This window comes from Labrus bergylta, chromosome 6 (genome assembly GCF_963930695.1).
Source record: "Labrus bergylta chromosome 6, fLabBer1.1, whole genome shotgun sequence".
NCBI classification, from domain to species: Eukaryota; Metazoa; Chordata; class Actinopteri; order Labriformes; family Labridae; genus Labrus; species Labrus bergylta.
The window spans coordinates 26,191,975-26,336,153 of NC_089200.1; the positions used below are offsets into that span (position 1 = coordinate 26,191,975).

The window sequence follows — 144,179 nt, forward strand, 5'->3', positions numbered from 1 at the left end:
CGTCAGCTCGGCCGAGCTCCGGTGCTGTGTTAGTGTTGATAAAATGCCTGCGTGCCGTAGCATAGTTGGAAGTGAGATGTGCAATGTTATCCAGAGGTGTTGGACTGACAAGTCAACAATGTGTAAACTCGTGTCCTACAGTGACTCCTGACCCTGACCCTGTTACAAAAGTCTGGAGGAGAAACCACACACAAGTTTGAGATGAATCTCAGCCAAGAAGCTCACAAAACTTGGCATGAAAAACCACAAAACTGCAATTTATGCAACAAAAGAAACGATTTATTTGGGATACGCATTGCCAGTACAAATTAAGAGACCATAAAACCTACACCTTTCAGCTATTTTTTCTTCACAGAAAACAGGTTTTGAATTGGAATGAAAAAGACAAGTTTTCCATTTGATACCTTTTTACATACGCAGAGATCTTAAAAGTTCAAACCTGTCAAGAAAAAGGCTCCACGATTTTCAATCCTTATAAAAAAGAAGTTAACATTCAAAACACTGCAGTACGTTTTTTTTTTTTTTTTTATTGAAGAACAAAAAGGACATGCAACAAATAAAACATTTCATGTTTTACAAATTGTTCATTTTTCTTTTCATGTCTCTTTTCCTTTTATATTCAAAAACTAAAAAGCGTCATTACATGAAGCTTCGGTAATATTTGACAGGCAATGTGAAAAGTAGAGTTAAGCCTTTTTTTTTCTTTTTTGTTGAAGGGGTGCAAAAACAATCCTTGTGTTTGCCTTGCATGGCCGGTGCTGTCAGTTCACTCCAGTGACTTCAGAAGACACGACTGAGGCAGGTTCTGTGTATCACTTCAATGACGCTCGGCCCCTCGACTGTAATACTGAGCAGGGGGCCGGGAGGGGGGGGGTCGAGTAGGAGCTGCTCTGAATGATCCGTATGGGTTTGTCTGGTGTAATTATGCCGTTGTCCTCCACAACGAAGCTCTGAAACATCCATGATCTCACACATGTGTAATAAATACAAACACACTGACAACTGTTCAAAAAATACCTCTGCTTGGTTTTCAGGCTGCACTGAGACTCGTTTGGATCGTGGGATTACATTTTGACTCTCTGTCAGTGACCACCACACTAAAAACAAAGCCAAAGATCGACGTTAACGCTGACGTTTCATGTCACCGTGATTCAGACGGCAGCCATCCCGGATGCAGACTCGTTCAGGTTTGTCTGAGTACAAAAGAAATGTCCCAGATTTCCCCCATCGATCCGACAGGAACTCCATTATGCTGTGCTAAAAATGTTTACTGTTCAAATGAAATTAAAAAAAAGGAGTAAAGGTGCATATCTACATACTGTATATAGAGCATTCTTGGGCTAATTCACATATAATGGTAGCATCAAATAAGAAACATATCCAAAGTAGCAAAGCAATGTAATATCAAATGAAAAAAAAAAAGAAGAAGAAGAAGAAGCACAAGTTATTCACAAAATTGAGACGTAAAAATCTATCCAAACAGTATCTGGATTTGTGTGCCATCAGAGTTTTTGTTTCTATAAACACCTCTGTTTTCAAACAGCATAGTTGGGCGTTGAATACAGAGCACCAGAGCACTGAGAGATGCTCGTTAGTACAGAAAAGAGGGGAAAGAAAAAATGTGTCCGTAAAGCTGATCCCAATGTAGAGGATATAAACTCTGCCTTTTTCCTTTTTTGGTATCAAAGAATGTAACTGCTGATATCTAATGAGGACTAATCATGTCTACATGTTAGACCACAAACTAGACTGTACATACAACAAATTTAATTTCACATTTTGGATCGCTTCGTGTTGATGGACGTGTCGTTTTGAGTGACACTGTGAAATAAAACAAGTATTGAAACATACAAATGTTCCCACTAATGTTATCAGATGAACAGGGTGATGTAACCTTTAATTCTGGATTTTTGGCTGAACATGTATGGAGTCATATTTGTGCCAAAATCCACGAGCGTGCAGGAGGATATTTTTAACACAAACACACATACAAAAAAAAAAAAAACGTTCCGCTTGCATTCAAAGTATAATTTTCAAAGTGATTCTTCTCATGTGTAGAATAATTTGATCATTGTGTTCTCAGGATTATGACCCAAATATAACTCCATGAAAGCAAAGTAAGATGAGAAAAGACATGCCAGCGTTTAATCCCGACAACAAAACTCTGAACCTTAAAATCAAAATTACAATTGTTGTATTGGATTTGGTTACCAGCAGTATTTGGCTATAATGACCTCACTGATACACACTGTTGATGTCCCACAGATGCACCCTATGTACACTCTCTTTCTTCCATGTATGACTACCACAGTAAAAATGTCCTCTGCATTGTTTGTCTCTTGGACAATTACAAAACCCAACCCTCGACGGTGGTGTTATTGTGCTTTAATAGTCATCGACGTGCTGCGATTCCTGCTTCAGTTTTCATTGATTTCATGTTATGAGTGGATTTGTCTTTGAATAAGGTGAAAGCAGCCAACATGCAGGACACAACTCCACCCTCTCTGCGCTCATTTCTGTGAATGCTTGTGTAAAAACGGTGAATCGTGAGCAGGAAACCCACTCATCAAATGTCAGTGTTGTAGAGGTTCTGAATACAAAGAATACAAATTGAGGTTGAACATTTTAGATATTACTGGACTAACATAATTAGACTTCACTAAGTTATTGCATGAAAGATGTAAGGACCTGACATTAAAGCATGAAATGTAATATTATCGAAATTCACCTCCAGGGTTGAACTTTGGCACGATAGATCAACAAAATGTAAACACAGAAAATAAAGGGCATGGTGTGGTGTACAGAAGAATCCCAATTATTATAAAACGTTTTCAATCCAAAGCATTCAAAATGTTTGTTTTTTTTCCTGTCGTTATTTCCAATAGAGGTAGAGTGAAAGCATCTCAATTTACAAGACATGTGGGGTATTATGCTGCTAGCTGTGTGCCTACTGTGTGAGTATATCATGTTAAAGAAAATACAAAGAGGCAACATGGACATCAAGTGGAAACTGTACAAACTGTGAAGTGTGGATATGAGTCCCCTACGCAGGCGGCTAACGGTGCTGCCATGGTCCAGATAGGAAAAGTGAAATATTCGTCCGTTAGGGGGAAAACGTCATCCCAGACCCCAACTGTGTCCCGCTGTGTGACTACAAACAGTACGTCACATCCAGTCCCTTTGGGGTTTTAGTTTTTGAAGATGTGGCTGGGGGTGCAGTGGTGGAGGGAAGCAGAGAACAGGGTAAAGTCAAGGGAGGGGAGGGTGGGGGTTGTTGGGGGGGGTGGAGGATCAGTTGGAGGTGTCAGAGTGAACGCTTCCGGGTCCTTCTGTGGGTGAAGTCACTGATGAGGGGGTCGGAGCATCCTGCCAGCCACCGTTTGCCTGAGAGAAAGAAAGAGAGAAGCAGAGAGGAGGGGAGAGGGAGGGGAGGGGGGTGAGTCTATTACGTTCATATTCATTATTCACTGCAGCTGGGTCAAACACAGAGAGGTACAACGAATGGAAGTCCTGAGGGCAAGGTAGTCTATGAGCGCTGTGTGGCATGCTGGGATACTTTCCCCACACTGCCTTAAGCTAAATTGCCTCCTGGATTGCAGGGAAAAGCTAACCTCGCTCAAATTACAGCTAATATCTCTGGATAAGACTGGCATGAAAAAGTAAAAATTTCAACCAAGCAGAAATGGAGTGAATTACAGTCTCTACCCATCATACATTGCACCCTGAAATTCAAATAATGAAGAAAATAAAGAGAAGAAAAGTCAAACTGAACAAGGTTTTTTTTTATACTGTTGAAATAAACGCCTGTCACGGCCTTTACAAATAACATGGAGAATATATGTAAATGGTATGAAAAGACCTCGGAAACAAAACAAGTGCAATCAATGTCGTGCACTAATTATGCAGCTGACAGCGAGAATTAACATACAATAAGAGCTGCACACGGCGTCTCCACAGCCAAAGAAAGAGCTGTTAGAGAGCATTTAGGATATTAATAGTCATTTTAAAGCCATCAGGAAAACTGGAAATGGTCCTCGACAGCCTTTCATTTCAAAGCCTGTTATTTAAGGCACAAGTGTGTAATCAAAAATGGAGGGGTCGGACTGGGGAATGTCTGACTTTGGTGACGCTCTGCCTCTTTTAACGTTGTAATTGCAACTGTAATCAGCCCCAACATGCATTATGTATCCGCTCAGTCATTACACAGACCAGGTAGCTCACAAAATATGTTTCCTTCAACTCTCTTATCATGTTTTCTGTGCTTCACTTATAAATTCTGTTTGCAGGTGTTTGGGAAACCGTTTTTTTTTTTTTTTAAATATGAAGCGAGCTCTTGTTGAAAAACCGACAGAGTTTCTCCGCGTTTTTAAATTGAGAATCCACTTGAAGATTAAAGGGGACTTTAAGGCTTATGTGCACTTTTAAATCTAACTCAGTAAAAAAAGAGAAAAAGAAACCGTAGCTGTCTGTCGTTGAACCGACACGGTGCTTCTCTGTGACCTTAAACTGGCCAAAAATAATGATAAATGTGTACACTGTTTAGGATTACACATTTTGGCAAAAAATACCATTCAAAAAATAAATAAATCAAACAACTCTGAGGAGCACATATTGTCGTAAAAAACGAGTGAAAGAGCCAAATTCCAAACTCACTTTCCGGAGCTACATAAATCACAGGCAAACAGCCTGCCAGGCAGATATCCCGCTCTTACATTATGCATTGCGGGGCTTCTTTACAGGGTAGAAAAGTGAATAACACAGCATATTGTGGCAGTGTAAGATGTGGTAGAGCAAGCAGGCGTCCAAGGAGAACCGTATCTGCGAGGTCAAAGGACTGAGAAAGAACAGGGCCTGAATACGTTAGCGGCCTCTCAGGGTTAGCACAGCTGGCTGTGGGATGAGCTCAGAGCAGCCAGGAAGCCTATTTGAATACACATACATGTTTTTTTTACGGGAGACATTTCATCTGATTATCATATGGCCACTGAGGCACGACGACGACAGCGGAGGAACCCAGCCGCGGCTGTGACCGTCCTCGTCCTCTCAGCGCGGCTCGCTGTCAGGGCCATTAGTGTGGCAGGAACATGATCTGAGCAATGCGCTTGGATTGCTGTCCCAAGTCCACACTCTGCTCTCCTTGTGTCTGTCTTATCGATTTTCCCCTTTACGACACGGCTTGTCGCTGTGAATTTCCCTACTGTTTGCAGCCGCCAGCAAGCAAAACCCCCAACCTCCCCCCCCCCTTCACAACCCCCACTTCTTTACCCGAACTCTGCTTCAAAATAAGACAAACATGAGGGGAACACGCCCCTATGGCACATGAGGACTTGTTTCCAGCGGCGTGAGGTTTTATTTTTAGCGGGACAGCAGTTGTCTCCTGGGAGGCTTTAATGGGAGCTTCTGGCCTCTGGGCTGCTAATCATGGGTCAGGTGGTCAGAGGGATTTGAAGTCCAGAGCAAGAGGTGTCACCTGTTTGTGCAGTTCGCTCATGGCAGATTGTACGTGGCTGCAGGTGCTGCGCCAGACTTGATCCAACGTGACAAGCTCAGACGGAGGCTCTGCATGTGTGCAGCCGGCCCCATGCCTGCGTAAGACGGGCAGTGTGCTGCCCATGGCACGAGCGATACAGAAAGAATCAACTAGGTGACCATGGAGCAGAGACAAGTCCTACTAAGTGGCATTCTGAGCCCTATGGCTTCAAAATAATTGGTAGGGAGAGGAAGACAAAAAAAAGAATCCTTACATTGATGCCCTGCGGACTGTACATCTGGTTGGCTGTGAGTCCTTCACTGTATCCGCCTGTCTGACTGATAACATGGCGAAGGGTATCCACCTGAAACATTCAGAAACAACAAACAAAGCAAGGTCAGAGTCAACACAAAAGAAAAGAGGGAGGGATGACAAGACAACAAGAGAGACAACAAGAGTACACTGCTGTGAGTATATCCTTAGAGAAAACAAGGTCCATCAAACAAAAGGGTGATTCAGGATGAAAATGTTTGGTTTTCACTTGCTGAAATAAAAACTATTCACACATTCTGCCCTTGAGACTGTCTAAAAGTGCTATAGCTGAGCCTGTAGAAGCCAGTTTGGTCCTGTTTCGCGACAGACATTTTGATTTGTCATAGCAGGGAAAGCAGAGGTATACAGTATATTCAACATCTATGATGGCTTTGTTCCACTTTGGTATGCTAACGGTTCTCAAACTGTTTGTTAGCCCTTCTTTCAGGGATGAAAACTGGATCGAGTTCAGAATTACAGGGTTTGAAATTAATCACTAGAAACAAAGTGGCACCTTTGGTTTCATTAGACAAACAAGCGCTTGTTCATGCTAGCAAGGCTGGTAATATTTAGATTATATTCATTCATTAGCAGTAACAATGTTGGCTGATTAGGACAAACAGGAAATGGTTCCTGCACACTCTAAAGAATTAACCCACTTATCCAAGATGGCTATCACTACTGGTAGCTTGGCAGTCTTACTTCTTTGACAAAAAGCCTTCATTAGGTTAATTAATAGAAAGAAAAAAACGGAATACTAATAACATGGTTTTCAGAAACTTAAAAGCAAGCTGATTACCTCAATAAAAATGTTATTTCTATAATAAAACACTGATAAATCAATTCATATTTATCTAATTATTTACACCTTCATATGACAAGTCAAAATATCTGCTTTAAGAAACACCTATTGGGAAGTTAAGTAGGTCTGTCCCTGTATTATCTGCTGCGCTGCTAGCCACCCTACCTGTGACTGCACGTTGGCTCCCACCTGAGCCCCCTGGTACGAGTCCCCATTGAGAGACTGCACGCTCATGAACAAGTCCCCGGAGTTTGACATGTTAAAAGAGCCAGCAGAACCTAAAAGGAGAGAGGGAGCAGTCGAATCACAGAGAGACAGGGAGCAAGCAGGCTAAAGCAAGTTTGAGCAACATGCAGAAGTTAGCTAGCAGCCGTACAGGCTCTGTTAGCTGAGAGAAATGGAGCCAAGAGGAAACAAATGAAGGACATAGGAAATATAAATCTGTAGCCTAACACAAGAAGGGCTTTTGTCAAGTGGTTTTCACCCCAAGACATAGATATTTAAGAAGAATTTGTAAAATTATGCTTTTTAAAGGTTATTCAAGGCTAAGCTTAAACCAAGATGCAGGGGGAAATTGAATAAGCAGTCCAAATGCTACATGTTGCTGTCTCACCAAAGGTAAAACTGTCACATAATTATAAGGATTAATTAATTATCATAGAATTTACATTTTAAATAGAGCACCAGAGTAGGCTCAGGGTGTGTTTAGCCTAGCTTAGAACAAGCACAGAACCCAGGCAAAACCGCTAGCTTAGCTTTCTTAAATGTGTCAAACGCGTCTTCCAATATTTACCCTTTTCCAACTTGCAGAAGTTATGAATCTTTTTGGTCACTCAAAGATAATACAATGTGCAAATAAATCATTAAAATTCTATAAGTGTATTTATATTATGATATTTTATTGATGTTATATTTCATTTTTTGCTCCGTGCTAGGCTAAACATACCCCTGTTCTGACTCCTGGCAAGACAGCAAATATTGAAACTGAAGGACTGTTTGAAAGATGAGGTTAAAATGTTCTCTGTTTTGATCTTATTTTATTGTCAACAAGTCTCATAAAAAGCAAAAATGTTAAAAATGCAATTTGTTGTTGATTAGTTCATGGCTGGTCCTACTCCTCAAATATGTTTACAAAGCCTATATGATGGACTTAATAAAACACGTCAGCAAGTTCAACTCATAATTATAATATCACTTTGGCTCTATGGCACAAAGGAATAGGGCTATGTACCGGTACATGTGATAGTACTTGAAGTAAATTAATTGTGTTTATGTTTTATGAGATCTGTTGACAATAAGAGAAGAGTAAAGAATATCATTAAAATGCCAGAAGTACAAGATGAAGACAGAATTGAAATAGTCATACATGAGGAATATGGTTAATTGACATGAAGAGGAAAGGAGACTTGGCGTGGGGCTCAGGTTGGCTAATCTCTGACACAGCTTTGTTCTAATGGGGTAGTTGTTAAATGGACCTGTTTGATAAAATAATGGTGCATTCCCAGGTGATAGGCACGTTCCTTGCACAAGAACTGCCTTTTTTTGTTAGTCTTAACTCTTTCATTCCTTACAAATCACCTGCACCAGCACTGAAATGGCCTCAAACTGATGTACTGCAAAAGTCGCTGAGTTGGAGTAATGCAAAGAGAGGAGGTACATGGCTAAAAGCTGAGCAGAGCCAGGGACTTCCTGTCTCACCTGCAGAGTTTGGAGTTGAGGGTGAATTTGCTTGGCTCCCATGTGAGGATGCATTAGCCGCATTCACGGCAGTTCTCGCAGCGTACATGTTGGCTTCTTCTTGGAACTTACCAATGTTTTTCTTGTATCTGATTCTCTTATTCCCAAACCAGTTGGAAACCTGAGCAGACAAACAAGAGAATGTAGTTTATTCATCATGAAATCCTAACGTACAGAGCCTCTCCACATTTGAGGGCAAGCATTCAGAGAAATCAGGGTGATGTTTAGCTTGCATGGCCTTAATGGCATGTGTTACACTGCAGAGAGCCTCTGTAAGAGGAAGGGGCTACATAGACTGGTGCTGTGAATCCGCATTAGTGCCAGAATGGAATGATTGCCAATAACAGTCTCATTATGTCACCATGACTGCAGCTATCATCAGAACTCACGCAAGCACCAATCAGTCAACATCCGCTAACACCCATTACTGCTAATGGACTCCCAGATGAAGCCAGGGGGGTAATCCCAGCACTAATGATAAACAACATTAAAATGAAAACCAAATCAATCCTGCAAACTTTCCAACACACGGAGTAGGTAAACATTCTCCTTTATTATGGCCAAGAAAGAGAAAGTCTACAAATCATTCAGCCGCTGAGCAGCTCCCACAATCAGACCCAGATGCATCCTCAAGTCACTTGGTATAAATTAATGAAACCAATTGAGAAAACAATCCATTCCCAAATGATGGATCCCAAACACAAACTGCTGTTTACCTTGGCGTTGTCATTGCTTTCCTTATTATCAATTCTCACTGGATTGAAACAACTTGAACGCTAGAATGCAAAGATGAAAAAAAAAAAACAGGTCGCCTAAATACTTGATAAATATAAAAATAATTAATACTTTAATTTGCTACTTTATGTTTGTCAGCATTATTGGCACAAACATCTCAAATGTATTCAGATGTTTGGTACGTTTTTCTCATACATCACGAGAGAGCACTGCGGTGCTAATTTTCAAAGGCTAATGGTCCTTCTAATTACTTCCAAACACTGTAGGGCTGAAAATGTTATTTTTACAATAAATTATCCTGTTGATCTTTCTTATGAATCAGTTTGCAATTTTACCATTTTTAAGATGGTTTGTAGCCAATAAATGTGAATTTATAGTGACAAAAAAGTATTATAAAGTTGTGCAACAGAAGTGATTTTCATCCATTATGACAGTTCTTGGTTCACAGACTCTTACTGAATCATATCTGAGTTTTACGAGACAATTTGTTCCACCATATGATGAGTGAGGAACTATGACAGCAGTGTGTTGTCTTTAGCTTGTGTTACTTCAATAGAGACAAAGAGTCACTGGTCCAAAATAGCTTTGTCTGGTTTGAATTACTAGATGACAAACTTATGACATGGCATATTTATACTTTGAGTACCTTTGTTGTCTCCCTGAAAGGTACTTCTGAAAGATCACAGGAGCTGTCTGTACTCATGACAGTCAGGAAACTTATTATTAGGTTACTTGCCAAGACACTCGCAGCTTCTTCAGAAAAGAAAAAGCGTGTTTCTGTCACTGTTCTATGCAGAGCTGTTTTCCTGCAGATGCTGTGGTGTGGGTGGCACTGATCTGTGGTGTACCTGGGCAACTGTGATGGCACACTTTTTAGCCAGCTCTTCTTTAGCCTCCTCGCTGGGGTACGGGTTACTGAGGTGCGAGTAGAAATACTCGTTCAGGATTTCTGTTGCCTGCTTGTTGAAGTTTCGTCTTTTCCGTCTGCAGAGAGAGCAAATGAGGTTTAGACAACAATATATCAAACTTAGCAACATATGTCATTCATGTGTCATCTTAAGGTGTTGCATGCGCCCTAAGTACTGTCTTTTCCCCTTCCTTGTTTTATTTTTGCTTATTTTAGGGAGCTACTCTAAAATCTGGCCAGGAAACCCTAACCCAGGGACTACAGATGGAAACTAGCCTTTTAGCTAACTCTGGCATACAGGAATGTTGATTACTATGCACTGGCCCTGTAAAATCCAAATTAAAAATAAATATAAAAATAGTGAATTTAGGTGTGAATTTCTGCCAAACCAAGCGTCCTTTTAGATACTTTTATGACCAAGACAGATATGGCAGCTGCTATAGTGTTTGTTTATTAGCTGGATTGAAATAAATACTGCACCTATACGAATATGCAAAGATCCTCAAATCCTGCATCTAAAAAAACAGTTTCTTTGAGAACGTTAAACATTACTGTGCCTCCCTGTTGGATCAGCAGTGATGCTTTCTATGTATTCTGCAAACAGTGATGAGAATATAAATCTGTGTTAAGCCCATTTCAGCTCATACTGTTGTCCTCACTACACATCAGGCGGGCTCTCACCAGGAGTCACCGAAGATATAATTTCAGAAAAACTCGCATTGACTTTAATCCATCAGATTCTGGTTTCAAAACTGAACTGAACTTCAAAAACTTAAGAGGAACTTTAATCATTTCTGGTTTAGAGTGGGGGCTTCTTCTAACTCAGTCACATCCTGCGCAGTCACTGGACTTATCTAATTTTTCATTAACATACACATGTCTGGACATAATTCAGTCAGACCCTCTAGTTTGCAGCTATTAAGTTTGATTGAACCATGTTTTTTTCTATGTTGAAGAAAAGGTTGAACATGTTGGATGTACGCTTGAGAGTATACTGGTTTTCCTAAGCGTTCTTGAGTCAACCTGATTCACATCACTGGCTTTAAGAAAAACCTCTGGCGCACAAGAAACTTTAAATTCAGCTGTAATTTTCACATTGAGACACTTTGTCAGCACTCAGGGGAACCATTTGGCTCAGAACTGCTCACTGCAGCTCTGTTTACGAGCAACTGAAAATAGAATTAGCAGGAGCAATAATAGCACATAGAGGGCCATTATAATCTACTCAAAATACACTAAAGCAAAACACTTTTTGTGTGTGAGTTAAAAAAAAAAAAAAACAGGCACATAGAAGTCTGTGCCAATCAGGAAATTAGATTTATTGGGGAAAAAAGACTTAACTGGTCAAAGACTGAGTTTTTTAATTGTGGAAATAATTAAAACAGCTTGAGCTGCTTCTTGGTATCGAGGCACAACAGTTATTTATTTAAATATTTGCATTAATCTAAAATGGGTTTTTCTTGCAACATGGTGAAAGTACAACATTCATTGGACACACTATAAATGATCCTGGTAAGTGAGGGTAACTTGTTTGTTGTGTTGTGCTGTCGTGCAGTCGTGTATCTTATCAGCATTGTCAGTCGAAAATGTGCCATTAACATATTCTAAATGATTACCTGCCAATAAGTAAGAAAAAACATGTAAACATACCATGCATTCAAACTCAGTTTCTGTAAACATTTAAACTATATAACAACAACTTCTTTTTTTCAAGGGGCCATGCATTAAAATGTTTGAGCCAATCATATGCAGCCTTTTCAAGCACTCGTTTGATTTAGAATTTCACTCCAACACAGAGTTACTGAGTGTAAAAGTTAGCACTATATTTATCAAACATGAAACACTGACATACATTTTTGATGTATTACTTTCAACATAGAAATATACTCTGAGAACGCGCTGCCCCCCTTTCCCTCCACACAACACAATAACACAGACAGATGTCATATGCTGGTGCCCTCGAGTTGCCTGACCCTTTATCTCCTGCACCTATCAGGTCATGTCTGCATGTGCCACATCTAAAGAGGGCTTTACATAAGCTGGAGGGGTACCCTGTAAAATCTCCATGCAATGCATCCACCGGTGAGGAGATTTGTGCTAAAATCTCCGTCCCGCACTCCAAAAGCCTGCTTGAGAATATGTAAATGTGCACAGCATGGGCGTCAGCAGCCAGTAGATTAATCAGCCGAGCCAAACATGGCAGTGCCTCTCAACCAGTGAAAGCTTTTCCTCTTCCTCTCCCCTTCCCCTCCACGCTGCTGCTGCTGCTCCACCACAATCATTTGCAAGAGAATAGATAGGGGGCTTTGTAAGGGAGCCCATGCCTCATTTAAATGTTTTGCCTCCAACTCTGACTTTGAGCGACATTTATCCTCGGAGAAATGTATGCAAATCCTGAGCGCGCATCAAAAGGAACAAGTGATTACATTAAAAAAGGGAAATAGTTAGTGTTATGGAGCAGGCAGGGAACTCTTATTGGCCGGTGTTGGCGGTTATTCTGGTCCAAATGGCATCCATGGATGTAAACCAGCCCAGTGTGTGTGGTAAGCAGCATGTGTTACAGCATGTTTATAGCATGATAGGCCTCCTACATCCGCCATTCATATGGATATCAGGCTGCGAGGGAAGGTGCTCGATGATTTGCAGTGTTGTCAAATTGGGAGGTTATTTGCAGCGCGGAGCGTGGTGGGTGTGTACGATTTGCAGAATGGTTATGTGTATGCACAAGGACACACACCTGGCATCGAGGAAACGGGAGCGCAGGATCATGACGGCCTCGCAGGTGCTCTGCTTGAGCTGCATCTGGATGGAGCTGAACTTGCGGTGGATGATGTTCACCATGCGCTCGATCTCTTTGGGCGAAATTGGCCGTGTGCGTGACTGCTCTCGCAGAAGGTTCATCACGTGGGTGGTAAACTCGTTGCACGCCTGTAAGGAGGAAACAAACAAAGGAGTACATAAAAAATAATAATAATAATAAAAAAAATCCTCGCTTAAGGTCATACAAAGTGTGAATATGAGTTTAATTTGTCAATGTGGCTACAGAAAATGTAGCACCGCAGAAATACACATCCAAACACTCACGGCGTACGGTATTTAAAATTCACAGATGACAGAAATCTAAAAAAACAAAAACTAAAAAAACAGAAAAAAGAGCTCTTTGCTTAATGTAGTTCTGGGCCAAGCGTTCTCACGGAGCCAAGGGGGAATATAAGCGCTGATATATTTCATATTTAACACAAGTGGTGATGGCAGCGTGTTGAGAGGAACCAATGACAGCTGTTCCACTCGCAGACGCACACTTTTTACAACATAGCCACCCTGAGAGACGAACACGCCACAACGTTTCATTCATTCCCCCCCCCCACCCCCCCCCCACCCCCCCCCCACCCCCCGTGTGACACCAGGCGTGAATCTGCCACGATATTACACTCCGACTCTGTGTCTCTTACTGTCTCCTCTTCTTTATTTCCTCTCCTCCTGTCGATCTCTCTCTGGATTTAGCCGTGTCAGGCTTTGTCTGTGTCTGTCTATCTGCGTGTTCATCTGTCTCACTCACATTCATCTGAGCGGGATGCTATTGTCGGCAATGCATTGGTTATCAAGGCAATGAGAGGAAATCATCCCCCCCCATCCGACAGACTTTCAAGACTATCCTTGGAATACACACCGAGACACACAACAGGCTGCATATGCTGGACTATTCTGGGGTACAAACACACTCTAAAGTGAATGCTTACTGACAGTGATGTACATTGAGGAAATATTTTAGTGTACCAGGCGCGCCACCTGATACCTTGTGGTACGATTGTGTCTTTTGGATGTGTACTAGAAGGTGGATATGGAGCACAGAAATACAGATACTTTGGTTTTAACACTGAAAGAGAGAAAATGACATATCACAAAAGGCTAAAGTGACATCATTGACTGTCTTGCTCTGTCCTAACAGTAAAATATTAACTTTTCGATCAAAGTCCAAAAAGAAAAATGCAACAAATCCTCAGAAGGAAACATCTCATACGTCTATCTTGTTTTTCCTTCCTTACTTTCATATCAGCTGATTGGCGAATGGTATGAAGTGTTATTTAAATTGTTGTTTTGGTTTGTGACTCTCTTGGTCTAAATGTTTCGTTCTCTAACACAAACGGTTTAACAGTAAAGTCCTACTGTTTGTATTGTTACCTCGCCCTGCACTAAATGTTGTTTATTCATCATCATTGCAGAAAAGGTTTTTATCAGTTAGACAGTAACCCTAGAAGAGCTGAAACAATTAGTTGATTAATTGATTAGCTCTGTGATTCTCATCTTTTCACGTCAAGGACCTCAGAACAGATACCAACTAGACAAGAGACCTCCATTATAAACATTTTGCCCCAGGCTCCTCCTCCTTTTTTCAAGTTTTGATGCCGTTTTTGATATTTTATAACATAATAATTTATTTCAAACCTGGGGTTTTGTACAAAATCATTGGAAATTCAACGTCTAACGAAACGTTGCATTATGTAAATGTTGGCTGCAGCATTGTTGGATGATAATCCACAGACAGGATTAAATGTCAGGATGTTTCAGCCTCTGCTGCATTATCATTTTTAATGAAGTCTGCAGACGGTATTTAGTCAATATTTTTGTTGTATTCTGAGGAGAACATTTTATACACTTAATGCTTTAATTGCAGGACAAAAGTCTAAAATTGTGTTGGGACAACATCTGTTGGGACAACATCTGTAATCAGTGTTACAGCTTTCACTTATACTTTAAAGATAGACTCGGCAGCTTTTTCCTAAAAATAAATGATTGACTTATATAAAAGTAATGATGCTCAATCGTCACTTCTGGGCCTCCATACATGTGTGGTGGTGACTGTGTCTGCAGAGACCTTGTCCTCTTACTGGATTTCCTTCTTTTGCTTTGTTTTAGTGGACAATGGATGTTTTTTGGCGGGGAACTGGTGTTTCCCTCAGCCACTGACAGCATCTGATTTTTAGAGTGGATACCATTCAGGGATTGGAAGGGATTGAAACCAGTGAATATGATGTTTATGATTAATTAATTAAGATTACTAATTCCACTAATGTAGCTATCATAACCTCACCATCTGGATCAATCAGGGCTTCATATAAGTCCTTTAAGACGTAACACCAGTTCAGCTGTTCTCACCTGTTCGTACTTCTCCAGCTCTGTGTGGTAGATCTGTCTGATCTGGGTCAGTTTGGCTCTGTAGTCAGAGTGCTCTGCCGAGTTGTCCGGCCCTGCGCCTCCCGAGGCCGCCGCTGCAGCCGCCGCAGCCGCCGAGCCTCCACCTTTCTCCGGACCGGATACTCCCTCCGCCAGCAACATGTTATCCAGGCGCATGAGCTGTGGATCCGGGGGCTCCTCCTCCTGGGCGCCGCGGATACTCAGCACTGCAATGACAGGAGGAGGTCAGAGGTCAGTCATAAAGGTCACACCTACAGCGGCATGATGCACCGTAACAAGCTGTCAGCCGTGGAGGAGCCTGACTGCACGGCTGACACTGCTGAGCTGCACCCACTTATCCACCAGCTCGGTGTGACTTATGCAGCATGCTGGAGCAAAGATGTGTGTATGTGTGTGTGTGTAAAGTGTGGGGGGCAGTCTTCTGCTTAAATAAAGGAGATATCTGAATCCTCAAAGGTCAGAGCAGGGACTAAGACTGATGTGTTTGTCCTTGTTGAAAAGCACCTGAAATTTCACTGGAATACTAAAAACACTTAGAGGCAGATTTTAACCACAAGTTTGTTTACAACGATTTGGAAGAAGTTAAAGTTATTCATTTCAAAACCACAAACATGTTTGAGCTTTTCCAGGTTAGTTGTCTTTCTGGGAATCTACCACTTATTCTCTATCCAGCTCTCTGATCTTTAATATTGACAGCAGAGCTCATTTAATTACAGATACAATCGTATTAACTGACTGCTTTATCACAAGAAAATAAATCACACTTTTCTCTATTTTCTAAGATTTTATTCATCAAGTAATTGATTGATTTATTGATTAGAACAACAAAAAATGAAAAATAATTACGAGATAACGCCTTTAATGTGTTATTTTCATTTATTCAAATAAAAGTTTGGCTTGGATTGACAAGAAGCATTTTTATTTGCTTGGGAAATATTGTTTTCCCACCACTATGTTATTGCATTTGTCTGATATTTCTCTTTCTTCCTCCAGCTCCATGTCTTTTAGTTCTGTTATTTTCAATGTAAGAGTCGTTTTTTTAATCTGTTTTTACCGTGACATCTTATTAAAATGCACAGTACACTAAACTAAATTAAAAAGGAAATCTTTAAATTCTTCAGAAACAAAAAAACCACATCTATAAGGATACCTCTGCTCTCCACTAGAGGTCTCCCTTGCCATTCTTAAATTAATCAGAGTCCAGCCTTCCATTTTCTGAGGCGCAAACCCTCCTCGGCTCAGACTCTTCCTCCTCCATCTGAGAAAACATCCATTTCAATATAAAACACCTTCTCCTGTGTGGAGGAGTGAGCTGCTGCCAGGATTTTAAATTGATCCCAGAGTGGACATCGAAAGTGAATCGACGGCATCCGGTGTTTTCCTTACAGGGGGGCCACAGTGCTAACAGGAGCAGTGACTCTGTGACATTAGGCCCCCCCCCCCCCATGTGTCGATAGCCATTTAAAATGTTACCATTCGTCATTTGTCTCGTTCTCACTGAATGAGAAGGGACAGGCGGGGAGCACTTCATTAATTCAGAGACAATAGGAGTGCTTGGTGCATTAACCCCAGACTGCTGTCCGGGTTGGTAGGCCTGGGCAGGGGGTCACTGGGATGAGAATGAGGCCTGCTGTATTAGCAGAGGAAGCGGTGGGGGCTCCCCAAGTAACCCCCTCTTGCCCTTAAGTGGACTGGAAATGCAAATATGGCAACTGTTGGCGAGTGGAAGAGGTCAGGGGTTCAGGCCACAGGCTCAGCGGGGGGTAGATTGAGTGTGGGTGGAGTATTGGAGGAGGAGGGGGGGTCTCTTGGGGTGGCAGGACTGTACAAACATCCTGTCTCATTATCCAGACTCCTTCATCACTCCTGTAATGTATGGACGGGTTTGGAGAGGAAAAGCTCGGATGGCTTCACACTCGCCTTACCTCCACACAGCCGTGTCTCGCAGCCGAGCTATGACCCGAGCGAACCTGCTACATCAGAAACTCGAGACCCGCCTGTCCACTTAAGTTAATGTACATCAACAGAGACCCCCTTCGCTCCCAGCTCCTGAACGCTCACCAGTATGGAGGGGCCATTTTTCTCTATAGTTACCACCTCATAAATAGCTGGGGTAAGTGGGTGTTAAGGAGAGAGCACACCACAATATCCCAAAGAAGAAAAAGAGCTGAACTTTTCGGGAAGTCATTCTGAGAAGGAAAAGAAGACAAAGCAGCAGATACTCAGAGAACAAAAAGGTAAAAAAGTAAAATACAGCGATAAGCACACAATAAGACGTTACATTGCGTATTCCAAGGTATAAAACGAGGTCTGAACTTTACAAGACTCACTAAATGTCTCCCGTAAGACTTATATTTCTACATTTGGCTTTTTAAAAAAAGGGAAGGGAAAAATGTCTGAAAATAAGAAGTAAAAGAGCACCAGCACTCATTTGAATGGGGCGTATAACTGAGATGATTCTCCAGTAAAAAAAAAAAAAAAAAAAAACGTGGCCAAATTTCATCAGAACTCATAAAACGTCTAGACTCTTAAATACAAAGTGGAGCATAAAAATTCCCTGCGTCCACAGAAACGATTGGATTCAGCCAAGTTCCAGTTTAAACATTCGGCGAGTGTTTATTTTACTTGGCTTGAAGCACCTTCAGCATCAGTCTCTTAAGAGCGGCTCGCAGCAAGCAGAGAAGGTCATTTCTTAGGAGATCTCTTGGAAGGAAAAAGGAAAAAAAATCTAGGAGTCTGACTTTTTTATCTACAAAGATGTAGACAAATGGAAAAGCAAATAGCTACACTCAACAGTCCTATAGGTTTCCAAAATAAACAGGTAAATGCGCCGTAAGTGACAATATAACAGGAAGTGCGGCATGATCCCTGCGCCACGCTCGTTGACACATGTATCCCCCTCGCTAATCAGCCGCGTATCACATCCTCGGCTCAGCCCCGGATCCCGGTGCCATTCTTGCTGCTGATCCAGCTGTCTTGGAGAGCATCTGTCAGGAGGGACCCGGGAAGGAACAATGCATTACGCCATGTTGGCTGTGTACTGTCATCCCTCATTGACAGCACATTGTCACACTTACACTGTGTCCTCTGAGCTGGGAACAAGCTAAGTAGCTGCTGCCTATAATATCAGCACTTCCTGCCATCTCTTATCGTACAATCTAATCGGGGGAACCTGCTCCGAGTGGGGTTCAGGTGGATCTCTCGCAGAAAAAGGATGTGACTGCATTCATTTTTAATTCACGGGAATAATCAGTGTGATCCCTTCAGACATGACAGGAATAACCGAGACGGTCTTGCGATTGGGAGAAAACAGCAGTGTTCAGAAACGATGGAAGCAAATGATGATTTATTTATTCCACCATGAATCTAAAGCACATAATTAAAACCACAGAGGGGATTATCTCAAACAAATAAAATTAATAAAGAAAAGAAAGGGATAATGTGACTCCATAAAATCGGCTTTGCTGTGGGTCATAATTACACGACTCAGTGAGGGCCACTTTATTGGCTAATGGCGGACTAATTGATTCATCCTAATGTTTGTCGAGCCTTGGGTCTGCCGGGCGCTCCCTGTCCAATAGTGCTGCTGAACTTACTTAGCCACCCGCAAACAAACACTGAAGGTTCTCCCAGGGATAAACAATTATCTGTGTGTCTGCGTGTCTGTGTGATTCGGACCCCCTCCCTCCCTCGGTGAACACACATTTTCTGTATGTCTCTAATGGATGCCATTTCCCTCTTGGAGGCGTTTCAAAGATGGCTTGTTGTCAGACGATGCCTTATTCCTTCCTGCTGTTGTTGACAAGCAATTCTCACAAAGAGGCATGCACCAGGCTTTTATTGCTTTGCTTTATTTCATCAGTTATTACGAACAGAAACACTCTTGAATTGGCTGGGGTTGCTGATGAATTTACTGATAAGGTAAGGCATGCAGGATGAAAAGGATCGAGTGTGTCTTCCTGTAAATGCATCTCTGGATGGATGGACATGTTGGGTCAAGATGGTCGTTGTTTTGTTTTTTTCCTGCTCTGTGTACACACAGCGAGACAAAATGTCTCCGACTGAGCAGACAAGAAAAGTAAACTGGACCGGGAGAACATGACATTTATTTAACCTCGCAGCATCTGGCCTTTTACAAATCAAATCGATATTTAATAAAAGCACAGGGCAATTGGCTTTTTGAGAGGTGGATGTTTAACTGTCTGCTTGTTTATCTGGAAATATTTATTTCATTTCCACGCAAGCTGAGGGGGGGGGAGCTTTTGCTCTTTTAGGATAAGCTCGGAATATGACGCTCGGAGATGATTTACGTCCCTATTTGGGAGAGAGCAGCTTGCCTAAACCCCCTTCTTCTCCCCCCTTGATGCTTGTTTTCAGCATGTGTAACATTTTCTGTAGCCCATATATTAGTCATTCGAGAAGATTGGCTCACAGCCGCATATGAAGATAGTTGTTGGTATTCAATTATTAACTGAACCAGCAAGAGAGATATAACGTTTTAGAGCAGCTCTGAATTTAGGGTGACTCCTAATTGAACAAAGACCTGAGAATAAACTCAGTCTTCTCTCTGAAGGGGAATGGAAAAACAAAAGTGGGTTGGCAGCCTGGGGCGAGCATCGTAACCAGCTTCTTTGGAGGAATGTTATCACCAGGGTCTGTTAAAGATTGTCACACCATCACGCTATACATGACAGGAGATCATAAATGTGAGAAATATTGAAATTGACAGCAAATACAAGCAGGATCCAGGTCTAAAAATACACGTTTGAGTCAGTTACAATATTTGGGATCCCATCAAAAGCTTGTCAGGGGATTAAGATTTCTTCCAGGACACTGCTTGCATCTTCAAAATGATTCCGTTTTTTTCACGGCGTAACAATATCAAACTCAAAGAGTTACAACACACCATGCTCTGCAGTCCAGATATCTACTCCTATCAGATTAACAGAGGCAAATGGCAGCCTGTCAGAAACCATTACCATATGTAATCCCCTTCTAGATTTCCAAGGCATGTCGACGGGGACTGTTGGCATGGCAGCCTGTCATGGCGATCCAGTGATTGTGGGAAAGGCTGATGTTTAATTAATGATGTTGGGCTGTTCTGTCACAGTTAGCAAGATAGACGGTCAAACATAAAGGCCTTTGACAGAGACTGGGTGCCATCGGTTCAAATGGGCGGACACCTTTGGAGGCCCCTGCGCTCCGCACCCAGATGCTGAAATGTGATCCTTAGTGTTACATCACAGGGAGAAGCACGGGGAGAGGCGGCCAAAAGTGACACTTGATGCTGGTCAGGTGTAAACGTGTCCAGGCAGATCAACAAGAGCCTGGCCTGACATTTCTAAGAGCAATTTTGAGCGGTGAAGGGCATGAGCAAAAGAACAATCTGTGATATTTCATATTAATTTTGAATTTCTGTTGCAATGTCATACAAATGAATTCAGTTTGTGAACCTCTTATTCAGCCTTTCCCAGGGTCATGTTTGTCTTTCATGAGAGAATATCTTTTGGCAAACAGGAAGTGGTCCACCCTGCAATTTGCAACAGACGCAAAAGTAGTTTATTTGGGGGGACAAAAGTAAAGATGTAGGTCTTTAGCATATGCAGCGACCACCATCCAGCCTTAAAACAAGTACATTACTCTTAACCATAAAGGGTTTGTCGATCATTTGATATATGAACAACTATTCAAACACGGGGCACGGGGTTGGGTGAGAGTGGGGGTGAAGGTTCAACCTATGTCAGACTTCATAATTTACACTCTACAAGCAAAGCTATCAATCTCTTTGCTAACACTCAATGGTGGAAACTGGCAAGCCATGCAGAACAGATGATCATACCACCCAAAAATCTAACGAGTGCTTGTGAAGTGAGGAACCACTATGGATTGGATTGCATGTGTGTGCAAAAGCTGCCTAACTGTACGGCTCTTTGCTAACTTTGTGAAGGGCAAATGCTAATAGCCATGTCAGATCTTCATTGAGTGGTAGACTGAGCGAAGAAACAGAACCACTTAAACACTATTACAACCAGGTCCATAGGATCCTGATTATTTCACTCCTTTACCCAAGAGACTGAATCTCCATGAATTTTAAAAATTACATTAATATGGCACACATTTATTAGTCATTAGCCATGTTCAGTAATAATCTTTAGCATAATAAAGACATTAAAAAAACCGCAGTAGCATTTGGCATGTGGTAATTTCTGAGGTACAGCCAAAGAGGATCTAATAATTTCGCCACTTTTGAGGCTGTTCTCATCAGATGTTGATTATTACAGTACATGTGTGGACAGAAACATTTAACCAGTAAGTCGATATTGTATAAAGCTGAGGAGATTTGCCAAGGAGAAGGATTTTTAATTTTTATCTGAGACAATTGTTTGGGTTCTTTGTGTTGCAAAGTTGAAAAAAATGACACTTCAAATTCAAAAAGCATTATTAGCTGTGAAAATCTTTCATCTCAGGGTTCGAATAAACATTATGGCATCCTGCATCGTTAAAAAAAAAAAAAAAGAATCAAATCAGTCAGTGAAAAATACTCATTTGAGGTTGTCAAACAAAATAAAAAGAAATATGTCTTCTGTCAAAATGTACAATGCTGATATTCAGCATGTCGTACAAAATGCAGCCGTGATGTAATCTTGCCTCATGCAATCAGTCCGTGCTCAGAAACTTGCCTTGAAAGCCAAAATGCTTTTGCATAATTAACCCTTTCTGGTCAGGCTGCGGTCGGCCTGTCTGCATGAATTTACAGTGACAGCTCTGGCCCTATTTGTTTGCATTGGTGCTTCAGTGGGCACACTTCATTGTGGCTTTAGCAGTTAATAAATCACAGTGGAAGCCCCCTCTCTCCATGTAGGCCTGTGCTATGGTGGTCCTGTCACAAGGCAAGCACCAGCACCAAAGCGACAGCTACATGCTAATTCAACATCGGCATAATTCATTATACAGTCGCAAGTGTACTGGAATGGAAAGAGAACCAACATAGACCAGGAGGAAGACGACAGGCGTCAAACTGTTAAATCCTGCTTCCTTTAAGTCCCCTCTGTTTGCCTTTGTAAAGTCGGCAGTCTTGAAAATCATGCCAGTAACATAACGTTTTACCACACACTTATTAGATATGCACAAAAAGTGCTTTGGGATGTGTTAAGAATAAAATCATTTAACTGCATCTACTATCAAAGCGTGGACTCAAAGTCATGCATTTCATCATAAGGTTAACAGACAATATCACAGAGGTTAATGGACAATTAAGAAGCAACTAAGCTCTATAACAGTGTTGTTTAAAAAGAGAAATCTGCCTTTTTATGAAATATGGTAATCTATAAAGCCACCTCCTGTAAGTCATACAAGAGCCAATGTGAAATGACATATCAAAAGGTAGAATGGGAGCTAATGCACTAAAGAGGAAATTAACAAAGAGATAAAGAGTCAATTAAAGCGATAAGGCCTTGTGCTCTTCATGGGGTGAAAACTGAGGCGAGTAGAGCTGACAGCCTTCACATTAAAAGCGCTTTGCTGCCTTCTCATCCTTTATGTGGTCCTTCCACTTCGTGACCACCAGTTCAGACGATAAAGAAGCAGCTTGGGCTTTGTTATAAATACTGATCACACACACACGCACGCACGCACGCACGCACGCACGCACGCACGCACGCACGCACGCACGCACGCACTCACACACACACACACACACACACCTGTCATCTTCAGGTACCACTGAAGAAGGTAATTACAATAAGGTCCACCAAGGCTAAAGGGCCAACAGATAAGATAAAGTCTTTGGCACAATAGACATCGGCTTTGTCTAAAACCACATACTAGCCTACTCCCTATTACAAGCTTACTTAGTATAATGCGTACTGTCTACTAACCTGACGGTGCAGTTAGTAACATACTTACTTATACACGTCCTCTCTGCATCACTTGACTTCATCAATTGTCTTTTTAACAGTCTGAGCTGTGTTGAGTTAGCACCAGGCTAGAGTCAGGCCATTTCTAGAATATAACAACAATACATACGTTCATCACCTATACAGCTACGTAGATATATGAACATCCTGTGAGTGAATATGATGAGTGAGCTTCAAAATCATACTTAAAAATGATGGCCAATCTAGTATAGATCTGGCATTTCTTGCATAAACAAAATTGCATACAATGAATTAAGAACACACTCCGTACTCAATTTGACACCATACTTAGTATATATAGTATGCAAACATGCCGTTTAAGACAGTCATACACCTCTTAGTTGAAGGCTTTATATGCAATTTTTTGATCCAGCAGATGTCGCCCTTGAACACCAAAATGAAACCAAAACAACTCGTGCTGCATTGTTGCGTTAGCATGCTAATGCTAGCGATCTGTATTATGCTCATATCTTCACACTGCATGTAAATTTACCTGAAATGAGCGTGATCTAGAAATGCTTACTTGACATTCAATTAATCAGTGAGTACAGTATGTTATTCTTCTTTTCTCTAGACCCTCAATTAAACAACTTTTATACGCGAGGGGAGGAGTCAGCCGGCTGTCCTTGCGATGTAAACAAAGTGAAGATAGGACTCGGAAAACTCGGAAAGCATCACAGACAGTGGGACTCGGGTGTTACACCCATTGTAGACAGTCATGACTCACAGAGTTATTTTCAGAGGATATACTTGATTTCTATTATATTTAAGTGTGAAAAATCACAGAAAGCCTTTACATTTACAATACTTTGGTTGCACTTTACAAAATCAACAGCTTATAGGAAAGTGTGTATAGGAGCTGTGAGAAGTTTAACCAAATTGTGATTTTCCTTCCTTAAATTTTTTTATTTTTTTATTTCCTAGGCAACAAGCTATTAAAATAACAGATATTTGCTCGATATCACAACAACAGGTGACATTTACGGTTGTTTATTACACATCATTTTGTTGTACTGCATGTGATGAATATAGAATAATGCAGAGAAAGTTAACCAGCTCAGTGGAAACGAGGTCGGGTTCATCCCACTGTGCAGCTCCTCGGCTCACATAGAGGATGGGTAGCAGTTAAAGAGCATCCAGACAAGTGTCCTGAGTGTCCCACATGAGATAGCGAGCGTCCAGCAGCATGCACCAGACTGGGGCCATCCATGGCCTCGGGCACTGTGTTGACTGGGCCTGCCATGTCATTAACAGTCGCCTTGATCCGCTCTACCTTATTAAAGCCATTCCTTCAGGAGAGCAGACGAGCATGTCAGTGTGAAACCAGGCCAAGGAGGGAAGGTGACCACACTGCCACCCTCAGATCGTGCAGGGGGCGGGAGGAGGGGGTGCGGGGGTACGAGCACAGAGCAGTGGCTTTGTTGTCAGCCTCATCCCAGACCCCCTGATGTCCCTGTGATTCCCTTGTCAGTCTGTGTTAATGGAAGTCACAGTGGTTATGCTCCTTCACATTCTTATCTCCTGCAGCAGGACATTCACACAGCACAGCAGCGTGTGTTCAGGCCCAGCTGACCAGGAGACGACTGCTGGGCTGAATATTGACCATGTCCCTCCTGCCAGCCAGGAATATGTTAAGATTTAAGAATGCTAAAACTTCAAAAATCTAACTTCAATTAAAATTGACCTTAAACAATTCAGCTGGCTTTAACTGAAAATTATTGGAGTTTAACATCCTTTCAATATGTGGCCAAGGAATAGAAACACTGCAATAATAAAACCACATAACTAAAACTCATAACAGCCTCCAGCTTCATCCAATTCCATCTCACTATCTGCGCACACTTCAGTGGCATTTTTCACCGAGCACAGCTCTCCCACTGCCAACCAGTTTATGTAAAAGTGATTAACAGTAATTAATCCTTAATCACCGTGATTAGCCAAGTCGCAGTAAATTAAGCCACATCTGGAGCAGCTGAGGGCTGGTGAGTGGCAGCAGGCATGCTGAGCGAGAACGCCACTGTTTACCGAGGTCTACCTGAAGCACCTAAAACAAACACGAGGCTCAGGTCAGACACTTCGTTTTGGGCTCTGTGCAGGAAAGTGGAAATCTAATTCAGATAGCAACCCTGTCCTAAGGGAGTGAAACCATTTCATGTGTTTAAAAAAGATTAAATAATAAAGTTTTATATTCATGTAGTGTTTATCTGATGCTCTTGAGATAGTCATGCCAATGTTTATACTATGTAGAATAGAAACTTTGCTTATTAGCATGCTAATCAGTAGCATACTGGCTGCTTGTTAGTCATGATAAAGCTCGTAGAAGTAAATACTACGAGCATTATACACACAGTATTAACTTGTTGTGTAAACATGGTCACTTTGCGTTAAGCCTTAAATGAGCACAGTGATAACGACGTTGTATCTTTAGAGATATTTAGACGTGACAGTTATTCACGGGATTGTTATAGTTACTGATTGTTGAGTAATAGGGACGGGACAATATATCATATAGCAAAGTATTGTTTAGCGTCATGTTGTGTTGTATCGTAAAACAATGTATCGCTATGAGCCGTGTTGTGTCGTATCGTAGTGTGAGTTACTCTGTGATCCCATTCCTATTTGGTAATATTTCCTACACGTGTTTATCTACAATGATTTATTGTAAAATTGGAATATTAGGTAAAAAACGAAAGCATCTTGACAAATAAAACCACTATAATAAAACAAGATCTATGAGACGATTTCTGTACTCTTACATTTTCTTGTTTACCTTCTGAGAAAATCTGTGCTGACCAAAACAGTCTTCCAAGAAACCCAGAAACTGACCTTCAACATCTTCAGTAAACAGACACCAGAGCAGATTCCCCAGATGCACAAGGACACACAAACACACACACACACACACACACACACACACACACACACACACACACACACACACACACACACACACACACACACACACAGCCCTGTGTGCACTCGCGCTGCATTGTTGATTGGTTGAGCTGCCTGAAGATGTCTGGTGTGTAGCAGCAGCAGCAGTGGCGGCGTTGTCTCTCTGTAGCTTTTTCCTGCCAGATAAATGATGCAGGAGGACTGGTTGTGTGCCGGGGAACTGGTTCCATCGCAGCGGGTGTGCTGCTTCTCTTAGCCCAATGTTTCTCTTGTGCCCCCCTGGAGAGTTTTCTCCCTGCGCCCCAGTCTCTCCCTGTTACACAGCTCCAGATTAATTACACACTTTAATGAGCTGAATTATTAATGGGGCTCTTACTTGGCAGTTTAAGGAAATGCAGAGAAGACAGCGTCGAGCATCGGGGATCGGAGGCTCTCATTAAAACATCACACAACGCCTTTGGGAGCGGTGTTATTTAGCCGGAGAAATAATAGGATTTGGTATTCTACATATCAGGAAGAGAAGCTACTTGAGTATCCACAGTGAGAGACAGAGAGAAGAGCTCTGCAGAGGCTCATGCACTACATTATGTCATTATGATTGCAGGCCCAAGGAAAATGAAAGGCCATCTAATGCAGCCGCTGGAAAAGGTTTCCTTTCTGATTGTTCAGCACAGATGGGAGCAATATAATCTGAAATGAGGTGGACTAAAGCCGGAGTGAAATGAATGAAAAGAAAAGGCAATTTCTAGAAGAATATGTCTCATTCCCCTCTCACTCAAAAAGGGACGGGTTTTTATCTTGCACAAATGTAACACTTACGGCAGCAAGAATGTTCATCTGAATCAGAAATGTGCGAGGTTGTCATTATGAAAGCTGCAGGAAAATGAGATTATTCACATAATATCACACTTGCTGATAAGAGAAAATCCCACTGTGAGGAGACAGGAAATGAAACCAGGAAACAAGTTCCACAGTTGTTCCTGTGAGTCTAAATTTATATTTTTCCTGAAGTGAAATTCAATCCACTCACAATGCCTCTGCAAGTACATGCATGTGTGTGACGTATTCAATAAGAACCCTAACAGTGGGAACATGTCCAACACTGTGAAGCGTTGTTAAGGCTCACATATAAGATCTGACAGTGTTGTAAAAAAACATACAAAGGGTGATTTGTTCTCTAAATGCACTTTAGTGTGTCGGAGAAGAGAACTCTCTCCTCTCTATGTTTTTGACAAAGTGTCTTTATCAAGAGGCAGCTCATATTTCCGGTGTGATGATTGTGTTTATCAGACAGGTTTTGGCTGTGACGGCTGCTGCACTAACACACACAGCTTCATGTCTTGAGAGCACCAAACGGCTTTCACGCTCGCTCGTGGAATCCACAGTGGGATCCCAGGGGATCTCTCGCTCTCTATTTGTGTACAAGCTGCTGCCAGCGCCGGCTCATCCTGGTGTTTTGGGAGAGAAACAATAACGGGCTCATTGCACAGTCAGATGATATTACAGCCCGACGCTCTGCACGCCTTCCACTCTGAATGGATTCTGGTTTTTATTGCCATATTTGGAAAGGCACTTCAGGAGAACTGATGACCCGACAAACAAGATTGAAATCTGTCTGATGATTTCGCCTCTGTGCCTCGGTGATACAGCACATTAGCAAAAGTCGCCGATTAGTAATCACCGTGAAGATTAATCAGATGACCTAGAATGGCCTGGGTGGCCGCGCAGGCAGGCGTCTGGATGGGACGGTGTCTTTGTGCAGCTCCAGACACAAAGCCCCGGGGACACTGCTACCACTGCGAAGCTAAACTCCCCCCTGCAGGAAGAACGCAACACAAGTTCCAACTCAGGATATTTAAAAAAAAAAAAAATGGCCGAGCGGCTCATTACGTGGGTTCTATTTGGGTCAGGGAGCAGATGCAAATGTAGGTCACAAGGAACCCCTGTTGTCAATCAAGAAAGACAAGAGAAAAGGGTGGTGAGCAAGGAGAGCAAGAGAGAGAGAGGGAGAGAGAGTCTCCCCCGGTGAAAGATCACGCCTGCTGCTCTCCACAGCCCCTCCCCGAGGACACAGGGTATCAAATCATACGCAGAGGAGGGGAGCGGGTGCCAAGCTTCAATGAGGAAACTTAATTAGACTCATGCTTGTGAGGTTAATTTGAGCTAACTGACTCGAGTGAAAAAGCATTAAGAATTTTCTGTAGCAGATCCAACATCAAGCTCTGTTTTCAGTCTCGTGTCACTGGACCATATATCAACATGGCACCAATAAAGCTGCTTCCCATCTCCGTCATCCTGCAAGTCTTGCAGTTGTATGAAGAGGCCAGTCTGACCTACATGCTGCACACCTCCAGAGACTCCTGGATCTACCTCCGCCACCTAAATAACAGGGAGTAAACTGTGCATGTGAAGTCACCTTGAAGCACATTTTCATGCTTTTTTTGGTGTGCTTTTTTTGCCAGTGCAGAAATGTTGAAGTACATCATCTTTTCCTGCACTTTTAGCCAATTTCATCTCCTCTCAGCAGCAGCAGCAGCAGCAGCGGCTTCTCCAACTCTGTAGCACTTCATTTCACCTCACACCGAGCTTAGATGCAGCACTAACTGCCTAGAGGTTGACACTTGTCTGAATAATGTTATGCTAATGCTCTAGTCTACCTGTATTTACCCCTAAGTGCAGCGAGCAATCTATTGATTGCGAGAAAGCAATTTTCCTGAAAGAGGAGGAGAGCGGGAGGCAAAAAAAAAAGACTGAATGAGAGGGTAACAAGAGATCTTCTTTAAGCTGCGGCAAAAGCAATTTACAGAGGACGACAATTTTCTCCGGCTGTGAAAGGAGCGCTCTCTCTAATTGTGCCTACGCAGAGCCATCAAGATGAGGATACAGAAAATAGCAGAGCATGCTCGCACGTATTTTCAGAGCAACTTAGAGGTGTAAGCAGGAAAACAGCTATAAAACCATCCTCTTATTCAGCCAGGGATAAGAATAATTGAGATGCCCATTCATACTAGTGCACTGAAGAACCCACACAAACACAATAACAACACGGGTACATTGTGTTTTTCCAAGCCCAGCTAATTAGCTTTAGCTTCTACATTATATATAGCAAACTACATGAAAACACAAGAGCGAATGGCCTTCATCTCTCTGTTCTTCTGAATGCTGAGGCAACTCTGAAAGTTCAAATGATGAATGAAGACATTGTTCTTTTAATTTGTTAGTTGGTCCTTGTGTTGCCCAAGAAGGCAGATGCAGAAATTAATTGCTCTTTCTGACAAGGAGCAAGGCTTGTGTCTGTGTTAATATGAGTGTGCATGCATGAGTGTGTGTGTGTGTTTGGTAGTGTGACAAAGCTTCTAAAAATAAAGCAGCAGAACCGTGTGCGGTGCCAGATTGGGCTCAGTGCTGTGCTCGTCTCGCTCTGGCTCGACTTCTATCTGCCCGTGTGATAAAGCTGCTAACAGGCCTTTATCGGGGAGCAAGGGGAAATATGCTCCTGCCAGATTAGGCCCCAGACTCTGCCAAGGTTATAAACAGCCTGTTATCTGTGTCCCAAACAGAGTAATCCACGCTCTATCAGCACCCAAACATATGGGCCACACAGAGCAGAGATAGCCTCTGATGGACACTTGGTTTTAATTGCAATGAGAGCCAGCGGAGCATCGCTGGGGGAGAAAAAGGACATAAAAAAGGTCTGTTATTGTGGACATGTCCCGGCCCTCGGTGTAGCCGGCCAATGTTCACAAAAGAGCAACCTCGACCTGCAATGCTGCACCTGCTTCTTGTAGCACGCTCGGGCGATATAGCATGAATGAGCAGGGCAGCGTCAGTGCTACATTTCCTGGAATCTATTAAAGCCCTGCTGGATATTTGTTTCCTACTCAAATTAATATTTTCCCTTTTCATCCCATGTCATTTGGTGTCTTTGTGCATTTTTCGCCAGCATGCTTAATTAGATCTTGGCAGCAGTAAGCATGCATTAATTTGATTAGCCGCTGATGGGCTATTTTCAGTTCTCATCACAACACGAGCTATTCTTCAGCTGATGCTTCACACAACATCATGTCCTTCATGCACTCTGTCGCCATAATCAATAGAAAACTTCCCTAAGTAAACAAGAGCCACTCAGACGCTCTGTCTGTCTACACACACACACACACACACACACACACACACACACACACACACACACACACACACACACACACACACACACACACACACACACACACACACACACACACACTCAGGGAAAGTTTAAGTGAAGTGAGGACAGCAGACGGAGATGTTTCGGGGTCAACCGAGGCTTCAGCCCTGCATGGACTGAGTAGCGCCTTTGTTCAAGAGACTGACATAAATATCAACCTAATATTTATTCTTCATGATTGCAGCTTCCAGCGGAGGAACAAGTTGTTATGAAAGCTGTGACTATTTCCACATCTGTAAGACAAAGAGCAACACTCAGAGTCCTATTAGAATCAACCTAATGAATAGTAGTCCATTCTCACTCTTCTTCTAGCTCTAGTTTTTTCTAGAACAAACACCTAGCTGTGGGAGTGTCACCCACCTGGGGGAGTGGTTACTGCCCTTTGTGATGTCATGAAGGAAATGTCTCCAAACGGCCTGTTTGAGCACACATTTTCTGAAAAGTGGAGCAGGCAAAAGACAGAGAGGATGGACTTTTCTCATCATTGGGGGGTTTGTAGACAGGCTAGCGACACTTAGTGTTAGTGAAACATGGTAAAGTATTTTTTCATAATATGTGACCTTTAGGTACATTATAAATAAAAATTGCACAAAAAATCTTGTTTAAGCTAACAAGATTTTATTAAACCAGAATCATCACTTAAATAAAGACGGTTCATGACTTCAATCTTAACAAAAAAGAACAGATAAACACACAATGGTTATTTTTACAACACAATTTCTTGGATTTCATTTCAGTGTGAAAACTCGACAGTACATTCACAACATTCCCGTCTTCCTCTGTGAAGTTGAAACCGTAACGAGACGCCGCCCTGGTGTTAATGAGGATTGAGGTAAATCAGGGAGAGATTTAGACCCTCTACTGCTCTCTGTCTCCTCGTATGAGCAGCAGGCTGCTCTTTCTGTCGGCAGAGCTGTGATCTGAATACCTCTGCCTTCATAAAACATTCAGACCTTATTGACTTCCTACTTTGGTTTCCCCGCAGAGCCTACCTCTCCAGCTCCTTTTAAATTCTGCTCTCGTGGCTGAGGATGCGCACCTGCCTCAGGAAAAAGAGGCTTAACACAGGGGGTGGGTGGGGGGTGGGTGGGGGGGGGGTTTATAGCCTTCCCTGAACCCTGTCTATAACATATCACTCTTTGTGCAGAAATGTACACCTCAAGTCAGTGCATTATACGAAGATGACCCTGAAAATGGAAAATCCACCCTCTACACCTGCTGAACTGAAAGAGAACAGATAAAAGCACCAGTTTGGTACCATTGTGTAGTTAAATGTACAAATCACTGCTCTGTTAGTGTCTTCCAGGGTCAGCCGGGGATTATTGGCATTATAAAATGTCACATCCCATCTGTTATGCTAAATATTGATATATCATGCTCCTTTTATTTCAGCATCTGTTACCTGCTCTTTACGGCGCATCATTACCAACCGAGTGCAGCATTAAACCCACACAGAGCTCATCTGTCTTTCTATACCATATTTCACACACACACACACACACACACACACACACACACACGCACACACACGCACACACACGCACACACACGCACACACACACACACACACACACACACACACACACACACACACACACACACACCCTACACAAAAAAGGCCACAAAGTCTAATAAATTCCTCATTTTATATACTGCCCCCAGATTTCTAACTCCTGTTCAATCAAGTTTTAAATGTCATGAAGGACCTATAATATAGACAGCCAAGAAAACCATACAGTGCTCTGTCGCTGATATTTTTATCCAATAAAGTTTTATATCTTAGAATCAACTATGAAATGCTTTGGAAACTGTCAACAAGGGGATAATTGGCTGGCTTTATTGTTATGGTGATATGTCCCAACAGGCTCATTTGTCTTTACAGACGGTGAATGAGAAAGCTACACTAGTCTTTCAATTAAGCCGCGCAGTCTAATTAATCAAATTAATCAAATTAATAGATATTTAGCGTCCAAAAAAAGAACTTAAAGCTTCTGTGAGGACATTTCTTTCAGTCTTGGCAGTAAGTCTTATCTCTTTGCTGATCTCATCTTGGTGTAAGAAGTCTCTTTCCTTTACCTGTCCAACATGTCAATCACTGTAAATCTCTGGAAAATGAAAGGCTGTTTAGGCAGCATGTTAGAAAACGACCTGGTGGCAGTGGTTTCAGGCATAAAATATAACTAAATAAATACATTAAGTAAATCTTTTCACTGGTCTTGTTTGCTTTCGTTTTTCATAAAGGTATCAGTAACAAGTTAAAGCTCTTTTGAGGAGCTTTTAGTTCGTGGCGCCACCTGTGGACAAAATTGTACCCCTTTGCTAATTTGGTGTAATTTTATTTAATTTTATTTGTTTTAACAGCCCAAGGAATGTAAATAAAGACTAATTAAGCAGTGTGCTGTAACATGGACCCTGTTCTGCTGGTTACAAGCTTTAGATATTACTGAAGAGAAATAATCAGCCTTGTTGCTGATGATTTTATTTGCTTTTGTAGGTCTTGTAGACGCATTCATTTTAATTCCAGCAACAAACTCCATCCAAAACCAAATAAGCAAAAATCAGTTATTCTATATGCAGATGATACACTTACTTTGGGCTAAAAATAACAAAAGGCAACAATGGATTCAAGCAGCCCAGGGTGTTTTGACCTCTAAAAGCAGCTCTAACCTTCTGCCCATGGCTTTACAGAGTGGCGACAAACTGGTCGAACAAACAATAGCAGACCAGCATCTCCAAGGCGCAGCATTTCACACTTGGATAGAGGCAGAGGACGGGCCTTTAATGACACACAGTCCCCCCAGTCACCTAGAATGAACACGCAGCGCTGGAAATAGACCGGAAACTCAGCCTCCACGCTCGCCAGAAACCTGGTGATGCCTGGCCGCCTGCCTGCCAAACAAATCCTGCCACCGCAGAGAGAGATGAACCCCCGACTACGTCTCAATCATACAAACCAAACATGATCGAAGCATGTTATCCGCTGAGTTATACTGCTGACACCATCACTGGAGTGTGCACACACTGCAGCACACTTCAGTCAGCTGATGTGCTGTCCACTCATGTGTGATAACACTGGAGATGGCACAAAGCCCATCCTTGGATTTTCTGCCCATGATGTGTGTGCAGCTACCAACAGAACACTATACTCGCTGTACAACAACATCCCCATCAAATCCAGGAGAAGATTTCTGTTGTGGGGGGATTTGCTCCCTGAACAGGATGTGAAGTATACAGTTACAGTAAATAAAAAACCCGGTTAACCAAAGGGCTGAGTAGCAAGAGTTTCAGCTCAAATAAAAAACGCTATACTTTTGTTAATATCTATTTATTAGGATTATGTTGAAATTATGGATTTATTCATCGATTGATTGAGTGACTTTTTCATTTAAAACATGCCTATAAAAAGAAAGATGATGATCATAGGAAATGCTATTTGACTGGTGAATAAATCTAGCAACATTGGAGTATATCTGCAATAAAATTAGTAGTCACTAGATATGCTAATATCGGCTAATACTATCGGCTGGCCGATTATTCGTTCAAGCTCTAATAAATGATGTATAAGTTAAATAATAAACCTATACAGTAAAATCATTGGTGTTATGTGCAACCTAAAACTATCTCAAATCTTTGTGTTTTCAGAATTTATCCAGGGTCATAAAACTTGTCCTGCTCTGACAACCATTTCTTCTATACCACTAGAAAATACTTTTTAAAAGCAATTCCTGTGGCACGATTATTGTGCTTTATTTGAGCTTAAAATCCAGTTTTACTCCCGACATTTAAAGACCATAATTGTAAGTTATGAAGTGTATCACAATACCACGTCACATGAGTACAACTGAAGGACTTCAAACAGACTTCAAGAACTGAAGCAGAGACTGTATTTGGTTTAAAGACCCTGACACACCAAGCAGACGGCAAAAAACTTGTGGCAACGTAGGCCGACTGTGGGGTCGCCTCACCTCACATCGCCTTTGTCTTAACACTCAAACACAGCAAAAATTCAAAAGACTGGGTCATTTCTGGAGATATTTGAGGGCAGCTGTCTGCACTCTGACATTTGGACATAGTTTGGTTGGTACAAATATAGTATGAAGGTTTAATACCAAGCCAATAACCACTTACTTGTTCTGAGGATTGAGATTTGAATACCTACTATTATTGACTTTTCCACACATTATAGGTCACTTATATCATATTAAAAGTGAGTGCTTTCCTATTGATTGTGCCTTGGTGCCGGAGGAGGGGACATGGCTGGTTTGCTGCCAGGAGACAGGCCATTTCATACATAAAATAACTCACCTGTGCCTCTGCGCAAAGACTCCCAGTATTGAATTCACCCCTCCAAAATGGATTCCCCCCCTCCAGCACTAAATTCCCTGGCTTCCACCAGTCTGCTATGACAAAGGGAGTATAGGCAAGCAGCTCTGGGGTTAAGGCTCCAGTCTCCTAATGAGCTTTCTCTGTTCCAGTATGTTGCATAAAGCCATTACCTCCCAGCACATTACCTCATTCATTTCTTATATGTGGATCGCTTCCTCCTCCCAGGAGCATGGCATTTCAGACACGGCTCACTGTATACTGTATGCACATACGCACTTGTAAAGCCTCACAGTAAGAGTCTATAATGCTCCTGTTTCACATAGCTGCTGAGCTGACCCTGAGATACATTATCAGGCAAACAGTGAGGGGAAAAAGAAGTTCTTCTGGCGGGAGATCTATTATTCAGAGAAAAGACAAAGAGAGAAAAACAGAAAGAGAGAAGGGAAGAAAATGTCTCCCTTGCAGTGGTATTATCTCAGTATGTGGCAACTATTGCAGTGCAGGATGAAAGACGCAGGTGGCAGAGAGCTCCATCGTGCCTCAAGCTAATCTGCAGATGCAAGGATGATGGTGTCACCAGATTGTCTCGCAGATTGAGTGATGGTTGGGTACAGCAAAAATCTCAAGTAAATGAAGGGACTAAGATAATGATGTTGGCTTGTTTTAAATAAAGGCCAGCTGCTAAAACAAGCCAGATGAAAATAACTTTCTGGTACGGGAGGTATAAGCCTCCTGTGAGGGCTCACACTTTGTTTTTCAATCACTTATACTAAATTTATACTAAGAGCTCAACATTTCCTGCACATATTCAAACATTAATGCTCCCAGGAATCGGAGGGATTGTGCTGAATATGTTGCTGAAAGCATTTTATAGTAAAGTGCTGAGTTTCACTGACATTTCATCCAAAAATAACCATGTGGAAATGACTTGAATTTCACTTCTCAGCATCTTTTCATCCAACAATTATTCCCCCCTTTTTTTTATTCTTGACCCGGTGAAATAGCGATTGGAAACATCCGCAACAAACTCAACACTTTCTCCAGTGTCCTTCAAGTTTACAGCAGAGCTGGAATTACCGGGTCTATGCCTTGTTGGGCGCCAATTGGCTTTCAATTTGGAACATTTGTGCAGGAAGTGTTTCATTGACCACATTAACAGAAACCTTATGAAAGTAGTAGGGACTGGAATTTTATTTCCAACAAAAATACTGCTTTCATCCATCTATCTACCATCCATTATGTATACCGCTTTTTCAGGTTTGGGGTCGCGGGGGCTGAAGCCAATCCCTGTTGCCATTAGGCGAAAGGGTACACCCTGGACTGTTCGCTAGTCAATCACAGTGCCACTGTTTTCATTTCGTTATTATTTCCAATTGCTTCCAATTCCCCTGCCAATTTTGATTACGTACTAATGCCTTTCAATGAAACATGCCTTGCATCTGTTTTAAATGTATCTCAGGCCAAGGCAAGCTTCTGCTCTCCATACAAATTCAAGACTTTTAATGTGAAACAACTGGAGGATGTGCTGAGTTGAAATTAGGGATATCAATGTATAGATTGAACATCAGTTCTGGCAGATATCTACCCTGTTGGCAAACATCGGCCATCCTCAAGACATGTAGCATGCACCGGTTTCAGTAGCCAATGAGTATCTGCTGTCGCATCAATTTCATGCTGGCAAGCTTGAAAACATGATTCAAGTGGTTCATGGTCAAACTTGAAGAAGCTAACCCTAACCCATTTCAAGAGGAGAGACTACTAGACTTAACTTTAAAGCTCATTTGAAGAAAAAAACAGACCCAAACGATTACAAAGAATTATTGAAAAAAAATCTGTATACGAACAGGCCATCTGCTAAATTGTTATTTTAAACTTCTGGATCAGCCCTGATTTCACAATCGGTGCATCAGACAGAAGATGTAAAAACAACTGTATATTATTATTTAAGAATGTATTGTGTTTGTATTGCAGCAGTAAATAACCAACATATCATATAATGACCTTTGACCTGCATAAGAGGAATATAAATGAATACACATTTCCTCAAATCTCTATTTACATGCACGTGGGGCAAACTTTGGCCCACACTTGTGCAAATCAAATACTCAAAGACACGACTAGCTTTCATGTACCAGACCACTTTAAAGAGCGTTGTGTTGATTGATTGTTGACGCTGAATAAATCTTGTCAATTATCAATTAGCGAACTAATCCTCTGCCTTTTTTTTCAACCAGAGAATATTTATGTGTGTGGAAGACAACACTAAATTACTGCGACAGCCGCACGGCTTCATGTGTGTCGCTAACCCAGCACGTGTGTGTTAGCTCGCGCTGGCAAGAAGGATTTATTCAAATTCACCGACACCTTGGTTGAGCCTTAATTTGAGCTCGGTGTCAGAACACTTTATTTTGTCACCATAAATCAACAAAGAGCCCTGAAACAATGGACCTATTTCTCAGCGCGCAGCAGCTCACTCCACACTGCAGAGGGAGACTGTGGCTCTGAAGAAAGAACTCAATATGGCACCAGTGTTTACATCCATATCAATATTTAATCAGAGTTAAGGGCAGCTGCAATTCACACAGACAATGGATGGAGTTTATGTGAAGCTGCCGACGCCATCAGGCAAACAATTTAAGGAGTTTGCATGAGTCCGTTGGCACTTAAATGAGAAAACAAACAATGGCATCAAATCAAGGCCACGTGGGATTGTGCGCTCAATAACTTCATCGTACATTACAAGCGCTGATGAGAAAAACGTGAGATCCTGTCTCGTGTTTGCTTGATTTATCGCTCTTTTCTCCCACTTCTATGGCAACCAGCGGCGAGGACACTGTTGTCTGTTCTTGATGTTATTGTTTGTCAGGCTGAGTCAATAAGTAATGTTTCAATCCGAGCCATTTGGACTTGGTAAGAGCTCCGACCGCAGCCTTCACACATCAATCAAAGGAAACATTGTGAGCAAATGTGTCCCCTGTTATAATTGGAAGCAGCCCCCTTTTTTTCATATCACACAGTGACATCTTATGCAGGCCTGGAAAAGCTGTGATGCAGGCCGCAGTGAATCATTCTGTTTGAAGAGGGAAGATCTGCAATATGAAATCCATATGAATGTTTCAAAACCTCCTCACAGTTTCCATTAAAAACAAGATTCCTCTAATATATTGCCGTAGAAAATCGTCACCATCTTCCTCTTCCTGCAGGGCATGGATGTAAGCCTTGGCTAAGGCTACTGTCCTCTGCATGTGGCTGCTTCTCCTCCTCCAAGGCTAACTTAAAACAGAGCATCAAAATCCCAGCTTTAATAATTGAGGGAGAGACTGCAGGGTACTCTGCTCAGGCCTGCTTGATGTGAAGACTCCTTAAAAGATGCATGGATGCCTCCCCAGAGGGAAATGGAAGGGCTTCATGGAGCCGAGGCTCTGTACACTTAAAGATTATGTGTGCATCCGCTAAAGCAAGATGACCAGAAAAATGCTCAGAGGACCATTATTCTCCACAGAGCGGTTTGAGGGATGGGCACCGAGCTGATAAGATACTATCAATATTCATGCCTCTAAATCAATTATATCCCCATGTACTTCAAATGCAAATCATTTGGCGAGCGAAACCTTTTCAGAGTGACTCTGCAGACTATAATAATTGAATGTGGGCTGTACAAAGCTAGGTAAACAAGCACTTAGACGCAGACTTAGCATTAGAGGAAGAGCTATAAGAATTCCAGTAAACATAAATGTGTCAGCGGTTTACAGCAAACACATTCTGGAGCTTCTAGTTAACTCCGCCAGCCAGACTGGAGCTCGCTCTGCGCCTTTAAAATGCAATCTCTGACTCAGATGTATCGCTTTCTCCTCACCCCGCCATTAAGGCTAGAGCCTAAATTATTGATCCCCCCGCCTTCATCAGCATAGCAGTCACGTCCGAGCGCAGGGGATCTAACTCCGGCTGTGTCCCCACGCTCCAGCCACTGAAATAATTAGGAGGAGTTCTCATTAAGGGAGAATGAAAGGTTGAGAAAGAGAGGAGGGGAGAGCAGCCTGAGGGGCATTCTGGGTGTTTAATGTCTTCCCCTGGGCTTCCAGATCATTCTGATCAAATCCGGAGGCTGTGTCTAAAGACGACAGGCCGGGCTGCAGGAAAATAAGCACACGCTGCGTGGACACACAAATAATACATCAAGACATCAAGAGAGAGGAGCGATGCATAAATAAAGATGCTGCACTGTGCAGCCGAATTAAGGATAAAATGTTAGAATTCGGATCAATATCTTCAACACATAGCCTCAGAAGTATAAAAAAAAAGGCTGCCATTGAAGCAGTGTATGTTAAGTAGATGCAGCAGTGTGAATGAAGTAGAGCAATCCCTGCTCAGCTTGTTTTATTTTAGCTGCTGAGGGACTCCACAGGGTTTTGGTGCCCCAAGGTAGTTTCCTTCCTAATGCTTAGTGAATCATGCAGCCAGAAACTCCTCACTGTGTCAGTTTGTGTGCATGAACATGCGCATGTGTGTTTGTGTGTGTGTGCCGAACATAGAATGCAAAATTTGGACTCTGAACAGAAAGGTTGAAAGTTAAAAATGAATAAATTGAAAATGGCAGCATAATGAATATTTGATTTGTGACTATTTATGGAAGCCAAAGATGAAAACGATATGCTATATGCACCAACACTACAGAGGGAACAAAACACCTTTGATTTTTGTGAGTCCAAGATACATGACAAAATTAGACCAAAGACACTGTAGCACGGAGACTTTCTCATTCATTTTTCAACATCAGAGTGCTCTACAGAGAAAACTGCGTTGTCATGTCTCTGTGTTGAAGGAAACACTGAGCAGAGCCTGTAAACTCTGTTTGCTGAGGAACCAGCACAGGAATTTGCATGCTACACTTACACCCGTGCCAAAATGGCTTTCGCAACGACTAGTGAAGTCCATGAATCTTTTTGTCACATTGTGCTTTCAGTGTCGGCTCGCCTCACGCTGCGACTCCTGAGCCTTCTAAGTAGCTCAGTGTCGAGGCCACACCCCTCGTTAGTGGGGAGGGTTCATTATGCAAATGATCCTGCTGGAGCGGTATCAACGAGGCGCACGCTCCGTTATCATTTTCTGCCGCCGGGGCTCTTCTTCTCCCCGATCGCTCATACGGAATCATGGCCTAATAGCATCCCATTAACATAATTGCCAGCACAACTAGTGTTCCGTGTCTCAGAGCCACTCTGCTGCTCTGCCAGCCGAAAAAGAGAGAAGAGGGTGGGTGAGGGTGAAGATGAGAAGGGGGGGGGTTGGAAAAAATTTAATTAAGCCAATGCATTGGCCACTCCCTCGCACAGTCAATGTGGGTTTTTTTTTTTTCCAAGCGGAAAGGGTAGAGCTTTGTTTTCATGAGACCTTGAGAGTCTCCCTGCACTCCTGAGAAGCAGGCGAGGTGCTCAATATTCCACTGATGAGCTCGCAGCAGACGCCAGAATCATGTCCAAACCCAGTCTGCCAGGCAAAATAAAATCCCCATTATTTTTTAATTAATCCTTAATTAAAATATATCACAGCCCTGATTCCGCAAATCTCTCTTAATGTGAAGACGCGGCCCGTTTGAGCATATTTACACATCTTTAATTAACGCGGCACATTCTTTTAAGGCTAACAAGCCGTGCTTTTAAAGTGCCAAGGTGGTCCAAAGCACAGCAGAGACTGTGGAGAGTGCAGAGATGTTTGGAAGGAGGCCCTTCAGAGACAACGACAGATTGCCATTGTGTCCACTAAAGAGGCTCCGCAGGTACCTTTTGTTGCTGCGGAGCGACGGCTGTACACTCAGTCAGTCCATTAAGGCGCTGCAGCATCAGCGGCAGCGGCGAGGAGAAATAGTTGCAGCAGGAAGCCATAATCATGTGCTGCGCTCCTCCTGCACGCTGCCATTACCACGCCCCCAGCTCTCCTCTCTGCACAGCCACCCGTGTCGCTCTGATGAATTGATTGACACCATTTTCCATCTTCCGGTGCTGTCAGAGAAAGAGAGAGAGAGCCACACAGGGAGGCCTGCTGCTCCTCTGACACTCGGGCAGCAGCACTGTGGTCACTTCTGAACGGTCTCAAATGGACATAAAGTGAATATCACAGGAATGGCCTCACTTAACCTCAATATGCACGGTGTATGACAACAGAAGAGCTGCAGTTTTTTCCTCAAAAGCAGGCTGGATACACGTGTTTTTATGTAAATAAATGCATCAATAATAATGTAATTTACACCATCACATCCCAGAAACATGAAAGACTTCATTACTCTGAGCCAAATGTAAGAAATCTGCTTTCCCGCTGCAGCCTCACAGCTCAATAACACGTCTGGCCTCGTTACGCTTATCACAATGACAACTAAATAAGCACAATTAGCAGCTGCCCAGGCATCCTCACTGCTGTTAATTTCATTCCCCAAATTATCCTGGAGATCCCGAATGTTAAACGCATTCTTCTTCATCAAATAACGCAGGGTAATCACACCGATCGCAGACGAAAAAAAGGAAGGTTAAAGCAGCAGAGCGACTTCACAAACAAGCTCGTGTTTTACAGGATCAAACTCATTTCTGCAGCAGTGAGGTGCTTCAGTCGATTGTTGTTGACTCATTTTCTAAATGAGAGGTTAAGAGTTCATAGCGCTGCTTTGTTTTTTTTTGGTGGTCAGGGGTAAATGCAACACTTTCTCAATCCTGACAACTTTAAACAAACGTAACCATGCAACAAGGAGATATATGATGCAATGAAGCAAATGTACACTCACACATACACACGTGAGTGGTTTTTCTTTTCTCTGTTTTCCCAGGCTGTTTTAATTTGACACCTTGAGCTGGGGTAACTAGGTGGGGAGAGAGGAGCCGCAGAGGAATTCATTAGGCGCGCCACTGCAGGGTCCTGGCTCGGAGCGTTAATGACATTGGAGGATAGGGAAACAGCCCAGACGCAAAATGAAATAAACATGAGGACTGTCAGTTCTGACAGCAGCAGCAAAGGGGACAGAGTCATTCAGGCCGGAGACCTCCAGCCCAGAAGATCAGACCAGGCGGGGTATGGACCAAAACAATATTAGTGAGGGGGCACAATCATCCTCACTCGGCCCTTAGATTCACGCTGACAGACAGTGTGTGTGTGTGTGTGTGTGTGTGTGTTTGTGTGGCTTTATTACTGTGTGTGTGGTTGTGGTGCTGCATTGATCTTTCAGAGCTTCACTCTTCATATCATTAAAATTATCCTTCACTTGGCGCTCCTGCAGCATTCAGATACACGGCTGCAATTAAATTATTAATGTCACAGCACCCCCCCCCCCCCCCCCCCCCCCCCCTCCTCTCACCATCTCCACCCCACCACACAAACACCCACACACGCACACACTTTAGTTTGACACACGCAAACCGCCCCATATAAGCTGTGCTCTTAATGTGGCTGCTGAAAGACATGAAATATAAGGCAATCTCTGTCTGGCTTCAGAGGATCAATTGAGATGACTACAAAAATATCCCAGTGAGAGAAGAGAGGGATGCTAGCCACAGAGTCTGAAGATGCAATGGAACGAGAGAAAGAAGAGGGTGCATTAGTCATTTGGCTTTCACTACTTGATATCATTTCTTTGAATGAAAGTGTCATGCACTGACAGGTAGAACAGCAGCAAAATACGGCAAATTTGCTTCCTTGATGAGGGAAGTTAAGCATCTGTCTCTGCGTCATTCTCTCACTGTCGCTTCATATTTATACGTGTTGTAAAAAAAAAATCCTTTTGGATTTTCCACCAAAATGTTCTTTTTTCATTCTGTTTTTGTACAAATTTACTTTACAAGGGATGTGCATCGCTCAGAATCCCTGCACATTTTTTAAATCTCCACTGTCCCAGTAGGGATGCCGTGCACATTTATATTGCAGTATAATGCTGTGTTACATTTTATGAGTTTTGAGAGCGTCATCACACGAAGCATCATTGTTAGCCTGGTTTTTATACTTAGCATGATGCAGCTTCCAGTGCTTTTATAACTTCTTACTCTGACTTCTCTGTGGTTTGTACTTTATTTCTACTCCATGTATTTTTCTGATTATCTAACACATACACTGCCCTGCTGATGCTTTCCAGCACCGCTAACACTCAGAGCCACTCTCAGCCGCACGTACTGCCGAACAAAACCTGAAGATGTTCTGCTTCTGTGTTTAGTTTAGACAGACCAAATCACTTTTTTTTTCCTCTTGCAATTGAACATTGAATCCTTTTGCAATATATGTCATCTCTCCTGGATGATTACAGCTTCACTAGTCTTGCGGCCAGTGTGGCTAATGTTAGTAAACGTACACTAGATGTTGCTTTGGAAGCAGCATAAATGTATTCTAAGGTCAGGTGACTAACTTTTAGAGTCCGCTGCTCTTGTGGTGATTTCAAAGTTTTTGTTTAAAATAGGAGACTTAGTAGTGCCAGTGGCCTAGTGGTCAGTTTGTGTTTGCCATGTACACAGGCGCTGTAGTCCTCAAAGCGTACAGCCCCCAATTCAAATCCAACCTGTGGCTCCTTTCCTGCATGTCATTCTCCACTCTCTCTCTCTCTCTCTCCAATTTCCAACTCTATCCACTTTCCTGTCTATCTAATAAATGCATAAAAAGCCCCAAAACAAACATTCAGAACAAAAAATGAGACTTTGGCCACAAATGGCTCAGCAGTTAGGTCGCACTCTATGAACAGAGGGATATTATATAGCAGGAGGCCTGGGTTCAAGTCTGGCATGTTGCTCCCTTCCTGCATCTCATCATTTCCAATTCTCTTTCCCTGGTTTCCTCATCGATCCACTGTCCCATCCATTAAAGCCTAAAAATAAATCTTTAAAAAAAAAAGGGGGACTTAACTCGTGTAGAAGCAGTGGGGTATTATTTGTATTTGCTTTTCAGATTAGCAGATGTAGATCTACAGAATCATATTGGACATATCAGATGTTTCTTAACTATGGATTTGTTTCACATACGGAACAAGTAGCCTAAACACGAACTCCTCATGAAATTCCAGATTTGTGCGTCCTTCCTGCTGAAGCTTTGTAGTCAGAAAATAACGTGTCAGATTGCTCCATGTCTGCTTTTGTACAATTAGAGAAAGAGTGTTGTCAGCTAAAAGACGTGGACTCTATACAAAGAAACAACAATGCAAACAAAGGAACAAGCGATTCTTCCCAAGCACGACCGAGCATGGTCTGTGTTTGTGCGGCCTCTTCTTGAGAGCCTTTCATCCCGGTTCCTCAAAGGACACAATAAAGCTGTCAGTCAGTGTGTCAGTCAGTCAGGATGCAGCCCCCAGTATGTGATGCTCTCGGACTGGGACAGTCTCCTCTGGTGGATGCTACATATCTGACATGAGGGCTCTCGCACGCCGATGGAGCTCAGCTCTCCTGCGATATGGCGGCTGTGAATGGGTGGCAGAGATGACCCTTCTTTCCGAGTGGCTCAGCTTCAACTCTGTGGCTCGGTCACAGCCGGCATCTGCCTGGACGAAGCACGGGGAGGAGGAGGGGTGGCTCGTTTTCTGACACCTGTCTCTCCCAGGACGAGCCCGCCTTTGTGACGTGGGAGTCCGGGTTGGCTGTCGGGACAGGCCTGAGACAGAAATGACAGGGCTGCTGACAAGGGCCAGGCTGCACGCTGGGAGCAACACTGCAGTCCAACACAAACACGACTTCTGCTCCGTTCACTGGGCCGCCAGTGAGACCCACAGCTGGCAGCTGAGAAGCCTCAGTCAGCGTGCACCAAGAGCAACGCTGTGAGCCGATGGCTTTCCAACAATGCTAATCACTGTTGCATGGATGGAACTCCAAAACACGCCAAATCCACAGCAGAATTCACTGTGTGTAAGAGGAGAACGGCTCCATGCTTCCCAGACTTCAAACTCAGCTCTCTCCCCTGAGCTTGTTCTGTTCATTATGTCAACCTCGCTCAGCTCACTCATATTTCTGAACCCCACTCCAAAGCAGACGCCTCTAATTGTTCTCAGGTCTGTGTAGAGGCAGTGTCTGATGAAAACTCCTCCGAGATGATGAGACTTTCTCACAAATAGCATCAGAACCCAACACGTTATGGATATGGAGCTTCAACACAGAGGGAGAGGAGGCATCATCAGTGCAAATCTCCTCACTCTATGACCACAGTTAGAACAATATGACAAATTGGCCCAGTTTCCCTTTTAATTAATCATAGCATGGTGACAGCTACCTGTGCCACACATCATCATTAGTCAAGAGGAGAGCAAGCCCCAGCTACATGTGATAAGAGAGGAGGATACACCTCATCAACTCATTATCCTCCATTTCTTCTCAGAGCAACTAAACAATCGCAGAAGGAATCATTCTCCACTTCTTCAGAAGTGCAGGTATAAGTTGATTTACCTTGTTTCACAGAAGTCTCACTATAGGGCTGGCTTATATAGTAACTGTTACCTAGTGTTGGATTTATTGGGGGGATGTTGGAGATGAGAGCCAGCTGTAAACTTGCATGTACATATACACCTGACTTACACTCTGGATACAATGCAATTTTTACTGAGCATATTCAGCTTGGAACAAAGAAGTTTATAATTGCAAAGGTTTATTTTTAAAATTATTCTATAGGGAAATTGGTGGTTGGCAGAACCAGAAGGTCACCGGTTCCAGTCCCGGTACAGACCAAAGTATGCAAATCAGTCTACTTACAGGAGAGGTGTCAGTACCTTTACCGAGTGCTGTGGAGGTGCGTCCCTGAGCAAGGCAATGAAACCCCACCAACTGAGGGGCGCTCCCTGTGTGTATTTCGGGCCCATGTGTGTGAGAGGCATGTCTTTCAATTTGTAAAACCAAATTTCCCCTCAGGGATTAATAAAGCATGTGACACAAAATAAAAAATTAAGCAGAAATGGTGAAATAAGACTCTTAAGTGAGCATGCCCACACAATTAAAGTTAACCATGAAAATCAATAAGCCGGGCTGCGTGAAGTGTCTTGTTATTTTTTCTATTTATAAATTACTCAAATTGGTCAGATAATCTGCCTTCCAACTAAAAAGATTATTTCAGATTGTTTTTTATTTATTTTTTACGAACACTCGCTTTGTTCTTTAATATAATAGTGTCCGTATTTTGGATTTCCAACTGATCCAGTTAAACCTATTGTCAATAAAAATGTCACAAATACGAGATACATGTGCACGGACAGTGTTCCTGTACATCCGAGATGATTAAAGACGTTCCAGGTGTTTTACCACTTTGACCTCTTTTCATTGGTTTTACATAATCATGCTTTACTCTGAGTTTGTCTCTCGTGTTTGATCGTCTCTGTGGTTGTCAGACTTTAAGCGATGCATACGTGTTTTCAGCTTGCAGAAGTGACTTCAGTGAGTATAATATTACCATAACAGAGAAAAAAAGAAGCACAAAACCATTCAAAAACGTTTGAGTCAGGTTGTAATAACTAAAGATGCTCCTATGAATAAAGGCATTGAAGCCAAATCACAGGATCTAAACGACCTTTTCTTCTAATCACTGTATTGAATCAGTTCAATTATGTGGACAACCATCTGTGTGCCTCCCTTTTAGCTCCTTTCATAACAAAAGCATGAATTTAATTAAAGGCCAACACACTGTCCACACAATTCTCAATAGAAATGCACATGTGTGACAACAAAAGTCATTGTTCCCCGTCCCTCGCTGAGAGCTGATGCTGCCTCTCAGGAGTCAGGACGCCTGCAGATGATTGACAGCTCCATCTTTATAGGGGCCATCCAACAAAAAGGCAATGAGAGAGGGAGGCCATCCCCGCCCACTGGGCTGAATGCATTTCAAAACCAGCAATGAATCGATGAGATAAAAAAAACCCGATGAATATGAACCATCTTAGAGACGAATGATAGAGAAATAATGTCTCCCAGACACACAAGTTCTAATTAGATTCATGCTTTATCACTGTCAGCTCAGGTTTTACCTTCCATGCAGGCCTTTGAACAACGATCCATATGTTGTTTAATGCAAACTATTTGGTCCAATCTTACTCATAAAAGGACAATTAGCAGCTTCGTAAGGCAATAAACACCTCATTACAGCCAGAAATCTTTTATCCAGCATCAACCTTTGGAACATTTTTGTCTTCTATTTGCAAAGGACGGGTATTTAAGGCGAGATAGACGACATGTGCGCGTAAAGAGGGTTGATGGATATCATCTTTAACATGGAAAAAAAAGCAGGTAGGGTAATAGCCTTCCTGAACTCACACCAATAAATGTTCCAGTGCCTGTGCTGACATAGTTAAAAATGAAGAGAAATGTAGCGATGTAAAATTCTCTACAAGCTGTTAATATTTCATGAGGAGCCGTTCTGACACTGTCAGTGTATACCTAATTTGTATGGCATGCAAGGAGAGAGGGAGAGAGGAGAAAGAGGGAGCAGAGAGGGTGGTTAGAGGTGGCAGAAATGGAAGAAGATAGGGAATAAAAGTGGAAAAGTGTCTCTGAAAAAAGGCTCCAGCATGTGCCGAGCTGGCTGACAGGGAATTTTTTGGAAGTCAGCATAGTACAAAGAACATTTGAAATGGCCCATTTAACAGCACTGTACTCCACTCCCAGCCGATGCCACCATTTGCATACTTCATATGAGATGAAGATGGATGGTGAAAATCAATGTCACTGAGACGAGCGTTTTATCAAGGTTACGCTATCCTCCAAACTCCTAAAACCTCTTTATCTCATCCCTGTTGTCGGAATATTAACTTATCAACACGATCGCTTTACAGCAGATGCGGGAGCATCGTGCATTTATCAGCAAGGATAACAATGACAGGAGGGCCAGCTGGATTATAGAGCTGCAGCTGATGAATATTCTGATTATCAATTATCAACTATATCAGTGTTAAAAAAGTCATCATTTTTTTAATAGCTAGTGTGCTTCTATCTACGGATCTTGAGGTTGGGTTTTCAACTGTTATAGCAATCTAAACTAACAGAGCTAACACTTGTAGAAACTTAAAAATAATTATTATAATCCCTAAATTATACTTTTATCACAACGTCACCTGCAACAGTCAGGCTGAACAGAAGCTTTATCAATGTGTGAATGCTAATCTATGCTAACGTTAGCTAACATTAGCTAAAGGGGAAGATTGAGAAATGTTAACAGTAGTTTAAACGATATCTGATGTTAAAGCTCCCGTGAGGAACTTTTGAGGATTTCTAACAAATAAAATCTCGTCCTGCTTTCTTTAAACAGTCAACGCATCACAAAATGTGAATATTCACTTCAGAAGGTGAATCAAAAGTTGTTTCTGCAGTGTGCTGTACGTTGTCATGACACCGACCCTGTGGCAGCGAGTTATAATAATAAGTATTTCCCCTGATGGTCTAGTTTGCTTTTGTGGGTCAAAGAGAGGAATCAGCATTGATTTCTATCAGCTTTAAGAAGAATTTAAAATACAATACTTTCAACCATTCAAATAACAGCGACTGATTCATTTTCAAACAACTAGTATTAGAAAGTATCTTCTTTTGACAACGTTAGATCAGATGGTTTTTGCAAAGAGCTAAAATCTACAATCAGTCAAAATGAATGAGAAAAGATATCAGCAGAAAAATGCTACAACTTGCTAACTCGCTAGAAGTAAGCCAGCCTGTTTTATTCCTCTAGATCCAGGTACATTTTAATCATCTCATCTGACAATATGAGGTCTGTCTTTTTTCATTGCTTTATTTTCCATTAATATAATCTTGTGATTACTTTGTGTTTTGGTTCAATCAAAAACTTAAAGTGATTTATTTCAACTTGTCTAATATCAGTTCTTACTTAATTTGAGCAATATTTGAATATAAAAACTTTGGGCCAGATTTATTACTTGTTATTATTATTATTTTTATTTATTTTCCTGCTTGGATGAAGCATCGGCCTGAAGATAAATTATATCCCGTCCAATCTTGACTAAATCGTCCATTTTTAGTGAAGCATCATTTTGACCTCTCTCGCTGTCCTGCTGCAGAATCTGTCTCTTTGTCTGCATGATGAGCTTCTGGTTCCTCATTAGCTTCAGGAGGTGAGGACTGAACTTCCATTTCAAGCCTTCGTGCCTCCCACCTTTACCTCAGTCCACTAGTCATAAAAATGTCATGGCAGCTATAGAGCACACAGGCCACGCTGAGATCTAACAGGAATCACACGCTACGAGCCAAACCCAGCAGGGCAGCTATATACGGCCAGTGGCTACAGCTTGGAGGTCGGTGAGGAGTCTCTGCGTGTGACTTTCTGCATGTTCACCCTTCCTAACTTCCTGACATCAGCCTGAAAGTGACTTCAACCAAGAGCACATCCTCCGTTGACTCTGCTGGTGTAATGTTGCACCGCAGAGAGAAAATGACAGACCATTTATAAAACAGGAAGAGGAGCTAACTACAGTAAGCATAAGCTATTTCTGGAGGAGGATGTCTGCGAATAACAAAGAGCTGTCAAACTCTTACAGGTCCAGAGTGAATAAAAATCACTTTAAAAAATGAATAAAAGGCTACGTCTATGCAGAAGAAACTCTAAGTTTTGTGATCCCACCTGCTGTGGCCCCTGCTGCTCCTGCAGACGATCACACTGCACGCTTTAAGTTCCCCTCCATGTCGCCTGTGTCGGAGCTGGGAAGGCATCCAAAACCACAATGCATTTCTGCTATGGAACATTTGTTTCCTTTCAGAGGAGGGGCGCAGGGCCCCACAACATGCTCCTACATTTTTCTGTACTGCCACATTGCATGACTGTTTATTTTGGGACGTGCAGGTTGGCACCTGAGACACAAAGCTGACAAAGCACCGGGTGTCACTTCAATGAGGCCAGTTGGTGCCGTGACAATGCCTCTGGCCATGCAGAGCTACGAGTTGGACAACACGGCGCTGAATATTTTGGCAAAGTAGGAAAAGAGGTATCAGCTGTTTGCACATTTTCATCTTCAGAGGGAACAAAGCAAACATGCAAACTCTGATTCTGAGGCTGATGCAGGAGGGGTATCACCTCAGACTACAGGACAGGAATCAAATCTGATCTGCTGTGATGGACTGCTCACCAGTTCAGGGTGGTTCCTTGGCTCGCACCCAATGCATGCTGGGAATTGATCCAGCAAATCCAGCTCCCTAAATAGTAACAACTTGGCAAGACAATGGCTGGATGACTGAAAATCTGAAAGTATGCAAAGCTCAATTTTAGAATTCATGACGCATCCCTCAGTATTAAACAGGAACTATTAATTTATCATTAATATAGGCTTTACAATGTTTTTAAAATTATGATTGACACATTATGTATGCAAATATGTACATGTACAATAGACATTGTTGCGTTCTTTCATGGTGCTTCAGGTGCACCGAGTCAGTGAGCTGATGTGACTTTAGGCCGGTGCATTTTGCAGTCAGCAGGTGTTGAGCTGACACTACTTCATCTTCTTCGTCGGTTCAGCATGGCTCCCTACTTTATCATTTGTGTGTTAGCAAAACTACAGCATACTACATGAGCTAATATGCTTAAAAAATGCACCGCACATTTATTTTTCTACCTTTTCCAGCCTGCTGCTGTAGTTGTTTATGTTCACTGGATCTGTGTACTGAAGTCTGCCTCCACGATTTGTGTAAACTAAGGGTTACTGTATGCTTGAAACTCAAGTGTATTAATGCCATGTATCATGCCTTTGAAAAATTTAATAAAAAATATGAATACCAAAAAAAAACAACTGTATAAATGGACCATGACCTGTCGCATTTAAACACTCTGGATTTTAACTCTGACCAAATAATTTCAGATTTTAAAATGTATTGTTCTCCACACATCTGATCAGGTGTAAAAACTCTGAATTCAGCGACAGCCTTGTCAGATCAATGAAGACTGATGTGCTCAGTTTTTTTAGTGATGGATAATAATGAAGGATGAACCTTGAAGAAACTTGTTTTTAATCAAAGAACAAAAGTTTCAGTGTTCCTGATATGAAGTAAAAAGACAAAATGACAACTTCTGCAGCACAGTGTGATATATTTGATGGACATAATTGAGTATTTATCCACTAAGTTCGAATATAATATGCCACTGTGCATACTGTTACAGTGTATTCCAGTAAAGAAACAGCAGCAGCATATCGTGAAACACGAAATGACAAATCTGTGCGTCTGCTGTGAGAAACAAGTGAGTGTGAATGACACTTTAAAAACACATCAAAGTGATACTACAAATTAGAGCTGTGATGCAGAACTGTAAGCAATGCAAAATATATATTTTTTTAATGTAACTTCTGAGAACTGTGACAAAAATCTGAGAAGAAATGTAACTTTTTCATTCAATCAGAACAGTCAGGTCTGCGTCTGTAGTTATCAAAGTTTCTGTAATATCCTGCATCGTGGCTGTAGTGCACACTCGGCTCAGGAATATGTTGTTTTATTTCATTATGAATTATTTAGTGCATTTCACAATTGTATCAATGTATTCTTATACATCTATATACACAAAAGTATAATTTCTTTACCTATAAAAAGACTCAAAGCAGTGATAACGACGAGCATTATGAACTACATTTACTGTTCATATACTTTTAGGTTTTACACTCAACTTCATTTAAGGAATGTTTTTTTTTAAAAATGATTTTCCCTCCTAGAGTGTTTTTTTAGAGCCAGTGGAATGACAAAGAGATGAACAGCAGCAGTGGAATTACAGCCTGCATTAACTCAGCCGATTATGAGCCTGTGCAGGATTCTTATTGTCTTGTGTGAAGCAGAAGAGTCAGCAGATCTCTGGACGTCATCGCTGCCAGTCACAGAAATATAAAGGAAATTAATTTAGTTCAAAATAGCGCTCTGTAAAAAAAACACAATCATAATATCTTTATCTTGTAGCAGGATGTTGGAGTCTAAGTAGTTCTTATTTTAAAATTCTACCTTCCAGAAAATGAAGTGTCGTATAAATACTCCACATTATACTCATGTATATCCTGTTTCTCAAATTGCAGTGGGGACTGAGTGCAGATAAGATTACAGAGTGGAAAGGAAACACACACAAACAAAATCCTGAATGCATACCCACACACACACACACACACACACACACACACACACACACACACACACACACACACACACACACTTGTACTGTAAAGTGACAGAGCAACTGCTTTGCTGTGTTAAATATCAGATGCAAATGAAAAGAGAAAATCTATCATGACTCTAATGTGGCCTGATAGGAGGGGGCGCACTCTCCTCTGAGGAGCTGTGCGGTGTGAGGAGGGTGATGTATGGAGGAGCTGGATGAGAGGTGAAAAGCGTAGCGAGACGGACGAAGGGAGGGGTGGATTGCTAGGAGGGAATGAGAGGAGAGGAGGGGGCGGGGGGGGGCACGCAGTCCTGCCAGACTCCTGAGAGCCCAGGGCAAAAGTGGAATAAATGTTGATTAGTGTTGATTTTGTCCAACGAGCACCCGGCAACTGACAGTGGGACTAAGCTGCAGCGAAAGGGAACCATTAATCTTGGTCTGGTTTAAGTAGTGTATATTAATTTGTGTCATTTCCACTACGTGGAGAGAGGCCTCTCTCTCTCTCTCTCTCTCTCTCTCTCTCTCTCTCCTTTCTTTCTCCCTCCCTCCAGTGTTTGAAAGCCGTGGCAGCCAAGCTCCTTTCATAGTGAACATACAGTCAGAGCCTGGAGGTGGCGTCTGCAAGAAGCAGCGGGGGAAAGTGGAGGAAATGAGATTCCAAACACTACATTATGGAGAATGAACTCCTGGGGGGGTTGGTATGGCAACCACATTCAAATGTGCCATTGCATGTTCAATTTAACGTGCATAACAAATTTGCAGACTTGATTAAATTCGTAACATATTAAGGAGGCCGGTGTTAAGAAAAGGCAGACCAAACCTGCAGGGAGTGAGATTGCACAGAGAGCCGTGAACGAGGTAAATAGCAGAACAGTGATATTTAGGCAGAGCGAAGGGCGCAGGAGGCGACATTCAGGTAAAAGATGGAGCCTCGCGCTCTTTTACAAGTCGACTTGGATCTCGCTTTCAGTCTGTAATCTCCACACTAGCAGGGCTGCTCGGAGCTTAATGTAATTTCTCTACAAAATGCATCCAGTGGGCTTCAGAGAGGAGGGAAGAAAAACATGCATCCGTCCAAGCCCTGAAAAAAAAATGTGTGAAATAACAAAAACAACATAATCCCGGAGCTTCCTTGTCGTGAGGATGAGACTTCATCACGGTAGAGAAACTTCTCGATAAAAATAGATCACTTCCTCGTGCGTGTGATGTCAGTGTTAATTAACAAATGGCTGCACAGTAAGATTCTTATAATTAAGCTCCTTAATATGATTAACATGTATCAATTAGGCGTCTGACAATTTGCATAATGTATAATGTAAGCACATTGTTCTATACTGTAATGGTATTAACACGTCGTTTACCATGGCGTCACTCACAGATGAGTCCGTGATTATGTCTCTGCATCAAACAGTCAAAAGTCAGCTCCAGCCTGGTGCTGCTTAATCAAAACACTTTTTCTTCCTCCCCCTGGTTTGTTTTCATTCTCGGAGCAGAATTGAGCTCTTCCTCTCTCTCTCTCTCTCTCTCTCAGAGGATGATTAAGCAGAGAGATTGGGGAAACAGCTGTGGTGGCGAGCTTGGCATTTCTCTCGCCCTGAATGCTGCTGTATCAGCATCGACCAGGAAGGAGGATAAGAGGGAGACAAAAAGCTGCTCCACGTATCCGACTCTTCTCTTTCGTCCGCCAAAGAGACGGCAGGGGAGGAGCTGCCCCGTGACACAACTCGACATACAGAGAAACTAACTCACTTTTTTTATTACCTGCTGATCTTTTTTACAATCAGGATTTGAGTAGTTACAAGTCCTTTGAATCTGTATTAAATTACACTATGAGGGTTCATTTAAAAACAACACCTTTGACTTTCAAAATGTTGAACACTATTACACACAAAGATATTACAAAGTGAAAAAGAACAATGCACAAGGAAAATCTTTTTGTGGAGTAAGAGAAGTTATTTTCAATATGACTGGTGTCTAATCGTTGACTACATTAGACGTAGTTAGGGTAGAAGAAAATGCAACGTTTAGTGCGCTTGTCTCTTTTGTTAATTTAGCTTTTTGTTGTGTATCTCCAGCTTTGTGGTTGTTTGTTGTGCTGTATTTATGGAACATTATGAACATTAGCTGCTAGCTATCTCTGTTTCAGATTCTTTTACACTTTACCTGCCAAAACAAACAAAAAAATCAAAACAATTAATTGATTACTAAATGAAGTTTTTTTGGGGGTCAGTAATCACTATGTCAAAAAATCTCACTGCAGGTGTCGGGGGATGATGTCATCAGATGTGTTAACTCCACAGCAACAACAGCTCTTTGGATTTCATCAGCCATTTTTAAAATTTAAATTAAATGTCATGGTTGTTGTTAAAGAGACAAAATAATGGTCTCTCACTAAAAATATTGGGTGCTGCTCTTAATTTGACATGACATTAAAGTGACTATGAACAGGTCTTTAATAGTTATACAGCAGACTGATCTTTTCATTAAGTTACTCTAAGCTCTGAGACTTTTGTGTTGCCAGTTTCCGCTGGTTTCTAATGTCCAATCGACAAATAATTATTAGAAAGGAGGATAAAATGAAAGTTTAGGTGAGTTTAAGTTGCAGCCCTAGTCCTAAAAAAAAGTCCAAACGCCATAAATTTGACTCTAAATAATCACTTTTTTTTAAATTGGTAAATTACTTTTCGTAAAATCAATTAAGATGTTAACTGTTCCTCAGAGTGTGTAACATATGAAAATGGGACCTGATCAATGTGCAGGCTGCTTCAAAGTGTTTGGACAGTGACGTGAAGGCTGATCTGAGTTCAGCCGCTGTAATACAAATAGGCAGATGCCAAGAATGTGAATGGGCTGACAACTCAATGTAGTGTAGGCTTCCATGCACCTTCCATAATCAGACCTCTGGCTCATTTCATCCTGTCAAACACTCCCCGACTGCCCTCTGTAAAACACCCTATTTTCACCCTTCAAAAAATAACATTACATCACTCGCCCAGTCATTTTTTATAAATGGAGGATCCCCAAGGCTCGAAACCTAACACTACACAAACACGGGCCACAAGAAAGCTGGCCTTTTGTTGAGGTTGAGAGGAGAAAAATTAAACAGCGAGTCAGAGCAGCACATTTAGTGAGCGGCTCAGTCGAGGAGTGGTTTTGTTTGACACTGCTGGAGATTTATGATGTTGGTGAAGTGTTTACAGAGGTCAAGGCGGCTCATTTTCCAAATCAGTTTGTCAAGCATTTGCTTATCTAAAGAGGCCGTTTCATCAATCATAAAATAAATCTGCAGCCGAGGACCAAAAAGAAAACAGTCCACCTCAAAAAATATCTGTGACTTTTCTACATATCACACACAGAAAGTGAGAAAAAAAAAACCTGGATGAAGTTGTTTCATATTTATATCATCCCTATCTTTACACACCTTAAACTGAGTTAGTGCAAGGATAAGATTTCACGGGCCAATGGCAGAGGAGTCAAATTGTTTGTGTGTGTATTTTTGGAAAGTCTCTGCGAGAAGCTCGGAGCACCCTGCTGTTGCTACGACGAACCTTAACACAGAAAAATCACTGCTGTTTCTGGCTTTGTTCCACGTTTTCGGACACATTAAATCATATAATTAATATGCTTTATTAATTTTCTGCTTCGTCTCCTCTCAGGAATGTGCCTCACACACACACACACACACACACACACACACACACACACACACACACACACACACACACACACACACACACAGATTTGTGCACAGCATCAGAAAAACTGCATTCCTTTGAAGTAAAAAAGACTAACCCGAGTATGCCTGGAATGAAACGGGGTGAAGATGAAGCCAATGTCTTACCATTAAAAAAAAAAAAAAGTTTAAATCAAGTGTTCCTTCCTCATCCTCTCCTCCCGGTTGTCGCTGCACCGTTGTGAATGTTTACACTGCACATTATTTCTGTTGGCCATCCCTCAATTCATCCCAGTAAAAATACACACAGTGGGTCACAAGTTCAGGCCCTAGATCAACACTGGCATTGTGTCCTGCAGGTGCTGTCAGTCGCTCCGGGGATGGAAAAATGACACACAAGCAAACAGCAGCTCAGTGGACACACACACACACACACACACACACACACACACACACACACACACACACACACACACACACACACACACACACACACACACACACACACACACACACACACACACACACACACACACACACACACACACACACACACTGGCTCTGCACTCAGAGGGGACTGCAGCTTTCAAAGCCGTTAAAGCTGTACAAGTGGAACACTAGTCTACATACACTCAGTGTGAAATATTTAACGGTGGAAAGGGAACGGTCGGGTCTGGTACAAAAAGAGGACACAGAAACATCGGTGTCATTGTAAAAAAAAAAAAAAAAAAAAAACTGACATAAGGGGAAAAAAGGCCAAAAGTAAAACCAAGTATTTCATACTTGTACCAAGTACTTCAAAAAGCTGAAACTCAAACTTATAAGATGAAATTTTGTAAACCATTCAAAGAAAGTTGTGAAGGTTATTCTTACATGTCCAACCGACAGTCAAAGCATTGTTGTCGTGTGAGTGTAGAATAAGAAAAACTAAATACACGAGACCACTGACACCAGCCAACAATAGAAAACCACAGACATCATCCTAAGACTAAATTCAGACGTCGAAAAAAAAAAAAAAGTCACCTACTTTGCTTTGCACTGACCATCGCAATCATTATTCAACTTCTATAAATTTCATAGAACTAATTTTTTTTAAAAGCAAAACTTTAAGAAGGAAGAAATTCTATCAGAACATTTTTGCTTCTTTGTCTGCCTTTTAAACCATTTTGTGTTTTTTTTTAAAAAAACAAGAAAAAAAACCACTAGAGGGAGCAAGCAGCTGCGAGCTTCACTCGACATTTTAAATAAATAGGTTTTTTTTAATTTAGCAAATTTAGTAAATTAAATTCAGTCAAATTGGAATGTTTCAGAGAGCCACACGCCAAATAAAACTTAGAAAGTGAAAAAATAAATATCCAAATATCTGAGCGATAGAGTCAAATTTTATTCAAAGTATTAATAATTGATAAATGAGCCAGTGTCACGTTTGATGTGAATGAAGCGAGAGTTAACATTTGAATCATGATTTTGGACGTGATAATGGATCTCTACACTCCATGTTTAGAGACACTGTGGTGGTGTTTAGATGAAGGTATGAAGTGTTAGAGGAACATTTATCATTACCTATGTTGATACTAATTATTTTATATCAACATGGAGACGAGCAGAAAATCTGTCAAATGATCTCTTGAATCAGTCAATATTTAAAATGTCTGATAAAAAATTGAACAAGATTTAAACAAAATGAAAAGTAAAGTTAGGTCTGTTTCTCAATCAACTACCAGCGCTTTCCAGCTCAAACGAAAGTTTCCGAGACAACACAAGCAGCAGATCTTCTGTGAGCTGCACCTTGTATTTATAGGTTGCCAGCTGAAAGAGAGAAGAATGGGTGTGCAGACAGGAAGAGGTCCAAGTTACTTTGTACTCTCTGCAGAGCCGAACTTTGGATGAACTCCGAGAAGCGCCAGGGAGTAAAACACTATGCATAACTGTGTCACTCCCCCCTCCAAAAAAACCTAGCAAGACAACAACAAAAAAAAAAGAAAAAGGAAGAAGAAGAGGGAGCCAGCAGGCTTCAAAAGGCCCCCTGCTCCCTCCTGAGGCTGTGGCCGATTCATGATAAACTGCCGGGGCTGCTGGGTAGGCAGCGAGGTGAACTTCAATGAAAACATCCATGAAAGCAGCGGGCGAGGGTGGGCTCACACACACACGAGAAGCAACATAAACACACACCAGACAACGCCGCCTCAGAGGTCAAGTATGAGCAAGTGCAACTTTGGGGGACAATGAAAACTAAATCTGCTCCATCCTCCATCCTTCTATTTGATTTCATGCACTAATGAGTGTGAAAGCACTGCCTCTCTCTCTCTCTCTGCTTTGGCGACTCAATATCTCAACAGTGTAAGTTTTAAGAGGCCTGGAGAAGCACATCAGTCTAAAGACAGGGAAATAAAAAAAGATGAGATGCACGCTATCAGTCTGAAGTGCACTGAATTCTATCTGTGCCAATTTCAGAAATGTCACAGGGAAAATGATTTGGAAACATGACTTACGCCTCCTGTGTTACGTTATTTTCTCTCCTAGCAATTATTCTGCTGACATGCTTTCTCACAACCGCTTTAATAGAGAGACACAACACAGGATAGAAAGAGACGTGTTCACCACGCTTTGACAGTTAACTCACGAGGGGAGACGTCAACGTGCTTGTGACAATTTTAGCTCCAAACTCCCCATTATTCCACAATAGCATCAGGAAAAAAAGCTCATTCATATTTTGACACGATAATTGATAAGGAGTGCTCAAGGTAATTGTCCACAGTTCCTATTGTGAAAGAGTTAAAACGCTACAGGAGGAAACACATGTCTTACATGTCAGTGAAATTTATATGCTGGATTGTGTTGTGACTGAATATCCAACATCAGGTGACTTTAGCGTGTGAATAGCAAATTAGCCTTTGATGATAAAATAGTCCACACAAAGCCTCTTTGTGTGTATGTGTGTGTGTGTGTGTGTGTGTGTGTGTGTGTGTGTGTGTGTGTGTGTGCGTGTGTGTTTTTTAGCTGCATGCTCTTCTAGTGGATCATACTCTGTGCAGTGTTGTGTTCATTGAACCTGGTTAAAGAGTGTTTCTTAGACACCATATGATGATTTACACAGTGCAGTGTTTAGGCTATATGTACTGTACATTGAGTGCAATGTGAAAACAGACATACCTGTTTTTTCTTTGATTTCACACAAGACATTGAACAGAGCTGGCTTCATTCTGTGACAGTTCAGAGCGTGTTTCCTGCAACAGAAAAGTGGCTTAATAAGGAAACCACAGAGACATGAATAATATCCAAAACTCACTCAGACTAAAACTGACTTCATGGCCAACCTTTTATCCTTTTTTTTTCTTTAAGGACAAATTCTTGAATAAATTACAGGTACTCACTATTTCCAAATGCAGAATAACATCTGGTCAGTGCAGATGTGCAACATATTTATTGTTAAGCTAAACAGAAAGCTTAACTTGTGTCAATTTGATTACATTTAAATATCTTTTTTTTTTTTTTTTAATTATCAGTTAAGAATAAGAAAAATCAAATGTGCATCTTTGGACATTCATCTGCAGCTTCAGTGAATTTAAAGTGGATTCAAGATGGAAGAAGTCTTGAATTATGTATCAGGAGTAAAAATAGAAAAAGAAAAAGTTGTGTGGCGCTCACTGCGCTGGAAACAAACTGTAAGACACTTAAATGACAGCTTGAAGTGTTACCCAGCAATTATGTCTATATTTATGAATAAATAAAAAAACACATTTCAGATGTATTTGTTTGAGTCTAATGATTTAAAGGTGTCAAGTGTTTTTTTTAAGCTGTAAGTGGGCGACACGTTGGCATGTGACAGAAATAACCAGCACATTCACACACTTTTATTTTCTGTTCAAGGAGCGCGGTTATTTCAATATGAAGAGAAATAGTGATCTGCAGGCATGCCATCGATGTTTTACAATGTTTTATCGGCTTTTGCACGAGGCTGTGTTGCACCTTTACATTGAAAACTTCCATAAACGCGCTTTATTTTAATTTAAGAAATTTCAAGATTTGTATTTTTTCTTTTTTTTTCTTTCTGTTTCTTTTTTCTCCTCCAGTTCGCCGCTGCCTCCCTCCTCGACAAGAAGAGCACATTTTTTTACCTGGCTTGCGCTTCGTCCAGACTTTGATCCGTGATGGTCATAATTTGCTGTAAAATGTCTCCAATGTCCTGTTTTCTGCCGTCGCCGTCCGTTCCTCCGTTGCCTTCCTGCATGTGCTGCGGCAGGCCGGGGTGCCCTGCCATGCCTACCCCCGTGTGAGAGTGCATCAACCTCGGCTGCTCGTCCATCTCTGCTGCTCTCTATCGCTTTCTCTGTGGCGCGCTCGCTGCTTAAATCCTGCAAAAATACATAAAAAGAAAAAAAGGAAGGGAAAAAATCCCAGTGGCGCTTTAATGTTTGCGCCGCGCACCCGTGTTTTTTCCTCGCAGGGTTCTTTTTCAGGCGAACAGAAGAGGGGGATCGGTGGTGGAAAGCGGAGATAAGAGCCCTCCTGCTCTCTCTGGCTGTCTCTCGCTCTCAGCTGGTCGGAGCTGAATGTGAAATCTGATCTGAACTGCTGCTGCTGCCTTCACAGGAGTAGGCTGTGCGTAAAAAGAGATAGGCTGCTGGGTCCTTCTATTACTAACATGAACTAGGAGCCGTGTTCTTGTAATGTGGCGCAGTGATCCAAAACCCCCTCTTCCTACAAAAAAAAAGTGTGTGTGAGAAATAAGAAGTGTGGATTTATCTCACTCACTCCATCCCCTTGCTTTTGTCATGTACAGTACAGGCTGGGCAAGCAGGCAGGCAGCGGCAACACGGCAAAGAGCACGAGAGCCAGACTCCGCCTACGCGACATGATTGGGAATATAAGACCATTTAGCCCCACCTTGAGGTGCCTCTCATGAAACGTCGATCATTGGACTGTAAAGGTGGGATGCAGAGGAGAAGCTGCTGCTGGTACAGAGTGGCAACACGGTGATGAATAAAGCCTGAACTCCATATAAATAACAGCAGCTGACACAAGAGGTCTGCTTAAGTCTCCCCCTCTGACCTCAGCATGAGCACCCACTGCATCCACAGGAGGGCATTTCATTCCCACTCTGTGCCAAGAAATAAAGGTGCACTAATCAAAACTATTGGCTGGCCCTTTCATTGGTGAGACAGATAATGTGAGTGAAGATTTATGGCTGGAAAAATCCATCCGCTGATGAGACACCTTATGGAAAGCCCCTTTAAGATATGAATCTATTATACTGGTATGAATCATATAATCAAACATGCTGTTTTGTGCTTGCAGTAGGCAGTGGAACATCGACTTTGTTCATTCATTTTCAGGTATGTTGCAGGGCTCCGCTTGGCTGACTTTGGCAGGGTCCTCCTAATGTAAGGCGGTGACCCATGTTGCGCAGCCAAGCAGCAAGGCCCGAGTGTGTCTGGCCAGGCTGAAAAGTGCCCTTCAGGCCCAGTGCTGCTGCCTCACTGCTGCCGCCGCTCTCCTCCACCACTGAGAGCCATTCAGAGGGAAGAGAGGAGGTGGATGAGGAGGATGAGGAGGAGGAGGGGCAGAGAAAAAAAATAAAGCTTCAGTGCTGAACTAAAGCAAAGGGCTGTGCAAATCATCAGCCTGGATGTATATGTATGTGACACACAAAATAAGTAATGTATGTAAATGATGAAGAGTGCCTCAATTATTTTGTATAGTGAGCGGCTTCGAATGAAAACAGAGCTGAACAAGATGAGGAAGAACTCTTCATGTGACCTTTTCCCTGATGTGAATTAGTTTTGACATTAAAATGTGAAAACAATGCCGACTGAGAAAACACCAAACAACATAACTTAGAAAAGGCTGGTAACCATTGTAAACCTGGTTTTCAGGTTTTTCTCTAGAACCTTAAAGGTAAACGTCTACATGTAAGTTTTCTTGCTAATGAACCTGGTTTCTGTTTAAGATCATTGTCTTAATCAGAACTACCACACTCATCAAAACTGTGAGTGTGTTCTTGTGGTAGAAAGCAGGATTTATACTATAGTCGAATCTACGCTGTAGGTTCACATAGCTCTGTACCTACGGAGAAGCCCAAAAAGGCAACTATGGTCAAAACGACACAGACCGCAAGCCTTGTGATTGGACCGTTGGGTGGCATTTTATTTACTGCATAATATTGTCGTATTCCCGGTTTCGCAGTCCTCCTCAAAATTCTGCAGAAGGAAGAACGTGACAAGCCGGTATAATCAACCGCTGCTCAATATTTATCAGCTCCAAATCCAACATAATACGCTCAGTGTCAGTCAGCATGGTTTACTATACACCAACAAGCAGAGAATGAGGCAGAATCAAAAACTGGCCATATAACAAGCATAAAAGTAAGTAGTGCTCACGACGGCGTAGGCCACCATGCTGTACATTCGACGTAGAAGTATAAATCAGGCTAAACCAATGTGATGAATCCATTTTGTTCCTCATCAAACCAAAAACACACCGTAACACTTTGAAAATGACATTGTTGACATCATCGTTTAATCCAAAGACTGTATAAAATATGGACGCCGTCTCATTGATGTTGGTTTCTGACGAGACATTTTGAAGCCAAACCATGGAGGTAGCCATATTGGAAATGTTATCTCCACCTAACTTTTAATCAATCAAATAACAGACAAAGAAGTGGAGCTGAGGCAGCATGTAAGCCTCCTAGCAAACAGCCAGCCACGTGCCTAATTATGAAAAAGTAAGCATAACACTTTAGCATAATATAACTAAAACAGTTGTGTTATTAAAACAATAATCACCAAACATTTATTCATGCTATTCAGACAAAAGCAGTTTTTTTTTCACCCAGACAATTGACATGTTTATTTCTGCTGTCAAAATAGCCGCTTGGTGTTAGCAGGGATTCTCTTTCAACACCGCAGGTTCACACATGGTCAAAAAATATATACATTTTACTTCTCAAATTAGCTTGATGACTTAAAAAAGAGGATATATTATCCCCCTTTTCTACCTTTTCAAACAGTGCCTTGGGGTCTAAATGAAACATCTGTGCTGTGCTTTGGTCAAAATATAACATGAATCAAGCACCAGAGGAGGTTTGTGACCCTTTATAAACCAGCTCTCTCAGAACACTCCGTTTTGATGTGTGTGTCTTTTAGCACCCCTGAGTTTTCCCAGGTAGACCTCACTCCTCTGTAGTGAGAATAAAAATGGCAGACCTGCGCAAAAGTTTTGTTGTAGCCTGGGGGTGGAGTCCATTTTTGGAGATACCAGGGGAGGGGAGGGTATTTTTTAACCAGAATCCAATTTGTGACGTCACAAGGAGAGCACATTTGAAACGGAGCATTTTTCTCTGTGTTGTGAGACTTATGCAGACCACAAACAAAGGACTGGATGGATTTATTTCACAATTTGTGGGTCAGTAGACTCAGGTTACCCAAATATATGTTCAAAAACACTGTCAAAGTGGATTTTTCATTTGAGCTAATGGAGGACTCTGCTCATTCATGATGAGTGTACAGGCAGAGTGCAGGAAGGTAGGAAAACAAATAATTTAATTCTGTTTGAATGAATAATTTATCAATGATCGAACACTCTACTGGTCACATACCAAAGAGTTTCATTCAGATATTACTGAATTCAGACAGATGCACTAAACTTCACGACCATGTCTTCCCTCTCAGTGTGAGTGCAGCAAAGGAGCATGGACACAAACACAAACAAACGCTCACTCTTGTGCATCGCTCCTGCATGATATCAGCCAACCCCTCAGACAAAAAATTACAAATCCAGCGACTCTCATCAATGTTTTGTTTCATTCACTAAAGGAACAACATAAACCAGGGAGCAAATACTCCTTAACATAATAACAGTTATGTCATGTATAAAAATTACTTTCAAGGAGACAGAGTTGCACAAGCAAATAATCGATAACTTTAAATCTCGAAATAAGATTCAGTTTGGAAACATGAGGTCCTCACATGTGCCATGTTCTATATCCAACCTCTCCAGAATACAACAAAAGCCCCCTTTTATCATCTTATTGAGGCAGGCTAATTATAAAACATTACCTGTTTGATATTCTACTATTTAAAAATCATCAAGCTGCACATTTTTCTTCTTCACATAAGAAAATATTCAACCGGGCTTCGCCCTTTGAAATTCCTCTGAACAACTATTAGCATATTTGAGTTTGAGGTGCAGTGGCACTGACATCTCAGACTGTCTTCCTAAGCCTCAGGTGGAGCTGCAGAGCGATCCTGGAGCTGGGTACTCTCCCCGTAGGAGCTCCCATGAAGCACTGGCTATGTAAATTGGGAGCAGAATATGTATGATGGATAATGGTAAGTGTGGTAAGTTTCTCCGCCATCTGCTCGGTAGTAGAATAATGAGAATACCTGAGGGGGTCTCTGTTACACCAACATCCATATGATTCCCCAACATCTGCTAAGTTACGTTAGCAGGGCATTTAGCAATCTAAATATATGCTGATACTTTGAGGCTACATGGAAAGGTGTGCAGCGATCGTCATCCATTCATTCAAAGACTGATGCATGATCGGCCGCTCACTAAAACAGACAACTCTCACAGACTTCAGCTGAAATGCTTAAATTGTAGCAAAGACCAAAGCAATATATTACAGAGCGCAATGCTAATTGCATACATTTCCCATGCCAGAGGGCCATGTTCTCTAGTGGGATTCTGTGATACTGTCACAGTTATTAAAAGTAACAAAGGCAGACTCTAACAGCAGTGGCAAATATAACGCCCAGGTGTGGGACAGAGCAGCAGCAGATATACTGCAGATCCTCCAGGAGACTGGTACTGTGCAGAGGACAAATGTTTGTGGAAATAAATCATATTATTAACGCAAGCTGAGATGATTAAACAAATAAATAAAACACACAAAGAAGAGACTTTATCAGGATAATTCAACATCATATTAATGATATTTACATGTTATGATTCATAATTAGCCAAGGCATCACTCCCTGTTTTATTGTATTTGACTAAATATGCTGTAAAACTTTTCCATAGATTGTCCCAAATTATTTTTTTCCCAATTTCTAGCAGCTACCTCTGGTGTTGAAAAATTGAGCCAATGAGGAAGTGCAAAAAACTGCAGTTCCTCCAGTAGCCACATGAGGCCCATAAATCCCGTACACACGCCAAATAATAATGTCCATGTAGCAGAAATAAACATGTTGTTGATCTGATCAGTTCATGTCTTTATCGACACACACTGTGCAGGGGGGTAAACATTTTGTATAACTCACCCGTTTTGATTTCATTAAGGATACAAGTTATGCATTATAAAGGGTGTGACCAATCTAACCGCTGCGATGTAGCTGTTTGTCAGGATGCTTAAGGTCCGACTCAGCTCCAGCTGTCTGCCTGTCGCTGGGTTGATCAAAGGTTTGAGAGAGTCAGCATTTCCAATATGGCACCCGCCATGGATGGGCTTCCAAAGCAGCCCTTCAAAAACCAATGGGTGATGTCACTCAGGCTCCGTCCAGCTTTATTTACAGTCTCTGGTTAATCTGTGTTATATCAAAGTAAAAAATAAAACTTATTAATGAGGAGAATGTTTTCTTCTGAAGAATGGTTTCATTAATTCACATTTATATTAACAGGTGTATTTTTTTTTTTTTTTACTTATTTATGACATTTATACACGTTTGTGTATAACACACACAGACATTATTAAACTGTTGCACTGATCGGGAATCAGAAAGACGCCAAGTCTTGACTTCTGTATGATTGATTGGCTTTAAATGCTGGAGCTGCTTTCGTCCTGTCACTTTACATGTGACAGAAAGAACGATGGCTAGTTTCAGTGTCACTTCAGCTGCCATCATTACAGAAGGGGGGGGGGGACCCTGTGAGTGTGGCTGTCTCTGTGGATAGCTTACTGATGTAATCACACTTGTGGGAGGAGTAAAAAACTACAAATACATAATGGCCAGATGCATGCAATACAGTCTTTTGAACATCTGGATTGAATGAATCACGATAGCAGACAGTGTTTCCCCTAGGTTTACAGCGTTGGGGGGGTGGGGACAAGCCGACATGCCGACACCCCTAACACTTGAAGGAATCTTGATGTTTTTTTGTTTTTTTTTACTTGACCTTCAAGGGGAACAGGGGGGGGGGGCCTTAAACCTGCACCTGTACCAAGTACACAAATAAGTCAGATAGTGTAGAAGCCTATGACAAAATAACCTCACCTATTTATTTTTTTATTTTTTTATTTAAGTCAGATTTTCTTTTCTTATGAGTTCATGGTCTCAGTTGACAGTTTTTGGTATTTTTCAGTGAGGCATGATGTCTTATTTTTTTAAATATTTTAAGTAAAATAAAGCCAAAAATACACATCCGTTTCAGGGCCTGGCTTCTTTGATATCGAAAGTTTAGGATAGAGTCATAGCCATGTCACCTAAATGCCAATGATCTTAATGCTACAATTCAAGGCTTCAAAATGGTTATCTGCAAATCAGTTGTTTTTGATACACGGGCAACGTAAACGTCTTTTTTTTACCGTTCATGATCACTACTCACCTTCTGTGTTTGTTCTCTTCATTTTTGCAGGAGTGATATCAGATAGTGTCCTATTTGCTGTGTGAAGTTCTTATGTGAAAGTGGGTCAATATGCACAGACAAACTTGCATGCCTACACATAATTAAGTGTCACAAATTAAACTCTCCTGCCCATTTTGCATGATGTAACACTACATTCAGCTTAGCTTATTTATATACTAATAAATCATGTTTTTTCCTCTAGGCATGAGCTGTGATTTTACCTTTTTTTGATTTAGAAATAGAATGTATTTATTTTGGTAAAAAGAAGAAGAAACATTGCATTGATTCAATATTTTGAATCCTGTAAATGAGAGACAGAGTCATCACATGGTGTGAAAATGTGTCCGTCACGCTACTTATGTAGCTGCAGAGTGCAAAGGTAGTTTCTTTAGACTGTACTTGCGATTTCAGTTTTGTAGTGCATCGATTACGATCTTACTATGTGTTACCACAGCTTCAGAATTACGTGTCTGAAAACCCGGGACTGATATCGTCTCAGAGGAATCACAAAGGGCGACTGGAGGACGACAGGACAAGCAGCCAGGTGGGCTGGTTTCCATGGCACCTGAGAGAAAGACCTCTCTGCTCCAGGCCCCGGGTCACACCATGTGATGAGGTTGTGCAGATAAATCCTCCCTTTCATGCTGCACAGCTTTTGGCCTTTGTGGAGGCAGCACCGATTGAAACGGATTCACACACATAACCCTCTATTTGATTCTAATATGTTTGGACTGCAGAAATTAACGTGTGGGAGCTCCATGTGCGCTGCTTTCAAACATACAACACAGAATATACTATATGTACAGGGGTGAACCATTTTTTATGACCTTGAATTTAACTACTTTAGTAGCAAAAATGTGTTGTAAAAAGTAGCCTTTAAGATTTTCTTTACCAGATTTTGATACATTCCTTTGTGGACGTTGAATAGACAGTCAGTTAAGTCATTGCCATGAAGCGTGACTTCTTCTAAGTATGCAGGTTTCATAAAGAAAAGGCAACAACTTTGAATGATTGATTTTGGATGAATTTATTTCTATCAAAGCCGAGTACATAAGAAGAGTCTTTGGTTTTTGTGAGACTGTGTTTGTAGCTGCCGTGTGTGAGCGAGCACAACATGGAACTTGACGGCAGAGTCTGGTTTAAGCAGCGTGAACACCAGTCGAGTACATTCAGGAGGAGGTCTGAATGGATCAATACATCACAGAACAAAGGGGAACTGTGCTCCACCAGGGGCCCCAGAACAAGACAGGCCCATTGCTCAACCTCTGTCACAGCAGTGTATCACAGGCATCTCACATGCATCTCACAGAACAAGGATAGAGACAGATATGAGGAGGTCGGCTGGATAAACTGAGGAAACTTGGGACAAAAGCAACAGATAGACAGATGATCTGTTACTCTGACAAACTGAGCTAATGTGGATGGCACAGTGACTTTGTTTTTCTAACCATTAAAAGAGACTGCTACTAATATTACATTAACCATTCTGTTGTATCTAAATCAAAGTGTGTCTTGGTCAAGTTTAACAGTATTAGGTGACAGGAAGTGTAAGGGACTATAATTTAACATATAGTGAATATGATTCATATGATCAAGTCCATTTGCCATTTATCTACTGAACTCAATTGGCATGCCAGTAACATCATGTTTATTGAGAGTTCGTCTTTCCAGGATTTCAATGAGACATGTATCAATATAATCTCTGTGTCGTGGAGAGACTGGTCCAGGTATGAGGCTAAGAAAGGTAGATCATTTCTGTAATCACAGGGCGATAACGCACTGTTGTAACTCCAAAGTTGACTTTCCTGTTGTGTATTTCGTAGCTGACTAGTAAAAGCTGCCAGGTGGGCTATGTCAACTATTGATGTCAAGTCTTCACTTATTCAAAATGGGCGAAGCTAACTGATTGAGAGAAATTTAGAGCTGTAGGTTTGTTGAAGGAATTTAAAAAATGTGGAGAAATATGCCTGCAGACGCTGTGCCAGGCAATATATGGAGACACTCTGAGGTCACATTACCTCACTATGGCTATGGCTACTTTACTTTTTTTGTTATACAGTCCACGTTCATAACCCACCTTCTGCAAGCATGATATAAGACAGCTGTTAAATCTGCTGTGTGAAGGTGGATCACTAATAAAAAACAAACATGTTCTTTGGTCAGCAAACCCGACGATGACAGCTAAAAAATAGCCTGGCACATACTGTTGGCCCCCTGTTAAAAACAATGTGATATTTTTACATTGAAGTGGTTAGATGAGACTAATAATTCATAACTTGTTAATTTCAGGTATGGTGTTGTTGAGTTTTATAACCCTTGGACATATAACAGCTGTTTCTTCCACTCTTTGTGCTAGGCTAAGCTAACTGGCTCTTAATGGTAGCTTCATACTAACATTAAAGGCATATAGCATTGATCTTAATCTCTGCAACAAACGTAATAATTTTTTGGTAAGGTCAGACTATTGCATTAAACTGCAATGTCTCGTTTACTATTCATATGAGCCTCTATTATTCGACTTTAATGGACAGTTATGTGACTGACAGTTTTACTTTAAGTAAAGCTTAGCTCGATATGGCCATTTAATTGGACTACTGTCCTTGTATCCATATACAAGGACTAGGGGAGAATCAGTATTGACCGAAATAGCTTTGTCTGACTCCTCTACAGCAGGTAGCTATAGCCCGTCAGCTATTTTCTGAACAAACTTCTGGCTGATATTGCTTACAAGTTAGCAAGCCGCAACCTGTTGGTAAGTCAAACAGAGAGAACATGGACTACTTTACAGCTCTGTACAAATTTGATGCACCCTATGCCTCTAGCTTTTGGTGATATCTGAAGGATATCTGAACGCAACTTCTGCTAAGATATGATTTCATGATGTTTGAATTACAGGTCAAAGTGTGGCGTGGGAACTGTGGAGCGTGTGCAGAACGCCTCGGCCAATTTGTGTCCGATTGAGGTGAAGAGTAAATCGACCCCGAATGCATTTGTTAGAATTATTAGTACAAATTGAGAAATTCGACTCAATACGATTTCAGCCAGACTTACATGTTTACATGCGTTTTTAAAGTTCAATTTGAGTCGTACTAAGAGACTTGTACTGACTGCATGTAAATACACTGAGCGTCAATTCTAAAGGCATGTTTTTCATGTGAATTTGCCAAGAAGGTGTTTTGGATTGATTGGATCAATTGCATGAAAGCAAACAATGTGTCAGAAGGGCAACTCGACAAGCCCCGACAGGTTTCTTTGGCTTCTTCTTTTCTTTCTAAAGTTATGTGTTGTCTTAACTTCCTAACCATTTTGTGCTTCTTGTATTGTGTCTCTTGTTATTGATCTATTACAGTATGTTTTTTTCTTATGTGCAATAAAAAAAATGTTTTTAATAAACTTAATATTTCTTAATAGTTCAGGATATATTGACACTTACTTTGCAGCAAACTGAGGCCTTAAACTGTGTCCTGATGTGTAATCAGACGTTCAGTGACTCCAATTTAAAATTACCTACTGTTTTGAAAACCTGATTTAGAATTTCTCTTGTTTAAGTGAGACATTAAGCCTCGTCTGATCAGTGCTTTTCCACCTGACCAATCCTTAATGTGACAGATATCAACCCATCATACAAAGGTTACTGACAGCCTAGTTACCCTTCACACACCTCGGCTGCTTGCCCTTTCTCTCGTTCATTTCAAGACTTTTATTAAGCTGTCACATTTCCTACAACATTGTTTACTTCTCATGTCTTTGCATTTCTGCCTTTTATTCAGACAGAAATTCTAAAAGGAAAAATACTTGAAACTTCGAGTAAACCTTCCCTCTCTTTTAAATCCAACCTGTTTAATGTTTGTGCCGGTGGGCTGCTGGGGACTTAAATGAAGCTATAATCAAACCCCAAGATAAATTAACAGGCAAGCGTTGACTCAGCGTTTTGTTGCCCTAGCGATCCATTGACCCTGAGGGCCGGCAGCGAGAAAATTGAGAAATGCTCGTTTTAATGCCTATCCAATATATACGGCATCTACCTCGAGATGGGGCTGTGCAATCAACCACTAATCCATTAGACAGAGATGTTTTTCAAAGATTGACGCGTTATTGTGCTGCTGTCTGCACTGGCTCACGTTCAAGGTTAACCTTTTAGAGACGCCTGATTGTTGCTAGAAGGTTAAACAACACATTAACATGCATTAAAATATTAAATTATGGCTCCATTTACTATATGAGAGAAAAACAACAACATAAAAAAGGCTTTTAAAATTATGAAGGCAATTGATAAAGTGGGTGGCGAGCGCAGGCTTTGACTCTAAGGGGGAAACGGGGTTGTGGAAGTGAGATGGTTTTCAAATGGGCAGAGCGGGTGCAGATCTGGCAGAATGAGGGCTTCTTTTATTGCAGGGTTAATGAACTGATGGTGGGGGTCAAGTATTGGAGCCTTTGCAATCAGGAGCTGGCCAAAGCACAGGATAAAAACAAACTGAAAGAGCCACCTCTCTGTGACATTTTATTCCTGTTTTTTTTTTTAGAAACAGCTCCAGTCTGTGGTGGTTACATGTGGGCCTACATCCATCTTCCAGGAAGAGTAAACCCACACGGCAGGAGGCCGCAGAGAAGCCCCTCTCTGTTACAGTATATTGACAGTGGGAGGACTCGGCATAAGTGATGCCTCCTGTCTGCTTGAGTGAAATACAACCTCTACCTTCTTCGAGAGGATAAGCAATTAACTAATCTGAGCGCTACAGTGGAGCTACTGCGGCAGCACACGCTCCTTCCCTATCTCGTCCATTTAAGTAATTTAAGTAAAGGAGAGGCCGTCCAATTTTAAACATTATAATGGAGCAATCTCATCACGCACGTCCTCACTCTCGTCCCACCGAATGTCCCTGACTGACAGCGCTTCCTTTCTTAAGGGTCCCACAGTTCAATTTGTTGGATGCCAGTAGTGGCCAGGGTTAGGACACACATATCCGAGGATGCAGTGATGTTTGGAGGAGAAAGAAAGACGAGCTTAGAGAGGGTGGGTGGGGGGTGGAGGAACAAGTATGAAGTAGCAGGGAGAGAATAGGACAGACAGAAAGACAGAGGAGGAAGAGGGAGAGAGAGAGAGAGAGACCCTGTCGCTTGGAATCAGCATCACAGAGCAGGTGAAGAGAGATAAATGTCAAAGGACTCTCGGCGAAATAAAACAACAACTCGCCTGCACTCATCCAGGCGAGCACAAGTCAGACACAGTTCGTGAGTCTCGTGGCCTTTTGGTCTAAAAAGACACACGGAGAAAAAAATTCCATACATCTTGATACAAAGAGGAATGAAAAGAGAGGGCACAACGAGACAAATTTTAATTAATACTGCAGCCTCGATATGACCAACAGTGAAGCAACTCAAATCATCATATGAGTATTTGTCTTATTTCTTGTCAGGGTGGCAGATTCTAGTGTAGTGGCAACTATTATTTTACTTATTCCAAGCAATTCAGACCTTTTTTAGGCTTTTTATATCTTAAAATTAAATGGTTAACTGGACTAGTCAGCTGACTGTGGCTTGTATTGAGTGTAATGAGATATATATATTAGACCAAAAATAAGACAAATACACCTATTACATTTGAAGCAAAGCAAAGAAGACCATCAGGAAGAAGAACAACTAATATCTAGTAATTCATAATGACTGTTAGCAGGTCTGTGTTTGCTGTCGTAATAAGAAGCATGCCACCAAAACAACCTTTGTTTACATTTTTCACAGCAAGGTGAGTGACAGATTTGACTGGAAAGAGACAGAAGGATGAGATTTTTTTTTTTGTTAGAAAATGCCACACATGCACATACAGGACAAGATCAGAAATTGGATACGATTTGCTGCTTTGTCCACAGGGGGCGCCAACATCATAAAAAGGTCCTCACAGGAGCTTTAATGTAAGCAAGTCATTAGCATGACCCCAATTAGTTGTTGAGTGCACAATGTCAGTGGAGATGTAAACCACATCTTATTAGAGTCTGTTTTTTTTTTTTAAAGGTATGTAAGAAATAGTCATTGCAATATACCTGGAGACACCTTCAAGTGCAGGAATGGCTCCAAAATGTGGTCTAGGTCCCATGTGTGTGTGGGGTGTCACAGCTGCAGCGTGACAGGTCCTCCTGCAGGCCCTATTCTCACAAACACTCTGAGGCTGCTTTTATTAACAACCCCCCCTCCACCCCCACCTCCCCAAAATAACAGAGAATGGAGCCAGGGCTCAGGAGCCAAGTAGCTGTTGCTGGAATTTTTCTGGCCTAATTTGCATTAATAAAGAGGCTGTTCCTTGTCGGAATGTGTTTTATCCAGCTCAAAAAATCCCTGGGCGATCCCTCTCCGTAGAGCACTGGGAGAATCCGACTGTCAGAGCCGACAAGACAAATGAATCCTGGTGTCAGCGCCGAGTGGCTCCGCGCTGACAGATTGAGAAGAACTGTCCCTCTGTCGACAGGCATGCTTCATTTTCAAATTAATAAATCTGAATAAAATATTTTACCCTTCATTATGAGTGCTGCCGCTGTGACAGCTTTGCTGAACAGGGCTGGGACAGGGATGTGGAGGAGGGGGGGGACAGGGTAGGGGGAGGGGGAGGTTTCTGCCAGTGAAAACAGCTTGCACCAAATCCACCTGGGCTTACGCTGTGTATTTATAATGTTTGCATGTGTGTGTGTGTGTGTTTATGATGTGTGGGTGTGTGTGTGTTTCTGTTAGCTGTTTGTCTTCTTTTATGCACATGCACATTTTATGCGTTTTTCCCATTGATCCTCCTCTCGCACATTTTCCGCTCAGCGCGCTCCCCGAGCCCCCCGTGTTCCACCAAAGAAGATGGGACAAACAAAAATAACTAGCGACGCTGCGGTACAGTGCTGATAGATTTCTCACATATACTCCCCTCACACCTGTACAGCCATATGGAGACATGTCAACATGGCAAAAAATAACTTTTCAATGAGACCGTCGAGCATCGTGTAAACGCTGAATGTAGCTTTTTGGGCTAAGAGCAAAAAAAAAAAAAAAAAAAGAGAGATGTATGTCTTTACTTTTTAATAGCTCTGTCAGTTCAAATGATTCCTATGTGATGTGACTTTAACGACATTAAGTTCAAATTCTCGCCTCATTCTAAACCACACGTGCAGGAAAGTCAACGAGGATTGATCAAAAAGTCAAGTGTTTAGCGTGATCAGACGAGTCTCCCGGCTAAACACTGTGGTGGGTATAAGTAGATGCTGAGTGACAGATTGATGGGGTGAAAGACATAATTGCTTGAGATAAAAAGCAGTAGAAAGAGGGGGATGTATAAATATAACACACAGGACTCATAATCCTGCGATATTACCCCTCCAGGGCGAGAGAAGAAGGCATAAAGGAGCATGGTGGGTTGTATCCAGTCAGTCACTCTGGATGCTAAATTAATATGCAACAGCAAACACTAATATGCCCTTTGAGGAGGCCCGGCATATTGTGAGCGACTTTAAGCTCAGGGAAGATGCCTGAAGGCAAATTCCTATGAATAACATAAAAAAAACAATATCACGCTCAGTAAATTGTAGATTTTTTACGGTGCTGTATATCTTGTCAGTTGTCTTTTGCATTCTTCTTCTGCTGAATATTTCTGTAGCATTTCTCCTCAAATGATGTAATTATAGTGAAATGAAATAACAGAATGTCAATGTTAGCTTGTATCAAGTGTTCACGACGAAACCCCAGAGGAAAAATCATCTGTTTTCAAATAGAGACGAGTTATGAATACATAAATTCACTCGATAATTCAATGATACACTTTTGTTATAATATATTTGAAATGTAAGCATTGGACTTAGATAGTCAAAGTTTACATTTTAACTATGATTAGCACACAAGTGTCATAAACTGAATCCAAAACTTTGACCTGTAAATGTATTACTTTGACATAGTTATTTCCAACATTCACCTTAAGTATTCCACCATTTTAAAGATTACATTTATAATATTGCTTTAACTCTGAATACATTTATTTAAGCTCACTCTTTTTACATACAACTGGCCGTGTATTCATCCTCTCCCTTCTCACCTGCTATTGGTTATCATGCAAACCAAGCTTCAATATGTTGAAAGAATAGTTTCATTTATTTAACCATTCATACTTTGTATTTTCTAAAAACTGTTTATTTTTCATTTTTTTCTTACAATTTCAACTTCTATCTGGCATCGTTCAGCTAACCAGCATGCTAACTGGCTTAAAAACCGTCATAAAAAGTAGGTTAGTAAGTAAAGGTTATTTGTTACAGCACCTTTCACAGGGCGAGGTGACAAAGTGCTCCACAAATAATTACCAGATACAATGATAACAACAAATAAAATGATAACAGTACATCTGTTTGTGGATCACTGACACACACTTGCCATTTCTTAAACTGATTCAGAACACATGGAAGAGTGATTTGTGAAAATCTAAATATTGAGCACTTTAAAAAAGCTGTGAAAAGATGTGCACTGGGGTTGTCACAAATGATACCTGTTTCAATTGCATGGCAACAGAAACAGAAATCCTTGACACCAAACATTGTGTATTTTTATGATCCAAATATTAATACAAATGACAGGAAAACTCCATCACATCGCCTAAACTGCACAAATACATGGACAAAGTCTAGGTACCGAAACTTTCACTTACACAAATATGACTGAGGAGCGTACGTTTTATTTAAAGCTCCTGTACTTTTCAATACTATTGATCATTGAAACAATGGAAATTGAAAAATGTAAAATCTTAACACGATTAAAGAAACACTGATCGTTTCAGTGCTTGTATACAAGTGTGCATTAGGATTGTCAGAAGAGAATTTTTAATAAAAATATAAAATACTAGTAAATATTGAACCTGTTTTAATATAACCGGAACAAAAACAGAAGTCCTTGCCGCCTATTATTCTTTACTTACTTGTTTTTAATGAATAAAAATGCAGGTCAACTCCTTCACGCTGTTGAAACTGCACACATACGATGGCAACATTTCTGTGAGGAAGCCTTGCTTATATATTTATGCAGTTATGACTGTCTTTTTTGCATGTGGCAGTTTTGGGTTAAAAATATGACTGACGATCTGACTTAAAAAAAAAAAAACTATTTTCTATACTATCTATCAACCATTGAAACAGTGGAGATTGAATAATCTTAAAATCTCTGGTATCACAAAGTATCAGAAACTATGACAAGCTCGGTGTGCACGTGGTTAGAGAAACAGTGATCTTCTCCTGTGTCTATTTCTGGACTTACACAGGAGCCACGCTGAAAGGTATCCCCTTCCCTCTAATCAGCATACCAAAATAAAAGGAGTGTGATCCAGCCAATTAATTTACACACCAGCCATCGAGTGTGAAATAATGACAGGCAGCACAAAGGGCTGCATGTTCCTCCTTATGTAAGCCTTCAATATTTAAAGAAGAGTGCATGTTTTTTGGCGAGGCTACGGCGACGGGTGTCAGTTAAACTTCTTAGACATCAGCCTTCCCTGTGAACATCACATCATCAAAGATGACATTTCATCAACTAACCCAGTAAATAATAGAACACCATGCCTGCCATTTGAACCTTAGGTGTCAGCCTCTGAGGAAGATTGTCACCCTCTAATTTGTTTTCTTATGTCTTCTGTCATCTTTAATTAGTTCTCACCTGGATTTGTAAAGTCCCGAGTACAATTAGTCTGTATTTATTGTAAAACCCTGTGTTTACATTTCTTTCTTACTTTGACATTTAAATGAATGCAGATTCAATGAAGCCCAATCGTAATATGTAAAAGACATCCACAGATCCTGACATGATTTGACGTCCTTGTTTTGACCACGGATGGATAGAAATCAAGTAAACAGAGCGGACAGGGAGTGACAGCACTGTATTTGTGATCTCCTTCCAGTTGATGGGGATTGCTAGGGAGGGGAGGGGGAGAAACATGCTCGCCCTAATGCCTCATGGCAACCCATGCTCAGCTGATAAGACAATATTTCGTGTAGGGTCAGCGCCAATAAGGAGCCTTTTCAACACCACAGAGATGAATGGGGCCTGACTGCTATGATCAAAACACCGACTTCATACACACACTCCCGAAGAATGTAAAACATGTGCGAGGGATAAAGAAGCACGCTTACTGATGATAATACACGATATCACTAACTGCTTGAGAGGGTGTTGTCAGGTCGATGTGTGTGTAGTGAGGCTGAAAGTTGACTGACAAGAGTAGCTGACATAACAGCTGCTTGCTTTGTTAGCTTTAAAGGTGGAAGAAGGTGCTTTCCTCAAAGCAACCAAACTCCAGGAAAAAAATAAATGTTACCGTACTGAACATGAGAATCCTGGTCTACCTCTGTATTGATTGTGAGGCTTAAGTTGTTTTAATTTTAGCACAAGTCCTACACAATCTAGGCAGCTGTAAAATCCTGTGTATAGTGATGCAAAATTATTGTTTTTGTCAGTGGATTCTGGTGGATTTATAGAGTACATATTATCCCCTTTTCCCCTTTTCCCCTGTGGTCTAAATGAAACATCTGTGCTGTGCAAAATATAACATGAATGAAGCACCAGAGGAGGTTTGTGACCCTGTATAAACCAGCTCTCTCAGAACGCTCAGTTTTGGTGTGTGTGCCTCTTTAAATGCAATGAGGACCTTGATTTGATGCCCTTTGGCGCCCACCAAAGGTCTCTGAGTGCAACTGCAAAAACACATTTAGTTCTGTTACACCTACAACCTCTTGGACAACTTGCAACAAACAGAGGGTGTGAAGCCCCTGCAAGAAGCTTCACAACGATGTTGACTTAGAAGGTTGAGTAATATTTTCTGATTGCATGCAAATATGACAAGCGTGTACAGCCTTAATAAAGTGTTTAAAAAACATAAATATTGTTATATATATTAATATATTAATTAATTAATTAATTAATTAATATGTTAATATATTATTTTTTATTTATTATAAATATAAATATATTTTTTTGTGTCAAAACCTGAAGCATAATGTAACTTGGGTTAGAAAACTTTCTGCACTAGAGAAGCTGCTAAACATGAGACAACGATGACAACAATTAAAATATCGGCAGAGATGTTCATTCTTTTTCTTGCTCGGTCACTCTTACTTTTTCTCTTCTTACCGTAGCTTCATCCGTCACCGTCTTCTTCCTCTTAGCTTTAGCCATTGTAGCAAACTGTACAGGGACGGGCTAACTGGCTTCTCTCTTAAACTGAAGGCTTGTTGTTCTTGAATTAGTGCCATAAAGCCTTGAGCACTTCTCGTGCGTTGACCTCAAACTGCTACCAATGCGGTAATCACAATGTATGCCTTGTTCTGCTTTTTGGAACTGTATAGCTGCCTCTCCATACTGAACTATAACTAATACATATTTGATCTCAAAAACTAAAGGATTTTGCAGGTAGCTGTAGTCCATTAGGAGTTTTTCAACACTTGATAAATATGCTGACGATGATTCGATGACGATATTTATCTCAAATTTCAACATGAAATACTTCAACACAAATTCACGACTCTCATTAGTAGATACAAAAATCCACAAGACAAGCGTCATCACCGGTGTCATGAAAATCGAAATAAAGAATCACAAAAAATATCAAGACGCCTTCTTTAAATATGAGATGATAGTAAGATTAGATTTGCAAAGTGACTCATGGCTTCATTAAAAATAGAGAACATAATAGGCAGCTATATCCCAGAGATAAAATATAGATTACAGAATCGTAATGTTCAACATTCTTGCTTCTTTGCTGTTTCTTTGTACTGATAATTGGATCTCAGGCCAGAAAGGGTTAAACCTATAAAGAGATATACGTACCTCAGCTGTGACCTCTTGCTCTCCGAGGTATCTCCCCTGTGCAGGATTCTTATTCAACTTCAAACTGACAGTGTTTTTAATCTTTTCTTTGCTTCTCTCCTGGAGATTGGGGAAACAAAAATCAATACACTGTGGCAGGCGATCTAGAAGCCTGTGAATTACAAGGCCTGGATCCGCCTGTACCGCCTGCTCGGCAGCCTTGAGCGGGGGACCATGGGAGTATCATCAGAGACCAAGGGCAGGTCACAGGTTCAGGTCAGGAGCACGGTGGAAAAGCAAGGTATTTACTGTCTGTGCACGAAAATGAGAAATAAGTTCCATGCGGCACCAGGGGAGCCTCGAAACTACTCTCTTCATTTTTTTCCCTGTCCCTGAGAACAGTTGTGGCCTCTGCACCGCTCTCCCTCCACACTCCTCTCCTGACTCCCTTTAGATGATATAGTGGGCCTGAGCCTGTGATAATGCCCACACTACAAATCTGAGCGCAGAACATATCGACACCCGGGTCTGTCATTATCCGTTAATCACGCAGCTGACGTGCGTTTCAATCCAGGCTTCTTGGCAGATGACCAAGCTACATAAATGACCTTAGATAAATCCACGGGTCTACAGGGCACATGCTTCAATCCTAAAACCAGACACTTACCAAACTTACACTCTAAAACTCAGGTTATCAGAACAGGTGCACCCAGCACACAAATGATCAAACTGAATGTTTTCCAAACATTTGCATTGAGAGTAAGTTTGATTTAAACCTACAGAGGGAGTCCCAGTATGCTACAGACTCCTAAAAGTCATCTATCAAAGCAAACCTGGGCATCAGGAAAGTTATTTTTAAAGGCAGTCACTGATGTCACTGAATCTGATCCAGAGCGACTTGAATTGTTTTTGTTAACTTTTTCTATCAAAGTGTATTGTACACTGGTGAATCTGCAAAAGATAAATAGCAAATTATTTACTGAAGAACAAAAGATCAAGTAACCATGATTGTTAATCACAAGTTGTCTTCTTTACACCTTCAACAGAAATGCACTGATCAGTAGCCTGCCATTAATTTTGAAGTATACGTAACTGGCCGGTTCCACAGGATCTGTGTGCACCGCGCACGGCCAGCACGCCACTCCAAATATGCGCAGTCGGTTTTCGAGGGCGTCTGATGGAAGTATGCGTCAAGCTGAACAGGAAGGAGACAAGGCAACGCAAAGAGCTTTAGGTCACTTTAAAAATAAAACACAATATATAGACAACATCCAATCACTTTATCAACATGAGGCCCAAATAGGCAACAAATACACAGCAAATCAACCTTCTAAAGATATTTTGTTTGCACGTTGTTCTCTTATTCACGTCTGATCTTCTAGTTGTGCTCTGATCTACAGAACCTGCGAGTACAGCTGCTCATGGCTGCGCTCTGCCTCGCTTACGCTTCAGAAAGACACCCAGTCGGGCGCCATAGGATGGAGCGAAACCACAACGGAGACAGAAACCAACATACACGGATCCTGTGGAAAACCAGCAGTCACAGCTTCCATCCTTGTTTTTTTCTCAATGCATTGTATTTCAAGCCAAATCTGTATTTCTGGGGACCAAACCAAGTCTGTCTGGCGCCTACACAATTAGTTGTTTGTTTAGGCAGAAACACTCCTAAGTTTATGGCAATAACATGTTAAATGTTAAAGTTGTATCGACTGTGTTTGTGTGTTTTCTGCATGAAATATTCTCCCACTTGAAAAACAATCTGAAAATATGTGTCAATGTATACAAGTCAATAAATGTTTACTTTTTCATGACCAAAGAGTAATGAGATTTGGTTCAAATTAAAGCTGTCGCCAGTTTGCTGTGGGTTTCAGGAGAACTAATCATGTTTGAAGTATAATGTGAGAAAAATTAAATCTTAGCGAGTGTGTTGACACCTTATTTCAAAATATTTCAAGCAAAAATAACTACATTGCTTGAGAAAAACAACAACAAAAAATCTGCCAATGGGACCAGCAAAGTTTATGTGTTGAGTGTCTTTAACTGAGATGGACTTTCTAAGTTAGTAAGTGTATCTCAGTTCCAGACAATGTGCTTTTATATCTTGATATAGAATTTTAATCTAGATATAAACTTTTACCATTATTACTGACATTGTAGCTATAAATCCATGTTGCTCTCTTTGTCCCTATCCTTCTTCCTGCATCTCCCTCTATCCCACTTTCCAAGCCCAGCACAGTTTTAGCAGACGGCTGTTCATCATGTGCCCAGTTCTAGTCAAGGTTTCTGGGTCTTAAAGGAAGTTTTTTGTTGCCACTGTCACTTAACTTAATGTAGCTAAGTGCTCATAATGGATTAATGTTGGGACTTTGTGAGTATAACAAAGAGTAAGGTATTTTACCTGCTCTTTTGTAAAAGTGACTTGAGATAACATGTTATGAATTAGTGCTATACAAATAAAAATTGATTGATGGCTTGATTGATTGACTTGTCAGGTGAATGTGGCTATCAATAACTGTAACAAGATATTTTATGACTAGAACTTAGACAAAAACACTTGCTAAGATTTGAGTTTTTGCAGTGTTTATCAGTGTGCTAAGTTGTCAGTCGTACTGGTGAGCCATGGTTGCAGCTAAAATATGCACTAGCTGCATGGAGGAGACCCTTTTATAACAATTTCAGAAATCCATGACTTCCTGACCAAACTGTGATTAGAGCGACTCCTTTCCCCTGCATGTCTCCACATGGTTGCGCAGTGATTCATTTTCCCTGATGTCATCTTATGTTCGGGCATGAATCCAGTAAATAAAAATATTGCTTTGGAAACACCACATCTTTCACATCACATCAAGCATGGACGAGTTTGAGATTTAATATTTTCCCTCAGCAAAAATAATGCCTGATTAATTTCTGCTTGAGTGTCCAGCCTTAAGCGCTTTGATCAATATGTATGCAACTACCTGCCAATGCTGGACTGACTGAGTAATTAGCCAATACGCTTGGCGGGCCTGATGGGGGTAATGAAGTCACACAGGCTGAGAGCTGCCAAGAAGAAAATCAGCCCCTTATTCCAATCCAAATAAAGACGATTTCCCTTCAAAGCTTTGAACGTATAGATTGGAAGATTGAGAGAACGCAATAAGATGCTCAGCTTTAACATCACAACAACACAAATCATCTCCATCCATGCATACGCTGACAGAAGTAGAGAGCCAATTCATTTGTACGCATATTAATTCCATCCAAGATCGAGGAAGAATGCTATAAATATCTGTGACCGCCTGATTGCTCTGCGGAGATCAAACAGAGACAAACAATGTACTTTCTAAACAGTTTGTTCTGAGAGAATTATGACAGGAATAACTGACAGCTCTTGATGAACAGGAACATCCGAAGATCAGACAAGTTTTTATTGCATCAGAAATTAATTCTAAAAATGATACATCACTCAATAGCGTATTAAAAGCGTTCAGCTCCTGCTTGAAGAATTTTTGATTTCCCTGACAACGGAGTCTAATTAGACCAAACACGTCTCTGTTTGTCTGACTGAAATAACTCAATTATAGAAACTCCAAACATCTGGCTGCACACTCGCAGACTTGATTAGAACAAATTTTTCCTGAAATGATTAAATAAGACAGTAATCACTTTAGACCCAGTTCCATCTCCATTACAAGTGTGTAGAAGTCAAAAGACGTGGAACCTCAGCTAATCCAATCACTGCTGAACCCACACTCCTCATTATGGGCCAGTACATGAGAGGATGACAAATAATCAAACACAACTGTGTGCACAAGCAGGTTTAGAACCAGCAGCCACATCATATCATAACTGGTTGTGTTTTTGTTAAAGGATTGTTCGTGCAAAAGCATTGCCATTAATTCCTCGTCTTTTTATTTTTAGGTTGTTTCTTGTGTGATAGATTGCACAGAACAGGTTTGTAATTATGTGCACATCACTGCTGGCAACATTTTTACGTTTAATATATTTTAATTTCACCTATATTTAACCAGGAAATAAACTTGTTGAGATTAAAAATCTCTTTCTCAAGAGTGTCCAGACCAAGACAGGTAGCAGCACAATATACAGAGTTTCACACAAACAGCAAGCAGCCACACATACAAATATTCTTGTGTTCTTGTGTTTCAAATACATGGGCCAGACGTGGCCATCGAACAGGCCGGGGGGGTCTGGCACAGTGTAGTTCCTAGAGCAAATACAAAAAAATGTATTCAAACTGCAAGATTGCCTATAAACACATCAGGCAGAACATCAACAGCCAGATGTGTCCGGCTACAAGTCATTCAACATCCTTCTAAAAGCATCCAACAATAGCAGCTCGTTAAGTCTCAGCTCTTTTTGTAACTCGTTCGAAGCAAAGGAAGCATCAAACTTAAAACCTCTTCCCCAGTTCAGTTCTGACTTCCAGGGATCGAAGGTTATAAGTCCCTGTGTTCTTCTTGCTAAAGACAGTACTATCTGACAGTAGCTCAGAAGTTATGAAGGAAGTAGACCTACTGTAAAATAGACTTGTAGATAAGAATACACCAGTGTTTAAGTCTGCATATAGGGTCTAAGAATGAAACAGCGTTGAGAGAGGGATTTTAAATGATGAACCTCAGAGCTCCATGATACGCATAGTCCAGAGCATGCAAGCTTTGCCACAAGGCATGCATGTATAAAACATCATCGTAGTCCAGCACAGATGTAGAAGTGGCAGCAACCAGCCTCTTCTTAGATTCAAAAGGGAACCAGGATTTGATTCTAGAAAAAAAAAAACAGTTTCCGCTTTAACCTGCTTACAAACTGCTGAATGTGTATAAAAGAGAGAGACTAGTCAATACAAATACCAAAATATGTGTAGCTGGAGACAGACTCAACTTGTGTACCATGAGAAGTGGAGATTGGAGGCAGGTTAGAAGGTTTAGATTGTGCACAAAACATCATGACTTTCGTTTTGTTTGCATCTAAATCAAGTTTTAAATCCTAAACTCTTTTTTGAACAGTTGTAACTGTGAGAGAGCTTGGTCTGGAGTGGGGGCTGAACAGTACATAACAGTGTCCTCAGCGTAAAAATTAACATTGAAAACATTTTGATCAATATTATTTATGTAAATAATGAATGGGAGTGGCCCAAGGACGGACCCCTGAGGCACACCTGTTCTCTGTTTGACTTCTCCTGAGTTCTGTTTGTAAGGTAGTTTGTAAACCAGTAAACAGTTTGCATTAATCAGTCTGTGCCTGAGTACTGTATGGTCAACAGTATCATATGCCTTGCTCACACATGCTCGCTAATGAATTTTGGTTATTGCTCTGAACACTTTCCTGGGCTGTTCAGGCATGCTTTTTCGAAAGGCCTTGGCCATGGGCTTGTTACCTCTTCTTCTTCCAGTGTAGCCTTTGCCATCAACCCATTACCCATGACAGGACAGAGCAGAGGACGACAGAGCAGAATCCGCTGCAGCCTTTAATTTCAGCAGAAGAGAGAGAAAAAAAACCTAATTGAAACTTTCTCACAATGATTTGCTCCTTGATTTGATGCTGGACTTTCCCATTGTCACAAAATCGATGGAGGCAAGACAGGCAGGGCCTAACTGGAAAAGGCTTTTGGCTTTTCGTGCCGACCAAAGGCGAGCGAGAGGGTTGAGGTTAAGTGATGTGTTTCTGACGCTGAGTGGGTCTGGGACACCCCATCCACTCAGCAGACCTCTGGAACTCGCAGCCTAATAGCAGGGCAAATCGCTGGGGGGAAGGGGACTGACTTACTGTCATGTGTGTGTAAGTTGTATATGCTCATCTATTGTCCACGTGTGGTTGATTGTGTGTGTGTAGAGGAGAGCGTCTCTAGGGCACTGAATTGTTCATAAAGCCAAGCACGAGCTGCAGCATAATGACTTCACTCACCTCCCAAAATCAAAATTAAAAAGTGGGACATCACAATGGACACAGCCATTATCATTGTAATGGGGTAGCCACAATCTGCCAGCTGCTGTGTGTGTGTGACGCTTGATGTGTGTGTGTGTGTGTGTGTGTGTGTGTGTGTGTGTGTGTGTGTGTGTGTGTGTGTGTGTGTGTGTGTGTGTGTGTGTGTGTGTGTGTGTGTGTGTGTGTGTGTGTGTGTGTGAGGGCAATCATTGTCTCTTGCTGCATGTCACCTTCTATCTAATGAATAAATACAAATATCACTGCTGTCACTGACAAAATCTCCAAAATGTCAACTTGACACAGAGTGTCAGTTAACTAAAAGTTATAATCCTGAAGACTTACATCAAATCCAATTTTTGATACTATTTATAGATGTCTTTTTTTCCCCACCCAGAAACAGCCATTGAATATTTTTTGCAATCTGCAGGAGCTTCTTCTTGTTCCTTCTTAAAAGGATATCAGGACAACAGAATTACTGTCTGTTGTTTGTCATTAGGAGTATGACATTAGAGCCTAAAGCTTTCTAATCCTCAAATGCAGTATGGATTTGTATCAGTGGACCAAGGCCACCCCTGCAGCATCTTGTCCTCATGTAGCTTATTGGAGACAAAGCTGTCAAAAACCGTCTGAAAAAAAAATGTTGAGCTCTTGTCAAATGTTGAGCTCTCATCAGAGACTTTCTGCCCAAACCTAGGCTGTAGCTGTGTTTATGAAAGAAGACAATTGAAGGACAGTTAGCAACGCTAGCCACTTGCTTAAAAAGGGCAGATTTTTATTGGCAATTTCTGTCTTTGCAAGCCTATCAGTTTAAGAATCCCTTGTTTGGCTAATGCCTTGTCCTACATGCCTTGAAGTTGTGTTGGTGTTATTACTCCAAAGCTCAGAACAAATGCACATTTGGTTGTTACATTTGTTTAACTAATTTGTCCTGATGCATGTGTGCATTTATTAAATTAAAAAAAAAATCCAGACATCTATTATGCAGAACATGACAATATTTTTATAATAGATTATACCTCTATTTTAATCCAATGGAGGGAATATGTGTCATCTAGAGGAAACCCAAACGATTGCAGAGTTACCTGCGAGGCAACAAAAGACCTGGATTCAGTGCTGCTATTTAAAGTACGGATTTATCGTGTCTGCCCTCAAAATTTGAATGCTCCCAATTCCCAATAACTGTGCTTTGAGGTTATTTCCATGTAGTTTCATGAATTTCAAGGTTTTCCCTCAACAGTCACAATATGCAAAACAACACATTTCGGTGTACATTACAATGAATGATAGTAATAAAGCTGCACACACATAGTTGGGTGTTAAAGACTAGTCAAAGAGCTGAGAACCAGGAGCATGAATTTCTGAGAAGCCTGAGTAAATGCTCTTAGGCAAATAGAAAAGGCCATAGCCATTTGGGTAAGTAGGGAGCAATTACACGTGAGGATGATTTAAGGGGATGCTGTCACTGTGGTGAGGAGTCAGGACCTCTGCAGATGAAATGAAAATGGCCCGTATAATGGCAGAGGCGACAACGCAGCCACTTTGGATGGACTGACTATTACGGCACGTCAACACGGGCAAGAAAAAGAGCAAAACTATGAGGGCGGCAATTAGAGAACATGCAAGAAAATGGATCGCCGTGGCATCGCAGTCGAGGAGAACGTTGCAGCGAAGGACTTCTGAGCAGGAGTTAATGCAGTGATTTATAGAATTTGTCATCACAGACATGTATGTTATAAATTTCCGGACTGCAGTAATAGCCATAATGAGGTCACCAACTGTACAGTGTCACATCAGCACTTTGGGGTTCAGACACAGTGTTGAGAGAGGTTACCCGCCCCTGCATTCTGAATCATTAGTCGACAGCATCAGTCACCAAACATTACCTTAATGCAAATGTCAGTCTGACTTTGGGCATGTCTCTGTCTCGTGGTAGCTCATCGCTCCGAGGCGCTGAGATTAGAGAAAGAACTGCTAGTGATCAGTTAGGGGAGGTCATCACTCAAAATCTACAGCAAATATAGCCCAGATATGAACGCATCATCTGCATCATCATCATCATCATTACCCACACGACCATCATCATCATAATCATTATGTAAATATGCTCCAAACATTTAGAAATTTGGATCCTGGACGGCACAGCAGGCTCAGACTTGCATTTGCATGTGCATATTTCAGTGTTTTCTGAGAACGTGCCGCAGCAATTAACACAGGATTAATTGGCATCTTTATCTCATTAGGGCCAATCTGATCAGAGTATGATGAGGTTTCGGCGCGCTCCCATTTGTTTAAGCCGATTGTGGTAATTGCTGTCATTATTATAGGCTCTTTAGCGTCATCCGTGGGCCTCCTCTCCCTCGCCTGGACCCCATAAAGCCCAGCCATGTGTCACGGCTCAGTTTAGTTAACCCCTGGAACGAGCCCGGTGGTGCCGGCGTGTGGTTAACGGCCGAGTGGTGATTAGCTCCTCACACATCAACCCATTAACACGTCACCCCCCATTCAAACTGCCTTTGTGTTCCCCACTAATTACAGCCCTACCTTCCCAAATAAAAACTTTACAAGCCCCTCACAGGGGAAAGGGCGCATGCAAACGCAGTGTGGAATTGGACAGGTTGAGTGTGTGTTGGTGTGTTTTTACAAAGCCCCAGGGCCTCATTTGTCAACCCTGCAATGATGTACTTCACGCATGTGGCACGTACATGCCATAAAATACGACAGATATCACTGTAGAGACAATGAGAGGGGGATGATGGTTATTTCACACACTGATATCAAGGTTTTGAGTATATTAGAAACACAGAAGAGGTCTTCCTTTCTCCCAGAAAATATGTCTGACATCGTCCTCACTATTATAAATATAGTGTGGATTTAAAGCGTGCTGCATCAAAAGACAGTATTTCTAAAGGAGGGAGCTATTACTTGAACATGAACTCAGATCTACAACCCACCAGAGAGAGGTAACAGACGGATATTGAGATATAGTGTACAATAGAAAAAGGGAGCCATTGATCCCGCAGAGTGCAAACTTTACACTTGCTGCTAAGTTCTCTGAAGGGGGCAATCAAATTTTATACGCTCGTAACTATTTCACCCCCCCTCTAAATGTTAACAACTGTGCACTCATGCTATATGGCCCGTCCCCTTTGTTGATCCACCAAAGTGATGAGCCCCATCTTCATGGGTTTGCAATATAATAACAATCCGAGTCTGTACGACGTAATGAGGTGTGAGTGTTTCACCTTGACAACCGGCGTCTTAAAGTGGATTCATAGGGCCAATATTCTTCGCCCACAAGTCAATCAAGTCCTCTGGGTGCTTTAAAAACATATGGGTGAAGCTCTATCTGTCAAACGCTTTGAACAAGGGCCAAACTGAGACCCCCGAGAGATGCTCTGATATATTGTTTATGTTCTCTAACAGCAACTTTGCATCTTGGGAAAGCTGACAATTTGTTGACAGAAGCAGTAGGAAGCGTAACTATTGGTGTGCAATTGGACTTTTGATTCAACCGTAAAATATCCAAAACAACATTGTTGATGCTAAAGCCATGAAATTCTTTTTAAAAAGCGATAATTCCATAAAATCGAACAAAGTCATCCTTTAGAATTATCCTCAAAAAACACCACGTGTGTGCCAGATAAAGATACTTGACACGCCCACACACATACATTTAATTGGTTGCGACACCTTTTCAAGTCCCACTTACATTGTGACTTTTCTGGTTTGCGGACCCTTTTGACTTTAAAATAAGGCGACAAAAAAATTACATCAAGCTTTAAGACAAGGCGACACAAATACTTCCTGAGTGTGTCGCGAAGGAGAAGCAGTCAAAATTAGACAACCATGAGCTCCATCACACTTCTGACAGCCTTCACTTATATGACAGCAGAAAGCACCAGTTGTACCCACTCACCTCTGCCTCTAAGCACAAACAAAGCTTTGATTTCCGCATATTCCCTAAACATTACAACCCCCCCATTCCTTCGACGCGTACAACGACAAACCCACTCCACCCCGCCGCCCCTCGTCTCCCCAAACACAATCTGAGAAGGCGCGTAGCCATCTGTACCTCCGGGGAAGCTGCTGCTTCTTCAAAGAGCAACATGATCAGCATTATGGCATCTGAAAGACTCGCTCCATGACTGGGGAGAGTAAATCAGTCACATAGTCGGAGACTGACACACTCGGATAAAGAAACATCAACACCCACAGCAAGACTGTAACACAAGGAAAACTTTAAATACATCCTGTCCTGTAATTCAGGCTGTGATGTTACAGATTCTAGCCTTTTTTTGTAACAATTGAGTACGCATAAATATATTATGTCGACATAGAAAATCTTGACTTTTATTGAAAAGGACACCTTAAGTAAATGTCGAATATTTACACCAAAATATCTAAATGAATTAAAAATGGACTGATCCTGTTATTTTTTTGTGTGGGATACTAACTTTATTTTTATTATTTCAACAGTTATCAAAGCCAGAGAAATCCTTAATTTTATAGTTGTAACAACTTGTGTCTTTCGTGTTCAGCCGCCATGACAGACACATGTTTATTGTTGCCATGGAGACAGTTGGTGTTATATCAAAGACCGCTGCATAAGGAACTGCTACTGAAAGCTGTCGTACTGTTGCTGTATGTGCTGCTTTGGAAAAAAATGTACATAATACATACGTAATGTACATTACTCACTTATTTGGATACATTGGCTGGTCTGTAAACATATTCTCTTCCTCAGGTCTGTTTCACCTTCGGCTTCACTGCGGTTAACTCAGATTTTGTTGTCATTAGGGGTGGAGTAACAGAGAGAATCACTCCCATGATTCCCCGCCAGCCTCGACGTCATCTTTTGTTCTTGTTTTGGTTAAGAGCCCCCTGGTGGTGGAATTTACATACTGTGAGTTTAACATTTGGTACATTGAAATGAACTATGGCCTCACTGGCCACCAAGCCCCTAAATTTGGTAGCCTACGAAGAGAATTGGTTTCTCTTGTAAAATTGTTTTCTTGACCTGTAAAGCACAAACAGGCCTGTAAAGGCCTGTAAAGCACAAACAGGACCTCTAGACATTCATATAGGAAGAAATGTCAGAGTGAGGGGGCTGCACAAGGTCAGTCGCCCCGAGCAGGGATTTACTCAAGGGCACCTCAGCAGTACTCAGGAAGTCAACTGGCACCTCCCCACCTCCACACTTGAACTGTAACATGACTTGAATCAGAGACCCTCCAGCCCACCCAAGTGCCTCCCCCGATTAACAGTATAAAAATATATTTTCTAATCCTTATATCTAGACAGAAAACATTTCTCACCCTCACATCTGCCTCAATCAAGCTCTCTACCTGGAGCCTCCTATCACTGAGCATATCTGTAACAACAAGTCAACAACAAATATAACTGCTTTATGCTTTTAAGCATGCCACAATGTCTCCCTCAAAAAATTTGTGAAAAAATCTGTTTAAAATTTAGACTGGTATGAATCAAGTAGGGTCAAAGTATCAGAGTTGTGCTCAAGGTCAGCTGTAACCCCAATGGGAGATAATCAATGGTGCAAAAGTGAACAACATGGCAAAAGTAGTCTGCTACGTCTGCTCGGGATTTTGCCTGTGGGAGTAGACAAGGAGCCACCACACTGACTTTTTCTAACTTCAGTGTGAAAGGATGTATGTGTGTCTTTAAAGGTTTGATATGTGACTTTCAGATTAGATGTCCAGTATATGTACCACATTAGCACCAGTCTCTCAAATCAAAGCTGTCCCATCAGCGCACCACTTCCCCTCCTCCCCAAACAAACCTATAGAGGGTTATATTTACTTAGGATATATTTGAAATCTGCTAATGTTTAAAATGTTACATATCATACCTTAAATTGTGTGTTGGCAAATAATTGCACTATGCAGAAAAAAAACTTGATAGCCAGATGAAATACAATAATAATCACTTTGTGTCGCCCTCTGCCAAAGAGCCGTAAAGTTCACTTTAAGCCCTGAGTTTTATTAAACAATGCTGCAAGGAATATCACAACAGAGTCAAACAGGCTATCATGGGTCCATTGATCTAAATGCTCCATTGCATCTAAATATTAGTAAGAACAAGTAATTGAAATACAACAACTGAAAACATTAGACTTTTAATTTAAGGTTAAAAACTAACAACTAATGGTGGGCTCTGGCTCACACAGCACGTTAGCTGGATCCACATGCTCAGTGTTGGATGTCCAACTCATTGACTCACTTCTGAAAATCTGTGCAACAAAAATACAACAGTTAAATAAAATCTAATACAGAGGCTCCATATTTTACAACTAACACCAGACAGCAGCATTGCAGTGCATAATGCAGCCAATATTGCAGTCAATAAACTCTGCGGGAAGCTCTGCGGATCATGCGCTCAATTACTGTTGAAGCCTTGCGAGGCAACGACAGCAAATGTCTCTGATGCAGCAGAAATATTCATGTCAGTAGTGCCCTACAGAATCCAATAGGCCTGGCTGCCTTTGAGGAGAGACAGATGAATAATCAGAAAGGAGAGGAGGGGGGATCCAAGGCGAGAGGAGCTTTTGGTGGAGAGAAAAAAGAAGTGAAAAAGCGAAGCAGCCTTTGCTCTGCCGGGTCTTTGAAGTCCTTCCTCCAGCAGACACTGGTATACAGACACACACAAAGGCACACGGGCTCCCTCTCCCTCTACTCCTCAGTTTCTTGCTGCCTCCCTCTCTCTTCTCCCCCTTTCATCTCCTCCACATTCCTTCATCTTCACCCTCAGTTTGCTCCAGGGATCCCCCCTGTCCCCCAGTACTTACCACTCGTTTGCTGTCCATGGCTTTGATATCTGTGCGCAGAAAGATCAACAGCATACTTTGGATCCATTTCTCCAGCTACCACAGCTTTAATAACAGCAACAAAGCCAAGGCTTTTCAACTGCACTGACTTACATCTATTTGTTATTCATAGCCACTATCATTTCCCCAAAGCACTGAAACATATGCATGTGGAGCTGACTTCATGATTCCTCTAAAACATGAAAAGAAAGCATCGCTGTGTGGGTTTCTCAAAGTACTGAGCAGCACTCTGAACACAAGTTCTGCAAAGAAAGAAAAAGTTCACTATGAAGTGTGTGTGCTGAACTCCAGCTACAACAGTGACACCATGCCAGAATAAAGCAATAAATTAAAGTAAATAACATGGTTTTAACAATGCATCAAAACAGATCCTACCAAACTGGATTTGTAAAACATCGATAAACATCAAAAAGCAGAATGTGAACCACAGATGCAGCCATATGTGTATGCATACTGTACCCTGTGCTTTAATGATGCTCTGTGCAGGCAAATGCAGCCTGGTTCAGCCTCTGTAAAGGTTCTGCAAGCCTCCAGGCCAGCCATCACACCGGGCATGAATCATGGAAATGTCAAGTACAAAGTCTGCCACAGAACACAGTGAAGAGCCTCAGTACTGGGAGGAGCAGCCACAATACACTGAAACACACTGGCGTAACACCACCAGCATCTGTAGATCTGTAACATAAACCCAAAACAGCTAATGAAATATCAGAACGGCCAGCTCCCTCCACTTTATAGAAGCACACAACAAGGAGAAGAGGACTGCAGGAGAACTAGAAAAGAAACCACCAGCAACAATGGAAGCTGGATGGAACCCACAGTCATGTTGTACTTTATATGGTACTTACCTTCATCAACTTTCACACAAAGTAACTGTTCTCTCGATTGGGCCTTAATACTTTAGAGCACAATTTAAATAGGATACTAATACTGATTAATTAGGAGAACAATGTACAGATAACTGATTTGCATGCTTGTGTGTATCATATTGTATATTTTTTTAAAGTGGGGATTCATTTAGAGCACTGATTTAGGACCAGTATGGCTTAAGTATGCAAGGTGCTCAAAAGAAGAGATACTGTGATATTAGGATATTAAAAACATATTAAGATTGTCAACCAATGTTTTGGACCACCTTCTTTCTGTTCTTTAACCTTCACACATATTAGGGAAAAACACAGGACTGGGGCTGAATAATCATTTTCCATCGCAATTCTGATGTCTGTCTGTGCAATAGTCATATGGCAGGGCATGTGATACCAATCATGTGACCTAAAGTACGTCATGCTGCCACTTTTCTGTTGTTTGATGCAAAAAAAAAAAAACCCACCAATGTGTTTTTTCCCATGACTAACTTTCACCTGTCTGATATGACCTTCAGTGTTCGGTCATAGAACTGACCGTTGTGCACGCAGTCTGTTTCTTCTGCAGGTAAAATGAAGTCACACTGTACAGGAGATGCTGCTGCTGTCACATTACATTTGAAATCAGAAAATGACTGAAACACCCAAATAATACAAAGTAGTTGCTGCTGCTCTTTAGGAGGACCCTTTGCAGAGTACTGTACAGCATCATAGAAGAAACGTTTTTCTATTCAAAGTAGAGGCATTCTGCTCTAACTGTTTTTCTATTGATGTTTCCGGCTTTTTGTTGATTAACCTTTTTAATTTATATATTTTGAAGTTTCAACAGAAATTTTTATGTCATGACATATGACGTGTCTCTCCCTTAAAAAAATGCATTAAACTCACAAAAATCACACATGAAGACATGAAACGTGTTTATAAGATTTGCTGCCATATTAGGTAACACTCACAGGCAGGCAGCCTCCTTTACTGTAAAACTACATACTACCATTTGTATCTGAAAGGGCAAGAATAATGTGTAAAACAATAGAAACATGAGGTCAAAAACGACTGTAAGATAACTGAGATATATAAGGCTGATCACTTGTTAAAATCTGTTGATTGGAGTTGTGAAGATTTAACCGGAGGTGACACAAAGACGACACACAGTACTTAACTTTATACCGGATCACCTTGAGGAAATGGGCCAGATGATAAGAAAGGTGTAAGTGAGTTGCTATTTTGATCCTTCTAACTTTTTTTTCTCAGTCATATTACTCTCTTTGTTCAGGGAGATAAAAAAAATGTAGTGTGTTGACAAAGGTGGTAGAAATGTGATTCAGTTCACTACGTTTTTAAATATTCAGTGTTAAAGAGGATTTTACCCACAATGGCGTCTTGAAACATTAAAAATGGGAGCAGAACTAGCTGGGAAACATGGCGCCAAACTTTTCCGTGGTGACAACAAATGTATGAACCATCAAATTTTGATCGGCGACAGATTGCCAACAACTGCAGCAGGTACACTTTGCCATATATGAATGCTCCTCCAACAGATGGATCAAAGATGTGCAGTGCACAGCAAATCTGGAACTCTTAATAATTCAGCAACTTCTTGTGTGACATTGACTGCAGTTTAGCTCGCTCTCAAACTGGGCACAGATGGAAAGGCAGACGCGTCTCTTACAGCAAACACTACACTAACAGGAGAAGTCCCCGAAGAGAGCAGAGAAGAAGTGAAATAGGTAAGGACAGACAGACTGCTGCTGGAGCCCCCAGAGACCCCCGGAGACTGCTCCTCAGCTGCGCCTGTTCAGCTGCTAACAGCTTGAGCTGCTGTGCCACATGCTGCTGAGACACTTCCTCCTGTTCACCAGTTTAATTTGTGCTGAAATTACAGTACAGACAAAATGTACCTGTTTCAAAATAAGTGAGCAGACCCAAACACACAAGTTTTAGCATTTCATTGTTAGTTTGTGTCTAATCTAATACATACCTTAAAATGAATGCAGAATCTGTTGGTGAGGGACAAGGCTTGTTGTACATAAAGCATTCCTGTTCTTGTTTGTTTGTACCCCTGTAGTATTGGTTGATAATGTTTGAGTGGTTGTAATGGAGATTCACCAAAATGGTAAATGGTAAGTGGACTTCAGCTTGTACAGCGCCGTTCTAGTCTACTGACTAGTCAAAGCACTTTTACTCTGCAGGTCACACCTACACATTCACGCACTGATGGTAGAGGATGTAAAGTGTCCATCAGTATTTACCAAATCTATTTATACATATTCACACAGTTGTGAATGTATGCACTACATACAGAAAGTAGTGCTAAGTATGCGAGCATTACAGCAACTTTGAGTCTCTGATCAGAATGACATGAGGAGTAAAAAGGTAGAAAGCCTTTGTAATGTCCACATACAGTAAGGTATTTCCATGGGGACTGAATGGACAGCTATTCTAGTGTCAAGTGACATGTGCCTGTGAAAGCCCCCTTAAATCCGATTGGTGGATCAAACACCATCGCCATGGAAACAGATTGGTTGTATACCACCTGAGTGCTCTAACTATCTGTCATACACTCTCCACTGCGTCTGTGTACTTTGCACAGTCAATTTACATCTGAACATTATTAATGGCTGAGTGTAATTAATGAAACATAGGCTGTCAGTGTCCCGTTCAAAGTTTGAAAATATTGTTATAAAAGTTGCACCTTGTTTCCAGAAAATAAAGAGGGTGTTCGGTATGGGTAGTGGTGACCCTTATTGGACTTTGCTTGTGCAGTAGGAGCAGCTGTTAAGGTCAGTGTATTTTCTCTCTGTTGGCTTGTTGGCCCCCTATTTATATATTGTTCAGAAATATTGTTCATCAGTGACATTTGCTTACAACCTGTAAAGAACGAACACTGTAAACTTTAGACAGAAAATATGACCAGAGCAAGATTAGCTAATTGAGCTATTTAAGAATCTGGCTAACGACTCATATTTTGGCCGACTTTGGCGAGCACTTTATTTAACTAGCTGGTTCATCAGGTTTGCAGATGACTGTGGTTGGACTCATCAACAACAATAATGATGCAGCTTACAGAGTGTAGGTAAAGCAGTTAGTGAGGTGGTGCAGGGACAACAATATGTTTCTCAATGCCAAGAAGATTAAAGAGATAACTGTGGATTGAAGATCTAATACTGACCACTCCCGGCTGTACATCAGCAGCTCTGCTGTGGAGAGGGTCAGCAGCATCAAATGTCTTGGCATCTACACTGTTGAGGACTCTGAACGCCTCTTAGCTGGCTAAGAAAGCACAGCAGAGAATGCACTGCCTCCAGAGTTTGCAGAGAGTGTGGGGGTCCCCTGCACAATCCTGCACCACCTTCTGTCAGGGGCTCGGTTGAAAGTGTTCTGACGAGCTGCATCATGTCCTGGTATGGCAGTTGCAGTGCTTGTGACAAGAAGACCCTGCAGCGAGGGGTAAGGATGGCTGAGAGGGTCACCAGGGGCCAGTCTCCCCTCCATTCAGAAACTATACGGGGACAGATGCAGAAAGAGAGCCCACTGCATCGTGAGCGACTCTTTCCTCCCTGGCACATGGACTGTTTGATCTCCTGTCGTCATGGAGATATCGCTCCATCACAGCAAGGACCAGAAAGTGTTCAAACTTCTTTCCACAGGCCATAAGACTCTTAAAACAGCTAACGTCACACACCTGGAAACCACAAACATGCTACCGTTTACATTATTTTCATACAATATATCACGTTTTTATGCCTCAGTTTAATTCTTGCACTGATTGCACTTTTCTTAACAAAACGCAGGTCTCTTTTAGCGCTGCTTTTATTGTCTAAGATTGATTTTTTTAAATGTGTTACTTAGGCATGTTTTATTTATCTGTTCTTTTCTTAGCACAATGGTCCTAGTAACTCAGTTTTGTTCCACTTGTGTTTAGATGGGTATGGACAGAATCAGACAATCAAATAAACTTGAAACTTGAAATGATTACAGATGTTCACAGTAGACATATGACCTACCCTGTAGCGGCTGCAGGATACGGCTTGTGAGCTTGTAGTTATAGTTATTATTTTACTGCCACATTATATTTAAAGGATCAATAAAATGCCACAAAATTCTTTCCAAAATCAGACATTATGGCACTGCTACATTACACTGAAGACGTCATGAATCTATTTATGTGTGCCTGATTTTAAAAAACGGTATATGTCAGATAGAAGCTGGATCACTTACATCCTGTCTCTAACACTTTAGTTAAAACACAGGTGATGAGCTGGTTGTTTTGTAATGTTATTTCATGTTAATTACATCATTGTGTTTTGTCTGACTCATCCTGCTGCATGGGCAGAGAATCACTCAACTATAAAGAATAACCGATAATGCTGCAGCCTGAATTGTGCTGTATAAATGCAATTGCATTAGACTGTTTGTATTGTCTAATGAGTCGTCAGATGAGCAGAGGCAAACCCTTGGAAAACACATGATCCACCATGTGTGGAAAGACTTTACAAAAGATGGCTTTCATCTCTGCCTTTCAGACAGTTGCCCATTAATTATGACATAAACAAAAGCAGCGTTTGTAAAGTATGCCAAGAATCACTGGCCACGGGCGAGCCTTTGGCTCTCTGCAAACAGCAACAATAAGAAACGTTATAGTCTTAAAGCCAAGTTTGTTGTCAGAGTTTAAATTAAGACAATTAAATCCATAAAACAGAAAATAACCCAACAACTGGAAAAAGACACAGTGCAATTTAATGTTTAAGCTTCAAGCACAAAAAAACTAATTCACTTTTCCTCATAGATACTGGAGCTCAGACAGAATCTTCAGAAACACTAAATGTGACTACATGGTGCAGTGAAGAAATCATCTTTTTTAGTAACTCGGGTAAACCATCATTTGAACTATTTGATCTCTAGTGCTTAATTAACTTCATGTAGGATTGCAATAGAAAATATTCCCACAGTTATGACTTTAGCCCCCAGACATAGTGACTGCTTGTGTTGTTTGCATTCTGAATGAATATGTACGTAAAGAAGAGCTAAGGTTAGAGGTTAGGAAGAAGAATGATTAAATCTATAATTACAGCAAGTGTCTCATAAAAGGTGTTTGCACCAAGTGACAAAGACCTTTAGGGGAAGCTTAAGAAGAAGTCGAATGGGATTGTCATACAGAAAGGTCAAGCAAGTCAGTTTGAAGTTGGATTGAATGGCCCATAAAACATCAAACTTTAACAGAAAACTGACAGTCGACAAATTTTACCTGACCAAGAGCGCTTTCTAAATTTAGCCAGAAGTGGGCACAGTTAATCAAGAAACATAACTGTTAAAAAACAAAACAATAAAAAAAACCTGTAACATCAATAGATTCTAATTCTTAAGAGAAGATGATGACTTATAAACTCAAAATCTACAAGTAAAAGAAACTGTTATCATATATCCCCACTATCGGTGCTCAGGAAGTACATGGGTCAAGAAGTACTTCACAATAAAGGCGCCGGGGCAGAGACGGGCATTTTTGCTTGTCATTGCATAAGCTGTCTAAAGTACAGGAGGCGGTGTGCTCTTCCTCAAGTCGACTTAACTCTGACACTGCTAACATAGGCGGAGTTTGACTTTAGCGCCGGAGGGAGCAATTTTTTAACTGACGCGAGGTAACCCTATTGCTAGAGCTGACAGTCCCTGCTGCAGGCTGAGGGGACGCTCACATCGGCTCTGCTATGTCGGGAACCGTTAGCCTTGTCCATAGCTCCGAGTAAGCTAACTACCTGGCTCTGCTTTAAGATCATAGGTCGCCGATTCCAGGGCTGCTGCTTCTGGTCGCTTGAATGGCCACTTACTGTGGGAGTTTTACGTGAACATTTTAAATATTTACGGATATCCAAAGCCGCTCAACGCTAGATGGCTAGCTAGGTTAGCTCAATAATTACTTGCAGCAAACTGTCATCTAATGTCAAACGTAACATTGTGCCATTTCACATGACAGTTACTCCAAAAAGGCATCTAAAAAAAAAACATAATACCAATAATAATAACTTTATAATGTTTATATGTTATTTGGTTACTTAATATGTTTATTGATAGAAATATGAAGGGCACAGCGCTTTTTATCTGGACCTGTTTTAGACCCAATGTCTCTCAGACACCAGGAAGGTGAGTGCCCCGTCTGCCTCCACGCTATTTTCGTTTATGTCAAGCTATACAGTAGATTTTAGGGAAAATTAAGGATTTCTGAAGCTTTAATTTCTACTGAAATATAAAAAGAAATCACATAAACAGTCACGGACAGTTTCTGATCTCAGGTCTTCTGGCTTGCTGCTTCAGAGACGTTAAAAAGTGTCTCTCTATAGGATTTCACCCGATGGTAAAACAACAAAAGGCAAACTGTCTTAAAAACATGTTTTGGACTTTATCCACCGATGACCTAAGATACTTTGTAACATCAGTAATGCAGTGTGTGTTCTCTTTCTGATTTTCTTTGGCAAACAAGTTGCTGCATTTTGGCCGATCTGCACGTTGTACAAGGCTTTCTTTGGTAGAACCTTGAAGTAATCAAGCCTGCTACTGGCACAAAAAAGCATTATCTGTAGGCCTTTGAGAGTATGAGACAGGCTTGGGGCTTGATGTTTGGAGATTCGTGTTCTGATTTTGTTTTTGGGTCTGTGCTCTAAATTGTATTAAAGAAAAAAACTTGTCTTTTCTTTATCGAACTGAAGACATTTTCTGACATAAGGGTTAGAGAGAGTACACTGCAGAAGATGTTTGTAATTGTGTGCAGTCTTAACCATGTTTTACAACAAAAACAAAGTGAAATCAGAGATTTGATGTGCACATGAATAAGTAATTACACATATTCATAAATGCTTTCTGTGTGACTGCAGGGAGGAGGCTTGACTGCTCAGCGCCTGTTGGCAACAAGAGAAACTTCCACACAACTTGGCACAGCTCCTTCAAGACCTCTGAAAACCCCTGGCAGTGCATGACTCAGACACACACACACACACAAACTCACACGCACACACACTTCATAAGGATAACTTCCACTTCAGCTGGTTAGGTGGACTGCCTGGTCTCGCTCTTTCTCTCTCACACTCTTATTTTCCCCCCATTTCACTCTTTCTTTTTCTCACTGCTTATCTCACGGACATCCCCGGGGCACCAGCAGTTGTTAGTGTCTCGTAGTGGAGGTGGCGGTGGGGGCCGAGGAGCACCATGGTCTCATTACCTCCACACACTCACCCCGCAGCCCGCAGTGGGGGCCCGAGATGAGGGGTGGCGGACGGAGCCTGATTCGTTTTGATGTTGCGCACATAACGAGGCTCCCTAGTGTTACTCCGCGTCCCCGAGCTGAGCCTCGAGGAGCCTGACACGCGTACGACGGCGTGGCAGCATGAACGCCTTGCTGCCGCGGCGTCCCCAGCAAACCTCACACAAAAGGTCAGGGAGTAATGTCTGCTGAATTTCTGTGTCCTCCGGGCTTTTCTCATTAGCAACCCGGAGTGGGTGGATCTCCAGCGTCAATCAAGAAACACTCTAAGGATCTCCCAGTAGGATAGAGAGAACAAAACCGTGCTGCAGTCTCTCCGTAACAAAGCAGACATAATACAGTTGGGACTCTTCTGCAACCAAACCTTAGGAAGTTGCAGCTAACCCCTCTATCCCCTCACCCACATTCACAAACATGTCTCCCAACCACATGCATCGCACCGTCACACATATCTCACACTTAATCTCTCCGGCTCGGCCTCCAGCCTGACAGTTTGAGCTCGATAAGGTATCTGGTTTTCCATGATTGTGTCTGGGATGATGACTGGGAGTGTACACATGCACGGCTAACACCGAGCCGTGTCTTCTGCACTGAAGCTTTCTAACTCGTAGAGCCTAATACCACCTGATTGCTAGCGCTCAGAGAGGCTTTGCTCCCAGTCTGCCACCCTCTCCGCTGCCTCCTCGTCTCCCAGTGCTGTTGTTTGGTCTCAGGGAAAGATCTAATAGGCTCATCACGCCTGAGATGCTACGGCCTAATATTTCCTCTCAGAGGCGGTGCGGATGAGGCTGAGAGTAAAGGATTCAGTCATGACACTGTGCTGGAAATCCGGATTCACAATTTGATGTGTTGATCTCAATCTAAAAATAATACAGCAGCATACAAAACAAAATGAAATAAAATGGCAACAACACTGTTCTTACTTTGCATTTATTATATCGTGTTTGATTTCACATGCTATCTCAATGTTTAAAGCTCCTGTGGAACTTTTGGTTTGTGTTGACTTTGGCGTCCCCTGTGGATGCAGACACAACACTTCTTCTCGCTGATTTTGTTCTGCATATTTGTTTTGATAAAAAAAAAATTACTCAGAGAGAATCTTTGATTTTGAAAATGTCAACAAGGCCATTTCCTCACTTTGTCTGACACCCACTGTACCCCTTGGTAGCTGTTTTTAGACTTCAAAAATAACTTCTATATATAGAAATAGTCACTTTATGTAGCCCAGTATCTAAAAGTTCTGAGAGATGTGGTAGTATTTAGGTTTTAATACATTATGACATAACTGCCTCTACACCAATAACTTGAAGTATACTTGACTTAAAAAAACGTTTCTTCAAACAATTCAGCCCTTGTCATGAATAATCCACTGAAAACATTTTCGGTGCGTTTTGGCATTTCATACATACTGAAAATGCACCTTTTGAAAAATTGCTTCAAGGGTGAAGATTTTCAGAAACTGTTGAAGGTTTTTAGGTGTAGACATGGAAAAGAGAGTTTGGGGTTTGTAACGTCACACTGTGCAACGGTTTCTCCTTCAGTTGTGCATTGTGCTACGCTGTCACTTATGAGATCAGTGCAATAGCAGACATCTGCTTACCAAACTACTGCTGGTGTCAACATCGCTAAGTGGACTTTTTTTTTACATGCTCACACATACATACACAGTTGGTCTCCCATGTTGACGAGCAGAAATGCCTCAATGGACTATGGAGGTCACTGCTACTTCATACAGTACAACACGACATAAACCCCACAACCAATGTTGGCAGTTTTGGACTTAGGGTAAGTGGAACAACTTTGAATATGTCATGGTCATTGCAGAGGAATGGTGAGAAAATGTTCGCATGTCAAGGACATCATGACACTCATGACAACTGTCACAGTGCATGTTTGTGTTTTCATGTGGACGAAGATGTTTTTGAGAATTAACGTGTGTGGATCGGATTTTTCTCAAACCAAGGAGGAAAATAGACTTACCTACGTGTGGACTAGGCCTTTATCTGACACCTAAACCCTGGCCCCAGGTACAGGCATTAGTGATGACAATATAGAATTAATTAAGTCAAGCTTGTTTGCTTTGTAGGTCCTATTAGTGTCTACTTCAGTCTGGTGTATAACCAGCTGAAAACTACTGACAGGAGCTTTAAGGAAAATGCGTGATTTCCTCAATGAAGATGTGGTACTTTTTCATTAGGTCAAAGACATTTCTTTCTTTTAATGTCAATCATTTAAAGGTAAAGCTGAGAGAAAGAAAAATATTAAATAACTTATTAATTTAATTGACTATTAATTTTAATACTGTGGACAGAGGCGCAGCTCATCAACAGGCAAGGTAGGAAACTGATTGGCACCCGAAGGCCAGAGGGGGTGCCCTGCGAGCTCACAAACTTAAACCAAAGCAGTGTCACAAAATGTGCACATTTTGCAATGACTGTAGAAAACCACCCTAAGGGGGCCCCGTCTGACTGGACTCGCTCTTGTTGACCTGCTAAGCGTCACATGCATTATTGCTGTGAAAAGAAGAGTTTGTCATTGAAAGTCAACAAAGGAAAATGAAGAGGAATGATCCGTCTATCGGAGAGAGAAAAGAAACAGGAAAAAAGAGGAAGAGGATTAAGTGTTGGAACACTGGCAGTCATAATGGTGATGAACGCTGGTTGGAGGGCCCCCCAATTCATTCTTGCCTTGGGCCTCAAGAGACTCTAGAATCGCGACTGGCTGTGGACGCAAATTTACCAGATGAAGTTACAAAATAATCCGTCTCATTCCTCTGTTTTTTCACCTTTACTCTCTAACCCTGTAATATATGTGTCCAATATACCGACTTCAGCAGAACTGTGATTGGCTCCTTTGTGCCCGTCCTATCAGATGGGAATTTTAAGAGAGAGGTCTCCCTCAGCCTTTTAGACATCCATTCAGTCCTCCTTCTGTCCTCTGTGCTCTGCACGGCTGACAGAATGAGAATCTGCAGACAGACAGACGGACAGCGATGGGCAGGTGGAGCCGGGATGAAGCACTCTGAAGAGTTTCTTGCTGACCATTATCTGACACACAGGCCGGGCAAAGCAATCAGCACAGCAACCAATTCTTACTTTTCTCCTGCAGCAGCGTTTTATCACAGTGAATTTTATCTACGTCTGATACAGAGATATCCGAGGAGCTGAGGACATGAAGAGATTTCCACGAATATACAACAGGGATCAAATCAGATTCTCCCTGCACATTATGCGCTGGATGAAAACCAACTGTATGCTACAAACTGTTGGCGGTTTATTCCTCGGAGTCCAATTCCAACACTGCAGCTCATTTAAAGTCAGACTGAAATTAGTTTGATTTAGTTTCAGCTGTGCTGCGTTACCTTCAATACTGTTTTAAGGTGTGATTTCTTGGCTCCAACTGGCTGTTACCAAGTTTTCATTCAAATGAAGAACACATTTAAAACCATTATTCTGGGTAATTTCCAGACTGGCTGATTCTACATTTGTCCAGTAACCAAGCACAGATTTGACATAAAAATATTCCTTTTGGCTCGAGGTGTTTTTACTAAAACTGTGAAACTGTTACGATGATATCTTGAACTGCATTTTTATATTGTCATTTTTTTTTATTCATTGAGTTTGCTAGGAACACACATATTTTTCTCCCTAATTAAGACTTTTGCCATATTTATTTCAACTTTTATATAATTTATTTTGTTTGTTTTCAGGTTTTTTAAATAAGATTTGTTGATATCCCTTAGCACTGATTTATTAGCCACACATTATCTGTGAGGGTATGCACCAGAATCAAATGTTTCCTAAAAGTTAAGAAACAAAGTGTGTAAGTTAACCCTTGCTTAGCCACATCTTTGATTGCTTATCGAAGCCTTAAAACGCAGCTCACATTTTTGGCTGTTCACATTACTTTTTAAGTGTGGCCTGTGTCAGCATCTACAAATGAAAGAGACCCAAATCCGATTTGAAGAGATCTGATTCCATTTGACTTGTGCTTTTCACACTGTAAAAGAAAAATAGGATCTGAGTCACATAGGAGCAAAAAAATCAGATTCAGGTAACTTTGCATGCAGTGTGAACACAGCCATAGACTCTATACAACATAGATGTAGTCTCAGCGACAACACCAATGGTTTCGGGAGCAGAGTTTTGAAGCCGAACGATGACGGTCGCCATGTTGTAATACTGATTACTGACTTTTTGCAAACTGAGCAACAGACAAAGAGGTGGACCTGAGGCGGGCCTTCAGCCTCCTGGCAAACAGCTACAACCGTTTGTCTACCTGCCAGCCAAATCAGCCACGCTCCCTATTGTAGTTATTCCCGATCCTCCTAGTATCATATCTCTTAGTCTTAATTAAATGTTAAACATTTTAATATACCAGGCTGTAAATATGTTTATTTCTGCTGTAGTAATGGGCTTTTTTTAATATGGGTGTCAATGGGACTTCCGGGGCTTTTGGAGCCAGCCTCAAGTGGAAACTTAATGAACTGCAGTTTTTTGCTCTAACCGGATTGGCCTCATTTTTTAACATCAGAGAAAGAAGCACAAATTATTAAATAACTGAAAATGATCTATTAGGATTCTTTGCTAATGTTAGCATCCTGGTAAACTGACTCCTATTTTCTGAATGAAAACAGGGTAGCCATCACTATAGCTTCCCTTTTCTAATTTGAATTCAAAGTTTCAAGATGTTGAGTTTTTTCAAGGGACTAATCACTACTGACAACCAACCTGTTGGGGGGTTATTTGGGGGGTTGATCAAAGGGGAGAAAACTTATTTTACACTTACATTTGTTGACTATACACATCTGTGATGCTTTTCACTCAGTGGCACACCACCATAAGCTCTCAAATATCAGTCGGTCACTACTGTGGAAAAATTACAACCACAAGCTTGAATTAAAGACATAATTAATATATGAATATCCTATAATATAGGAATTTAGAAATGTAGTATAAGTATACTTTATCGTACAATTATATCTCTTAGAAACAATAAAACAGCATAACCCATGTGTGTTTATTAATGTGTTCCTGCATTTCAGAGCATTTCTGCTGCATTCTTAAACTGTCTGCAACGTGCTCAGGGAGTGCTGGTCTGTTTTCTCTTACTCCAAAGCAGGAGATGGGGATCAGAGGGTGAAAAGTCAGAGGGAGGACAGCTTGACAGATAGAGCCGGGGTGGTGGAAGGGTCAGCGCTGGGAGGGCCATTTCCTTGCTGATTTTTATCCGTCTATTAACACAATACACCACCTGGCAGCCATAAACACACGTGAACAAGAATGTAGCACACGCATGCATGCATGACGTGCAACATATACTTTAGGAAATAACTCGGAACTCTCAAATAGTTTCATTTTGAAAGAATCTCCAACAGCTTTGCCAGCAAAATAACAATTTCAGTATGTTTCTCTCAGAGCTCCATTGGAGCAAGAGAGTCCCACATTAATCAAAATAACTTTGATGACAAACTTTGAAGGTAACTCTTTGTCCCAAGTAAGCGTCTCTTTGATTGCATTTTCCTTTTATTCTTCAGTTTAATCAGAGGAGCCTTTTCAAACGAGAATTCAATTACTCTGCGCACCTGAACACACAATGCTTTGGACCGCATTCAGCTCGGGTCATTGTTGGTTTAAGCATCAGCGTCTTTAATAGGAAATATTGATTCAAACTTCCTCGCTGTCTCTCTGTCCAGGCTCCAGCATGAAGGCTGAGGCCGAACAGATTTGATTCAAAAGTGAACTGGTGTTTATTTCACTTGGGCGTATTTCCCAGTAGACAAGAGACGCCTCTTTGTAGGTTATTGCTTGGATTATCATCCTGAAAAAGCAATTAGTATGAAATCATCCCTTCAATTCATTACTTTTGGGAGATAGATGAGGAATAAGGGCCTTACACGCTCTCCTTTCTATGTGGTCTCAACACAATTTGTAATAAGACCTGATGCACAGAGAGCTGCTTAATGTTACACACTTATTATCTGAACAAAAGACACCATGTTGTAGCAGCAGAGACCCTAAAAGAATCATAATGGACAAAAGAATGCTTAAAGGGAATGAATGCCCTTTGGAAGAGTGCTGGTGTATTTTGTAAAAGGTCAACACGGTAGAATAAGGGCGGAGAATAAACAGGAGTGCTCCATCCTGCTCTGGAAACAAGCAGTGTTCTCAGGACAGCACCAATTTCAGATTCAGCAGTCCAGCCAGAGCCAAGTGGAGTATATTCATCATGTCCAGGTCTAAAGCGAACAGCGTCTACAAACGACTCCTGCACAGATCACTTCATAAATCTACTAAAGCGCACTTAATGAAGGTCTGCGATCCCAGCCACGGAGATTTACATACAAGTTATGACACTGCAGGAGGCTCCGAGTCGATGCTGTTATCTACTTTCATTTGGTTTTAGCAGCTGCAGAGGCCACTTTTTATCCAAGTCTACATGCCAAGTCTATCAATTTCATATTACAGGCAGGAGACACTCGCTGCACTGCCACACCATAAAAACACTTCAATGGGCACTTAGTGTAGGTGGAATGTACTTCTTTTTTACAACTACTTTAACATTATGGCCCACTTTTTATTAACATAGTATTACAGTATACAGCTCACTGCATTGTGTGCTTATATTTTCTTTTCTTTTCTATTTAAAATGTATCCTAGGTTTTTATTATAGTGTGTTTATCTTTTTCACAGACATTCATCTTAGAATACAGGAGGCATTTTCTTCCTTAAATTTTTTTTTTTGGTACTTTTGATGTGGTGACCTCTATGTATGTATGTATGTATGTCTATCTATGTGAATCTATCTATCTATCTATCCAGCAGTCTCAGGCAATTAAGCTCTTGATGCACGTTGCTTTTGCAACCAAAATCCTAGTCTCAGAACACATATAACGTGTTCATTTTTTATCTTTTGATCAAGGATTCTTTTAATGCTATGGATGTCTAATTCACTATTACTTCTTGTAAATGGGACCCTGAGAACCCTTGCCTGATACAAAAATGTTCAATATCACTGGTCTTCTTCGGGGGTACCACAAGGATCCGTGCTTGGTCCCCTACTCTTCTCATCCTCGCTTGCTCAATTTGTCTGAATCAATAGAAATGATTGGTCTTATTTTTCTAACCACTGCTATCGGATAATACCCAGCCCAAGAAATGAAGTCAAATATGTAGGCTAGTATAAGTATAGGCCACAACACTAAAAATGAATTTGTTTTAAATATGGACATGCATATATTAAGTCATCCTGGTATGTTAAAATGTTAATACAGAATTTTATCTTGTGTTTGTTATCTTCATGAAATCCTTCTTAGCAGCACACAGAGAATCAGAGTGTCAAGTCTACCATGGAGGCTCTCTCACTGTTTTCCATCCTAGAATGGAGTTGCTCTACAGAGCATGTAGGCTTCACTGTGTGTGTGTGTGTGTGTGTGCGTGCGTGCGTGCGTGCGTGCGTGCGTGCGTGCGTGCGTGCGTGCGTGCGTGCGTGCGTGTGTGCTCTCTACCTGCCTCCACCACTGAACCCATTGCAATGGGAGGGAGGAATCCGTGATCTCCCATCAAGCGCTCAGGAGAGCGCAGCCACGCAAGATTGATGACACCCTCCGGAAGAAACAAAAGATCTGCCGCCTGCGAGAGCTGGCTTATGAGACCTGATAGACTCGTCTCTTAATAAACATCACTGATATGTCAGCCACGGCATGTTTCACCCACAGCTGCACCGAGGAGGGTGCAGTGAGCAACTACAGCCCTACTGTCACTGCACTCTCACTGTAAAACGCCATAGTGGTAACAGAACAGAGAAGGGAAATGTTAATATATCAGGGTGGAGCTCTTTCTTGGGAATTGCATGGGAAATCTGTCATGATCTGCAACATTATTGGCAAAATATGTTTGTTTTTTTGGCCTCTGTGACGTAGTAGGTTCGACCGTTTAATTGCAAATACAATGTAAGATAGAATGAATGTGTTTTGTAATGCTTGCAGGGTTTATGGGCAGCATTTTAGCAGGAGAAAAATACTGCATGTCATAAAATATTTGATGCTGAAATTGCCTATTTGCATATATTTGCCTTTGTGACATAGTTTATGTTTTACCAATAACACCTTGTAACTAAGTGACACATAATCAATACACAGAAGTCAGTAATTTCTGAATTATAACGTTTGCATTCTCATAAATGAAACGTGAACAATTGCTGCAGCCGTCGCCTCTAAACCCTTAATGAATGGAGTATTAACAGTGGAGATGGTTTCCACAGGGAAGAGGAGACTGAATGACATCTATACATACATGAGCAGCTCTCCTCCCTGAACTCTGCCACATTTATACACTCTACTGTTTACAATATTCTGTCTTTTCACCATAAAAAATGTTGTATCTGTCACAATTCTATCTCCCGGACCTTCCCTCAGTGCTGTATAATGCCTTGTTAAAGTCAGCCGTGTGTGAAATGGCGTTTTAAAATAAATGAAACCGAGCAGGAAAGTGAGGAGAGGGGGAATATTGCGATGTCAAGCTGACAGACAGGCAGTGAAAATGTAACAAGAGCTATCATCTTAAAGAAAACCGGATTAAATAAGAACCCAGGACCGTCGGTGCATCCCCGGCCCCTGATATTGACATGTTGCCGGCTCGGGCCATTTTTCATTGTCTCATCAAGACAAAGCATTATGGGAGATCAATCTCACCCCCCCCCCCCCCCCCCCCCCCCTTGCATCAGATAGGCACATCCAGTTTAAAGTGCGGCTGCTGGTTTTTATTATTCCTGGTAATCCACTGAATGTTTTAGACAGTGTAGACGGAGCATCACTGTCACACTCCGGCATGCCAAGTGGAGGAAGCTTAATTTGAACCTGGAAGGATGTATAGCATCTGTTGTCACCGCACAGCACCCAGACTCAGTGTGATCTTAATCAATAAAGCAAGCCTGAAATCACTTTGCATTTATTTCAGACATCGCAATGCTCACTTACTCTGAAGGCATCGACTCAGTTGGGATAACAATTACAGGAATCGAAGAAAAAGAAAGGCAACTTAATGCATATTTATCTTCACTTTTAGACTGAACCTACGCAGAATTAGCGCAAAAAACAAAATAAATCTCTTTGGCTCCGGGCTTTAGTTTTAAAACTGTAGCTGGCGGTAATGATGATGTCAAATTACATATCACACATTAAACCTCAGGAGCTTGTAGATCTTCAGGGGTCGTTAATTTTAAAAGTCAACCATAAACCTGCCGTGTAATGTGTGATGATAAAGGTAAAACAGGTCTCTATAAAAATAAACAGCCATGCAGATACTTCTCATACTACACAGCAGTGGAGGCAGAGGCACTCAGATCTTTACACAACAATAGGCACCACTTTCTAAAATATATATAACAGAAATAAATGACTTCTATTGCTGAATGGCCCGTCTGAGATTATTTTTAGACATTATTTACTCTTTATTTGTGCATCAAGGTGAGAAAGACTTCTGAATGTGGAGATGCAGCAGAATTAAATATTCAGCAGCTCTGTGTTTTCATTTCTAACAAAGCATCTATTGTTTTGAACATATTGAATGATTCAAATATAAAATATAACATGCTTCTGTAAACATCAGTATTATGTTTTTTAATTACATTTACTAGTACAGTGGTTCTCAGCTGGTGGGTCAGGACCCAAAAAGTGGGTCGCAGAGTGGTTTTAAACGGGTCACAAATGTGTGCCTGGAAAATAAATTGTGTAAAAAAAAGTCCATAGGGACTTTTTAAACATGTCTGTTTTGTTCCGTTTCTTTGTTTTGTCACATGTTTTAAACAGTCTGAAGTCCAAACTGCACAATGTGTCAATGAAAAGGTCTGATTGGTTGGGAAATATTAGAGATTCAGGTGGTGATTGTTCATGAAGGAGTTTGTGGTGGGTCCTGAGGCTAGGCCAGTTGAGAAGCACTGCTCTAGTACATAACTGAAATACTTTACTTGTTTTTTTTATTCTTTGTTCTGAGAGAAATATTGTAATCTCCCCTCCATTATGACACAAATGTAATTACTAGTTTGTTTTTATAGTTAATGTAAAAAGCATAAAATGTATTTTGTATTTCATTTATTTTATATAGAAAACAAGAAAGGTGTGAAGCTGACCTGACTCTGCCCCTTCACTTTTGAAGAGTCACCTTCTCATGTGACCTCAAACTTTCTACCTTTTTCTCTCTGTTTTCTCTCTCTCTCTCTCTCTCTCTCTCTCTCTCTCTCTCTCTCTCTCTCTCTCTCTCTCTCTCTCTCTTTCTGTTTGAGCTCTCTGTTTTTTCTGTCTTTTCAAATGTATTTGTCTCCTATGGCTGCCTTCATGACATTTTGTTACAGCTGTCTGAATTGTCCTCCAACACTATTTGTAGACCTCATATTGTCTAGCTCTTGTTTTTTTTCACCTTTTAACAATAATTAAAAAAAAACTTTAACTGAAATCCACAGAATAAGCGCCAACATCTCAATATATCAGATTAAATACAATTTACAGATCTGTCTACAAACAAACCTTATTTTCACATTTTAGACTCTATGCATGTTTTCTGTGTATTCAAATGAGAAGAGGAATAAAGAAAATATTTCAACCTTTAAGCCTCAGGAAACCAAAATCCACTTAAACTGTATTACTATGTTATTTATGATCTAATGTAGATACTATTAATCCTCTATAAGTTTTCTAGATGAGCTTCAATCTAGTTTTTAAAATATAGTCATTGAAGTTCTTGTCGATCTTTTCACATTGGACGTGAAGTAAGCCTGACTCAGGTTCTTGATCTGCAGTCACTATTGCAAAAAAATTAAACAGAAGCATCAACAAAACATCAACAGCAACACAAATCAGCACACATTAAGTTAAACTACAGTGAAATGAAATGAAATCTTTGCAACGAGCTCCACCTCATTGAAATCCCCCTGAAGAAGTCATTTTTATCACAGTCTGTTCCATTTACGGATTCTGGTTTTGGTAAGTTTTGATGAATATAATGTATGGGAAAGGTATGGAATGTATGGGAAATATAATGTATGGGAAATATTGAAAGTAAAAACAAGAAACATTTTAGTACTTATTATGTGAATGAATTGATTGATTTCTGTTTTTGGTTTTGGGGGGAGTTCAGTCATTATAGAGGACCAGATGCACATGTGGTGACAATCAGAACAAAGTGTTAGTACTCGAGATCCGTCACATTTAATTCAAATCAAACCAAAATTAAAAACAGAATTATTTTATTTTGTTAAATCTTTTAATGATTTTTCCTTGATATTTATGTTCTTGGTCTTGTCTCAGTCTCGCCCTGCCTCAGTCTGCATGGTGTTGACTCGGTCTCGGAGCACTCTGTTGTCTGTTATTGTGGTCTTGACCTAAACACTATGGCGGTATTTAAGGCGGTATCTTTAAACTCTTTTACCTCTAGTCTCCTTGATCTTTTATCTTTTTATGGTTTAAATCGGCTTCCTTTGTTTCAATCTTTTATCTTTTGGTGGTTTTGCATTGTTTTATTCTCTTCCTTCTTTCATTCCTTCCTTCCTTACTTACTGGTTCTAAATTGTTTTATTCCCTTTTTATTTTTATCATTTGTGGAACTCCTGCTGTATAATCTCTCACTATTTTGTTTCTAATTATGAATCATTATCTTACTCACGTTTCTCTATTTTATGTGCATTTTGTAAAGCACTTTGTAACCCTGTTTTGAAAAGTGCTATATAAATCAAGTTTAATAATAATAATGAGAACATCTTTGTCTGTTATGTTGGTAGGAGCATCACGCTGAAGGTTTTTTGATCGTGTTTGAAGTTTCTCTAAAGGAGATATTGAGTTTGGATATTGTCACAGAAATTGTTGAGTCCCTGGAGAGAAATAAAGCGAGAAGTGAAGTCAACAGATCGGTGAGTGGTAGGATGTATTTGTGGACAGAAATAAGTAACAGATTGGCTCCAACTTTAAGTGACATTTAAACACCTTTTGGTACATTATGTGTACTTTTACATTTGATACTTGAGGACACTTTCAGGTTTCAACGGATATATTAACTTCAAATTCCAACAAACATCATCAGCCTAGTTTTAATGTTTGTTATTTTAAAAGACACTGATTCTCTTTGCCATTACGTAGAGTTGAATTTTCAGGCTGTGACGTATGAAATCATGTTTAACACTGCATGGAAACTATTTCAAACCCACACGATTTGTATTAGTAAAGTACATTATCTAACAATGAACTTACTTATTTGAACACAGCCACAGAATAAATAGTCCCTGGTACACTGTACTCTGTGTGAGGGGTTGATTCCTTTTGGAAGTGTGAGATTGTTTTCTCTGTGTGAGATTCATAAATGTTGTTTTATTATAATTACAGACATAAAAACCAACAAGCTGTGCAGTGAGTGTTCCTGAATACAAAGTCTGTCTGCTCATTATCTGAGATAACATTTAAATATTTTCTGCATTATGGTTCTCGTGCAACCAACTGAATAATAACAATTATGAAGCAGCAGCGCTTTGCAAACACAGTAAGAGTTATAACGGCTCTCCTCTGCGTGTGAACACAACTCGACTTAAACAGAAACACGGGCTGAGCTTGTCTCGCCCTCAGTGAGTTCAGACCTGCTGCCTTTTACCTCGATAGCCCCTCGGGGAGTTCAGTATGAAGCTCAGGCTGCGCCTGTTGATTGCACTTTGACCGATCATTTCCTTTAAGTGCTCCAGAATGTCACATACAAAAAACATTCGTCATTCAGAGCCTGAGAAGCCCAACGTCGGCTCTGATCAAAGAGACATGAGAGTGTTTGGCACTCTCCCACAGAAACATAAGTCCTGAGTGTTTACACTCCAGTGTCTACTACTATATTAGGCTGTGTCACAGAAAGTACACAAGCTTTCTCAAAGCATGCTTTTTTCTTGTGGAGGGGAAATCAAACACAGACATTTCACCCCCTCTACAATAGAAAAACCAGGAATAAAGAGCAGACGTTTCTTATTGATATTTCACATAATGAGGGAAAAAAGCATCAATCAGCGCAGATTAAACTCAGTGTCCTACATTCACAAGCAAAAAAGAGTACTTGATGTGTCCTTTCTGAGGAGAAAATCCGACCCAGAGCAGCGTTTGTGAGGATTAAGATGTTTGACGACCAGGGCACCCTGACCGAGGCGGTTTCTGACCACAAATAAACATCAGCCTCAGCCGGTCCCTGCGCTCCGGCCTCTGCACGGTCAGCAACAGGAGCGCATCAATCACAGCTGGAGTGGGGGCTCCCCAAGGCGGCTGCAGTGAAAAAAAGCCTCGGCCAGCTGCCGCCCCAACCCTTCACTCACACACACACAAACACACACACACACACTCACATACATGCAGAGGGTACATAAACACAGAGTGCACACACACACACACACACACACACACACACACACACACATAGGCTTAATCTCCCTCCACAACTTAACTCTGACAGACACCCTGTGGCCTGAGACAGAGCTGCTTCAGAGGCAGAACAAAGAAGAAGAAGAAACAACAAAATATCAAATACACACCAGATAAACCAGATTGATTTCACTTCTGTCATTTCATTTATCCTCCAAATAAGTCATGGATTATAATCAATGTACTACTGAAGAGAGCAATGTGTGTCTAATTGTAGAAGTTTGAGTCAGGGGTAGAAGAAGCACACAGTTGGGGTGGGGGGTGGGATGTGAGGGATGTGAGATGAATGACTGATATATGAATGTACATCTCTCTTCTTTTTTATTAAAAGTATTTATCCATTTTGTTTTTGTGTGTTATGTCTTGGGGTAGGGATGTGAAAATGCCTCATGTTATCCTGATAGCACTCTTCAGCAGTGTTAACTAAGTCAGTGGTTCCCAAAGGGGGGGCTGGCACCCTCCAGGGGTGTCGGAAGACTACGAGAGAGGAGCCAGGAGATGCCTTCCAAAAACAAACAAAATATGAAATTACTTAAAATTGCATATTTTACAACTTATTCTGAAATCACAAACAAAAAGTTGTTCAATTTAAAAACCAACCATAGTCCTTAAGTGAGATTTGTGCTGAAATTAAAATAAAAAATGTGAGTTTGCACATGACTGTAACGATGTAGGTGTCTGTGTTGCTGTTTGTAAATACAAACGCACACAGACACATTGAAATAATAGAATCATTTGGAGGCTGCTGTATTATTTAGTGTTGTTAATGTCACTGTTTGTATAGGTCTATTAGTGTGTGCAGCTGTGAGCAACGTTAAATGCTTTAACCTCTTCCTGGGACAGAGGGGGTCGCCGTCTCTCGCATCGTTGTTTTTGGGGTCGGGGGCTGAAATGTTTGGGAACCCCTGAACTAAGTTTTATGTGATGTTATAATTGAGGTCGGTAAAAGATTGTAAGTTAGACCCTGTGGAGCGTGAAGCATGAAAATGAATAAAGATAATTTAAAGAAGCACACAGATCAGATAATTTAACACAGTACAAAGAAACACATGTGCATGTTCAAGACCTTTTCACTTTTATGTTTGTAATTATGTGTATGTTATTTTATATATAATAAATGCTAATACATTTTTATACATGCAACATTTGAGTTTGTAGCTGTATTACTGTAAATGGTTAATACAGTACAGTTCACCTCTACAGAATGCAACATTTATTATAGATGTGTTTAAATCATAAACTAACAAGTAGCTGTAATATTAAATGTAAACTTGAAGACTGTTAAAAGTATTATATCGCTGCTTAAATTGTAGTATAAATAAAAGTAAAGTTACTTGTAAATACAGAACTCGGTGTTTACTTTGTGAAACTGTCTAGAAGTGTGTACAGTAAGTCAGAATTAAAAGTAGAGACAATAGCAGTGATAAATGTCGATGTGGTTGTAGCCTGTAAAGATACCAGTGTGCATCATCTCCTTCACCTTCTTCACGGGTAATATTTTGGATACCTGCTCTGTTTTTTTGTTAACTCGTGAATAATTGCATGACACGTTTGCTTCAGCTACGAAGGTGAAAATACATTATGCAGTGATAACAATCCACTGCTCAGGTGGAAGTCTCACTCCTCTCTGCCGTAGGAAGCACGGAAATTATGCAGCAAGCAGTGTTACAATGTGTATGTATGTGTGTGTGTGTGTGTGTGTGTGTGTGTGTGTGTGTGTGTGTGTGTGTGTGTGTGTGTGTGTGTGTGTGTGCGTGTGTGCATGTGTGTGTGTGTGTGTGTGCGTGTGTGCATGTGTGTGTGTGTGTGTGTGTCTGTATGAGGTAGAGAATGTAGAGCATGCCTATCAAACAGCTCAAACTTTCACTTTGGGGATTTGGGACTAAACGTGTAATACCGTTGATTTGTTTGCAGCATCAGTCAGTTTATCAGGTATCAAAGCGCCTCTCTCCTGTGAAGCAGGAGTTTGTTTACTTTGTGCATTTTACAAAGAAGATGTGATCATTTTAAGCACACTTCACTCTGCAGCATGTTGTTCATTTGAGGGGGATCTATATGACACTGAGTTTATTACATTCTGCACAACATTTTGCAGGTTATAAAGCTGTTGATCAGTTGAACATATATCTCTTTCTTTCACTAGGATGGAGTTTAAATGATATCATGCAATGTATAATTTGATGCCACTGTTTCTGTCTATAGCAACAACAACAAAAATCTCTGCTTACCTCCTCCTGGCCCTCCCTGGTTAATACTGCCCCCTGCTGGTACAACAACCATCCTGTGGCTCGTCAACACTGTAGTTTCATCTCTAGAGTGAAAGTGAAGTATTATTTTCACAATTTATTAATCTATACTGATTCTCTCTGTCAATACCATACGTTTTTTTCTTTCTCTTTCTCGATATTCTGGAGTCTATTGACGTCTTGTGAATCTGAATCCGCTTTATTGGCCTTGTTTGTGAATTTGGCTTCAGTTTGACATTGCTCTCACACACACAAATAAACAAACATGCAGCTTAAAACAAGAAAGAAGCTCAACAAGGCAACTTGATTTAGTTTATACTATTTTACTGCATTCTCAAGACATATGACAATATGACAATAGTGAAGACGCCAAAGGATGATGAAGTAAATGTGAGTAAAGATGATTGTTCTGTCGGGACAATGGCAATGTGTCTGTAAGCAAACTACAAGACACTTTCTAAGCTGCAAAAATACCTTTACTGGCTGCAGGTTTTGCGTGATGAAGGTCTAGAATTCTGCAGTAAATGTACTTTTGCGAGTTAAAACATTGTGCAGGAGTTTGCTTGCAGTTTTTGATGGACACATCTCCTTCACACCTGCCTTTTAAAATAGCCTTGTCTACATTTTGTTTATAAAAAAAATGGCACAAAGAGACCTTAGAGACTTGTTTAAAGAAATGCATTTATATTATTCTCTTTACATATAAATTGTAAAGGATTAGATGACAGATACAGTATCTGCAGACCATTGTCAACTCCACTTCACCCTTCTCAAGCCCCTGTCTGAATTTGTACCAAAAGTGAAAGTAAAATCCCTTTTTTAGCTTCAAGAATCACACTAACTACAGACAATTCCCAACATCAGCTTCTGGCTTCACAATTTAGACACACTTGATGTTGATTCTGTTTGGAACACAAAGAGAGGAGATAGATATTGTTGGCAAGCTGGCGTGTCAATAAGAGGTCAGGAGCAGAGACCTCAGTTTGGCACACAGCTACTGTGCTAACCGCAGCAGGAGCACAGCTTTATTTACAAACAGGGACAACGCTGGCCAGCGGTCTATAACTGAAACATCTCCCACTCTCATGGTGCAACAATCGTTTACTGAATTCACATTCTCTATCACAGTGGAAATGGCAGTAAACCTGCACAGTTTTTACAGTAAGTATTAACAACCACATGACTGAACAGTGACTTTAATGTTATTAACACACATTATCAGTCCCATGAGCCTTTGCTCCACAAACTGTCCACATTCACAAAGTATCCTTTTGGGCTCGAAATACAAACAAGTAGATCAAACTAGGTTCCTTTACCTGGATCCTAAAAGTTACACAAACACCTTGGTCTGATGGCAGGAGGCCTCTTCATCACCCCACTATCGAATAACAATAACTTCTACTCAGATGGTATATTCAATATCTTCTAGCAACTGTCCAGAAAAAAACAAACCTGCCTCACCGCGACCCAATGAAGTAAATCAGACCCTGCAGGTCAAAGTAAACTAGCCGGAGAGATTTCCTGGCACGCTGACGGAGACTCCTCTGAGGAAACAATTACTCAACACCTCTACAAACTGAATGCTACAGATAAAAATACATATTTTAAACATGAATAACAAAAACCTCTTAACAAACACACAGTGTTTGGATAGGCCTATTAGTGTGTGTGTGTGTGTGTGTGTGTGTGTGTGTGTGTGTGTGTGTGTGTGTGTGTGTGTGTGTGTGTGTGTGTGTGTGTGTGTGTGTGTGTGTGTGTGTGTGTGTTTGCGTGTGTTTGTGTGTGTGTCTTTGAACTGCAATGCATGACGGTATATTTTACCTGGATAGTGACAATCAGATGTACACTATATTTCACAATGCATTGTGGGATACAATGAGTGGACTGTATGACAATGCTCACCTGAAATCGGACACCACTACACAATGGCGTGTTCACTACAGTGAATGGTGAGTGATTTTGGACACAGACAAGGAAGTCAGAATGTTCTGAATACTTTCTTTACTTTGGTCTATCTCCTCTTTTTACACCATGAAAGTAATGAAATAGATATTTGCAGAACAAAACGAGCGGACCATCCTCGGAACAAAAAGAAGGCTCCTCGCAAAGACACCTTCAAATATATATTTTTTCTAATTTAAAAATAATTCTCTACACAACCTCGCCAGTATCTTTATTTTGTGGTAAATGTGCTGAGGGAAAAAAAAAAGTAATGGTGCCAGCGAATGGATATCTTCAGTGTGCATAAACAGCAAAGCTTTATCATCAAAGTGCTGAATATTCATTTCCTCCGGACGCAGCGTGAGCAAATTAAAACAGCTGACCTCGTCTGTCAGATTGATTGATATCTGTCAAAAGTGTAAAAGCAGCCAGACGGAGCAAAGATTCACCAATCTCCGCTAAACCTCTGAAAATCCCACACAGCACAAGTAAACATGCAGAAACATTTAATACTATGTTCTGTAATAATCACTTTGAAAAAGAAACATTCTCCTTCACAAAACTGCACTTTGAACAAAGGCTGAGAATCCTGACCTAGATGTGTGTTAGTGCATGATTTGTGTGATAATTGAAAGCTGGTTAGGGATGCATTAATTAGTCAAGGCTTCTTTCCTCCTCTGCCATTTGCCGCCATTACGAACACTGGCTACACAAAGCTCTCCGTGTAATTGATATTGTGAACAAAGATCATAAAATCTACCTAAATCAAATAAAAAATAGTTAATTGGTCGACTTATTACATCCCAGAGTCCATTATGAAGAATTACATTACATTCCTTTTCTGTCGGAGGTAATTGAATTTCTAATAGAACATTTAGTTTTTGAAATGACCTTTTTCAATTAAAGCTCTTTAATTGAAACTATATCTTTTTCAATCTCTGGATGTCATTTAATTAAACTATATGAGGAATAATATAGGACACCCTGCTTCTAAAATTGTACTCAGTTTTTGACACTTTCTGAATATTTGTGCCTTTGGCAGACTGACATCTGACAAAATAATATTCACATCAAACTCGTCAATACAGTATTGTAGTAAAATAAGGACGTTACAATAAATCTCAAGGAACATGATAATATATAAACACAGTCAGTTTTTTGTGATACATTTCGACTCTTGAAACATGAAGATCCCATCCTTATGGCTGTCATAATGTGTGTGTGTGGGGGGGGGATACTGACAGGGCGGAGTGAAGGAAGGGGCCCTTGATTTTGTTACTTTTGATACAATACTAGTTACAATAAAACTACATTTGTAAAGGGACTTTCAGATAGGATGGTTTTGGCGCTGTGTGCTGTTCTGAAACCCATTCCTTGTCTATGTGTTGCACAACGCTAGTGTGTAGCTGCAGTCAACAACAAACAGTGTCCCACTTGAGTTCTGTTATACCATATCTACTCGGACATTAGAGAGAAATCTCTAGTTAGAAAATACATTTCTAACAGTTTCTGTCACCTAGCAAGGTGCGCTCCCTTCTGTTCTGCGCCCTATCCCGAGCTCGCCGCATCATGTCTGAAAGGACCTTAAGTGGATCCTACACACCTTATGAAATACATCTCCTCTCCATCTCCTCTCCTACATTTTATGACATAGATTTTTTTAAAGCTTTGGTTCTTTATATCATTACAATAACAGAGATGGTTTGTTGCACAAAAAGTGCGGTATCAAAATTGTGACAACCTTAAATTAAAGTTTGTAATAGGACATATGTGTAAAGGAGGTGTGGTTATTGCAGTTGCCCAGGGAAGTCTGTGGTGGTGGAGCTCAATGTGATATCTTTTCATAGGGCCCAGAAATCCTGGTGACGCCTCTGCCCCTACTAACACTGACAGATGTCTCAGCCACAAATAAAATAAAGGGAGCCATATTTTGCACCCCTGGGAAGCAGACAGAAAGACAGAAAATGCCTAAATAATAATAAGCATAACAAATTAACAACAACAGAGTTATCAACCAGAAAATGTCAAATGTATGAGTAAAAAATATATGACCAAACAAAAGAAAAAAACCTTCTTATAAATTAAATGTATAGAGGCTGTTTTTTTTTCTGTGGCTTATTTGTCAGCAAATCAACAGTCTGATTATATTATTAGATGACTGACTATACTATATGTATGTTTTAAAATATAAGCAAATTCTTGAAATGTAAAACTTGAAAAAGGCCAGTATAAAGACACTACAGAACGGACATCTGTACTGATTTCCAAGGAATTTATTGAAATCTTTGAATTTATTGAAATTGAAATTTTTAATGTGCCTGAAGCAAGCACTTTAATGTATACTGGAGTTGAGAGATTTACAGTAGCCTAAGACAGAAGACATAATGGTAAAGATTACGTCTTAAGGTCACCTGTTAAATTAAATTACATTTTAGCCCTAACTGTCCTTAGCTAATGCATTCTAGTCAAACCGTGGATACTTTTTATTAAAATGATAGTTACAAGTAAAAAAAAATTGCCAGATTTTTAATAAACTCACTATAAAATGGATGATTGGCTACCAAGGTTTTAACTTAATGAACGGTTTGTGAAATGTTTTCCCAAGTGGCAGCATGTCATTGAATGTAAAGAGGACCTAAAGTTGATCCCTGAGGGACACCACAGGCTAACAGTGCAGAAAGAAGAAAATGAAATGAGCAAAAGCTGCAAAAACTACATAAAATACGATTTTTTAGTATTTAACTTTAGATATCACATCGGTTATCTTACTTTTTCTTCATTAACAAGCTAATGTTAAATATTTTATATCAAACAACAAGTAGCAGTCTTTTCAGACCATCATATTTGTTCAGGCGTCCCTTTACATGAGGAGAAATGTAATTTTGAGAGAGAAAAACAACAAGGCGCAACAAGAAATCCATCAACCACAATAACATCTGACAAACAAAGCGCACACTTTGCCCAATAAGTCTGTTGCCCTGATGTGTTTTTGTGTTTCTGTCTCACTTTTCGGCATCACTCTGTACTGCTCCATCGCTGTCTGCTCTCTTTCTCACAGCAGCTGCAGCTGCCGTCGTCTCCCCCCTTCCCTCCTCCCCCTTTTTTCCCCAACCCCCTCAAAATCACCTTTTCTTTTCAAATCAAGTTCAACATCTGGAGGAGAAGGAAGTCCCTGAAACTGCTTTTGTTCTCCGCGTCAGAACAGATTTCATACAGGCTGAGGCATGACTTGGGGCAGCTGCGATGATTCGTCCTAAATAGGGGGCATTTTGTCAGGAACAACCTACTAAGGAAGAGTTTTGAAGCCTTGGTGTGCATTAACAGAATTAGGATTTGTACGTCTGTTTTCTCTTCACTGAACATCCAAATTCACTCAACACGCCTTTTGGGTATTGAGTTTTGGAATAAGTCACACAAAGCATATTTGTCTTCTTATTAAAGTAATTTTGTCCACTAAAAATCTAAAGTAATAAGAAAAAATGACAAGAGAAATATTGTCAGTAATTATTTTTATGGTATCAGCAAAGGTACTGTAATCCAATGGCATATTCAGAATAAATTCAAATGTGGAACAAACAACAAGGCCCACATTGGATTATGTCAACTTGAGGTCTTAACTCTTCCTTAAGCTCCGCAGATCTGTGATAGACTCTGACCAAAAGCGACTAATAACTCGGGGAAAAACACAAACATCAGGGTTGCAGAGCTGTGCGCCGACTATTTGTTTCCAGTGTGTATCACCCCTCAGAACACAGGATGCCTTTACATGCAATGTGACAAGACTTCCTCTATTCTTAACTTCTGCTTCTGTGGCTGCCGGGGTTGGAGGACAGCGGGGTTGGGGGCATGAAGGTTGAGGAGGGGGGGTCGCCGGGCTCCTGGCAGTGGCCTGACAGAGGAACGTCTGACACAGCCTCAGCCTCTCCGCTTCCACGCCTGTTTGCCTGCAAGACAGCATGAAGCCATCTGCTGGATCCCCCACCACCACCACCATCAGCAGCAGCCCCCCCACCCACCGCCCCATCCGGATGCTTCTATAACCAGTGACAACGCAACAAGCTAATTAGGAGATTTACTGTCCTAATTACACATGCACAGAAGTGTTGCTGGAGATTTCTATTTGGGGCTCGGCTCTGCACACGATTTCCCCTCGATTAAAGGCAAATGTAGCATGTAAAACTCTATGATTGTCTTTTACACCCCTGTCTGACGCTGATGCACAATGACACCCGACAGACAGCTGGAATAGCTGAGGGCCACCTGACTTCTGAGGGCTGTAAGAAAGAGACACGCTCCAAGCCCCTGCAACCAAAGTGAGATATGAGTTGTGCGGTGCACTGAGGGGATGCTAGACTGGAGATAACACCCACAATCCATAACATCCTGGTCTACTTTCTCTGTCAATTAAGAGACAAGCAACAACATGACTACAAAGGCAACAACAAGCCTACAGTATGGAACGTCCGCCCCCTACAAACAGCAGTTTTCTTTGATATCAAAGTCAGGTTTATTGCAAAGCTTTTCAGAAGTTGCATTGAGCCCCAAAGGAGAAACAAAACGGGTATCAAATGTGTTCTCAAAAAGCAGAAATGACAGTGTTATTTTGAGACACCTTCCCCTGAATGCTGCACTAATACATTCTTAAAATATCTAATGTGAACAATAAAAAATGTATTGTATATTTCTAAACCCTGTGCACGTACTTGCATAAAAGTGAATCTCCCAAAACATCTTTCAAATGAAATAAATATGAACCTGCAAACAAGTGAATATTTTGTGCCCTAAATGGTGCATTCTGTAAAAACAACACATTATCATCTGACCTTCTTACTCTTCCAGTTCTGGCACACACAGAGCATGATTTGCATTAATTGGGAGTTTTTCTATGTATTAAGCAGAATTTTCAGCTTTCTGAATTTATTTATTTAAGGACTTTGAAAGGTATTAAATATTTGGAGATGTTAAAGGAACCTGCAGAACAGGCTTCAGTTTAGGGATCTTGGGTGTCATTGACAAATTTATCAAAATTAAAATTTCACACATTTTTCATATTTTCAGTAGATAATTTCTAATCCAAACATATGCAATAGTAGAGGTTAACATCTAAACTGATTTGTATGTATTTTTACACACACAGTGTAAATAATCTTCATTCAGTATTGTGCTTTGATTGTAGGTGATCGCAAAATGCATTTCTGCGGGCGTTCTGAGTTTGCTCAAAGATTGTCTCTGGTACAAATCTTTGAGCTTACTCGGAAACCTTTTTAATAGCTTAAGGGTGGTAACACACTAGACGATTGAAGAGCCTGATTCTGTCAGTCTAGTTTGTAAACAGTCAAACAATGGTCCTTTAAATAATTATAAAATCTTAATAACCTTTGTTTTAGAATATACAGCTGCAAGACATTCGCTCAATTTTTTCTGACAACCCCCTGGTAAATTTACACAAGATGTAAATGCTCTGGGTAGCGCATGTGAGCAGTTGTGGGTGATGGCACTTATATCCTGCGACGGGTGAGCAGTCGGTGTGAGCACTGTCCATGTGGCGAAATTGCTACATACTCTTTTCTGCTCACAAATCTTCTTTACCATTTGTTCATGAATCAATATGCAGAATTACACATAGCATCAATATAAAGGCAAAACCTGTCTATAACGGACTCAGTCACTTTCTCCACTATTTTTGTAAAGTGGCAAATTCCCCAGTTGTGAGGTGCATGTGTGTACAGGTAAGTTAGAAATATTTTAGGGGGAAACCTGTCCTAAAGAAGAAATGTACAGGTGTTTAAAGGCTTTAGATTACAATAATAAAAAACCTTGAATTCTACTTCTTCAACCTGAAACTGAGAAAGATTGAAACATTAAGATTTTAATATGAAGCGTGAGTTAGGAGATCATATAAAAAAAAATAATAATAATAATACTAAGGCAAAAACAGCTGGCCTGGGCTCTGAAGATTGAAAAAAATGTCCTTCTGGAGTTTTTGAGTTTTTATAGGAACACAATACTTCTTCTTTTGTTGGGTTCAGCAGTTTCTTGGTCAAAACGCAACAAGTTTATGAGGTAATATCAACATTGTGAGTTCACTAGGTTGCTTGGTGAATGTATTTATTTCTCCTTTCTTATCGTTTTATACTCAGCTCAGCTTGACTCCATACTGTTGTTTGAAGAAGAGTTACTTTCTCCACACATTAAAGCAAATACACTTTTTATCCTCAAGTAGAAGCTGGAAGTCAAATCAAATCTGCTCACTGGGGGCACTGCTAACTGATTTAATAGTATGAGCAATGGTGTTTTTCATATAATAAACATGCATGAATGCATTGAGTTCATTTGTATGTCTTTAATTCAAAAAGCAACAACGGTATAAACATATCATGTGCAAAGTTGTATTATGATTAACTGTCGTTTGTAGTATCCAGGTTACACAATACTGCAGTAGCTCAAGTTTAAGTGCTGAATAGAAACTGCAAATCTCAGAAATGTGCAGAAAAATTAGGTTATTCTGTCTGCTAAAGTCCATTAAAGCTTTTTTCTTCAAAACATCGACTGTATAAAGATGGGCATATATATGAGTGAGTTATGAAGCCTTATTGGAAATGCTGTCAGAACCTCTAGAAACAGGTAAAGGTGTGGAGATGAGACCAAGCCTTTTATGAGACCAAGCCTTATGGCAAACAGCTACAACGCGCCAAATTATGCAAATAAATGAATAACTAGCTCAAGAAAATGAACACAGATGAGTTCTAAAATAATTCACCCTCTGTACGGTTTGTACCAATAAAGATATTCACAAGATATTCAGACCGTAATTGTTTTCTGAGCTAGACAGTTAAAGGACATCTATTATTCTAATCCATATTTAAAATACAAACATATAATGTTACGATGTTGGGGGTCCATACTAAACCTCAGCAAAGTTTTTCCTGAACCCAAGACACACAGTTGTTGGGGAAACCCCCGGACTTAATTTCCTGCTGCTCTGAATGAGACTTTACGAGACTTTACGCAAACTTTGCCAGAACTTGATGTGAGGTTCTGTCGACGTATTAGAGCAAAGCATGGAGCTAAGTTGTAGGACATGCCGACCCCTGCAGCTCTTTTAAGGACAAGCTAACTCAAATTTCCCTGCACCTACAAACAAAGCTGGCGAATCAGAGGAAAGTGGGCATGTGGGGAGGGGGGGCCTTAAAGAAAAAGCAGCTGAAATTAACCGTTTAAGGCAGAGGCTGAAATTAGGGATTTTTCTGACGGCAGTATAAGATAAAGAAGGAGTTTCTTGAGCTACACATCTCGCAACGCTACTCAATGTGTCCCAGACTGACACAATAAATGAGGAGAGTGAGTAAAATAAATCTCCTTTAACATGTTATTTTCAGATATAAAGTTGGGCCGTTTAATTGGGCCTCAAGTGGACACTTAAGGAACTGAAGTTTTTTGCACATTCTGTATTGACTCTTCTTGTTTCAAACATATAAAAAGTGTAATGCAGTAACTTTAAAATTCAAACAGGACTGCATCAAAATAAGAAATTTTAAATAAAGGCCAGCCACCGATACAAGCCTGATTTAAACAAAAAATGTGAACTCTTTGTAGTTCAGCATAAGCTTCCTGTCAAAGAGTTACTTTTACACAGAAATGTCCAATAAACCACAGAAAGGAGTGCAGTTGGGATCAACCAGGGTATCCGACTATGTGCACAGTCTTTCTTCTCACACTTTTCTGCCTCATTTCTGTCGTAGGCCAAGCAGAGTGTCAGAAAACGTCTGGAAGCCCACAGGGTTCCTAAATATTAATGAACTTTTCCTCACACGGGAATAGTGGGAGCCTCTGCTTCTTCTTCTCTCTTTTATGATACTCGTTTGTTTAATTAAACGAGTATGTTTTAGGGAAATGAGCCGCTGTGGAGGAACGCCCTATGGGGTGTTTCTCAGCAGAAGGAAGGTTCGGCTGGCATTCAGAAGCTGGGTGACATTGATCAGACCTTAGACCTGGTACAAAATGTATGATTTGAGCTTTTTTAACTCCTCAATAGTTGGCTTATAATTCTTGAATCGGATCATTTAGATATGCAGGAGGCCGTAAAAACTAACCAATAATATATAAGCAACAAAAAGCAGCTCATTTTTAATCTTCTACACTAAAAGGCTTTACACGATGCTGTAAAACAGTCACGCAGCTACTGGAGGATGAGTGGAGGAGAATTATAGTCCAGCTGCATAAAAACATGGCCTCAGGCAGCTTTTAAATTCAAGACGCACAGTCTCTTGTCATTAATAAGAGCGAGGTATCACAAAAGCTCATCTTGTCTGTAACAATAACACGAGTAAACAGGACTTCCTTTGGCAAGAATCATCCCGACTCTACAATTTCTTCGTTCTTTATCCTTTCAGAGTCCAATTCACTTCAAGACTGGACATGAATGAGCCCCAGCTTCACTTTGAGCAGACAGAAGACACAGAGCCTTTTTTATTTTATTTCTAGCATATAAGGCTGACAGGTTTGTGGAGAATAGGACCACACTCGAGTCCCTGTTTTAATTGCTTTTCAACAGCACTAACAAAGGAGTAATTTAGACCACATACAATGGCATTCTCAGCTGGCCTGCCCTAGTTATTCCAGGAAGAAACTTTTAATTCAAAGTGCTGTGTAGATTAATTTTCTGATATGTTAAACATTGTTCTGCATACTAATTGACACCATTTTTTATTGTGCAAAGCAAGTCTTTTCATGGAGGCATAATTAAAAGGGCTGGCGAGGCTTTTATGGCACACGTTAGAGCAGAAATTAGCCAATTACCATTTCTGTTTGAGGGGAGAAATGACCATCACTGTGCCTCGCTCTCTTTTATGTGGCCCACTTAATGGTTTTTTAAATCCTCCCCCAAATATTTAGTATTCAAAGGCAGAAGAGAGAGAGAGAGACCGAGAGCAAATTTACCGGGCAAATATATATCTGTCCTCAAACAGGAACGAGTGTTTAACACCACACATAGACAGAATTTGTCTCTTAATGTGAAACACATTTGTTTATTTGATTGGTTGACTTATAAAGGGAAAGAAAACATGTTTAATAATCTGCAAATGACTAATGTACTCATTACATTGAAAAAAATCATAAAAAAGCTTTAAATAAAAACACATTTTAAACTTTAGATGAAAATACTTTTTATCATTTGATGGAAAATGTATTATTCTAAATTAAACAAGAGGCTGGTGTATCTGACGCTGTACCTGCTCACATCAGTCTATCAGGAGAAGAAGACTGTATTTTGTAGGTAGAGTGATGGTGCCCCCTAGTGGTTAAAGTGAAATGTATTTTATTTTAGTTGTTTAAAGAGCTGTGTGCACATCCAGCTATCTCATAAAGTAGGTGCGTAGGATAACAAACCTGCACACTACTCTGCTAAGTATCACCAATTTATTAGAAAAATCACAACTTTTCGGTCCCTCTGAACCTTTGTCAAGTGTGCACACTAGACGTGAATGAGTGAACACACTTGACAAAGGTTCAGAGGGACCGAAAAGTTGTGATTTTTCTAGTAAATTGGTGATTCTTAGCAAGAATAGTGTGTGGGATTTTATTTTAGTTGGCCACCGTATGTTCATCTCCCAACGAACAACTTAATTTTAAACAGGGCATCACTGAGATCGAAGAAATCTTCCTCAGGCCTTCTGTTGCCCTGATTCAAACAAAGCTGCAGGGGCGCTGGGGGAACAGTGGTTAGTGCGCGCGTCCTATGTACAGAGACTATAGTCTTCCAAAGTGGGCGGCCAAGGTTGGAATCCTACCATTGGCCCCTTTCCCACATGTCATTCTCCACTCTCTCTCTCTCTCTCTCTCTCTCTCTCTCTCTCTCTCTCTCTCATGATTTCTGACTCTGTCCACTGTCCTGTCTCAACATTAAAGGCACATTATTTTTGGGCTTTTAATGTCTTTATTGTCTCACTCTGGGACATTTGTTTTGCGGCAGGAGAACACAGAAGACAAAAAATACAAGGTCAACATCAACAGTCAAATCGAAATAAAACTAAAAAACAAACAACACAATATTAAACAATATAAAACATTGCAGTTAAATCAGTCAAGAGCTCATAAAATGGACATTTTTACGTTGCACTTTACAAGTTATGTTAAGTGCAATGTGGAGGTGTGCAAATGTGCAAGAGCAACCTAAGGGCTAATCGCTATTTAGTGTATTAATTGCACAGCGGACAAATGAGACAGGACAGTGGATAGAGCTGGAAATCAGGGAGAGAGAGAGAGAGAGTGGGGAATGAGCCACAATTCAGATCTCAACCCGGGCTGCCCGCTTCGAGGACTGCAACCTCTGTACATGGTGCTTGCAAATTAACCACTAGTCCACCGGTGCCCCTATATAACGTTTATTGAACCAGGAAAAATCTTATCAAGATTAAAAATGTCTTTTTCAAAAGTGTCCTGATCAACAGGCAGCAGAACAATTAACAGAGTTTCTGACAAACAACAAGCAGCCGTACTGGTACAAACAGATAGCTGACATAATGATAAAACATGAAAATAATAAACAAAATAAAGTTGGATTTGAACCTGGGCTGCCCTCTTGAGGACTGTAGCCTCTGTACAGGGGGTGCACAAACTAACACTAGGTCACCAGCGCCCCAGAAGGATTTTTTTGTGGTTGTAGAGTTTGATTCATGAAGGCTTTCACATTCATCTAACCTACTCAGAGGGTCATGTATGTTTATAACATGCAAAGTGAGAATCCAAATAATGAAACAGCCTGAGTGATGAGTTTAAATTGTGTAGTTCTCTGTGGAGTTTAAAAATAACCTTAAAATGCAAATTAATAAATTTAAATAAATAAAACACGTGAAATCATAAAGAATTAAGAAATGCTTTGTAGTTCATCTGCTTTTGTTTTTGTTTTATTTTTGTTGGATTGCTTATGTTCTGATTTATTTTACAGAATAGGCAGAAATAAGCCTTGGGCTTCATCCTTTTTGATCATTGATTGTTTGAATTTTATTGTGTGAAATGGACGAGTGTAAGCACGTAAAGTGTTTTGTTTCTGTAAGTGGAATATTTACACATTTTTGACTCTTGTTATTTTTTAATGAATGACCAAAGTAAAATAAAAACATTCATTCATCCATTCATCTAAAATATTGTCAAACTAGTCCTTGGTTTAACACTCACTCATGCAATTTTTATTGCATGACATCAAAGTTTAAGAGCAATCAGAATGTGTAAGGTTTGTTTGTTTGTTTGTTTTTATTTCATCTGACACTATGGTAATGTTTTCAAATTCAGCCAATTTAAGAGATATCAAGAGCCTTGGCCTTTTTCCTTTTTTTTAGTTTATAAAAAATGTTCTTGCATAGCCTCAGATCATTCTGTGAGACTTTTCTTAACAACATTAACATCTATGGAGGCCCAGGGCAATATCTAAATCATGCCAGGTACACTTTGAGACACTTTGAAAAAGAGAACTAAATAATTATTTTCTAATATCCCAGGCTGTTCAAAAAAATAATCCAATCCTCTCAAATCGGATCACTACATGTTAGTCCTCTTTCTGTAAGTCTTTTGAACACTGAGCTGTGTTTGGAGTCCTTGTTTTGTTTTTGTCATGAAGCCCCAACAACAGGTCAGTCTTATCAGCAACTACAAAACACATTAATCTGGGATAAGATTCTTTTATTACTATGAGGTTGGGAAATGGTTTTCAAAGACAGCCTACAGGGCAAAGGATTCTTTTTCTGCTGTTATACTGCAGACTGGCCACTAGGTGTCCCTGTTGGACCATTGATCTTTTGTTGCTTATGTTAGAATAAAGGGAAGGTTTAGAGAACACTGTTCTGTGTTTTCTTTTTACAAATAGGACAGTGATTTTTTTTAGATTAGGCCTAACCTTTGTTTGGATTGAGCATTTTGTGAACAACATGTGATTAAATTCTGAAATTACTCAAAGCAGAGTTCAGTGATGGTTTTGTCTTTCTGTGTCTTAATGAGAACACTGTAGGTCTGCACAATCCCACGGCTTGAGTCAGAGGAAACATAGAGATTTGCTCCCTTTGTGAACACATCTGTATGTTTCTCCCCTCAGAAACAAATCAACAGCTGCAGAGAGGCCTCTAATCAACAAAAGTAAAACACACACGACAAAGCTATACATCTGCATGACACAATAAGTGCTCCTGCTGTGAAAAGTTGAAGAGACAAAACACAGGACAGGGGTTTGGTACGGGTGTGTGGCCGCTCAGTCTTAGGACTTTCACCTTTAGTGTTGACAAAAATAATCTTGTAAACTTTCTACCCTTTTTCATAGATGCTCCATTTAGGTCTGTCTCGTGGGTTTAGCCAAAAGAAAAAGTCTAGCTGCTCCTCAGTCTCTGTACATGTGGACTGAATTACACATAATAATAATAATAATAATAATAACTTTATTTATATAGCACCTTTTAAAAACACAGGTTTACAAAGTGCTTTGACAAACAGCAAGAACAAAGCAAACTAAACACAGAAAAACATTAACAACAGTAAGAATATAACAGATGCAAAATACCAAAAATAATTAAAAACAATTCAACAGAAAAGAACCCAAAGTGCACGATACACAACCAGACATATATAACCCAACCATCATAAGAACCCAGGAACACAAGAACCCAACAACATGAGCTGAGACCAAGAGGACCAAAGATTTAAAAAGATGTAAGAAACTAAAAGATAAAAGCAAATAAAAAGCAATGAGAAGGTAAGCGCAGTAAAGGAAATAAAAACAAGTGGTTAAAGGATCAAAAAACCCAAAACTATAATATTAATAAAAATTAAAATTAACTATAAATACGAAACATAAATAGACAAAGTAAGTAAGATAAGAAATTACCAAGTTAAAACACAAGAGGAGATTAAGATATGAGCATAAATACGAGATAAGACCATAAATAAAAGACAGTAAGAAGTAGAAGAAGATAAAAATAGTAAAACCAGTAAGAGAAGACATTAAGAAGACGACATCACAAAAAAACAAGTCTGTAAAAGTATGTTTTAATGGAAGTGTCTTGGTCGCCTCTGAGGTCCATGGCACTATGAGGGGACTCAGTCCTCTTCCCCCAGCCTAAACCTGTCTCACCATGTAGCTCATTCAGATTGTAAGCAACCATTTAGGAGGGTTTACACAGCTTTGTTGCACATGTTTTTTTGTTGCAAGATCATGCACAAACATTAAAACTCTCCTCTGTACGACACGCTCTATGGAATAATACACACTTTCATTTTTCTGATTTGGAATACATCCCTTTAGCTCATCAGAATCAGAATCAGCTTATTGGCCAGGTATGTTTACACATGCTTAACCGCACTATTTTGCAACTGGCAAAAACATTGGGAAATCTCTACTTCTAATTTGAGCTTTTGCTACACCATAAAAAAGAGAGCATGCTGATGTTGCAATATTCCTGAAAAGCAGAGTGGGATGTTCTGGCACAACATCACCAACTACCAAGGTGCATGAAGAGTGAAAGGCTTGAAGAGGTCAAAAAGCTCCAGCATGATTGTATAACATAACTTCCACTAAAAAAATTATTGTTGTGTGATTATTTCAAACATAATGGAGATATACGCTGGTTGGAGGGGCCCCCTGTAAGTCTTTGCCTAACAGACTCCAGAATCACCACTGCTCCTGAGAATGGTTTATATTGCCTTGAACACAACTTCATCAATTAAAGATCACTCTATATCACATCAGCTTTTTTAAAGCACTCATAACGAGGATTAAAAATTCTTGGACATCGCTGTGTGTTTCACTTTAAGATGATTTTCTTTACGTGGTCCAGTTTGAGGATATTTTCTTCACTAAAGAATGCACATTTGGGGACTTTTTGGGGGTTCAATATGTTCACAGATTTTAAAGTTGGATATTTGTGGCCTTCATTTCACGGTTCAAATTCCAGAAGTCAGGATGATGGCTTTTGAAGGATGCAGTGGGGTTTCAATTTTAACATAAAGTTGCCTACGTTTTAAACGTCTCAGGATTCAGTTATTGAGACAAATTAAATTAAAATGGCTTTTCTTTACTTTCACTGCTCCGGGTTCATATGGACAACACACTCAGCTGGAGGACTCACATTGAGAATCTCTCCTCCAGACTGAACAGTGTACTTCTTCCACAGACTGAGAGTCTATGGAGTTGAGCAGAAATGCATGTTACTTTTTAACACTGCAGTTTTTGAAAGCATTATCAGATACGGGATAACAGCCTGGTGTGGTCACATGTCTGTTCAGCTGAAATCAACTCGTCTTGTGCAGACAGCTATGGAGATCATTGATGTTAAAAAAAATACCCATCTCTCCAATCCAAAATGCATTTTGTTTACATTTCAACATTATGGCCTAGGTTAAGGTGCACAATCAGGATTCAGTCGTTCTGACAGTTAAATTAAAATGACTTTTCTTCGACTGTATGAACTAATAATCTCAGGCTGTACCTGCTATAACCTTTTCTTTCTCACAATAACCCCTCATAAGGGCACACTATCGCTGAGATCCCATCACAGCATGACGCTCGGAGCACGCCTGTAAGAGGGCCCTGCATAAACGTCCCTGCATACATGTGATTGATTCATCTTTGTTTCCCTATGAAGGGAGACAAGTGGAAACTTCACTTAAAACTCACGTGCCATCTTTAAATCTGTCACGTTTGCATGCATGACCTATTTTCGCTCATTTGTTTTTTTCACTGATGGTGAATCCTCCTCTCAGCTTGCAGCGCTCTTATTGTTCAACGACTCGCCTGACAAACTTGTTTACAAGGAGCCAAACTGCTGTTTATTCATTTTCACCACTGCCAAACGTGATTAGTGCACTTACAGACTGTGACTGTGTGGTAAATATGTCAAAAACCAACCCAGTCTCATGTCAAAATGTGTAATACCTACACATTAGGTCCACAGCGCAAAACGTAGTAGTTTCACAATAAAAGAAAAACATGGCGGACATCCCTTCTATTTTCGGTGGAAAATGCAATATTTTAAGATAGTTTGAGGCTTAAGTGTCGTTTTGATAACCTTTCTGGCGACAAATGTACATTGTATCTTCATAATCTTAGTTCGGTTTATGTTTATGATCTTTAGTTTGTTCGTTTCTACGAAGATTATTTCAGGTCTCGATAGAAAAACGTTGCGTTGTTACGTTTTCTACTGTTGCTATGGTGGTTGCTATGGACGCTATTAACAACGAACCGGAAGGAAGTGGACGTTCGGTTCGCGGCTCTTAAAACGGGAAAATCCGTAATATTTACAGTCTATGGTTACATCAGACCCTAGACATCAAACTAAGCTCTTATGCAATAAATAATGATTTATGTTACATTTTTATGGATGTCTTTCATTACAACCAAATTTAATAATGAAAAAAAAACACAACATATGTGCCAAAAACATTCAGCAATAACAACATGCAGAGAATATCTGCCTGCAAACATCATTTTGTGATTCCTCAAACACACAGGTGGACGACAAAGTAAAGCCTGGAGTAAAGTTCTGCATCCCTGACAATTAAAAACATATATATGATTTTTTTTGGAAGAGCAAATAAAATCCTGTTTCTCCAAAAAACCTCTCACGTGTTTAGTTGGATTGCCATGTGGTAAGCATCTGTATCAAAGCTTATTATTTACTGAGACTGTTCAACCATTAATTGACCCACATCTACTCTCCTTGTGCTTCTTTGTTCGGGTATTTTCATAAATGCTTTCTTTAACTTGCATCCCACAACAATTCCACTTTTATCATTTATATAAAATAAAACTGCTTATGGCATAACCTCTTGTTCATGATGATAACATTTTATGCACTGCATTCTTCAACTACTGCATTAAGTAATATCTGGAGGGACTTGTACTGCTCTTGAGTATTTCAAATTCATATACCTCCTTAGAATCTGACTATGTGTGTTTGGTGTTTTTGATTATAGCCATTGTGAACTTTGCAGATTCAGAATAAACATACAAGATAAGTGCTAAGAAAAATGATGCATTGGTATAGGTCAAACCAACTCACAGTGTACATAGGTTTGATCACAGCTTGAACAGTTGTAAAATGAGCACTATATGTGATTATTTTATCTGAGCACGCTTCTGCACTTTAAGTCATTTTATTGATTTTATGCAAAACTGTGTATTTGTGTAAAGCAAAGATATTAGATGTCAGCCAACATGCACACATTATTATTATTAATCATAAAAATAGATCAGGCAATTTACCACTTTAAAAAATAATCCAAGTTGCATTTTAATAAACACAGAAGGAAGTTCAGGTACCTTCCACATACAGTAACTTTTCGGGCCTTCGCCCTTCAACAGACATGAACCACATGAAGGGCGACGCTCCGAAACATTACTGTTGGTAATTTTTCCTTTAAATTGAACTTAATTGGAGCAGCTTCTGGTGTGCGGACTATTGTTTCTACTTTTGGATTTTTTCTGTTCATCACCCAGTAGGCTACTTTAGTTTTCAGATGTGCGTGCTTTTTGATATTTGTGTATGACCTTCCACATACACCACTTATGGTGTAGTATAGTAGGTGTAGAAGCAATAGTTGGCCTATAGACTCTTTAGTATCTGTCACCGTGAGTAAGTAAGTAAAGTTTATTTCACCTTTCAAGAGCAGACGTCACAAAGTGCTTCACAATAAAAAAAAAGAGATAATAGAAACCAACAGTCATATGAAATAAAATACAGACAGATCAAACAGGGTAATAAGATTATTATCGCCTCATAGACTATTTGTACTTTGGGTGTTGTCAATATTTCAACTTCTAAGAAGGCACTAGTGATGTGTCGGTCATGAACGATTCGTTCAAAACGAACGAATCATCTAGGTGAACGAACTGAACTGAATCACTGACTGAAAAGAGTCGTTCATTTCTCAACTTCAGTTGCGCTCTCCTCTCTCCCGTCTCATATCTCTCTCACCAGACCGTAAGAGTCGCTCAAATCCCGCCCTCCCTCTCCTTTCATGTCAGTGATACATACTGACTGAACCAACAGGACGGAGTCAGTCGGGAGCTCTGTGTCTCTAAAGCTCGCCCCTACTTCTCCCTCTCATGTCTCCAAAATTGAGGAAGTAGAAAATATATTATTTAACATTTAGGTGTCGCGAAAATGTTTGTGCTTTTTATAGCTGCTGTCAGTTTACAAACGGCTTTTATATCCAACTCAATTTCACTCAGCTGACTGTTTTAACATCTACTAACGATCGTGTTTCAGTCAGTACAGTGTGTGTGTGTGACTGAGGCTGGTGACTCGCAGTCTCGCTCGTTCACGTTCAGTCAGTGTTTCGTTCACTGAACGAACTGAGAGGAAGAGCGGAGCTGTCGTTCATTGAAGGAACTGAACGAGAGCTCCGCCTCCGAGTCACTTTCTCCCTCTCAGTCATACAGTCAGTGAGTGATTTGTGTACTGAACATACTGAACAAAACGGTCGGGGAAAATAAATGTGATTGATTTAGCAGCTTTCAGTTTGTAAACTGTAGCTTTATCCAACTAACTTCTCAGCTCATTGGCTTATTATTCACCACCTGCTGTTCTCAGTACGATCGCGAGCAGAACTAAACGTTCGGCCGTGTTTCAGCTTATTAAATTCTGATTCACAGACAGAGCTGCAGAGAAGTACTGAACGATTCTGTGAACGAATCTTTTGAACGAATCACTTTACTGAACTGATTCTACTGATTCAGTACACTGAAAATAACTGCTTTTCACATCACGAGAAGGCCCAGTTGCAGGATTATCGTCACTAGAGGGCGCACCACTTGTTTACCATGCACTGCCAGTGAAAAAGTCTCTTTTTCTCTTTCTGATGCTCGTTTTCACCTGAGGTTTTCACTCGTTGCTCATTTGCCCTTTCTTTTTCTTTTACTTTATTTTTTTCATAAACTGTCTCACAGGCATTGATAAAGAGTTAGTTAAATGTAAAGAAACCCCCCCCTCCCCGTCTTTGTTTTTCAACACAGTGACCGATTGACTTCACATCTCCTCATCACGGGCTGATCACGTTCCTGTTCGACCAATCAGAGGCGACTCTGCTGCTCAGCAGCACTATAAAGACAAGCTGGACGGGGAGGTACAGACAGGAATGATAAACAAAAGACTCATTCACACTGACAACGCGTCTAGAGACTATTTTATTCTTTTGATATATTTTTATAGGTAACATAAGGTAAGGCACTTCTTCATTTTGTACACTTGCTGATTTCTTCTGCTTGCACGGGCTTCTACGAAGTGAAACTTGTTTCCTGTTTGTGTACTGCAGAAACTTTATTTGTTTCAGTGTTTGCCTTTGACTGTTGATGTTGACTTGATTATAAACACAGATATTGTGCGATATCTGTTATATTTATGTGTTTTTTCCCGCTGCTCGTCTCGAGATGAGATTTTATTTCCCTTATTATTTGTCAGAGCAACTGATGATGAAACGTGATGACAAGGACATTTGTTTATGAAGCACTTTTAGAAACAGATGTTGACCAAAGTGCTTCACAGTGGAAAACAGGAATAGACAAATATTCACAAAAGGAATGAAAAATGTCTATAATCAAACATGCATGAATGATGAGTTTTAACTGCAGGTAATGCAATTTAAGAAACAAAAACAAGAGGATACAGACAGACTGTAGGCTGAAGTTCTTTTCCTGATCATGTTGTCAGCACTTTAACTCAAATGGTTTCTGTCTGCCATTTGCTTTTTTCCATACATCCCCTCTGATGTTTATGGGCATTCAGATACACAGGCTCCTCTGTCTGCTGCTCACCATCTGTCCTCTTCACTCTGCAGGTTGTGGGTTAAGAAAATGGCCACCTCAGCAAGCTCAAAACTGAACAAAGCTGTTAAACAGCAGTACATGGAACTACCCCAGGGAGACAAGGTCCAAGCCATGTACATCTGGATAGATGGATCTGGAGAGGGTCTGCGCTGCAAGACCAAGACTTTGGATTCGGAACCCAAGACGATTGAGGGTAAGATCTAAGGCTCCAACTAGTGTCAGATAACATCATAATAGATTATTTTAAAGTAGATTATTGATTGTGGTGGTTTTCTTTTTTAGATCTCCCTGAATGGAACTTCGATGGCTCCAGCACCTACCAGTCTGAGGGCTCCAACAGCGACATGTACCTGATCCCTGCAGCCATGTTCAGGGACCCGTTCAGGAAAGACCCCAACAAGCTGGTGCTCTGTGAGGTGGTTAAGTACAACTACAAACCAGACGGTAAATAATGGAGCCCAAGTTTAAGCAGTCAATTGCAGGTTAAACCGTCTAGGATTCTCGGCTAATTCCTGTCATTATCCTCACAGAGAACAACCTGCGCCACACCTGCAAACAGATCATGAGCATGGTGGAGAACAGCCACCCGTGGTTTGGTATGGAGCAGGAGTACACTCTCCTGGGCACGGATGGACGTCCCTTCGGCTGGCCATCCAACGGCTTCCCTGGTCCACAAGGTGAGAATCCGGCCCCTGCCTGATCTGAATGTTATATAAATGTAATCCAGGCCAGCTGATGGTTAATATGTGTTTGTTTTTTCTACCTCATCAGGCCCTTACTACTGTGGAGTGGGAGCAGATAAAGCTTATGGACGAGATGTAGTGGAAGCCCACTACAGAGCGTGTCTGTATGCTGGAGTTCAGATCTGTGGAACCAATTCTGAAGTCATGCCTGCTCAGGTATTAACCTAAATTTGTCTGTTTTATATTTTCAGAATGGCTCACTTTTAATGTGTTTTAAACATCTTGGATATTAAATCTTGTACATTTAATAAATGATTCTGTCTCTGTGTTTCAGTGGGAGTTTCAGATCGGACCTTGTGAAGGTATCAACATGGGGGACCACCTGTGGGTGGCTCGCTTTATCCTCCACAGAGTGTGTGAAGATTTTGGTGTGATTGTGTCTTTTGACCCCAAACCAGTCTCTGGGGACTGGAACGGTGCTGGCTGCCATACCAACTTCAGCACAAAGGAGATGAGAGAGGACGGCGGACTCAAGTAAGACTGAGTGTATTCAATATTTAATACATTTTTCATCTGGGTTGAGTGAGTTTCTAATTCCCTCTTTGCTTCACAGAGTCATTGAGGATGCCATCGAGAGGCTATCGAAGAGGCACCAGTATCACATCCGAGCCTACGATCCCAAAGGAGGGCTCGACAACGCCAGACGCCTCACTGGTCATCACGAAACCTCAAACATTGGCGAATTCTCTAATGGTGTGGCAAACCGTGGCGCCAGCATCCGCATCCCTCGCGCTGTATGGAAGGACAAGAAGGGCTACTTCGAGGACCGCCGGCCATCTGCAAACTGCAACCCGTACATCGTCACAGAGGCTATGGTGCGCACATGTATACTCAAAGAAGAGGGAGAGCAGCCAACAGAGTATAACAAATGAACATTGTCAGACAAAGTGTCATGACCAGTATTGTATTTAGCCTGTTAGACTATGGATTGATCTGTACCCGTTTGTTTTTTACTTGATGGATGAAATGATAATGGGGGTATTCTGCGCTCTTTTTGCATTCAGTCTTGCAGAACATCTTTACCTCTGGCACAATTACTGCCTTATTGCCAACACATTTTGTCATCAAAGCTGATCATTTATACATAGAAAAAAAAAATGTCAGTGCAGCAGGGTTGTGCTGTGGATATTGTTACTCTGACCCAAAGGATCCAAAAGGCATTTGAATGTTTGTCTACAGTCTTGGCCACCATGCTGGTTTTTATCATGTGTATGTTTTCCTTGGATCAGGTCAATATATATATATATATATATATATATATATATATATATGCCACAAAGCATTTGTATGTTTTTTAAATGTATCTCTGCATTGTTTTTTATCAACCTGTTATTGTCTCTTGCACAAAACTTTAATAAATAGTTAACCTTTTTTTATTATATCTGACTTCTGAGTTGTTTAATCCAAGATCAAAAATTGATCAATTTACATTTTTCACAACACTTCACATGAAGAGCTAGACTGTTCTTTGTTATATTTGAAGATCACATGATATCCTCCTTTTCAACTACTTTGAATAAGTCTCAGATATCCCCAAAGTTTCTTGTTATAACTCCACTCTGACCCTGTATTTGATCATGTCTATAAACCCCTCTATTTCAGCCCTGCTCAGAACAGGCTGTTTCTGTGTCTGTAGCTTTAAATGTAAATGAGCTGTGTCTGACCACGCCCCTCTGGAAGGGCTTGGACTCTCACCATAAACATTCCCAATTGTTTATGGTGAGAAGGCAGACTCAGAGGGCAGAACAAACACCTAACTGTGGGAGTGTCACCCACCTGGGGGAGGGGTTACTGCCCTTTGTGATGTCTCCAAACAGCCTGTTTGAGCACACGTTCTCTGAAAAGTGGAGCAGGCAAAAGACGGAGAGGATGAACTAGGGACACATATTAGTGTTTGAAAACCATTGTAAAGTGTATTTTCCACAATATGTGACCTTGAACATAAAACCACAAATGAGCTAGCACTGCAACAATTTATTCTCTGCATGCAGCAAGCGTTTACAACAATCTACAGGAGTCTGAGAGAGCAAAAAAAACAAGGTTTGCAACAACAATTGAAGGGATTTGAATGCTTACAGAAATAAAGAAGGAGGCTCAGTGTGTGAGGACTCCTGGAGGACTAAGACAGCAGCATACTTTTAACATTCAGCCCCCGCAGCACATTGAACCTACAATTCTGAATTTTACTGTGCGTATCCACCTTGACAACACCTACAATAAACCCTCTTGCAGCCATGATCAATATCCAACAGGAAGTCCACAAATCACATCACCATAAACAGGAAGTGGCTGTAACTCTTGCTATCTAACAGCTAACTAGCTAAACTTATAAAACCCTTATGTTACATTAGTTACATCTTCTATAGGATGCGGAAGGTAACGCAATCCTTTAGTGTGTGTCAGGATGTGTTTTAAATTTGTTTTGAAGGTTTTAAGGTACTTTAGCTATGATGCTCATGAGCTCTAGCTTAGCTCATCGCCACGTTCATATATGTCTGTCATGGCTTGTCCCTAGCTCCCATGCTCTTTTGCTAGTTTTGTAAAGCTCCTGCATATCTCTTAAAGTAACCGTGGGTTCATGAAGACTGTTCGTTTTCATATTTTGGACTTATATTCATGTAAAAAGTGTAGCACTAACTCAGCTAGCTTCGCTGTTTCTCTATGGGATTTCCCATGTTATTTGTTAGCATAATGCTAAGCGAGGATCAACTGGAAGCCTGTTTGTAACTGTAGGCTATTGCATTGATACGAAGCTCTTAAGTAGCAGAACCGAATTATTTTATATTTGTGAAAAGAATAATAACACAGAAACTTTTATTTTGTAGTTTTGAGAACTTTTGCATGTAATATAAGACAAGTATAAATATATGTATTTTTCTGTGCATATTGTGTTGAAATATGGATAAAATGTTGCTTTTGAAGAAAGAAAAGAAAACGGAAATACAGTTTAAGTAAAACTGAAATACATAAACATATGTATAAAATTAAAGACTGGCAGATGCGAAAAATAAAGCTAGTCCGAAAGCGTTCTTCCGTTCGACGCAAACTCAGTGTGTTCTTGACATGTTCAACATATCCCGTTGTGCTCTGCACGTTATTTCGTCAAAAGGCGCGGCCGTGGTGTTCATGCAAATTTTGATGTGCATTTTGGCAACTTGCCAAAAAAGTAAATGCTTATATCTCTGCACATGCAGTGTTCAATCATATCCACATTTTTTATACATGATACGGGGCCCGCCCTGAACACATCCATATTCAAATTTTTTGGATAAGTCACAGCACCACCTGTAAAAAAAAAAAAAACATGGGAGAAAATGTGAAGAAAAGATGGTTGGTTTCACAATTTAGTAGTGTTTTTTAAAAAAAAAAATTTATGGGGGGAGGGATGTTATGATAATGCGGAGGATTCACATCAGTGTCTTTAGTGGTAGGTGTGGTTGGTTCACTTCTCCAACTTTCAAATTTCACAACCAAATCTACACAGTGCACCTGTAAACATGTATGATCTAATATATGGATCATTGCTATAATATTGGCACAGTAGTTGCATTTTAGATGTGTCTGCTATCAGGGGCCATGTGGTAGGTAGTATCAGCATGTCACTACCTGGAGCTGCTTGCCAAAGTCTGGTACTATAGAAGGTGGCAATGCTGTTTGGGCTGTGATGGCCATGATGTAAAAAAGGAGAGATGTAAAGTGTTGCCTGTGGGTATGTTATCCTTTGATTAGGGCACAAGTACCTTGAGTTTATTCCAAATACTTAAGAAATTAATCCCCCCTGAAGATTTTGCTCAGATGTTGTAATTTACTTAAGATATGAATTAATTAAGAATGCACCGATCCTGACTAAGACAGCTAGATGAGGTATCAGTAAGAATTTGCCGATCTATGAGACCCATCCAAAAGGCTGATCTATTCACTTCAGTTTTATGCTATTCTGTGTTTAAGACAAATGTGCTACATTACTGTCATCAGCGTACTGTATTCTGTGCACTTTGTTAGGTGGAGCAAACATAAAATGGAGGAAGTTAACAACAATTTCTTCAAGAAACAATGGCCTTTGACTGTAGAAGCAGTATGGTCAGTTGGTGTAACTGGTTTGCGTCAATTGGCGTAACCAGTATTTCTTGCAAAAAATATAATAAAATACAGGACAATTAAAGTGGAATAAAAGTAGTCATCTATTGCAGTGAAATAACATGGGTTTTTTTAAACAATTTTTACAGAATTTCCCAAAAATGAATTAGAAAACAGAGGTGTTTCAGCTTTGTGCCCCGCTCAGTATTGAAAAAGGGCATAACTTATACATTTAGGGATAATCCTAATAAAATGTATTTCTTGTGCTATTTTAAAATGAAGTAATTACAATTATGAGTACACTTACATATACTCTAGATGTATAAAATATTCAATATTCTTAATTTTTCAGTGGTTACACCACTTGACATTTTTAGGTCCATTTAGTCTTACCTTTTGAAAAAAAAAGGTTTAATGTCATTTTAAAAAAACCAAACCCAACATGAATACAAATCTCACATTTTAATGAACCTGATGCATGCTTTCAAATTGTGTTTTTAAAAGATTTTTGAATTGGTCATCTGAACAACCCTTATTTGTCACTGACCCAGATACGCTACTCGTTGTGGAGTTACAGCTACATGTTACTTAATAAACCGTTACTATGAAGGTTTGTCCTCTTGATCACAAAATCATCATTTAGCCACTAACTCTTAATTTTACCTCACATTAACTAAACTGATATGAAGAGAGGGCTGGCGGAGGAGATCATACCCAAGTGACTTCGTGGATCGGGCTGTCCGAGTGAGCTGGTCGCGGCACATATGAGGACTTTAGCGGTGACTCACCTACACGCACCCCTCAAACAAACAGGACAGTTGCACACGGATCAAAGTCCTGAATGAATAACAGGCCAAGTGTATTGAATAGATAGAACAGATCTTTATTGTCATTGCTATAAAACAACAAAAGAACCGTTGAGCATCGCTCGTCTTGTATTGCTCTTCACTCCTTGTTGTCTCAAGTCATAAAGGTCATAGATATTCATTCTTCATTTTGCAGTCCTCATGCAGCCCGCCAAGCTTTTATCAGCAGCTTAAATGGAGCTATTATAAAAGTTATTGTAGTCAATCAAAATATTACTGCCTTTATTCCCTTACCTTCAATAGATCCTTCGATGACCTCAAAGATTTACAATGTTAGCATAAAGAGGCGCAAAACTGCCGAAATCATGTAAAATGGCTACAAAGATGCACAGTACAGTATTACCAAGACCGAAAGCTCATGCCTGAATAATCATATTTACTTGTTTACTGCGTACGTTATTCATTCTCCAAGGAGAGAGCTGATGTGCCTCAACCGTTGAATCAATGTCAATAAACCATGATATCATGTATCTTAAATATCTGTAATTGTAGTGGCATTATTAAATCTAAATTAGTAGTTGGGTCAATGACGTGATGCTCATTTGTTTGTGTCCATAAGGTTTAGTTAACTTTTAAAGGCTTAAAATTTTATAATAAATGCACAGATGACATGCTTTCATCCTTTGTTTTAAAGACCAAAAAAAAATAATATTTATTATACATTTTTAGAGAATAACTGGGGTATTTAGGCAAAAATGTCTAAGTGGTGTAACCGTTGAAACTTTGTACCAAAGAATTAAACTTGCTTTAAAAAGGTAAAATTTTCATATAACACCCTATGAACTAGCCTGGCATAATCTTACGATAGAACTGTTCAATAGTAAATAAAAGTAATGGAACATCATTGTTCTTATTATTATAATTATTTTAGGGAAATCATGTCACCCAGTCAAGTACCAAATTGTCAACATGGTGTAACCACCATTGAAGGAGCCATTTTGTTAATATATTCATCATATCATGTGACAAGAAATGATATCACAAAGAAGAATCCCTGATGGTCCTAACTGCTGCAGGCCAAGTTTAGCAACTCTCTTTAAAACATGAGATAATTTGACATTTTAAGGGCGTGGTCAGGTATGTCAAATGGTATGACCTCAGAAAAACATTAACAATTTATGATAATTATAAAAATTTGTATTCACTTCGAAAATTAGATTTGAAATGTTCACACCGGGAAATGTGCTTACATAGGTCTCAATGATAATGCCTGTCAAATTTGATTTGAAGTGGAAATGTCAAATGGTGTAACCGGTTACACTATTTGACTTTTATGGCAAGCCTTTCTGTTAACCACTTTTGTCAAATATCAGTATTTTTTTATGTTGATTAAAGTGGTTATCCATCCACAACCTTATTATCAAGGGTCTAGCACAAAATGCCCTGGCATTTTGTAAATGTTTAGCTTCAAATTGCATATTTGTGTTCCATTTACTTACATTTATAAAGGTGCACTAAGTAGTTTTGGTAGAGAAATGTGAAAGTTGGAGAAATGTACAGATTATGTGTTATATGTCCATCATAACTCTAAACACAAACTGTCCTCAGAGGAAATTTGGTCCCTGTAACTGTTTGAAGATAAAATGCTACTGGAGAAGTTATAGTGGGGGGCCCGCAACAGTGAAAGCGTAACTCTCCTGGTAGCTTTATATCGCCAAACAGTGTTCCAGGGACCCATTTTTTAGTTTGAGTAAAGTTTGTGTATTCAGTTCAGAAAATATATCAAAGAATTGTTTCACTTCTCCAACTTTCAAATTTCACAACCAAATCTACACAGTGCACCTTTAAACATGTATGATCTAATATATGTATGTATGCTGTAATATTGGCACAGTAGTTGCATTTTAGATGTGTCTGCTATCAGGGGCCATGTGGTAGGTAGTATCAGCATGTCACTACCTGGAGCTTGCTTGCCAAAGTCTGGTACTATAGAAGGTGGCAATGCTGTTTGGGATGTGATGGCCATGATGTAAAGAAGGAGAGATGTAAAGTCTTGCCTGTGGGTATGTTATTCTTGGAGTAGGGCAAAAGCACCTTGAGTTTATTCCAAATACAGAAGAAATGAATTCCCCCTGAAGATTTTGCTCAGATGTTGTAATTTACTTAAGATATTAATTAATTAAGAATGCACCGATCCTGACTAAGATAGCTAGATCAGGTATCAGTAAGAATTTGCCGATCTATGAGACCCATCCAAAAGGCTGATCTATTCACTTCAGTTTTATGCTATTCTGTGTTTAAGACAAATGTGCTACATTACTGTCATCAGCGTAATGGTATTCTGTGCACTTTGGTAGGTGGAGCAAACATAAAATGGAGGAAGTTAACAACAATTTCTTCAAGAAACAATGGCCTTTGACTGTAGAAGCAGTATGGTCAGTTGGTGTAACCAGTATTTCTTGTAAAAAATATAATAAAATACAGGACAATTAAAGTGGAATAAAAGTAGTCATTTATTGCAGTGAAATAACATTAAACAATTTTTACAGAATTTGCCAAAAATGAATTAGAAAACAGAGGTGTTTTCAGCTTTGTGCCCCGCTCAGTATTGAAAAAGGGCATAACTTATAAATTTAGGGGTAATCCTAATAAAATGTATTTCTTGTGCTATTTTAAAATGAAGTAATTACAATTATGAGTACATTTACATATACTCTAGATGTATAAAATATTCAATATTCTTAATTTTTCAGTGGTTACACAACTTGACATTTTTAGGTCCATTTAGTCTTACCTTTTGAAAAAAAAAAGGTTTAAATGTCATTTTAAAAAACACAAACCCAACATGAATACAAATCTCACATTTTAATGAACCTGATGCATGCTTTCAAATTGTGTTTTTAAAAGATTTTTGAAATGGTCATCTGAACAACCCTTATTTGTCACTGACCCAGATATGCTACTCGTTGTGGAGTTACAGCTACATGTTACTTAATAAACCGTTACTATGAAGGTTTGTCCTCTTGATCACAAAATCATCATTTAGCCACTAACTCTTAATTTTACCTCACATTAACTAAACTGATATGAAGAGAGGGCTGGCGGAGGAGATCGTACCCAAGTGACTTCGTGGATTGGGCTGTCCAAGTGAGCTGGTCGCAGCACGTATGAGGATCTTAGCGGTGACTCACCTACACGCACCCCTCAAACAAACAGGACAGTTGCACACGGGTCAAAGTCCTGAATGAATAACAAGCAACAAGTGTATTGAATAGATAGAACAGATCTTTATTGTCATTGCTATAAAACAACAAAAGAACCGTTGAGCAGCGCTCGTCTTGTATTGCTCTTCACTCCTTGTTGTCTCAAGTCATAAAGGTCATAGATATTCATTCTTCATTTTGCAGTCCTCATGCAGCCCGCCAAGCTTTTATCAGCAGCTTAAATGGAGCTATTATAAAAGTTATTGTAGTCAATCAAAATATTACTGCCTTTATTCCCTTACCTTCAATAGATCCTTCGATGACCTCAAAGATTTACAATGTTAGCATAAAGAGGCGCAAAACTGCCGAAATCATGTAAAATGGCTACAAAGATGCACAGTACAGTATTACCAAGACCGAAAGCTCATGCCTGAATAATC

At 40.6% G+C, this 144,179-nt stretch overlaps 2 protein-coding genes across 4 annotated transcripts; one reads left to right on the forward strand and one right to left on the reverse strand.

The window, feature by feature from the left end:
* Positions 1–257: 257 nt before the first annotated feature.
* LOC109982606 (pre-B-cell leukemia transcription factor 1) lies at positions 258–60,064 on the reverse strand. 3 transcript variants are annotated; one of them, XM_020631918.3, is made up of 9 exons: positions 59,350–60,064; positions 58,385–58,458; positions 15,121–15,365; positions 12,701–12,891; positions 9,905–10,040; positions 8,394–8,442; positions 6,750–6,862; positions 5,745–5,834; positions 258–3,384 (listed from the first exon to the last, which is right to left on the reverse strand). In XM_020631918.3, exons 1-9 carry the CDS (start codon positions 59,535–59,537, stop codon positions 3,292–3,294), a joined length of 1,179 nt encoding a protein of 392 aa, XP_020487574.1. In that variant the 5' UTR covers positions 59,538–60,064; the 3' UTR covers positions 258–3,291. The 3 variants fall into 3 exon arrangements, with proteins under 3 accessions (XP_020487574.1, XP_020487568.1, XP_020487577.1); XM_020631912.3 differs by having other exon boundaries at positions 8,283–8,442; positions 59,350–60,062; XM_020631921.3 differs by lacking the exon at positions 6,750–6,862 and having other exon boundaries at positions 8,283–8,442; positions 59,350–60,062.
* A 74,084-nt stretch (positions 60,065–134,148) lies between these two features.
* Positions 134,149–137,032, forward strand: LOC109982133 (glutamine synthetase). Its single transcript, XM_020631218.3, has 7 exons — positions 134,149–134,306; positions 134,922–135,103; positions 135,193–135,354; positions 135,441–135,587; positions 135,682–135,809; positions 135,928–136,127; positions 136,207–137,032. Exons 2-7 carry the CDS (start codon positions 134,938–134,940, stop codon positions 136,523–136,525), a joined length of 1,122 nt encoding a protein of 373 aa, XP_020486874.1. The 5' UTR covers positions 134,149–134,306; positions 134,922–134,937; the 3' UTR covers positions 136,526–137,032.
* The last annotated feature ends 7,147 nt before the right edge of the window (positions 137,033–144,179 follow it).

What these genes read in the sequence shown, in the direction of transcription:
- LOC109982606 (XM_020631912.3), bottom strand. Translation starts at nt 59,537, where the DNA reads ATGGACGAGCAGCCGAGGTTGATGCACTCTCACACGGGGGTAGGCATG. An exon ending in TCCCGTTTCCTCGATGCCAG is followed by an intron (nt 10,041 to 12,700) that starts GTGTGTGTCCTT and finishes CTCTCTCTGCAG; the next exon opens with ACGGAAAAGACGAAACTTCA. An exon ending in GAGCCAACGTGCAGTCACAG is followed by an intron (nt 5,835 to 6,749) that starts GTAGGGTGGCTA and finishes TGAATGTTTCAG; the next exon opens with GTGGATACCCTTCGCCATGT.
- LOC109982133 (XM_020631218.3), top strand. Translation starts at nt 134,938, where the DNA reads ATGGCCACCTCAGCAAGCTCAAAACTGAACAAAGCTGTTAAACAGCAG. An exon ending in GGAACCCAAGACGATTGAGG is followed by an intron (nt 135,104 to 135,192) that starts GTAAGATCTAAG and finishes TTTCTTTTTTAG; the next exon opens with ATCTCCCTGAATGGAACTTC. An exon ending in CGGCTTCCCTGGTCCACAAG is followed by an intron (nt 135,588 to 135,681) that starts GTGAGAATCCGG and finishes CTACCTCATCAG; the next exon opens with GCCCTTACTACTGTGGAGTG.